General features: G+C 32.9%; 1 protein-coding gene across 3 annotated transcripts; it reads left to right on the top strand.

Moving 5' to 3' along the window:
* Positions 1 to 5,250: 5,250 nt before the first annotated feature.
* Positions 5,251 to 103,977, top strand: ANKRD26 (ankyrin repeat domain containing 26). 3 transcript variants are annotated; one of them, XM_051961437.1, is made up of 35 exons: positions 5,251 to 5,576; positions 12,445 to 12,559; positions 12,722 to 12,895; positions 13,435 to 13,541; positions 17,802 to 17,939; positions 18,851 to 18,981; positions 23,449 to 23,482; positions 24,111 to 24,183; positions 31,132 to 31,270; positions 31,875 to 31,936; positions 34,604 to 34,700; positions 36,884 to 36,912; positions 37,001 to 37,082; positions 37,181 to 37,225; positions 40,628 to 40,918; positions 43,003 to 43,079; positions 46,677 to 47,789; positions 50,347 to 50,573; positions 53,680 to 53,850; positions 56,135 to 56,168; positions 56,729 to 56,867; positions 60,071 to 60,284; positions 66,945 to 67,128; positions 68,971 to 69,114; positions 70,932 to 71,867; positions 74,086 to 74,238; positions 77,647 to 77,717; positions 79,379 to 79,472; positions 81,980 to 82,092; positions 83,951 to 84,080; positions 85,925 to 86,215; positions 89,371 to 89,588; positions 91,087 to 91,315; positions 100,509 to 100,554; positions 101,670 to 103,977. In XM_051961437.1, the coding sequence occupies exons 1-35, from the start codon at positions 5,344 to 5,346 to the stop codon at positions 101,816 to 101,818; spliced, it is 6,483 nt and encodes a 2,160-aa protein (XP_051817397.1). In that variant the 5' UTR covers positions 5,251 to 5,343; the 3' UTR covers positions 101,819 to 103,977. The 3 variants fall into 3 exon arrangements, with proteins under 3 accessions (XP_051817397.1, XP_051817395.1, XP_051817396.1); XM_051961435.1 differs by lacking the exons at positions 5,251 to 5,576; positions 12,445 to 12,559; positions 12,722 to 12,895; ... (3 more) ...; positions 23,449 to 23,482; positions 24,111 to 24,183 and adding an exon at positions 28,658 to 29,167; XM_051961436.1 differs by lacking the exons at positions 5,251 to 5,576; positions 12,445 to 12,559; positions 12,722 to 12,895; ... (3 more) ...; positions 23,449 to 23,482; positions 24,111 to 24,183 and adding an exon at positions 36,148 to 36,225 and having other exon boundaries at positions 29,803 to 31,270.
* The last annotated feature ends 17,377 nt before the right edge of the window (positions 103,978 to 121,354 follow it).

Genomic DNA, 121,354 nt, shown 5'->3' on the forward strand with positions numbered 1-121,354 from the left:
TTGGAAAGATTTCAAAAATTAATATGGCTATGTTACAACTATTTATTACGTATTTTAACATAGCTGCCTCATTCTCATTTTATATTGCTCTGGGTTCTGTTAATGTAAAATGTTGAAACAACAACTTTGTCCACTTAGAAATTATAGGCAAACAAAAACAAATAAAATACAACTTGTTTTGAAGTCCATAACTTGTACCTTTTGTTTGTAAAAGATAAATCACGGGATATAGCTTTACAAAATCAACAACCTTATTCTTTTAAACAATCCTAGAACTATAAACCCTGCTATGTCTGAAGAAAAGGAAATAGGAACAAGAATTCAAGTCCATGAGAAATATTGAGAGTGGTGCTAAATGTAAATCCAGTTTCCCCAAGCTTGATAGTATTTTACCAAAGAAAAAATGAACTTCCTTAGCTTCTCCCAGCTCCACAGAAGCCCAGTTAGTAATACTTTCTCTCCATTTAGGATACTATGTAGCATAGCAGCTAGTGAAGCAGTTTAACTGAGGTTCCAAGTGCCAACAATTTGGACCAAAACCAGGCTTTCATTTGCCATTGTAGTTTGTCAAAGTTTCCACACTAAGCTTGGAAGCTTGACTTCTCAATACAGGAATTAGGCTAACCATTATAATTGTCCCCTCCCCTATGGTTTCCTAAAAAAAAGGAAAAGTGTGTGTGTGTGTGTGTGTGTTTTGTGCTTTTTTTTGTTTTTTGGGTTTTTTTGTAAAGATGGAACAGACAGCTTTATTCCTAAACAGAAAAGAAAATGCTAAGTAATAATCATAGAATGATTAGATGAAAATCCAGTAATTTATTAGTATGAGATACTTTAGTAAGCTAATATTCAGTTTTTGCAGCGCTGCTAATTAATTCAGTACAATTCACTTTTACTAGATATGAAAATTTAATACTCAATAGAATTTTCTTTCTGATTTCAGTCTCTCTCTTTCTCTGCCTGTTTTTCTTTCTCTCCTGCCCTCCCCATGAAAACTATTCCCATGGCACCAGCTTTATGCTGTAATTATAAACACCCTTGGCATAAACTCTTGCTTCTATTATCCCTAGGACCTCACAATATTCTCAAGGTCATTGCTAAAGGAAATAAATATACAAGAAAGTAAAAGGAAATCTAGAAGCTCTGGAAGAAATCTAACGAATTGAGTTTATGCTTAGACTTTCCATATGGGAAGCCCCTCAGTAAACTTTACAAAAATCTTCTATGAAAAGCCTCTCCAATATTTATAATCATCATCATTACTAATATTTATGTAGTGCTTACTAAATTCCAGGGACTGTACTTCACAAACATTATCTCACTTGAAACTCACAACAAACCTAGGAGATGGATACTATTATTAGCCCCATTTTAAAGATGAGGAAACTAAGGCAAACAGAAGTGACTTGTTTAGACTCTCATAGCTAGAATATATTTGAGGCTGAGCTTGAATTAAGGTCTTCATTCCCTGTTCTGCACTCAAGCCACAGAGTCTCCTAATTACCCTACAAATGCAAAGAGTTCCAAAATTATGTCAAAGTCTCATATCAAGTAAAATGACTATTTAGATACCCCTTGGCTGAAGCCACAAAGACTCTCAACCTCCACAAATTTTGGTACTTTACTCACCATCATTTTTCTCAGGTTTCAATTCTAGGAGATGTCTAATTTTCAAATAGCAGAAGAAAGCTATGAAATTGGAAGATATTTGAACATCCATTGGCTGCTCATCCCACCTCAGCTTCACAAGGAAAATGGCTGTTAGGTTGCTTAGGGGAATCTAGGATTTCCCCAAAGAAGAAGAAATAAAAATGCTATCCTATGCATCAGACAATAGAACAGGTTGTTTTCTTTCCATATAGAGAGAACAATGATGAGCATAATAGAATCAGAGTATGCATGAAAAGAATAACTTAAATAGGATTTGGAAACAACTTGTAACCAACTTATAACTTGTAGTTATCTGGCAGGAGGCTAAGAGAAAGCAGTGTGTGTGTGTGTGTGTGTGTGTGTGTGTGTGTGTGTGTGTGTATGTATGTGTATTTCTAAGGCAGAGATTTTCCATTAGTTTATCTTTCTCAAATGCCAACTCTTCCCCCCTTTTTTTTCCCAGCATGCTTCTACCATATCACAAGTTACCACTTGAGTAGATATTACAGCCATAGCTATAGTGGCCTTCCAGGACCTCATGATTTTCTGAAACTTACAAGATCACCTGGGTTCAATCAACTTAATATTTCAACCTAGTCACCTGGTGACTTTGGAAGAGCTTCCATCATCCCTTTATTCTACTCTACCATGAAGCTTTGAAGAGACCTCATAATTTGAAGCCATAAAGGAAAAGGAACACTTTGAGGTGGAGGTGGACCAGAGGTTTGAAACAATCCACTCGTTTTTGAGCCAGAACTGTCCATTTACAGATAAGTCCTGATTAGTACATACAAGGATTTCCTTGAAGTTATCCCAAGTACTTATACTTTTTGAAGATATGATTATGTGAAATATAGCAGTTTGTTCTAGCTCAATTCAAATATGTAGTACAAATTCAAATAAAATGACCAATACACAAGATTCATTATTTTCATTACTTGAAAGCTATCTAAGTTCTGGCTTGAAAACCAATGGAAAGACTTAACATATTGACAGAATCTATATAGTCTCAAAAGCATATGGGGAAAAGGACACACATTACACATGTGTCCCATAAGTAGAAAAACCAATGAAAAATTTCATAACACATAAGTTTATTAGATTTGTTATCCAAAGAACTAGGTTTGAATCTAGTCCCTCCCTATCATTTATTAGCTGTGTCCCTAGCCATGAAATATAGAAAATTGTACTTAAATTGCATGTTTGTTATAAAATTTGAGATAAAGTATCGAAAATACTATATGAAAAACAAGCTACTAAGTACATGGAAGTTATTAGTATCACCAATAATTATAAGAGGAACAATTTGTCCATTTTCATCAAGTTTTATCTAGTCATCGTTTTTCTTTAAAAATTCATAAAAATGTTTTTCAAATTCCACAAATTTCATATTAGATTTCAACCAAAAATCTGTAATTAAGTCATGAAATTTTAATTGATGATTTTTCTATTTGATTTGTTTGATTTTATTTGATTAATATTCTACTTGATTCTATTTGATTAATAAACTTTATTTTCATCTTTACTCTTCACATACATTAGACTTCTCCCCAAAAAGAAGTATATATATTTTCAAATAATTATGTAATTCATTACTATTTTTCTGTCCACAAATTATATGAAATAATATGTATATAATCATGGAGTCTGTTACTTGCTCAATAGAATTTCTAAATAGCCATGTCATAGTCCAAATATATTTAAAAGAATAGATCATGGTGCTAGATGGTAGAAAATGTTATACAACATCATATGCTATTTAGAGGCATTCTACAAGATATCAAGTACGGCATATATAATAGAATCTATCCCTTGAAAAGATATTGACAGGTCAAGGCACAAGTACAACCAACAACATATGGACCTTCTGATTTATACACTGTCACAGGCAATGCACTTTGGAGTCCAAAAAACCTAGAGGAGGAAAAAGGAGGGGGAGAAGCAGAGGGAGGAGAAGGAGAAAAGGGGAGGGAAGAGGAAGAAGGAAAAGAAAAGGGGAAATAAGAAGGGGAAGGGAGAACAGGGAAAGGAAGGAGGAATGGAGAAAATGAAAGGAAGACTGGAAGGGGAAAAAAGCAAGCAGGAAAAGAGGAGGAAAAGAATAAGCAGGAGCAGCAATAGCTGGTGATCAAGATGGGTATGCATCCTTTCTGTATTCTCAAGATCCTGGAGCTGAAAAAGCAAATCAATGTGAGCTAATAGTGAAAAGGATACATTCCACATCATGAATGGAAAGTAGAGGAGAAAAGGGGGTGGGGGAAGAGGGGGAGGGAGGCTGCAAGCCAGTTAGATAATAATCTATGCGGTTCCCCTTTGCAGAAATTTCCTTATGGTTTGGGGGGGTTGAACCAAGGTCAGTAAAACAAACTACTACTAGCTTCTATTCTACATTATGTGTACCTTAAAAACAAAGCCAACTTTGATGATCTGTCCTAATGGAAGCTCGCAATAGTATGATATAAATTAATATTGAGAATAAGTGTCCCTATTGGATATTAAAAATAAACATTTTCCTTAGTCTTATCTATCTTAGTCATTCTTACTTATTCCATATCTCTGTCCTTCCTAGAAAGTAGCATCTATAAATAAACAATACTCTGTATAGGGTCCCATTAGCCCAGAGTTAAATGGGACTTATTATCTCTGTGATTTAAACACTATTTCCACCATCTTGAGGTTTAAATCTTTCAATTAAAGTTGACAAAGCTGACAAATCTTTTGCCATATAGTCCTTCTTCCCATTAATAACAGAATCAATATGGCAATTTACATAATGCACAGAGGTTAGGCTTGAACCCAGATCTTACTGGCTAAAATCAGCTCTTCCCTCGCTATGTCAGGCTCTTCGTCTATACAAATCCACTCCGGAAGGCAGTAAAGGGGAAGGAAGAATCAGAAGAGGAACCCAGACTGCATTTGTCCCAGGGGAGTCCACTAGCACCTTTCCCCCCAACCCTCCCAACCCCGTCCTCGTTTTCAGTCTAGGGCTTCATCGTATTATTAATAACTACAAGAGACTTGGGAGATTCTCAAGTCAAAACTCATTTTACAAGAAAAGAAACCGAAGTTCGTTATCAAGTCAAAACTCATTTTACAAGAAAAGAAACCGAAGTTCGGAAAGGAAGTGATTTGTCCACCGTCACAAAGGAAAGCACCCAGAGCAGGTCCCGAAAATCGAATCTGATTCCTGCCAATCCAGATCCAGCACGCTAGCCATCAGGCTACACCTTAAGTACTTTCCTCCAAAGAGCAATTCCATTTCCAGTCCGCCCCCTACGCGTCGGGTTTCAGAGCGATAATCGAAAGAACCTAGAGTTCTGGAAGTAAGTAATCAGGCCGGAGCTCACGCACCTCGGGATTTGGTTCTATGGCCTACCCCGGCAAAAAGTTAAGCGAGCCGGCACATGCGCACTCACCCTTGCGTGACTTTACCTTTGGGCCCATCCCCGTGACCCGCGTATCTTACTAACGCATGCGCAATTCAGTTCCCTCCCGGCGTTGCCAGGGTTGCAGCCGGCTCTCGGTTTCTATTGGTTATAATTGCTGCGCGCTCACAGTTCTCTGAACCTCTGGACTCTGGTTATTGAAATTTTCCCCTTTAATTCTGGAGCGGAGCCTAGGCCTCGGAGCAGGCTGAGGGGCCAAGAAAGGACTCCCCTGCGAGTTCTTCCGACGGCCCTGAAGTCTGTCTCCAGGATGAAGAAGATTTTCAATTTCGGCAGCAAGAAAGGGCAGTCTCCATCTCGCTCCTTCGCCATCCCGCGGAGGGACAGCGGGGTCCCAGAGTCCGACACCAACGCAGGATACCTCATCCGGGACAAGGACCTCGGGAAGCTCCACAAAGCTGCCTCGGTCGGCGATGTGGCGAAGGTCCAGCAGCTGCTGCTGCTAGGGAAGCACGACGTGAACGATTTGGATAAAGTGAAGCGGTAAGAGCAGGAGTTGGGGGAGGGAAGAGAGAAGGTAAGGCCCCCATGGAGGAGCCTAAGATACCCCTCCATCCCTCCACGTGGGTCCATTTCTCTCTCTCCACCCCTTTCTCTTCTATCCCCATCTCCCCTCTCCCTCTCCTTTCCCCCAGATAACATTGGAAAAGCAATTCCCCTCAGCACCCTGGTCAGTCAGGATTTGCCTCCTAGAGATAGGTAGCAAGTCCTGCTTTCCATTTTTAATGAATGGGGAAACTCCATCATTTTACTTTTCGCCAGGGTCCAACGAACTTATTCATAATCCATAGCGAAGTGGGAGCAAATACTATTCTGCTGAAATGTTGCATTAACCGTGACGACATTTGGGAAATTTTCTTGGAAAAGTTGCTGGAATGGTTTACCATTTTCTTTTCCAGCTCATTTTTACAGATAAGGAAACTGAGGCAAATAGGATGAAGCGACATGCCTAGAGTCAAACAACTGTAAATATCTGAGGTCAGATTTGAACTCAGAAAGATGAGTCTGTTGATGAAATATGGACAGGATATGGGAGGTATGAAAGTATCAAAGCAGAAAATTAATTACTGCTTTTATTAAGTATTTACTATATGTATCAGGCACCTGACTGATAGCAATAGTTACAGAGAAATGGGGAACAAAGATTGTCTCTATATTCTAGGAGGTTAAATAGGGCACCAAATCTGCAAGAGTGACTGAGGAGAAGATCAGATACACAGGAGAATCAGGAGAGAGAAGTGTTACAAAACCTGGAGAGAAGGGAATATCAAGGAGAAAAAGGTGATAGTTTTCAAAGTTTTCAAAGAGTTAAAGAAGGGTGATTATTGAGAAAAGACCATTAGATTTTGAAATTAAGTGATCAATAGTATCTTTGGAGAATTTAGAAGCCAAACTGTAGAGTGTTAAAAGAAAATGACAAAAGAGAAAGTGGAGACACTTTTTGTCCATGGTCCTCTGGTGACATTTAGCTACAAAGGACAGGAGAGATGTGAGGTGATAGTGGGGATGGATTGATCAAGTGAAAGTTCTTTGGAGAATGGGGGAGAAGAAATGGGCATGTTGTTAAGCAAGAAGGGGGAAATAGCTAGGATGCAGAGAGAGTGAAGTTAAGTGAGAATAGTAATAAGAGAGGGGGCAGATGTTGTGGAGATAAGAGGGTAGGTACTATCAGTTGTAAATATAAACATTTTCATTGACGAGGGGAAAGGCCACCTCTTTATGTGAGATAGGTGAAGAAAAAGATAATGGCGGAAGGCATTTAGATGATATTAAATGAGGAGGGGAGAAGAGGGAGATCTCAGGTAATGAATCCTTTTTTTTTCCAGTAAAATATGAGGCAAGATTCTTAGCTCAGTGAAGAGTGAACCATAAGGTTCACACAGTTTGAGGAGGGATGAAAAGGTTTGGAAGAGCTGCTGTGGTAAGTGGCATAGCGAATTATTAAGGAAGATAAAGCCTTGCATCAGTGAGAACCCACTTGAGATTATATAACATAAATTTGTAGTGGACCTAGTAAGCGCAATTGCATGATTTTCTCCACCTTTTTTTAGTATGTGAATGAGCAAAGGCAGCAGATGGCCGGAGTGATTCAAGGCTGAGGCTTAGCAGGACATATGATAACGGATCACTGGACTCAAGGGAAAACATTGTAGAGTTGAACAAAACTATTGAATGGTTCATCAAGGAGTAAAGATAGGAAATGGAGGAGAATGTATCTAGTACAGGAGTAATAGCCTTGGATTTAGAGATCATGGTCTAGATGAAAAACAGTTTAGGTTTGCAAGGGAAAGGAAGAGGTAAAATGACAATTGATTGTGATCAGATAAGAGAAACTTAGTATTTGTAACTATAATTGTGCTATGTTTGTGGGTGATCAAAGATAAATTATCTGGCTGAAATAGAATGAAGACTTAGATCCTATGAAATGAGGAGGTTGAGGAACTGGGAAGTGAAGGTGTTTGAGGGAATATTAATGTGGAAGTATAATGCTCTGGAAAGGAGAGATTGTAAAATAACATGTGAAAGGAATTATGTATAAACAGGGTACATAAGGGTGAGGTGGGTGTACCAGAGGAAAGGCACTAGTTTTAAGGGAAATGGAAAACGGCTTCTTGTAGAAGGCAGTCCCTGAAAGAAGCCCAGAGGGGAAAGTGAGGAGCACTGCAGGCATACAGAGAGCCAATGGAGACACTTAAGCAGGAGATGGAGTGCTGGATGTGAACAGCAGTCAGTCAAGAAAGATTTAAGTGTCTACTATGTAACTGACACTGTGCTAAGAGCTGGGTATACAAAGAATGCTAAAAGACAGTCCCTGCTGTGAAGGCACTCACATTCCAATGGGGAAGGCAACATGAAAACAACTAAGTACAAACATGATACTACAAATAGGTTAAACTAAAATAATCAGCGGAGGAAGACATCAGCATTAAGAGGATTGGGGAAAGCTTCTTGTAGAAAGTAGGATTTCAGCAACTTAGGTAGGGCAACAGATGAAAGGAGAGGGGAGAGAATTCCATGAGTGGGGGAATATTTAGTGAAAATGGCTGGAGTCAGAAGATAGTAATAATGTATTGTACTAGGATCAGCAATTAATATTTACTTCATGCATACTCTGTCATACTAAATTACTGGTAGCAATATGCTATTATACCCAATATAGAGTGGAAGGAGACTCTATTTAATCGTAGAAAATGCAACTCATCCTACAATTTGCTCAGTCTTTTATATCTACAGCCCTACCACATGACATATCTTCAAAGAGATATCTTCTCTTCTATTTATTTTCTTTTAAATAATTCTAATAAGAACTGCCCTGCCCAAAACAAATCCTAAGTTCTTGAAAACAGGTCATTTATCTGTATTTTCCATTTAAAATAAACATTTAAAACATGATTTCCATATAAAGATAGGTTAAAAAAAAAAAACCAGATAATGAAGTTATGACTATAATGTAAGGAGACTGATTTTTCATATGTAGTTTATACAATTAACTTCATTACTGTCTCAGAATACTAATATAGTTGTCCAATTAAATGTGTATAATGAAGTTTCTCATGGACTATAGACTGGATGTGTGGTTTCATTGATAATAAGGAATCCCTTTACCATTGCAGGTCAGTTTCTTCTCCACCAGTTGAATGTCAGAAAATTGCTTAAATCAGTGAGAAGTTAAATGACTTTACCCAATCTTATACATAGCCAGTATGTGTCAGAGCTAGAACTTGAAACAAGTAATTTTCAGACTTTCTATCAACCATACTGTCCTACATCTCTTGAGTTTATTAGATAATATATATAAGAGAACCTTTAAACTTGAGGTACCGAAATTGTACATAGGAAGTTAAATTTCACATTTGGACAGGTATGTTTTATTTTGTTTGTTAAATACTGAAAATCAGTGGAATCCTGGCTGGAAATTTGATGGTACATTATTTACTTATCCAAACTGAATTTTATATCAGTAATTGGTGAAAATATACAAGTGATTATATATGTTGTTAAAAATAATGTTAAAAAACTTATTTTTATGTCATTTCCAATATGTCATTCATTAGCTTTGAAAAATAAGTGACAAACTATTTTGAGTATTTCTTAATATTTTTACTTATCCTAAAAGCCAAGAAATAAAAGCATAGGCATGTTACTTGTATATATATTTTCTATACATCTGTGTATCTGACTTAACACTTGCAGAGTAAAAGTAGGAGTGGATAAGTGAGAACACTAAAGTAAAAAACACTAAAATGGCTGAAATCAAAGGTCTTTATGATTGGCTGATTATCTTTACTGATTTTCTTCTGATGGATATGGTGTGATTTACAGTTAATTAGTTCAGAGCATATATAGATTTAGATATTTTGTTGATAGGGTTATTTCTTATTAAATTTGTTTAATTTTTTTTACCAAGTTAAATATAAAATAATTTTTTATATTTGTTTTAAAATTTTTGAGTTCCAGATTCTTTTCCTTCTTGCCCACCAGTCCCCTGTTGAGAAGGCACATGAGAAGTTATATAAAACTTTTCCATGAAAGTCATACTGGAAAAGAAAGTGTAGTTCTCCCCCAAAAAATTCAAGAAAAATATAGTTTAAAAAGGTATGCGTTGATCTGTATTCACACACAATCACTTCTTTCTCTGGGTATGGAAAACATTTTTAGTTTTAAGTCCCTCAGAATAATCCTGAATCATTGCATTGCTGAGAATAGCAAAGTCATTTAAAGTTCATTATCCTTACAACATTGCTGTTACTTTGTACACAGTATATTTCACTTTGCTTGAGTTCATTGAGGATTTTCCAGGTTTTTCTGAGAGTATTCTGCTCTGTGATTATTAAAAATCCCATTTAAATATAATAATGATAATGGATATGAGTGTAGGTAACCATTGACTTAAAAAGAAATGTTTTCTAAAACTAAAGAAAAACAAAATCCTACAGCCATGACAGTTAAAAACTATTAGTCTCTATTCAAGATTGAGATACTTTTAAATGTGTTCATTAGCTATCAGAGAACTCTTGTTAGTTGAGTATAAACAGTATGTCAACTATTTAGTTATCCACTAGTTTTAATAAATAGATACCCCCAGAATGATGAACAGTGAATGTGCAAGCTACATGTAAATTCATTCAAAGACTCTTCTCTCCCCTTTATATTTATGGTTATATTTTCCCCTAAAATGCACAGTGACTACATTGCCCTCCCACCATGGTGCCACTCAGCCAACATGATGACTGACGCAACATCTTTCTCTTTCAATATCTTTTCCCCTAATGTGAGTATTTTATGCTGCTTTGCTTCCTTCCTTTCTGATTTCTTTCACTATTCACAACTCAATTTCCTACTTAAGTAATTTCACTAATGTACATGAATACATTTTTAATAGCTTTCTCTTTCTCTGGCAATTCTTTCCCAGTAATACTGTTCCTGTTTCCATTTTATTTTCCTCATCTCTTTTCTGACCAAAAAAGCCTAATTTAATCATAGCTGATAAACATAGGGTACTCCTGGGTTAAGAAAGAGAAAATAAATGTAAACTGAATTAATAAATCTGAAATATTTTTAGTTCCTTCCCTTTTCTTATTAAACTTTTTTAAGCATTAGCAGTTATTTTAAGAGATTCAATAATGTTATTGTGTTTTTCTGCTCTGTTTAATTATTTAAATACTGATTTGATTAATTGCTTAAAGAATTAAATTCAACCTCAAACACTTTATTAATGTGTGACCCTGAACAAATTTGTTTCTGAGTTTCCTCAACTATGAAATGAGAATAATAATAACACCTCCTTCTTAGAATTATTACAAAGATCAAATGAGATAATATTTGTAAGAGTGCTGAATAGTGTCTGGGACATAGAGGACACATAATAGTTGCTAGTTTTCTTCCTTTTCAAGCTATATCTGAGCATAACACAGTGGTTCTCAAAGTCAAGTCCAGAGATTCTCTGGTGGTCTCTGAAACCCTCTCAGAAGGTCTGCAAATTCAAATTAGTTTTTTTCTAATATGGTAAATATCTATCAATATAACCCACATAAACAAAAATTCTTCAGACAGATCCTCAATAGTTTTTAAATAGTATAAAGATAGTGAGAACAAAAGTTTGAGAACCATTGGCATAATACCAATAAACCTGCGAGGATGAGGGAAGAAAAAAACTTCTTTCCCTCTTACCTACCTTAGAGACACCAGAAGAAAGCATGAGGAAAAAGGAAAGTCCTGAAAACAAGAAAAGATGAAAAATACACATATGAATATTTATTTATATTGCTTCAGCAATACATGATTTTGTTGTTATGGACATTTTCTCCAACAATACATAACGTAAGCTCCTTACAACTTGGTGGAGGATCAGCTAGAGGCCAATATATGGTTCACTGAATAGAATGCTAGGTTTGGAGTCAGGAAGACTCATCTTCTTGAGTTTAAATCTGGCCTCATATATTAGCTATGTGACTCTGGGAAAATCACTCAATCCTGTTTGTCTAAGTTTAACTCATCTATAAAATGAGCAGCAGAAAGAAAGACAAAGTATTCCCACATCTTTGCTAAGAAAACCCTACATAGGGGCACAAAGAGTCAAGCAGAATTGAAAAGATTGTCTTTGAGAGTCACTTTCAATAAAAAAAAAAAAAATTCTTCCTTCTTTGGCAAGCAGCTAATATCTTTATGACTTTAGTTAGGTTGGTTCTTGGACAATAGACATACTAAGCTCTTACTTCAAACCTTTCCAGCATGGTAGAACTACCAATATGTGCACCCTGCTCAAATACCCTTTAGCAATACAAAGCCACTTCAACTATACAATGTAGTATTTGCAATAAGGCATTAATGGAGAATACACACATATGTGCACATGTGCTTATACAAATATACAATATTCAAATATGTAAATGTTTTTCTAAGGCAGTTGCTTTTTAAACTATTTTGTAATTGTCAATACTCTTAGTGGAAAAAAGTTATTATTAGACTTAACAGCCAAACCTGGTGATGCACATCAATAATCCCATATCGAGTGAGATCTAAGGCTGGCAGTTGTATAAGGAGATGTGAATCATCTGAGGTCGGAAACTGAGCAAAGTTTCCATGCCAATCTGTAATGAAATATAAATCTACCTGCTGTATTTTTTTTTTCCCAGTCCTGGCAGTTTTATCCATTAACCCGTCAATAAGAGTTAATGTATATTTTATTTCTTTAGGTAACAGTAGTGGCCATATATTTATTTTGGCAATGATTTATAGTTTAGCCATAAGAATAATAATGCATATTTTATTAAAAATTATACTAACAATGGTACAATTTTGATTATTATAGTACATTGTCAAACAATTACATTGCTTTCTCATTCCATAGGACTTCTCTCCATCTGGCCTGTGCAAAAGGATATCCAGACGTTGTGTCTCTCTTAGTACAAAGAAAATGCAAACTAAACTTGTGTGATAATGACAACCGAACACCTTTAATTAAGGTACTCATTCGTTAACTATGCTGGTCAATGAAATGCATTTTGATTTCTCTCCTTGACTAAGAAAATATGCTTTACTAACTTTTTTATATGCCACTAATGATACTTTAATATACTAAATTTTATATTTAGAGTATTTATTATCTCTTTGTATTATACTGACAGGCAGTACAGTGTCAGCAGGAGGAGTGTGCAACAATCCTGCTAGAACATGGTGCAGACTCTAATCTTGTGGACTCGAACAACAACACTGCACTTCACTATGCTGCCTCTGGTCAGAACAAAGCCATAGCAGCACAGCTGCTTAAACATAAAGGTGATATTGAAGCAAAAAACAAGGTAGAAGCCCACCTCTTGTATAATAAAAGTATTTTATGAATTAAAATGTATAATCAGATAATGTTCAATTCACATATTTTATAATTTATAATTCATTTATTTATGGAAGCCTTTCTTTAATGAAAATATCTTAAAATCATTCTGTAGCAAAAATTTATTGTCCTTTGGAATTTTCTAATGCAGGTTGGAGAGGTAAAGGGAGAAAAGGGGCAGAACTCAGGAAGATATTTCATTCACCTTGGAACTCCAAATAAGGAAACTCCCTCTACTGATTTAGACCAGCATCTACTGTATAATTTAATCTTAGAGTAGGAATTCTTAACGTGGGTCCATTAACTTTAAAAAGACAACAATAGCTTTATAGTTATTTCAATGTAATTGGCTTTGTTTGTACTCTACATATTTAGGCATTTAAAAACATTATTCTAGAAAGGGGTCATTAGCAAATTCCTAAGATATTCACAAAATGTCTTAAGCTGAATTGAAATATAAATAGAATTCTTCCATATTATAACAATGTCTTTATTATGATTTTACAGGAAGGCTATACACCACTTTTGCTTGCAGTTACAGAAAATAACCATGATATGGTAGATTTTTTCTTAAAAAATGGAGCAAATGTGAATGCCTCAGATAAGTCTAAAAGGTACAGTAATTAAAGCTACGAATAAAAAAAGCAAAAAATTAAAAAAAATTTCCAGAGGAATAATAATTTAAATTGTGAACATTTAGTTAATTACGATAATTGAAATTGATTATCATTGCAAAAGGATGAACTATATCCCCATATATCAACTATGAAAGGAAAAATAATTATTTATGACTGCAACAGCTCATGGCTTTGATATCATTTATTACATCAAAATCATTATTACTTGTATCTATTTCTATTCATTGTGCATATTCCCATGGCCTTTGGTGTTATCTATAATTTTGATTCTTCTGAGCTTGGTATTTATAAAATGAGCTTTTGTGGCAGTGGAATCATTGGAAGTGCTATGTAGTTTCTCAAATGAGATACAGTTATATCTCCTTTTTCCAGTAATTTTGAGATCAATGCTTTGTTCTTCAGTGACCTAGGAGGCAATGTACATGTTTATATATAAACAGATTAAGGACATCTACAAAGGTATAGATAAACTAACTACAAGGGGCTGCCCATTAAACAACACAGAATTACTTTTCATCCACTTTTGCAGGTTGGATTCTTAGACCAATATCTTTTTCCTAAGTTGGGATTTCATCATGGAGCATTTTTCATGTTCCATGACTTAATGCAGATAGCATAATACCCAAAATAGTAGCATTTGTAAATACAATCTCTATTCTATTTGGACTTTGTAAAGGACAACCTACATAGCACTGGCAAGCACCTTAAGTGAACATGTGCTTCACCATTTACATCTAGCTTAATGCTGATAATTACAGAACAAAGTTATCCCTTTGGATGGCATGTGCCATAGAATATTGTATAATTTTAACATTTGCATGGGAGAAACTTGCTTGATATCACAAAAAAATTTTTTTCAACAAGCCAACCCCAGACATAGAACTGACATTATCTAGTAGACAAAAATGACTGGTTATTAGTTAGATGTCTACATTCCATTCAAATTATAGACTAACCAGAGTGAAGGCCAAAATTATATAAATGAGAAGTAAGAAGAAAGATGAAAAGTAGACAGTGGTTATAACAGTCATAACCTGTTGTGATTAAACAATCTCTCAGCTCCCTAAAATGGGAAATGGACATATCAATCATCCAGTTAACAAGCATATAATAAGCACTGCTATATGCTGAGCATTGTGGTAGACAGGGTATATATATATCATTTCTCAGAAGTTTGTTTAATACAAAACAGTTGTCCCAAAGAGGAGGCCAAAATAGTGCAAAAATTGTACCACTTGGGAATAATAGTCACTGCCAAAAAAAGAACTATTTTGCTAAGATTAACTCAAGCTTAGAAGACAACAAAAATAATCAAGAAATAAGAAAATACTAGATGGAAGGAGACTAATATTTCTTCACAAAACAATGAAAAGCAATTGAGGAAAGAATAGGTCTGTAGGTTGTTTGACATGAATCCTAAGCCAGATCTTCTAACACTTCTGAATGACTTCTGGGTTTCAAGATAGCAGTTAGCAGAAAATTGTTGTAACTCTCTTGTATTCACCTCCAAACAACCATAAAATAGCTACAATAAAATTGTTTCCCAAACAAATCCTGACCCAGTAGAATCATCAAAAAGACAGAGTGAAGAAACTTGGAAGATCAGCAGGAAATGTCTTAGGTAAAAGTAGAGCACAGTCCAAGAGAGGGAAGCAAGCCAGTAGCTAGCATTTCCTCATAAAACTAGCTATAGACCTTGAACACCAATATGATGCAGTAGGCAGATGCCAGCACTAGAATTCCCATATAACTCATAGTCAGGGGAACAGGCAGACTCCAGCTTTGAGAATTGCCACATGGCTTCAGCACAGAACCATGCAAACAAGCAGCATCCAGAAGCCAGACCTTCTTTAAGTGCAGCGCCAGACAAATAAGTAGACCCCAGACCTTCAGGATCCTAAGCAAATAAGCCAGTGGCTGGATCACCACATGTTTCAGTATATGCAAGGAAATGCAGGAACACTCTTAATAGCCTCAGCACAGACCAGAAACAAGCATTAGGACACTGATTCCATACCAAGTACACTGCTAGATCCCTACGGCCGTCAGCAGTGTCACCCAGCCAACCCCACCTTCTTAGCACAGTACCAGACATGAGGATCCCCACCCCACCCCAGAACTTGCCCATATCAGTGAGCAAGACCAGGCAAACAGCCAGGGCTACATCCCCAGGGACAAAGAGCCTGAGATAGGGTTCCTTCCATCTTGGGAGCAGAGCTGAAATTTAAAAGAAATTATAAAGGGCAAAGAGCAAATTAAAGATGAGCCCCCCCCAAAAAAAATCTAAAACAAAAGAGAAGAAGAATCTGACCATAGAAAGCTATTATGGTGATAGGGAAGATCAAGACACAGCTCAGAAGAGGATGGCAGTGTCAAAATACCTATCAGCAAAACCACAAGGAAAAGTTCTCATTTCTTTCCCCAATTTTTCTACTACCTCTCATACCATTTTTCAGCTCCTTTTTAAGCTCTTCTATGAGTTTGAGTTCTTCCTGGGCTTGAAACCACTTCCCATTTTTCTGTGAGGATGGGGTGGCTGGTGATGCTGAAGGGCTTAGGGGTCTGGCAGCTTACCAGTGTCCTAGCGCTTATATCTGGCTTGTGCTGAGGCTGCTGGGCTATCTGCATTTTCCCAGGGATACACTGAAGCATGTCTTAGTCTGACCACTGGTGGCTCTATTTTAGCCTAAGTACCTGTAGGTTTGGGGTCTACCTGTTTGCCCACATCTATGCTGAAACACATGGAGGTCTAGCCTCTGGAGGTTACCTGTCTTTCTGGGGCTATGATGAAGTATGTGGCAGTTCTCAGAACTGCAGGTGGCTCATTTCCCTGTCTAGCTGAGATTCATGGGGGATCCTGATGTTGGCATCTGCCTACTGCACTGCTGGTTATCTGAAATGGAGTTTGCTGCTGGCTGTTTGGGATAATTGTTGTTCTGGACTTCACTCAAGTGAGATATTTCAGATCTTCCAAGATTCTTGGGCTCACAGATTGTTCTTTTTGATGGTTCTGCTGTTTTAGAATTTGTTTGGGGGAACTATTTTGTGTTGTTTAGAGGTAAATATTAAAGAGTTACACCAATTTACTGTTTATTCCACCATCTTGCCTCCCTGAACTGAATATTTAAAAAAAAAAACATAACTTTTTAAACATATGATAATATTAAGTAGTAATACCAAATTACTAGTTAATTACTATTTATAACTCCATCAGTTTCAGTTTCTCTCATAATCCCCTATTTGCCACCCAGATATATTTCATGTTCCTTTTGACTCTATATTGTGTTTGGTATAAGAGAGTTAAGACAGACAAAAAAAGATTTAAAGAGAGTAAACATTTCAATCTGATAGAAAGAGGTTATTAATACTTCAGAAGATCATTTAAAATGTCCATGATTTCACGAGTGAGCATTCTCTTTATACTAATCATCTTTAATAGAATCGAGCTATTTGTAAATTATCACTAAATAGTCAAAGAACAACAAATCTTGCCATGACATTATTGATATCGCTTCAGTACTACCTTAGACAAAAAGCCAATGCATCATTTATCATAGAACAAACTCAGTACTTCAGAAGATTTCTGTTTTCATCAATGTGGATATTTCCTCTGCTTTGTATAGCTCAAAACCAATCTGCATCTTAATAAACTGCTTTCTTGAGTTAATGATCCTTGCCCAATCAATTGGTGCTAGTTTTCTGATGATGAACCTTTCTTAACTTAAAGTTTATTGATGTTTTCGTGTTCAGAGACTTATTAAGACATAAAATATCTTGTTCTAGTTTCATTTTTGACAACCTAGGGTCACTTCCACATTATAATGGGGCATTGGATTTTAGTGGAATAAGTTGCTAAGATAGCTCCCACTTTACTTTGAAGGTGAGTAAACAAGTGGAAACTCTTTTTAGGGTCCCTAGCTGAAAGTTCTAAACTTTTTTACACAAATGGCTTTGACATACTCCCTTCTTGTCTATTATAAAGCCTAAAATTTGTCAATACTTGCTAAAAATCTAAGGGAACAAAAAAAGCTCTCTTTTCTATCTTTCTTTCTGGTCTTTATTGCCATTATTAATGTTGCACATGAGCAGTTAAAATACTTCTATCCATTCCTATGTGTTCATACTCCACAATGCTGATTAACACTAACAATATCCTCTTTTTGTAGAATATCAAGAAAAATCTGCTTAAATGTAATTTGTTTACATTTTTTAATATGAATTGTTTCTTTATTCTAGAACAGCTCTCATGATTGCTGTCAGTAGTGAACCAACTGGAATAGTCAGTCTTCTTCTTGGATATGATGTTGATCTCTCTTGTCAAGATATATACGGATGGACAGTTGAGCAGTATGCTAAGCTCAGTGGATATCCTATGTAAGTATTACTATCATTCTAATTATCTTTATATAATTACATCTAAAAGAATTTTCCTCCATACAACTGAGAAAGATGCGGTTTTCTAAAGTAACCATCCAGCAAGCATACAAGTATGTTCAGTAAGATACTTCATACTTCAGTAAGGATATAAGTAAGAAATGGAATACAAGGTAGAATCACGTAATCTGAGATCAGAATGTTCAGAAGTAATTATGATGATAATAACTTCCATTTTTATAGTTTGTATAAATTAGTATAGTTTATAGTTGGTTATTATAGTATAGTTTTATAATCTGTAAGGTTTTCCAGTGTTTTACGTACATTTTATTATTTGACCTTCACAAAAGTTCTATAATTTAACAATAAGATCTGATTTAAATGAGATAATAGTTTTTTGCTTTGTTTTTGTTTGTTTGTTTTTTTTTTTTTTACCTGTGCTGATACCCCTCAATTTTAATAAACCTAAAGTTAGTTTTAGGGAAAATTGTATTATGTTTTGGATGCCTTCGCATGAATGAAAACTCAAAAGAATCATAAATGTTAATAGTCAACATTAGAATTTATAGATAGGCTGTTTAGTACAGATGAAAAAGTACTCATTTTTAAGTCAGAGGACCTAAGGAGGGACCATACTTCTCTCACTATATGTGTGACCTTGGACAACTGTAACCTTTTCTTTGATTCAGACAGAGATTAGAATTAGTGACCTGTATGAACTTTTTAAATTCTAAAGCTACATATGATACTGGGTCTTTGAAGACAACCACATTACATCCAGATATGATTACAATAAAAAATTTTGTTGATAATCTGATTATTTATGATTTGAGATACACAGACTTGGTGCATATAATTTTTATCTTCGTTGATGTAGAATTATTACATTTTATATTTTATTTTATATACAGTTATCGCCAACTAATTAATCAATATGAAATACAGAAGGAACGTAATCAGCACCTTTCACCCCAGATCAGCTGTTCGCAGAGAGTATCTAATACTGGCTTTATTTTGGGTGGACCTGCCCTGGACAAAGAAGGTAGGATTGACAAATCCAAAGAAGTTACTTTAAAAAAATAATGAAATAGCAATCTTAAAATTCATATGAAGTCTATTTTTGTTATTTTATGTAGTCTATATTTGCTATTTTAAAGAGAAAATAACTGGTTTCTTTTTGGTTAGTTACTTAATTATCCTTGTAGGTCTACTATTCTGAAACTGCAAAAAAGTTTCAAGACCTTTTATTATTATCTACTTTATCAAAAAGAAATTTTTTTTAAATAGGCTACAGTAGCAATTTTCTGATTTCTGTATTTTTCCAAATATGCTTAAGTGAATAATAGAAAAATTCTTAACACTTTAAAAATGTATTATGTTTAGAATTATTATTTGTTTCTGATTTTTAAATATGGGGAAAAATAATACATATAATGGCCTATAAGTATAACATGTGCACACATGCCCATACACACACACACACACACATAAATAGATAGACTATCTAATATATGATATATAAAATTTGAACAGTAACACAGCAACAAAGAAGAGTCCTCATTCAATTTTTGGAACTCCATGTAAATCACTTATCCAAGCTCTGGAAATACATTTTAAATGTTTCCAATATTTTTAAATGTTCCTAAAGCTTTCTCTTTACACAGTGAGAATAATAAAGCCATAGGAATTAGTGAGAGTGGGGAACAGTTAAGGTTGAAAGGTAATGCATATGTTCCTAGATTTTCAGTAGATGTTTTCAAATGTGCCTACCTCCAACATGACCCTTGAAAGACTTAAACTTCAAAATAGAGAGCATTTTCTGACTTAGCTCTTAACATTTTATCCTGATAGCTAGGTTGAAATCTTATTGACTCAGGCTTGTAATAATAAATTGATCTCACACTTGTAAGATTTTTTTCAAATAAATCCATTACTTTATGAAAAAGATAGTGCAGTATTCTGGTTACCTCCCATTTGACAGGTGATGAAACTGAAGAACAGAAAGCTTAGATGATTTGTGAGGATTTAACCTATATCTTTTCTGCCCAAATTAAGTAGGCAATTGTGTCTTTTTCAAAGAATATGAAAAGCCTGTACAACTATTTTGGAGTTTTCAATTCAATTCAAAGGAATGTCATTTTGAGGGAATGGAGGAGACAGTCAAATAAAATGTTCTCTATTGCCATTAAAATCCATAACTACAGTGACCTATGTTTATTTGGATTTGGCTAATCTAGTTTTATTTTTTATAAATAATAGAAAATATCAAAAAAAAGACTTGTACCAACCTTAATTTCCTATATATTCATATTAAAATTATAATTTATATCTATAATTACTTTCTAAAAGTGATGATGGATGTTATAAATTCTCTATAAATTAAATTTTGTTCAATATAGTTTTAGATTGAAATGCATTTAAAGGAACAATGCATTCCTCATGGAATATCAAAAAACATGTCAGATAAATAATTTATGTTTTTTATAGCAAGAATAAATTCTCTTTAAAATATTGATATTCATAAGCCAATGGTCTGAGAGGAAAGAGAAGCCATCTTACTTATATTGAAATTGCTAAATTGTAGTAGCACATTATGTTTCTTTGTACAGCAGCATTTATTGAGTAAGCAATATTTTTAATACTGTGCTATTAGATAAGAAATGAGATTAGAAATAAAAGAGAATCATATTGCCATTAGTGGATTAATTGTATAGACAAAGGCATCTCAATTGGCAGACTAGCATGTAAACTTTGGAAATGAGGAAGTTAGTGAGAGAATCAGTTAACTTTGTTTCAATAAGGTTTTAATAATATCTTTTATTTTTCTTTATGTACTTTCACAATTAGTAAATCAAATAGTTCTACATTCCTTTTAGAATAGAGTTGCTTGTCTTCATGGTTTTTTTTTTTTTTTTTTTTTCTGATTTCATTGTTTCATCTATCCCTTTCATGCCTATTCCTAAATGGATTTAGAAATGCAGGAATCTCCATTGCAGACATCAGGAACAAGAATTTCAGGGAAAGGTATTCTGTGAAATAACAAAATAAAAATGTTTATTCAAATAACGATTAAACTATTTCAGGTGCTGTTCTAGTTCAAATTTTATTTTTGGTGGGTTTTTTTTTTGTTTTTTTTTTTTACTATTTTTGTTTAGCCTAAAGATTACATAGAACAAAATAGGGTAGGATCCATTATATTCATATTTTCTTTGAGGCATGCCATTAGAAAGTAATTTACAATTTATAAACTTGATAAGCTTTGAACATTTTAGAATCATTAAGAGATTATTTCTGTGGGAAAAAGTAGTAGTAGAATCTGTTTTGGCATTCCACTATTTTTTTTTTTGAAACATAATCTTAAGAGTTTGAAGTTTTTATAAAGATCTTCATTTGAAATTCCTATTTTCAAAATTATTTTGTAATGTCATTTTTTGATGTTACTCATAATTGAATTGAGTTAATTCTACTCATGTTTCTATTGATACTATATTGACTATATTATATTGATCATATTCTTATTATAAATACATTCTGTTATATATAAAGAGATAAACTAATCAGATAGTTTTGCAAGCTATCTTAATTTTTCTGTGTGTCTAGTTTACGTTAATTGCTTATGAATGCTACAAAAAGGGAAGGGATATCATCTGACTACTACTCTGATTTTGATAAAATTTTCAGATAATTGCTAACTGTACTGAAGTTTTGCTTCAATCATTCTATACTGCAGGTTGAGTACTTTCCTGTTATTTAAAAAAAAAAAAAATATATATATATATATATATATATGATTTTTCTAAACCATGGGTCTTAAGTTACTTGAAATCCTTCACCATAAGAGTATCTGAAGAGGTAGTGATATACAAGCCCACAAATCATGATTTTTCTTCTTTGCTTTATTATGTAAATTTCATTTTGCCACATAACATGACTGTCTCTTCAAATCATGTTTATGACTTTAAGAGTCTTAGAGCTTTTATGCTTTTAAAAACCACTACAGTAAAATCTTTCCCAACCGTATCTAACTAAGGAGGACACCTATATACTTTGTTTTGTGTGAATTTAGCTGACTTTTGATGTTCTATCCTTTGGGAAAGTGGTTAGGAATTTTTTTGGAGTACTTTTACCCTGCACAATAGAGCATAACATTTTTAGCTTAGTTACATTTTAATGGGAAGAAATGATATTTGTCACTCATTAAATAATTACTAAGTACCCCCAGTATTTATTATGTTTTATACTGAAAGGCACTTAAACCTTATTCTAAAATTCATCAAAGGGTAGAAAAAAGTGAACCTTCTTGTACATGCTAGCCAATGGGAAAGACTGGATAGAGAGCTGGTCTTTATATTAAGTCATGGTTTTAAAACCTACTTCTGTTACATACTGGCTGGTTGGTTTTATACAAATTGCTTAACCTTTCAGTGCCTCAAGTCATTAACTCACTAAAACTATAATTTGCAAAGAAATTGCCTGTCTGTATCAGTGGAGGTAATATTTATCACTGTGCATTCCATATAAATGAGATCTCATATCTAGTTGAACATAACGAGTTCATAAGTAAGCTAGCAGCAACTTGTTGGACAATTTGAAGAAAGTAAAGTTTGGAGAATGGTTATGAATTCAATAATAAAATTATATATTCAGTGAAATGGGCAAATGGTCACCTCTTAGTTGCTTCTCTTAGACTAGTGTGATGGATGATAGAAAAAAGTGTTTATTTTACTGCCCATCTAACTATCTTTATATTTTTGGGCAGAAAAGATCACAGGAAATAATAGATGTGCATTGTAGAACATAAGTTTTTTTGATTTTCTTTTTAACTTCTCTCCCCAAGAAGGCTTGAAAAGAAAAAATATATTGATTTGAAGATCATCAACTCCTTTCTTTTAGGGATTGTAGAGGTCTGTACAAGGTACATTGTTTCTGGATCACTTGCTCATGGAGAAGAACTAGAAATATATTATGTCATACTAAACATTCTCTGGATCTGTCCTGATTTATAGAATGGACCAAATAGGTCCTGCCATGTCATATTGAACATGTCCGTACTACATCTCCAAGCAATTCCATCTGTGAGGAATGTGGTGAGAAAGATGAAACAAATTAGTCCTTTCTTAATCTACCTAAATAAAAAGCCCAGATTAATCATGTTATGTCAGCTTGTTCCTTCTATTTACAATATCTGCTTATGTTTCTTCTGTTTATTTTTTTGTTAGTGTGAAGAAGGCTACTAATGAAATGGTTAATGTAAACAAATCACTGACATATCTCATACTTTAAGAAGACCCCTTTGTGTTCATGGAATCTTGATACTTAAGACATTTATCTGTAGCATTTTATAGCATCTATAGATATAGTATATCTATAGCAATTCTATGTGAATCATAGGTCCTTGTCATGTCCCAGCAAAACACATTGTAGCCAATCTTCATAAATTATACTTTTCACATTAATGTCATGAGTTCATATTTATGTTTTAATTGTATTTTATTTCTTTCTACAATAGTGGAAGAAAATTCTGCAGAAGAATCTCTAAGCAGGTAAGCTTCATAGTAGGTTAATATCATTTAATTAATTAATCCTCATAGCTCATTCTCCAATAGGTTTTTCTATCCAACACAAAGCAGATTTTCATGCCTCCCCAAAAAAGACATACCTTCAATTTAACCAATTAACACTATTACATTAATCCATATTTTTACTTCATTATCTTGCATAGAATTAGGTTTACTAAACAGCTAGTATGTATCTATATACATATATATTCACAAAGCAATTACAAATACAAAAGACATTTTATTTTTATAAATAAATAATCATTCAGACCCATATGTGTATATGTTTGTATGTATACAATATACAAAATAAATTTTTAAATAATATACAAGTAAGTAAACATATACATATGTATATACAAAATACATGTGTATACATGCATGAATGTATGTGTTTATTTGTTTAGTTAGCAGATTGACAACTGTTTTTTGTTAGTTACTTGAGAACTCTAAAGGATTAAATCACTTTCACACCAATATTTTCTTCTCTGCCAAATTAAATCTTGGAAAAATGTATCGTTTGGTGGTAAACTATCTTGCAACAATTGAAAAGTCTTCTTAATGGTTGTGTTCTGGAAATAAAACTACTAATTTTTGTTTTCTTTTTGAAAAGACTCTCTGACAAACCAGGAGCTGATGATTCCTGGCCAACCACAGATGATGAAGAATTAGATTTTACTACAAAGGTAAATTTTCTTTTTGGAATTTTTTTCTACTCTTAAATTTCTGTTTGGAGGATACTTTGATCTGTAAAAAGATCTTTTTTTGTAAACATAATTAGTCATCAAAAAAAGCAAACATGCAAAAAAAGTAAAATTTTAAACAATATCTTTAATATTTAACCCCATATGAATTCAAAGCATTTGGAGCCAAAATAAGCAAAAAGCAAATAAGCTTTTGTTGTGTCAAACTTTAGGTTTCTTTTGAGTTTTTCCAGCACTAGATTTTTAGTTTTTTTACTGAAAACTAGGTGAAACATTTTTCTGATTATTGGAAAATTAGAACATTTTTCATAAAGTTGTTCATAAATGATAAATAACAATAAACCATTGTTTCATTTGGAGATATTTTACTAGATTTAAAGATATATATCAGATACAGTCAAACCTCAATTTTTGTGGAGGTAACATTCTTAGAAAATAAGATGGTGGTCAAAAGCTTGAATGTGTATACATAGAACCCATATGGAAAATAGAGGGGAAAGGGTTCCCATGACTAACAATATCTTTAATCTTTCACTAGAGGTGGCTGATGATACCATTTTGAACCCAGTGTAGCCTAACCTATTTCTCTTTAGTCTAATTTTCTGCCAAGCTCCTAGGTGGATCCTTTCCCTTTGGACCCTTTTATAGCTTCCTTTTATGTACTGTTTTCTCATTGGAATTTAAACTCCTTAAGGGAAGGGCTGTCTTTCCTTTTGCTTGTATTTGTTTTCCCAGTACTTAACACTGTTTGACTTATTCTAAGTGTTTAATAAATATCTTTTCTAAGCTATAGAATCTTGTGGTCACAGTATTAATTACAGTTTTATGGTTGTATAATTTGTAAAGTTTGTTTTTTAAAATGTTTGCCTTAAAAAAAACTTCTCATTTCAGTGAGGCAATCTGCTTTCTTATAAATTCTAATGTGATAATGAGATGTATTTATACAATGGTCTTGTTCAGAGGACCTCATGAGACTTGTACATTTGAGGAACATAATTGTAACATAAAACTTTAGTTTTAAAGGCAAACAATAAAATTACACAAAAGAATGCACAGGCAGTTTTTTAATCTACAAAGGTAGTGTGAACATGACTAGTGAAGTGCTCACTAGACACCAGCAGTTCGACAAATTTGCAACATTGTGCCTCTCATTTTTTATTTGTTTTTTGTACCTACAGGTTGTCAATGTAACAGGGAAAATAAAGTTGAAGTTGCAAAAGTTTAAAGCACATTAATGTTGAGGATGGGACTTGTATGTTACTTACTGTCTTTATTCAATAGTTTTTAAAAATACTATTCTGAACTTTTTCTATTCTTTTAGAATAGAAAATTCTTTTAGAAGCATAAATTTTTGTTATACAGATTTCTATATAATCAAATCTATTGGTTTTTTCTCCAATAATTCTTTTGTTTGGTGAAAGTGTCTTCTGTAGCTGATCAATTTTTTTTCATTTATTACAGCTTTTAATTTTAAATATTTAATTAATAATATAGTTTATTGTAGTATATAGTATGAGATATAAATCTAAAACCTTACTTTCAGTAAGATAATTTTAGAAATTACTTTACTTGACTAAAAAAAATCCTAAAAACCATAGAAATTTGATTACTCTTCTCTGACTATGTCTTGTAAATCTGATATTCACAGTTTCTTCCTCCTGAAATGACTTTCTCCTTCATTTGCTTGTTGATCCTGTAATTTATAGATTAATGTATAAATGAAAGCCTGGGTCAAATGCTGCTTATTTCATGAAATCTTCCTATATCCCATTTCTTTCTCCTTTCCTATATAGAAATAAGCTCTCCCTCTTTTGATGTCCATTAATAACTTAAGTTGGATCACATTTCTCATTTATCACACTGTTTTATATTATAGTTATTGGTATAAATATCTTATAGCTCCTTAGAGGTAGAACATCTCTATTTTTATCTCCCATTGAATCTAGTAAAAATAGGATTGAATGAACTTTTTTTCTTAAGTGAATGGATATTATTAATAATGGGCTATATGTATTTAATAATAACTAATATTTATATAGCACTTGCCACATGGCAAATGGTATGCTAAGCACATAACAAATATTATCTCATTTGATTCAAACAACAACCCTGAGAGATAAGTGCTTACCATCATTTTACAAATGAGGAAATTGAAGCAATCAATGAATAAATGACTTGTTTGCAGTCACAAAGCTAATAAGTGTCTGAGGTAGAAATTGGATTTGCATCTTCCTGACTTCAGACTCGGTGTTCTAACCATTATTTTTGTTCAAATATCCATCTCTACTATCTTTCTAGAATAAACTTGAGTTTTATTTGGTAGATAATTTTGGGTTGTGACTCATATTTCTTTATTTTGTAAATACTGGGTTCCAGTTTCATTGTCCCTTGTCTTAAGAAGTCCTTGAAAAGTCTGCTTTGATTCTGTTAATTACTTGGTACATGATGCTTATAGTAAGAAGATAGTATATTGTGGTAGCAATAACCTAAAGAATTATAAAGGACAGAAGAGCAGGGATGGAAACACCTAGTGAGGGTTTTTTCAGGATGTGGGAGAAATGGACATGTTTGTAAGCAATAAGGAATAATCTAGTAGATGGCAGAAATTAAAAATAAATGAGTTTGAATGAGAAGAGGGAGCAAATCTGTTGGAGGAGCTAGGATAGGATGGATCACCTGAACCAGGGAACAACCTTGGAAAGGAGTAAACATGGTTCATCATTTGATATAGAGATGAAGGAGATGGTGACAGAAAACATCTGAGAAGAGGGGGCTCATGTCAAATGGTCTGAAATTTTTCTTGTAAAATATAAAGCAATTTTCTCAGCTTGAAAATATGGGGGAAGAGAAAACCATGGAAGGTTATAAAGGGATGAAAAGGTATAGAAGAGCCACTGTGGGGAATAGGATAGTGAATTGATAAGGGAGGTTTGGAAGGCTTGCTAGAAGCAATAAAGATCCAGTTGAGGTTATATAACATAAATATGTGATGGCCCAAGTCAGAATGATTAAATTATTTTTTACTTTTTAATGGGTTTCCTATTTAAACTTATATATTTTATTTCATGAGCTTAAAAGCATTTCTTTGAATAGTAGTTCATAGGTTTTACTAAACTGCCAAAGAAGCTGAAGGCGTGCACGGTCTCACTCTCTCACTCTCTCACTCTTTCTTTCTCTAGCTCTCTCTCTTTCACAAACACATACACACACACCACACACATATAAAATGTAAGAAAGCTCTATTTTAAATGTATTTTTTAATTGAATGTATATAGTGCTTGACTGTTGACATTGACTTAAATAGTACATAATAAAATATCCATCATTACATTGAACTTTCACAGCTTTTCCTAGACCTAGATAATTTCTACAAGGTAAAACTCAGTCCTCCCAAGTATTTACATAAAACACAAAAAAGTTCTTACAGTACAACACAGTTTGCAGCTGATGTTCAGAAGTGAGACCTAAACTTAAAGATCTCAGCTTTTCTCAGTAGTACAGTGAAAGCATTCAAGATCTTGTATAAACTGAAGTTTTTTATAGATTGTATTTTTCAATTTAGTGATCTCTTGGCTAGCAAGAGCCTTTGATATTTTCCTGCTGTAGGTGTCAAGCATAATGAGTGAACCCAAAAATCAGATCTAGTGACATTAGCATTTCCCTAGTTTCCCCAGGTATCTCCAACTACCTGACTGCTACTCGTGTTCTTCCTTTAGTTTTAACAAAACAAATACTTCAGACTAATTTTTTGCTATTCCAAAACATATAATCTAAAACTAATGACTAAGATACTTTAAATACTAATTTCTAAAGTCTAGTATTTTTCAATGATATGACAAAGTATTAATGTATAAAAACATTTCTTCTTGTATTGATTTTTGATGAACAAAATAGTCTAGATTATTTTATTTTCTATATAATGATCAGATTAAATAATAGCAAACCTCAAAGAAATGTGAACTATTTAATGTTAGTGTTGAAACTCATTATTCTTACCATCTTTTTTTTTTTTTTTGGCAGAAACTACCCAAGTCCAACATAACCAAAATAATAAATGCTTCTCAGCAAATAAGAAAAAGCAGTAAGCTATTTGAAGAATTTCCACTCTTGTATTATTTATTATTTATTGCTTTGAAATGATAGATCTGTTCATGTATTCTTTTATTTGTTTTTAATATAGTAGATGAAAAGAGTAGCACTGTCAATACAGAACATAGAACTTTTCTTGGGCACCATCAGTCAGATAGTGAAAAAGAAGATATGACAGATTCCCTTCCTAAGCCTTCATCCCAGTGCTCCCCTCATCCTGTCCATCCCTCACTTCGCTCCTTTTCAGAGTCTTCCCGTATGATGTCTACTCTTCTGGCTATTAATAAGGTAATTATGTTTATTATAATTCCTATCCTTCTTTCCACATTTTTCACCTTCTGTCCTTTCCTCCCATGCTTATAATCACTTCGTGAAGAAGGGGAAGGATTCTAGAAATGGAAGTTCTCAAAAGTCACATCACAAGAAAATTCATGGCTATTTACATATTAAAGATAAAACATTGATGGGTCTAGAGAATTCATGTGTGAACTCTGAAAAAGAAGAAGAATTAGAAAGCAGTCAAGAGGAAGGACAATTAGAAGACTATGAAGGTGAAGTGGTAGAAGAAGAAGAAAGTGAGGAAGAAGAGGAAGGAGAAGAAAAGGAATTCAGTCAAGATGTTCAGGATGTGATAGATGGAGAGGAAGAATCAGAATATGTAGATACAGAGGATGAAGATGAAGAAGACTTTGAAAATATGAAGGAAAAAGAAAGTGTGAATAATCACCAGAATCTCTGTCTTCCTGCTGTTAAGTATGATAGAATTGAAGCTAAATGCAAAATAAGTAAAGAAAAACAAGTAACGAACATTTCTACAGAATTTCCTGTGTCAGTTATAACTGATATTTATGGAAAATCAGATGCCACTTCTCTTAAGGTAAAAAATGACAAAATATTTTGTTTGGTTAAAAAACCTTTTATTTTTTTTTAGAAGTATAAGATAAAGATCTAGAATGATCTTTAGAGCTTACCTATTTTATTCAGCACCTTAATTTTAAAGTTCTAAAATTTGGCTGTTTTGTTCTTAAAGGTAAGTTAAAATAAGGAGAATTATGTGAAAAAATATTTTAGACCATAATAACTTTCATTTATTCAAAAACTTCAATATATACTACATATTTTAAGTGTATAAAATTAATGAAAATGGAATTTTTTATCATAAGATAAAATATATCCAGTAATAATAGAATTATAAAAACAGAAGGAACTCTGAAAGGTTTAAGTAGAATATATGTATTTGTATTTATTTAAAATGTATGTGGAACATCCCTAACATTCCATTTTTTAAAATTTAGAAAATAATAATTCCAGAGTATTTCCATCAGACCTTTGTATTTTAACCTGAAGAGCAAGAAAACTTAGAAATGAAATTTTTTTTTTTACTTGTGATCAATTTTAAGCTTACCTCTCTTTGTTCTTCAGATGGACACAGATTTTTTAAGGTAATTACTAACATATAACAGAGGAATTTAAATCAGAACGTGAATAATAATTTTATTGTAATTCTTTATCTTCTAATCTTTTTAAAAATAGACCTAGTTTTCAAAACTTTCTGTTACATATAGTAAACATCATTAACAAACATTGTATTGTGACTTCATGTAGAAGTGGGAAAAAGAAGTAGTAAAGTCAAATCCCAAAATTTCATTTCTAATTTCTCCATTATATTTTAAGAGTAGTCATGTTTTAATAATGGAGTTCAACAATTTACCGCACATTTATAAAATATATATTATATTCAGGTATTTTGTTTTATGGCATTCAGAGACAAAGACAACACAGGTCCAGCCATTCTGTAATTTATAATTTAATTGGAGATCTAACACATCCACAAAAAACATGAATTTCTCATAAGCAATGGAAAAAGTCAGTTTAAAAACTGACAATGTTATTAATTACTTGAAGTATGTGGAATTTTAGTACTTTAAATGAAATTAATTACATCTGTCCCTTTTCATGTATCTCTGTTTCAGTCAAATATTTCCTGAATATATCTTCATCTTTTTCTCCCTCACTGCTTTTCCTTACACTGTTTCTGGTGTTTGGAATATCTTCCTTGGCCTCTTTTTTGCCTCTTAAAATTCTAGCTGTGGTTGAAGGCCCGAATGGAACAATACCCCTATATAAAGCTTTCGTTGATCTTTTTAATTGTTATAGCTTATTGTAATTCTCTAATACATTTCACAGATTGTTCTTGCTCTCATATTTATATAATAAACACTGCTTAAGTGCCTGCAAGGACCAGGCAGTGTATAATTTCAGGGATATAAATATTTTTTAAAAAAAAGAAAGAAAGAAAAAGTCTCTGCCCTCAAGGAGCTACAGTCTAATGGAGGAAGATAACATACAATATAAAAGAAAACCAAGAATTTGGAAGTTTGGAGAAACTACCTAGTGCTGAGACATGGTGGAAAAGTCTGAGAAGTCCCAAAAAGTGTAGAAAAGTGAGAAATGACATGTCTGTGCTGAGTCCCCTATTTAAATAGAGGCTTTGAATTTCAAGGCACTTCCTCCAGTGAGAGAGTATCTTCCTTCCTAAATTATTTCTTGAGGATAAGAACTCTGTATTCTATTATTTTTCTCTACTATTTGAATTTATTGAACAATTGAAACACTCATCAGCATATATGCTGCTGTAAATCAATATTTCTGAAAAGTTTTCTATAAATAAAATGTCTAAAAGAGATGATTAGAAAAATTAATTCTTTGCATTACTTGATTGTTAGATCCGTCAGCATCTGGCAGTTGTAGTATGGTCAATGGGCTTGCATTGTTTCTGCTAGCAATAGATTAAAGAAAATCTTTAGAAGACATTGTATATTTCATTCTTATTAATTATAGGAAGAATCAACAGACTCAGAAGAGGAAGAAAAGGAAGATGGTGTATTAGTTGACAATGATACTGGAAAACAAACACTTCATGAAACTTCAAGTATTCCCAACGAACACAGTACATCAGCAAGAAGTGTTGTTAGAAAAGGTAAATTATTGTTTTGACAGTACATGTAATTTCATCACTAGGAAATTTCCAATGAAGAAGTTTCTAGCAATGCATATTGGCTATACAGCTTAGTCTTTCTAAGTATCCTGAGACATTAAGAAATTCAGTGTTTTGCCTGTGGTCCTACTGCCAGTATATCAGAAATGGCACTGGAACCCAATTCCAAACTGGCCCAGTATCCACTATGCTGTGTTATCCCTCAAGTTGTAAAATATGCTTATAAAACTTTCATGTTAGAAATTGCCATTATAAATTTATAAGTTTAATGCATATTCTCTAACATTGGAGTATGTTAAATATAATCTTCCTTTTTCTCTTTTTTACCCATTATAAAGTGTATTATAGAAAAATAATTGTCCCATAATTTCACATAAAATTACTATTTAGCTCCTAATTTCTGCCCATAATCCCTGAATCCAAATGTTGCTCTTTTGATCTATTTTTGTTTCCTTGAATTTTTCTATTGTAATTTTCATTTAATTTTTCTTGAAGCAGTTGTGAAATAGACATATTTGAACAGTTTTCATGTTCTTAGCCACACATATCCTAATTATTAATGTGGTTATTTACCTATATTTTATAGATATGATGTCAGCATTAGGATTGGAAGAGGAAGATGATGCAGAATCACCTTGGGATTCAGAGGTATTTTTATTAAGTTACTTTGAAGCTTCAGTATTAATGGTTATATTTCAGATTTCCTTATTTACTAATTACTGCATTGCCTGGGTAGAATTAGAATCAGAATTTTAGAGCTGGAAAGGGCCTTAAAGATAATCTAGTACAACTAATCATTTAACACATGAGGAAATCAAACCCAGAGAAGTCAGTTAATTTGCCTCTCGTCTTAGAACTAGCCAAGAATAGAATCCAAGGATCCTAACTTTCAGGACTTCACACTTTGCATTCTACGCCTTATTACCTTATCAATTTCAGTATATCATTTATTCATTAGTCAAGTCAATCATTCAGTGAATAAATGCCATAATACCATATACTGTCCTACTTATTAAAATATCTTTTAGTAAAGAAAGAGATTTTAGGCAAAGACTTAATATACAACCCTGCTTCTGTACTACATGAGTAACTTAACTTTAAGTGAGGGGATAGGACATAAACACATATGTAGTTGATTTTATGGCTGCTAGCAGATGCAACTTGTATACACAACTGCTAAGGCCAATACAAAGGGAAATGGCAGAATATGTTGTGATTAATTAGGAAAGACTTCATCAATTAGGGCATAATGATAGGGCCAAATTGTGATTGTCAGAGAGAAAGGAGGAAAATATTCCAGGAGAGAGGATGGGCAGAAGGAAATAAAGCTACTTGCAAGGAATGTAAATCATGAGATGTAGCTATAACAAATGGCCTACTATAGAGAACATATAGTATTTTCTGTAAGTGAGATAGTGTAAGTTGAGACCATGAATGAGAGCCATTATCATTTCTTTATGCCATATTTTGAAATGTATTTTAGTAAAACTTTTTGTGATCAGCATAGAAGATAAACTAGTAAAGAGGTGTATTATAGGCAAAAAATGTTATTTCTTTTTTTAATATAAGATTTTATTTTTCCAAATACATATAGAAATGGTCAGTATTCATTTTTGTAAAACTTTATGTTCCAAATTTTTCTTTTCCCCTCCCTTATACTTATACTCCCCTTCCCAGCAAGCAATCTGATATAAGTTAAATATGTATGATTCAAAAAATAGAGTTTTAGTAGATATAAGGTGATAAACTGGACTGCTTTTGGAAATAGGAAAGGTTAAATAATAATTTGTTTATTTTAGAGAAAGATTCAGCTGTTTCTAATGATTACTTGAATACTGTAGCAAAGGAGATAACTGAGTTTTTAAGCCTAAGGATCTGGAAAAATGTAGCTCTCACTAATAAAAAGCGAAAGTTGGAAAAGGTTAAGGAGCTTACTTGATGAGAGACTAAGATAACTTTTTCATGTGTTAGTTCTCAGAAAACATTTCAATGGAGCTATCTCATTGATTGCTTGAATTTAGAAACTTGAGCGAAAAGTCAGATGGTTTTCCATGTTTTCCAGCAAAAGATCAGAAATCTGGGTCATGCAAGAATCTCTCTTGAAATAGGCTGAATTGAAGGGATTAACTCTGTTTTATGTTGGAAATAACCAGAGGCAGAGGCTTGAAGTGTAAAGACAATAAAAGGACAATGAGTATGCTTATGCTTAGTAGTGTATGTAAAATGTAGTATGAAGACTGTTTTTACCAGATACCATACAACAGATGAAAAATCATGATTCACAAGAGATTTGGAGGCCATCATATATGTTAAGGACATCAAGCGTGAGAACTGGAGATTAAATTAAAAAAAAAAAAAAAACCAACAACAATCTAAGTGTGGGAGATTTTTAGAGAAGGTGGTGATTGTATTGAATATTAGGTTATCAATATTGTTCATTACAGTAGATATGGTTGATGTGATTAAGCTAAACTATTCTGTGTGCTATTTGGAGAAATATCATTGGGGAGTTTACAGAAGGCTAAGCCCTCCTCCCCCCACTTTTTTTTACAGCATTTGCATATTTGTATGTGTGTGTGTTTATATATATGTATATGAGTGTATATATGTATAAATGTGTGTGTAGATATATAATCTGTGATAAACCTAGATCAACTTGCCAAGTATAAAACTTTGTTGTTATTCAGTAATTTGGGTCATTTGTGATCTCATTTGGGGTTTTCTTGGCAAAGGTTCTGACATGGTTTCCCATTTCCTTCTCAGTAATAAAATAAGGAAAACAAGGTTTAGTACCTTGCCCAGGACCATATAGCTAATAAGTGTCAGGCTAGATTTGAACTCAAAAAGATGGGTCTTCCTGACTCTAAGCCCAGGGCTCTGTGAACTGTGCCACCACTTCTGAGGGAATTATGTATTGTACATTCATCCTCAAATAATTTCTAATTCAATGTTATTAGCATGTGGGAAATAGTATCTTACATGTACCATAAACTATTATTATGACTATCATAACAATAATATCCTGATCATAATTCTGCCATTACTGACAAGTCAGCCATTTCTGTATGAAAAAGTAAACTCCAGCCCACAACATTGCATTTTACTAGAGTTATATCATCTAAAGACAGAAGAGTAAACTTACATGTGAGCATCAGGTTGTTCTTTTGAAGAAAATATTTTATATAAACATTTTTATTTTCTGTAGAGTTCACATTTCTCTCTAAGTGCTCTTCAGAACTTATTCGCAGAAACCATTCAGGACTACTTTCACCAGTGATATTACTAATTATTTTGTTGATCTTTTCATTTGATAAGTGTACCTCTGAAAGTCTTCCAAAAGGATCTTCCCGGCATATGCTTGCAGCCACAAATCAAACCATAAAAGACAGTATTTCAATGGAACAACTTGAAGGTAAGATTATATTATATCTTCTTTAAAAACAAGAAAAGAAAAGTGGTATCAAGGATCCAGAGAAAAGGAGGTTTTTGGAGTGAGGGTTAGAAGAAAATCTATCATCAAATATGTAGATTTGAAAGCACATGAAGTCTTAGTGCTAATAACATAACAGTATCATTGAAGGCTTGCCTGAGCAAATCAGAAATGAGGGAGATAAAAAAGGAATGTAATGGGAGAAAAGTAAGGAAGATATAATAGAAGAAAAATGGAAGAGTTAAATGGAAAAAAAAAAAAAGAGAAAAGAAATAGAAATGGATGATGTGGAAAGACAGGTTTGCTCTAGTAATAATATTTTTTCCTTCAGAAACTTTTTCATGTGTATATTCCACAAAGCTTTCTTAGATTTTACTAGACTTCCTGATAATTATTTCCTAATATATTAATTTATTGCTTTCTTTAAAAGGCATAATTGTTGTTAACAATTTCAACTAATGTTATAGAGCACCTATAACTTATCCCACTTTACTAAATTTAGACATAATAGCCATTGTTCTTTCTGAACTTTTCCTAATGGGAAACATAGGACAAATGTAAAATAGTAACAAAAAGAATTCTATGTAAATATTCACTTATCCCAAGGACCCCTGAGTTCATTTCATCTAGATGCTCTAGAAGCTGATGGATTATGGATAAGTTCCCCTCCCTATCTTTTCTGAGTTATAAACAGTCTTCATTAATTTCTGAGGCTCAAAAAAAAAATTACTACATTGTTGTCAGGCTTTCAATGATGCCCACATAGAAAGACACATAAGGACAAGTACTGTTCACCTCTAACAGCATAAAATTGTTCCTCTCTCTTGGAAATTAAACACATGTTCCAGCTGTGCATAGCTATTAGAGTATATTCTGCCCTAATCAGAAAATGCTACCATCATGAGTGAAGAAAAAGAGAGCCAAAGTCACAAAGAAACATACAAGGCAATTTGTCTATCCTTTCTTTGTCGTGAAGTCTCTATTTTATCCTAGTTGAGTGAGTACACATTTTTACACAGAAATTGGTTAAAATGCATATATAACTTATACATATGGAATAAGAAATAAAGTAATGTTATGCTGTTTTAGAAACTTTTCAGTTTCTTAATACTTATGTGTACTAACATGTACTAAATCTAATTTTATCATTTATTATAGTAAACAATTTCTTAAAATTTTTGAACTGATATATAGTAAATGAATTTAATATTGTAAAATAAGTAATTTTCTCACAATTTTAAATTTTATTTTTTAAGATTTATTGTCAATATCTATGTAAATAGCTTTGTTTTCCATTAGTGTTAAATTACATATGTTGAAAGAGTTTTTGTATATTAATAACATAGATTTAGTAATTAAGATGATTAAAACAATTTTGCTTTTTAAAAATTACTTGCAAAATTGAATGCTTTTGTACATCATTTCTTAGATGTACCTTATATACCTTCTTTCCTGAATGAATCAAGAAACTTTAAGATGGATAAACTAACGGATACAAGAAGTATAGGTATGACAGTAGGCAGTTTGGGTATGGAAAGAAATGAAAACACATTTACTATTCTACAAGTGTACATCTAAGTGGATGTATTCAGAATATTCATTTCTCTAACCTCCTAGTTCTGTGATAAGATTGTGGCATATAGATTTTTTTTAAGATTTATTTTCTCTTATTGTTTATAGTATTTTTTTACGCAAATTATATACTTAATTAAGGAATCATCCACACTATGAGCACTTGTAGTATAATTGCATTAATCACTCTCATTGCTTGGAGAATATGTTGCTGCATTGGAACATCAACTTTGTAATTAACCCCTTGTGGAACTTAATCATCCATCTCTTAAAAGGATAACTTTTATGTGTGTCATTGATGAGCATGTTTATATATTGTTATAAATGTACACATATGTTTTTGAGTTCCTTAAAATCTGATCCATTTGAAATGTAAATTGCATGTTGGGCCAACAGTACGTTCTTGTTTTATTTCTAGCACTAATACTTGATTCTAATTACTGTCATGCAAATGCCATAATAAGAATTATACCAAATTGAAACATTCATTCTTTAAATCCCGTGATGGGATCCAACAAACTTGTTCATTTTGCATGAAGTTGTGATTGAATTATACTGTTTAATTATATTGATGATAAAACTTTTTTTTTCAGATCATCCTCAGAGAAATCCTATTTTCAAGGTATTAGTATTGACATTCTAAATTTACTTTCTGATATGTGCTGAAAACTTTTAATATAACTATCTTATTTAATCATCTTATTTCATAGCCCATTCAATCCACTCTTGACATGAAAGATTCTTTCACAAACCAAGAAGTAGAAAAGGGAGTTAAGGAAAAACAAAAGTCAGGTAAGTTTCATAATTCCATAATTTAGGAAGAAAAGTATATTTTAGATACTTTTCAGTATTCATATTTGTTTTTTTCTTCCTCTCCATTTGTATTACAGATTTCATGGAAGAATTTGGTTTAGATGATGCAGATGACATTGATGGTATTTACCCTTTTTTCCCTATGAGAATAAATTATTTTTTTTTTAAATCACACTTAATAGAAGATGAATCCTATAGTCTTCAGGTTTTTACTTTTGTATTTTGAACACCATATTTCAAATTGATGTTTATACTTCTTGGCTGTTTTCTATATTGCGTGAAGGCATGTGCATTTAATATTCTTTTCTAAAATATAATATTCTCTGGTGAGGTTTTCTTGAGGTCTCTGGAGTCAGCCTTAGTTTCAGTTCAATAATCACCCCAAATGCAGCAAGGTATTATTGTCTCTTTCCTAGTCTTGTCTCCTTTCTTGTGGCTGGGCAACTTTCTGGAGAGCCTTTCAGTTTGGCCTTGGTTTCAAGAACTTGAGCCCCCCCAACCTGTCTTTTCTGGCTTCTGAATCTCCCCAACTTCCAAGGGTTTGAGCTTCAGCCTGCAGCCACAACAAAGGTGGAAGATGGAATGAATCTGTGTCAGCTTCCGAGAGCTTCTGGTGCACTTGTGTGTCTGGCCCTGAGAGCTTCTAGTTTATATGCTGTACACTGAGTATACACCAATCATTATATCACTAGGAAACCATTATTTGTTGTAGGTTTAAATCAATGCTAAACTAGATTTAACCATTGTCTCCTCAATTCCACTTAGTACCTTGTTTCAAATTCTGGCCCATAACATCTCCTTGTATAGGATTAAATAAATATTGTCTCTATCATTTCCACTAACTTAGTACCATGTTTCAAGTTCTGGCCCATAACAATGTATGTATTCTCCCAATTCAAGTTAAAATGTATTAATCAGCTATTATGTTTCATCCAATATCAAGTGTCTGCTGTTTGCTCTAGGATAAAAAGATAAAAAGAAATAGTTCTTTGCCTCCAGGAATTTACTTTCTGTGAGGGCATACAATATATAAACTGAAGGTTTGAAGGGTCTGAAGTAAAGGACACAAGAGAGAAAAACAAAAGTGCTCTGAGAAAATTGAGGGGGAAGGGAACAGGAAAAGGTAATTAATAGTTGTTGAAGGAGCGTTTCATGTCTCTGATGCCTCCCGAAATGGGCCAGTATGAAACCACAGTAGGCTTTAGAGCAAGAGTATGGCCTATGTAAGTGCCTTAAGAAGACTACCTGACAGCGTTGTGTAGAATGGACCAGAGAAGGTAGGAATTGGGGATAAAGCCAATTAGTAATTTATTTCAAAACTCCAGATAAAAGTTGATGAAATTATGAAGTGAGAGAGTGGATTTAGGAATCACGAAAAAAGGGAAATGACAGATGTTGTAGAAATAGAATCAGTAGGATTTAGGAATTTTTGGATGTGTGTGTGTGTGTGTGTGTACACATATGTTTAGTTAAGAGGGAAATGTCAAAGACATAGATCCAGATGATAGAGAAGATGGTCTCTTTTTAACAAAGATAAAAATATTAATGGACTAAAGAGATAGAAGAGGGGAGGAAAGGAAATGATAAATTTAAGCTTGTTTATGTTTAATTTGAAGGTCTAGGAAAGCATACAGGCTGAGAGATCCAAGAGCCAGTCCTAATATGTAGTGTCCAAAACTAAGCACAAGATTCAGGTGTTGTTTGACCAAAGCAAAGATCAGCCAGACTAGCATCACCCTTCCTCTGGATGTTATATCTTTCTTAATGAAATATAAAATTGTTCCAGGTTTTATGGCAGCTATATTGACTGATATTGAGCATATAATCAACAAAATCCAACAAATTCTGACCAATACTTATGTATCCATACTTCTATTTTGTGTTTGTGTTCATGTTTTTCATTTTGTCCACCAAGATAATGAGAGAATTTGCCAAATACTTTGCTGAAATTTAAGTAAGCTATAATGGCAATAATTTCCCAATTACTCAATCTAGTAATCCTGTCAGAATGTGAAGATAATCTAGTATGACCTGTTCTGAAATCATGAGAGTAGGATGAGATCACCTACCAAAACTATCAGAAAAGATTTTTCTAGTGAGGCAGTATCTGAAGCTATATAATGTGGTCAAGAAAGCTGAAAAGTGAGAAAAAGTTGATCAGATTTAACATATAAAATGTCATTGATCATCTTGGAGTAAGTCCAAAGCCAAATAAAAGGGTTTGAGGAGTCACTATAAATAACTTTGGTAATTAGATAATGAAAAGGATGGGAGATAGTTGGACAATAACTGAGGTGGTACCATGATTAAATAAAAGAAGGGAGAAACTTTAAAGACATAGAAAAATAAATGTTTATTGTATATTCTGACATGTTTATCCCTTTCATACATAATGGCCCTTTGCACTTTTTTGAAACTAGTTTAATTGTAGTCTTGTCATATTTTAAAGGTGAATACTTAAACTTATAAATTGTCATTTTCATGCTGAATTTGTAATGCATATTAAAAGTTGAAAGACTAATCTTCAAAAAGAATAATGAAAAAGATGGGAGATAATTGGACAATAACTGAGGTGGTGCCATGATTAAATAAAAGAAGGGAGAGAATTTAAAGACACAGAAAATTGAATGTTCATTGTATATTCTGACATGTTTATCCCTTTGTTTGCACTTTTTTGAAACTAGTATAATTGTAGTCTTGTCATATTTTAAAACTGAATACTTAAATTCATAAGTTGTCATTTTCATGCTGAATTTGTAATGCATATTAAAAGATAAAAGACTAATCTTCAAAAAGATTATTCTGAAAAAATTTATAAAGTAGTTCATATTTGAAAAAAATGATGCAGCCATGATTAGAAGAAATGGCAGTTCTTTTTTCAAAAAATAAGGTCACTGAAGGGATCTTAATTGCAAGCATTTTCTCTGGAAACATATTTTAGCATAACAGATAGAGAGCTATTCTCATAGCTAAAAAGACGTAATTTCAAGTGTTATCTGTGATTCATTCTGACTATGTGATCATGCACAAGTCATTTAACCTCTAAATACTCTAGGAAGCTATACGATATATGGTTGTAGAGAAGGTACCTACCTACATTATTGCAGATAGTTTCCTTACTAAGCATTCTTTGTTAATAAATCATAGGTTAAAAATCACAGGTTTCAGATTCAATTTCCTAATCCTAAGTAATTTCAAAAATCAGATGTTATACATGTTATTTTTAAAAGATTTTTAACAAAAGTAAAACTTTTCCCCAAGGATGTTAATAATAAATTCCTTAGCATCACACATGAAAATAGACATTGTTGAGAAAGTTAGAGCTAAGGAAAAAAGGATAGACTGGATAATGAAAGAAAACAGTTATTTGTGCTTTTTTTCTCATGTAACCTAAAAGATAAAATACCATAAATAAACAAAGTTACAAAACTGGTCGTATTTTTAGTGATGTCCTGTGAAAAAATTAAATAATATCTCAGGTGGAAAAACTGATGTATTATTTAACACTAGTATTTACATTTCAGATGCTTCTGATTGGGATTCTACCAGCATTTCTCAGAAAAATGAGAGTTACAGAAATTCCAAGGATTTGAATTTTAATGGGAATTATCCTTGCAAATCACTGCCTCTAACCAAAAATTGGTCAGGATTCACAGAGTTTGGAAAAATACCTTTAAAAGAAGATGAGGCAACAGAAGGTGCGGCTGAAGCTGAAAGTGGGCCTGCAACTGGATTTAGGGTTGCAACTTTAGTAGAAAATGCAGTCCTTCAGAAGCAGTGTGAATCACCTTTAGAGAAAGAGCATGATAAAGAAGGTAAGAAAGAAGTGTGTAAGATTAACATTCTGAATTTTCCATATGTAGATTGGTGCTCAATTTGTTCCATTCCAATTTTTACTAATATAGGTAAGCTTAATAAATGGTAAAATCATGTACTCAAAAAATTCACTGCCTGTTTTTAATCCTCTCAGCAGACTAGAATCTAGCAGGTGTTTTTGTAGCAGGTATTTTGATTTTCTCCCCTAATCAGTGTAACATATTCTACAAACATTGAAGGGGGGAGTAGTTCAAGTTTGTGTTCTAAATTAGTCTTCTCTCTAATTTACTGTTATTTCCTACTTAATTATTTTTTGGTTTTTTGAGTGTTTCAAATCCTAAAACTACTAGATATTTCTATTCATATGTAAAATCCATATATGAATGATTTTTCTTTTTTTTCTGTCATTTTGGATTATTTATAGCTATCTTCTCCAAAGCTAAATATAATCAATTTAACTTTCCCCATGTATTAAATTACCTAGTTAGGTGATGTTTCCTGGTCATTGTTTTGATAACATTAATTTGACTGGAACGCAATTACTATAACATGGAATAAATAATTTTTAAAAACACTATCATCAGAAGATTCATAAATTAAGATGGTTGTGTCATATTCAGATTTAACTTTGTGTTTCAAAATATTTGTTTCAATAGATTTGTTTGACCTGTGGCATTTATAATTCTCTCTCCCTTATGTTTAGTAGTTCAATTAATCTTTTCATCTCTGAATTTCTCTCCATGTTATCATACTCTGTCTAGTTTTGAGACAACTAAAAGTTTTACAGTGAATATCAAGTTAATTGCTGAAATATTATCTGCATATTTTGTTTTCACATTTCCTTGGCTTAATCAGAGAGACTTAAAGAGTTACTGAACGATACAGATCTCATTTACTTTTATTTCCCTATTTCTTTTTGGATAGTTCAGACTAGTGGTTTGGCATATTAAAATTTAGATTTTGTTCCTTCTGTGATTTGAAATAATCAAATTTATGAGGCAGCAAGGTGGCACAGTAGATAGAACACCAGCCCTGAAGTCAGGGGGATCTGAGTTCAAATTTGGTCTCAGACACTTAACATTTCCTAGCTGTGTGACCCTGGGCAAGTCACTTAATCCCAGTTGCTTCAGGAAAGAAAGAAAGAGAAAGAAAGAAAGAAAGAGAAAGAAAGAAAGAAAGAAAGAAAGAAAGAATCAAATTGATTCTGTCTTTTTAAAATTGATTTTGTCCTCTCTCTGCCTAAGTCATGATTTTTTTTGTCTCCGAACTTTGTTCAAAAATTCATCTGTTCTGTCGTGAATTAAATTTAGAAACCCACTTCCCTTATTATACTTTTGTATTCTTATGTCAAAGAAATCTGTTACCCTTGAAGGAAGTATATGGATACTGGAGAATGTGGTCTACTGTCTTTTTACTGCTGAGCTATCCTTCAAGGATACCTGGCTTGTTATCCAAAGACTAGTTTACTATCTTAAACCTTTCAGATGGACTCAAACAATGAACATTCCTTAGTCACAAAAGAGAGAAGGAAGGGATTATTGCTAATCCCTCATTCCCAATTTTCCAGTTCTATTTCCATTATGCTATCTATTCTCTAACCTAGCTCATTATTTTCCCTACCTCCCTAATTCTGTTCTTTGTTCTCTTGTACTTCCCAAAATTATGGGAAGGCTAGTAATCCCTGTCTCATGGTCTTTGGTTATTGAGAAACCCCATTGACCAAATTTATTAATAACTGCTAGCCTAACTTATAAATTGAACATGCACAGACATTCGTCCTTCTTTTTATCTTTAATTTTCAAGTGTAACCATTTTAGCTAGGTTAAATATATTAATCAATCTTTAAAGGTTCCTATGATTTACTCCTAAAATGTAGCAGTAGATTGAAATTTCAAACTAATCAGCTAAATGTATAATTAGCAAAATAAATATTTCTTACATTTTTATATCTTATTTTAAAATCAATTACATTAGATAAAATTATAGCTATCATAATTACTATTACTGTTAATTGGGTGGGATTTAATTCATATAATAAAAATAATTCTAAATAAAATAAAATTTTACTTAAATATTAATTTAGATTTAACACGAGAATTGGAATTTAAAGGATCATCAGAGGGAAACCAAGAAAGTTTTGATAAAAGTGACCAAGAACAGGTATGGAAAAAAATGATATTGAAATTTCTGATATTTTATTCCAGTAAACGTACCTTTTATGATTATTTTATTGGAAGTTTGTCAGAACTTTGTATACTTTTAAATGCATTTTTGTCTTACTTCACTTTATTTTTGGAGGTACAGGAACCAGCAGCAAACCCTCAACACTAATTGTATAATAATTTAGAGTAAAGGACAAGTCACTAGATAGTATTTATGCTGAAATTTTTATAAATTTTTACATGATAAGGAAGCTAATTAACTACTTGATAATATAATTCTGTTGCTCTTTGTAGGCAAAATAATTGTGATAATAGAATTACCATAGAACTGGGATGCATGTCAAAGTGTCTTAGACTTGTATTCTTATAGACAGTCTAAAATTATTAATGAAAGATAATCATTTGAAATGTCAATATCTGGGAATATATATAATTTTATACAAATACTATATTTGTATAAATACAGCATATTCTATCAATGTGTTAAAATGTTAATGTATGGCATTGAAAATACCATGATAATAAAACCTTACATTGATAATCCAATTTAATCTAGTCTATCCTTATCCCAAATAATAAATCCTATCTACAATGTGCCTCAAGTAGATGCAACTCTTCTTTGACTGAAAAGTTACTACACAAATGAAGCAGCCCATTGTATATTTGAAGAGCTTTCATTGTTGAGGTATTTTCCTTATGTTAAGCTATAATTTGCCTTCCCATATTGTACATCCCATATTGTTCTAATTTCAAGTCAAGTTGAACAAATCAAGCCACCCTTCTGCATTCTGTTCCCCTAACTGTTAATGATTATTATCCTGGCATTCCTTAAATCTAGTCCTATAGACTAGATACTCCACTTGCTTAGGAGACCTTCCTATGATATTAATCATGATTAATTTCTATGGATCTCTTTTAGTTATTCTGAACTACACTTTTCTAGTGTCCTATTTAAGCATAATAATATACATCATGTCTGTACATAGTACAGAACTATTCTGTCTCACTAAGGATGCTATACAATGTTATTGCAAAGATCATATTTGACCTTGTGATAACCACATCATATTAAACTATAACTCACTAACAAACTTTGAATATAGTCTTCTATTCTTTAGCGTACTGACAATTAAAAGAAAAAGGAAACTTATAAGTTGTCTAGTATAACTTGCTCTTATTGAACTCATATCAATTCTTTTAGATTCCCCTTTAGAACTAAACCTTTTTCTGGAAGTATGCACATACTATTACTTTGATAACTTAAGTTAGAATTTCCCAGGAATCAATAACATTCACCTTTTTCTACTCCCATGGCAACTCCTTCTTAAACTGTAACTACTCAAAGATTTCAAACAAATCAAAACAAAGATTTCTTCAGTCTAATATGCAAATTAATTTCAGTGTCTTGTGATGCTAATGCTAATCATATACCTTGAAATCACTGGGGATGGTATCAGGATGCCCCATGCACTAGAGCCTTCCAGCTTAACAAATTAAGAAATTCTATGATTCAGATATTCTGTATAAGATATTTGATCTTAAGAGTCTTTTGATCATGTCTCACTTATTTGGCATAACCTGCACAATTAACAGGCCAGAGAAAAATCAGGTCACACAGTCTTACCTTCCCACAGAATCTTTGAAGTATCAGATTCCAGTTCACAACCAGGGCCTTTAATTTTATATTTTATCTAACCACAATTTTATTCATTATATCACTACCCTGTAACTATTCTAATGTGATTTCTTAAAAATCAAAAACTTATTACTGTATAACTTATCCTCATGAATTATAGAACATTAATCTGAATATTGCCCAAATAGCACCATAGTCATCAACAAGTCAATTATTTAAATATTTTCTTAGAATGCATAGATTTTAGTTCAAGGAGTAGCCATAACATGCAATCGAAAGTACTTATGATCTAGAGCTGTAATAACCTTTTGAATCCATACTGTTACATGAAATGATTTTATTGTTTCATTTGCATTCATTAAAGAAAATAATTGTCTCTATAATTAATAGATCAATGAAGAACATAAGTACTTTAGAAAGTAACATGTATCCTAACAGTGGTTATCTCTAGCTGGAAGCTTACTTGTTAGTTGGCTTGTTAGGATATTGTAGATGAGATTTCTATCCAAATGTAATGAACTCATTTTCTTGGTAGATTTGTGTATTTGGAATATAGTGAAAATCAGTCAAATAAAATGTTGCCACCTTACTTAAATTATTATTTAAAATGTCAACTTTGGGGGGAAATGATATTCAAAATAATTTAAAGTAGTTTATTTTGTTATGGACAACTAAGTAGTATGGTGGATAGAGTGCTACCAGGCTGTAGTCAGGAAGATGCATCTTCATGAGTTCAAATTTGCCTTCAAATGATTACTAGTTATATAATCCTGATCAAGTCCCTTAATCCTGTTTATTTCAGTTTTCTTAACTGTGAAATGAACTGGAGAAGGAAATGGCAAACCTTTCCTGTATCTTTGTCAAGAAAATTCCAAAAAGAGTCCTGAAAAGCCAGATATGACTGAACAATAAAAAAAGTTATTGTAGTCATTTGTAAATAATAGAATATAATTCTGTCATGTAAACAGTTTTAATATAATTTATTCAAAAATACTTGTATATAGATTAACATTACAATGCTTTATCGCATGCAAACTAATTGTGGGATTATCATTCCAACACATCTGAATATCTGAAGAACATTGCTTTTAGAGTTAGATCCATGGTTCTTATAATCCATGGTTCTTACCTCTACTGGGGTCAAGGAATCATGTCTTATTTGTCTGTTTTAAAATAGTTACTTCTTATCCTGTAGATCTTATTAATTCTGTTGATGTGTCTAAATTACATATTGTAATAATTTTTTTTTTATTTCTTGTTCCTAATTATATATTAAAAAATCATTTGGCTTCTCTTGCCAATTCTAACCCTCCAATTAGTTAAATAATTATTGAGGTTTTCTGAACTGGCACCAATGTTAGACGGGAACAATCTAAACAGGTATATTTTTTGGCAATACAGTTTTTTAAAATCATATTCTAATTTCCCATAGACTTAAGTCATAATTTAGAGTTGCTATTTTTATACTTCTAATTGTCCCTCAATTTAAAGAACTATTAAAGTGAGCAACAAATACATAAATGTAGTGAAGAATCTTTCTAGTTAAATTGAGTTGTGAGGTGAGTTTTCTATCCCATCCTGAGTTTTATTTTATTTTTTTTATTGAACATATCTGTATTATAATTTTGACTATTTAAAATTATCTTTTTAAACCTATTTTAAAATTATTGTCCTATTAAAGCAGAAAAAATTAAGATATGAAATGGAAAATTGTTCCTGTTTTATTATGAATATAGTATGACATATGTATATTAATACATCTACCCTAAATCGGAATACCCTGAATAAAACTTACTTTGAAATTTTGTGTTGTTATTTAGAGAAAGTTTAAATAATTTTTTGACTTTCCTTTGAAACACAATGACTTATGATTAGGTAAGATCCTAAGCATAAAAGATTAATTTTAACTATTGTTTGTTTATTATTTAATTTTTCTTTGTCCATATTTTATTACCCAAGGATAAAGTTACTTTAGAAACAGCCAACATACCAGAACAAACTGCATTTAACAAACAAGTTAAGCCACTTGATTTACCAGTTTTGTATCTGAAAAGAATGCCTCAAGGACCAGAATGCAATAAGAAAGCTCATGGTGATGATGTACATTTAGAGGCAGATCCAAATTGGGAAGAAAAATATGAAAAAATGTGGGTGGCAGAAGAGAAAATGGAAGTCAAAAAGAATTTTAAAGTCATTACAACTGAGTTAAAGCAGATGTTTGGTGAAATTTATGAAAAAGACAAAATTGCTGATCAGCCAACAGAGAAACTACAAGAAAAGGTACTACCAGTCTTTGAAGAGGAATTAAAACAATTACAGGAAGTATCCCCTACTTTGACAAATAACTCAAGTGATTTTGAGGAAAAAAAGAAATATAGAGGCCCTCTCAATGTAGGAGTTCAGTCATTTCCTAGACAAAGGGAATACAGTATGGAAAGTGCTACTTTACAGAATTTAAAACTCATTTTCGACAAAAATGTTCTTCAGTCATCTTGTAATCTATGCTCAAAAAGTAGCAACTTACATCTTAAGAATGATAATAAGCCAGAAATTGAATGTACCTGTGATGTAAATGAAGAGGGTGTTGCTTATGAAGCAGAAAATATAAAAAGAGCTGACTCAAAAATAACTATAAATGAAATGAAGGAAGATGAAGCATTTGGTATGCAAATAGCAGGAAGTCTGAACAAACATGCCACAAATTTGGAACTAGATTCAGGACGTTTGCTACAGTCAAATGGTCTAGGAAGCCAATTTGCTGTCCACCTTACTTGCTCTGATGAAATGAAATCAGTCATGCAAGAAAAAAAACCTAAACTTATTACTGCAACAAAATTTAATGAGAAAACAAAACTAAATGAAACCTTATTCCAGAATAGTGATCATAATGCCAATAATGCTACAAACAAGCTAAGACATTGGAGACACTCCCTTCCATATAGTGACAAAATATCAAATATGCAACTGGATAAAGAATTAAAGGAAGATGTGCAAAGATTTAAAAATAAGTTAGGAATATTGCAAGTAGAGTTCCTGACTTTGGAGAAAGAAAAAATACAACTACAAAAAGAGGTAGATTCACCTCCTGGCCTCTATATTCTATTTATTTTTCCTACTCATCATCCTGTGGAACTGATTTTTCACATGATGAAAAAGCCCTGTTTAAATGCTTGCTATTTGTAAAAGGTATATTAAAAGTTGAATTAAGAAAAATATCCAGAAAGCCTTTTTTATAGTTCTTATTTTGGTCATGTAATTTACTTCATCTTATTCTAAAATATTTAGCATGTAAACAAGAAACTTTCTCAAGTAGATATGTAAATTGGAATATTAAACTAGGTAGCCAAAAGAACAATAAGTAGGATACAGACTGAAAAGAAATGTAACGAACTCAGATGCCTTTTTATGCACATCCTTCCAATAGTTTACATTTGAAAGAATTTTTCTTTCTATGAACATTTTTATTTTTTTAGCCAAGTACAAGATGTAAGTAGCTTAATTTTTGAAAACATAAGCTAATACTGGGAAATTTTTAATTTATCCATTAGATTTAGACTAATACTTTTATTATGATCTATTAAGTTTATCTTTACTGACTTTACTAAAATGATTTGATATTACTTAATTTTTTACTAAAATTTTTTGCTAAAATTATTTAATTTTTTTGCTAATAACATTTTTTCCTAATAACATGAAACTTAGTTTTCCTAATTTACTTAATAGCAATTTTCAAAAAGGCATTAATACAGTATTTGTTTACCCTACAACTAATAAATGACAGTTGGAATTTAAATCTAGATTTTCTGACTACAATCTCAATATTCTTTTTCAATTTAGTTGTTTTAAAAATATTTTCATTTGCTATAGATACTTGTCATTTTTTAGCACATAGAAATGATGTAAAATGTGAGAAAAGATGGAAAAATAATGTCAAAACACTGACTTGTGATATATTTCAATAACTGACTGGCTTTAGATACTATCAAATTAGCAGTTCATTTAATCATTCAATTTTATTTTTTGGAAGGGGCTTTGGCAGTCTTTGAGTCAAAACCCACTATTTTATGAATGAGGAAAGATCATGAATGAGGGGATTATATTACAAGTCATTTTGTTTTATGTTTTGTCCATAAATTCACTTGTCTTCATTATAATTACCCTTTCGTAATAGTAAGATACAACAGAGGATAGTGGATAGAGAACCAAACTCAATTAGTCCTAACTCAGTTATATTGAAGTTCAGCTTCTGACACATACTTGCTATATTACCATGGACAAGTCCATTTATCTAATTGGGCAACCCTAAGATTAGAAGCAGGAGAGATTTGCATTTATAGAGGGAGTTTCTTCATTTGAAGTAACCTACACTGATAAAATCACAAGTTTTATACAAAAAAAAAAATAGTAATTCACATTTTATATAATTACAAATCTCAACAAATCATTTAATCTTCATTACTATTCCTATAAATTACATGTGACCCATATTTACAGACAAGGAAGTTGAAGCTGAGAAAATTTAAATGACTTTTGGAAATGGTATTTAAGCTTTAAAGCTTCTGACCAAATTCAATGCTACCTCATATATATTTTTTTAAGTACTAAATAATGCAACTTCATTATGAGTATCTTCCAAATCAAATGTGGATAGATTCTGCTATTAGTTCATTAGTATGATTTTGACTAAGTTACTTAATGTTTCTGTGCGGCAGAATCCTCATCTATAAAATGATAGAATTATTCTAAGATTTTTACCCAAACTAAAAAGATTGTGCTTCTGTGAATGTTCACAGTGAACAGCCATTGTTTTTCTAGCAGTCTCAATGCCTAAATCCCACTGTGCTTGATTTCTATGTTGTTAAGAATGTTGATCCAATATTTCAGTGACTACCTTAAGTTTTTTTCTCCTTCCTTAACTTCACAGTAAGGAATAAGAAATGAGAATAGGATGGGAAACCCCCATTGTATGGTGAAAAATAAGGCAAGGTAATTATTTCCATCCTCAGCTTGGTCTATCTGTTCTTTGTGGAATCAAAGTAGAAAAAGCTGAAAAAGAGTCTGAATGTGTATCTCTTTGTCCCAGATATTTATTAAAAAGGGAAAAATAAGAGTAGAACCCGAAGAAAGGATGAGAAAACAAAATGAGATGGTAATTAGCTATCATTTTGAAAGTTGAGTAAATTTTTCTTTCAAACAAAATTTTTTAAAAGTTATAAGAATTTTGACTTCTAAAATTTAAAAAAATTGAATATAATATATTTAGGCTTATAATTCAAAATAAAAATAGGTAAATGAAAAGCAGTATATCATAATGGTTGGTATGCCAAGATGTTGTTCAAGTCCTGCCTTTGATTACATAGATAGATAGATAGATAGATAGATAGATAGATAGATAGATAGATAGATAGAGGCAAGACATTTAAGATCTCAATGTTCCAGACAACTCTACAACTATAAATTGCCAAGAAAGGGTAGACCAGGTATGGGGAATTTTCTCTTAGGATAGTTCCTTATACTATTTAAATCACAGGTCTAGTACTTGTCCCTAAGTAAGTGTGTGTGTGTGTGTGTGTGTGTGTGTGTGTATTTTTTTAAGAAAGTGACATTAAGTACTAAACTTTTCTTTTAGGTTGAAGAGGAAAAGAAAAAGCATCAACACAATGAAATGGGAACATTGGAGGACAAAAATGGTGATAAATTAAGTGAAAATATAATGGCTGACAAAGTTAATGAGCTATTTTCTATGGAGAGCAATCAACTTAATAAAGATGAGGAAAACAAAATCCCTAGGGAAGAAATTCCAATAATGAGCATTTCCAAGGAAATTTCAGCACCTGTCCACCATCTTTTAAAGAAGTAAGTTTGTCAAATAGTTAACTGAAATATTATTATAAAATATTAATGTTAATAGTAAGTTCAGTTTGCTCAACATCTGAATTCAGATTCACTGTGCATATATTTCTGTCTTGTTTTTTTAATCAAGAAAGTCCCATGAATATTTCTTTTTGGCTTTCAGTTTTGGGTTTTTTTTGTTTTTTTCTTTTGGAATTGTTTCATCATTTTCTATTGAAAGAAGGTAAGTAGCCTTTAATGAGATCCAAAAGAATAACATGAAATAGAAGATATCTGTGGCAAGAAGCAAAAGCAAGACAGTTTGCACATGTCCTAATGAGATGAAAATACACTTGTAGTTACCCCACAAAATTAGATGGACTCTCCTAATAGTTAAAAAGTTCCCCATCAGTAGAAATGTTCATGAACAAATCAGTTTAAGTACTTCTCATTTGCCAAGCACTGAGGGTTAAAAAAAAAAAAAAAAAAAAGGACAATTTAGAATCTTAAGAACCTCACACTTTTAAGTACTGATATGCAAAAAATAGAAAAGAACCACCCATCAACTCACCATCATATGAGGGGGTAGTTAGAGGGCAACAGCCAGAGGTCCAAATGGAAAAGTATTCTGGTTCTTTCCCATTAGGATGGAATTGAGGAGAAAAAAGAGGAAGAATAAAGAAGAAAAACGGGAAATTGACACCAAAAAAAAAAAAAAAAATAGAGAAAGTTTCATGTAGCACTTGCTCCATAAGGCCTTCTATTGCTCATATGGGTTATAGACAGGCTGAGGAAGAGCAAAAAAAGATAACTGTTACCTCCTGCCCCACCAAAAAAATCATAAAACTTTAAGATGATAGGTAACAACCTGACAGGATTATGATAAAAAGGATTCACAATTGAGATTTGGATTATACTTACTAATTGTAACCACTTCTAAAGTTCCAACTCGTAAGAGTTGGAATCTGGAAGTGTTCTGGATTGACATTTAGAAAATAGCAAATGTAAAAAAAGCAAGCCCAAGCATACTTTTATTAAACTGATAATTTAACAATAGTATCATATAGGATAATTAATTTCAAGAGCAAAAATGACATAAGTTCAAGAAGACAACATTTATACAAGCATAACATATTTGACAGCCACTGAAAAAGGGCATCTTTCCCTGCCTCAATAACAGACCTCAGTGGCATACAGAGAAAAATTGTTTACTTTTCCTTTGATTAGTAAGAAGTAACATAACAACATTAGACTTATTTGTGAAAGAGTAAAGTCATGAACAGTTGAGAGAAAGTACACTTTTATTTTAATTGTCATCTTTTTTTTTTGTATCAGCCTCATTTTCCACTATATGTCTCCTTATCCTTCTAGAAAAATATCTTTAATCACCACATCAGTATTACATACAACATACCACATAAATAGTCCTCTATCCTGCCTAAATAGGAGAGATATTCTCATCTAGATGAAGCTTGGTCAATATAATTTCTAGGTATTCAGTTTCAGTTGTTTTATTGTCCTTAATATTTACATTATTGTAATTACTATTTATATCATTATCCTTCATTTGCATTAATTCTTAAAAATATTCCAATGCATCTAAATAGTTATTTCTAACCACACATTATGAGTCTTATTACATTAATAGACGTGTTTAGCCTTTCTCCAGTCAATTAACAATTACTCTCTTCCCAGTTATTTGCCACTATAAAAAGTGTTGCTATGACTATTTTGGTTTTATCTAGGACTTTTCTTGCTTGGGTAAAAATACCTCCTTGGGATATATGTTTAGCAGTGGGAGAGAAAAATAATTTTAAAGCACTAGAGAAATTAATTGTTATTTGGAAAAGTTTTGCCTGAAAATCAGGGCAAAACAGGGTGAGTTGCAAGAGAATATTCTGTTCAAATTCTTTCAAATTTATGAATAATATTAGGGGCTGGAATAAATTGATATCAGGAATAATAACAAAATGTGCTAGTTATCTATTCATTTTTTCCCAATAAAGTACTTCTTTGATATTTTATTAGAGTGGGAAGGGGAAGGTCCCTAAAGGCTATGTGAACAGAGCAACAAAGTTTGTGAGATCCATTTCAAACTAGAATCAAAGCACAATCTTTCCACATTGTAGTTGTTAATTGTTTACTGATTTTGTCTACATGCACACTCATATATGCATACAAACACACACATACATGCATACACTTACACAATTATGCTTAATTCCTAGGACAGTCCATTCCTCTTTAAATATATAAGTCTAATTGTTTGGAAGTTGGTTGTTTTTTTGTTTTTGTGTATTGATCTCAAATGTGTTTTTCTGTCCCTAGTCCTACCTTTTGGGAGGGTCAAATAAATATAATAATCTTTTATACAGGTTAAGTGTATTTATCACTCCCTATACTCCCAATTCTTCATCTTCTCTTCTCTAGCTAGGGTAAACATCTGCATATCTTCTGAGTGCTAAATGTATTTCCTAAAATATGGCTCCCAGAAATGAATATATTCTTCATATTCTGTTCAAAATATAGCGTAAGGAAACTGTCCTCTCCTTCCTAGATTCTATGCCTCTTAGAATTCAATCTACAATTAAATTAAATTTTTGGACTTTCTCCTGGTATTATTGTCTCTAATCAGGCCTGCCTTGATAACTCTCAGATATTTTGCACACGAATTATATAGTCAAAACTATCCAGTTTTGTACAGTTGTTGTCTTTTAATCCAAGTATAGGTAGAAAAGAAGGAACATTGTAAGTGAAGAAAAGTTTGATAGAGAAATAAGCAAAACACATTCCTAGACTAGAGAAGATACAAATCTGACTGGAATAGACCTTGCATTCTGAAAAGTAGTGTGAAAATCTTTGATAGATTAAGAAAGTAGGCATGAGTATGAAGAAACTGCCTGGCAGTGCAGATTTGATTCACTACAAAACAGGGGGCCATTAAAGATTTATTATCTGAGGAATGATGTGATCAAAGTCTTAATTAAGAAAGCTTAGTAGGGAAGCAAAATCTAATATGTGTTAAAAGAGAAAGAAAAGTCACTCCCCCGTTGTTTTATTAAAAGTTTTCTCTATTCCAATAGAGAATAGTCTAAATTAAACATCCCTACATGAATTTTTTTTTTTTCAGCAATGATTTTGCCATGCATAGGAAAAAGGTTAAAAAACCTCAGAATAATAAGTGGATTCCCAAGGATCCTGGTATGACTTTATCTTCTGAAAAAGTGAATTCCTCATCTGGTATCTTACTCCATAGTTGTGATGACAGCAGTTTAAGTGAAACAGATAATTATGAATTAAGGTAAGCTGCTACTTTATGGAAAAATATTAGCAGTATGTACTTTTTGTAATGGCAGAAGATTATTGTCCTGATATTCTTTGTTCTAAGGGTTTAGAATTCTTTCTAAATAGGTGGGAGCATGAGACATATGCACAATAGCACTTTTCTCTTCAGGCAACTGAATTCCAAATGCCAAGAAAGTTATGGTAAAACAAGGAGGCCGAGACTCCTCATTTATATATATGCCATACTACTTCTCACTATTTGACAGTTGAAATTCTCATTTTCTCCAACATGACTAACCGGTCATAGTGATAATGCACTCTAATTTTCTCATGATGACAGAATACAGCAGGATCGACGTTAATCCATAGGAATAGGGTTTTCACTATACAAACCTAAGCACTAGTAATACCAACCCTAGAATCAGAAGATGAAGGCTATGTCCTAGCATAGATTGAAAACTGGAAGACACTGTAGGGGTCATCTAGTCCAGCCTCTGTGGTTTACCTACAGTCATACAAGTGAAAAGAGGAAGAGCCACTTTCCACTGTACCACAAGGCCATCATTAGCAGTGGAATATAGGAGACATATTACACATTTGTAAAATAGGGATGATAATCAGCAGAATTGTTGTAAAGAAAGTTCTTTGTAAAGTGCTATAGAAACAAACTGTATTATTCATTCAATAAATATATTATATTTCTCTTGCTTTCAGTAAAATATTCTGCTAATGATTGCTATTGTTATAATAGTCTTCATTGAAACATCATATTTCTAAAACTATGTGGCAGTACATATACTAACAATAAGTTATATAATGTATATATATTAGTTAAAGTCTGTTTAACTTTTAGTTGTTTTTAATAGAATGGTTGCTTAAGCCCCTGGGAACTGATAGAACCCATTTTCTTCAGTTATAATTTGTCAAAATTTACTTCTGCCTGATTTTTCTCCCTCCAGTTTATATGTTATTAGATCACTGAAGCTAAAATATCTCATTATTTTCTAAATACCTAGAAAGAGCCAATCATTCTTTCATAGAATTTCTCTCTCTGAATTTTCTTATTTTATTTAATCACATTTAAATTTGAGAATTTGTATATAGTCATGAGTACTTTCTCCAGAGGAGAATATCATGGTTTCTCGTCTTGTCAGAGATAATGTATTGTAATGGGCTGAGGCTTGAGTTGATGCACTGAGGTCCCAAGCACATGAGGCTAAATAGTAATTGGACCATACTCTATTAATATAATAAGCTTGGAGAAAGAATGGCCCCCGCCCATTCTTTGTGCAAGTCCTGATGTGTTGTATAGGAAATGACAATTTTGGTGGGTGGAGGCAGGGGAGACTGCTTGCATTGCCATTGCGAAGGCTGTTCAGCTCAGATCCCACTCTGTTAGCTGGCTTCCTGTCACAGCTGCCCATATTGCTATCGCAATCTTTTTTGCCCATATTGGTATCACAATCCTTATTCACCTCTTCACTTCAATAAAGATTGAAGATTTTTCCCTTAACCTGAATTCCTGACTCCGGCTGATTTTAAATACGCGGTCATTACAATGTATATTCTTTCATATTTCTTCCACAAGGAGTCCATTCATTGTACTGATAAAATTATTTACAAAGAATTAATCACATACAATATGAAGTTATGCCAGGCCCTGGGAAAGATAGAAAGGTGAATAAGATAGTATGTTATCCCTAGGAGTTTGCAATATGGTAAATAGAACATACATGCCTATAACTTGAATTTTTAAAATTATGATTATGTTGGTTATTATGTATTATATTTTCTAAAACTTATAATACAATGAAGCATAATGGAAATAATTTAATATTTATTGGTGACTCAGTTCATACTAACAATTGTTACAGTATTCTGTCAAAATTCTTGTTATTTTAGAATCTTAATAACAAGGAATTTGGGATACAAACAATTGAAAGGTAAATCATTGTTATCCTATTACAAGTTATTACAAGTTATTACAAGTTATTACAAGTTATTACAAGTTAAAATTTTTTTGGCTCATGTTTATTTTTAAAAAATATTCTTTCTATTAATGGAAGAAATTCAGATGTTATTTAATTTTTTTTGTTTCTTTTAAAAACTTTTTAATGGGCAAATTATGGTTATGAGATTAAATACTGTTGTATACTATAACTCATGTGGTTTACTAGAAACATGAAAAAGCAATTGATTTTCAAATAAGTACATATTAAACCAAATAGCTAAAATGATAAGAAACTTTATGTGTATCTTCTCTATTATATTCACACTAAAAAGAATTATTTGTCTTTTAGCCCTGCAAAGAAAACATTGAATGAAAAGAATAAGGTACTGTAAAAATGCTAGAATTATAAATTAGAAAATAATATAATATTCAATGAACAGATAGGACCTCTTTTCTGCATTATAAAGTATAGGACTATTTAACCTGAAAATGGATACTTTTAGAAATAGTCTCCTACTAAAATGTGAAATATGACTATCAGAAAGCTAATTATGTTGCCTAACTTTCTTCATTTCGCCCCATAAATAAGACCATTTACTATTTATGAGAAATATTGTGATGATTTGTGATCATTTTCATAAAGCTGCTAAATAATTCAGCTTTTAGATAGTAAGTGGCCTAATGAATAGAATTAAGAAGACCCTAAGTGTGAATCCATCCTTGAGCTCTTAAATAGCTTTATGATTTTGGAGATCTCACCTAATTTCTCTAATAACCTGTTTCAATAATTATGAGTGGTGCTTATCTTACAAAATTGTTGTGAAGATGCCATGAGATAATGTATACAAATTGTTGTAAAAACCTTAAAGTACTATGTAAATGTTAGCCAATATTATTATTTTTAAGTTTTTATTATTTTATAGTACTTTTATTTATTTTATAGGACAAAGTACAGGTTGATGCAGATGATCTTGATGATCTCACTCAGTCATCTGACACAGCTACAGAGGATTATGATTTGCCTCCCTCAAACTATAAGAATATTATGTTACTGATTGAACAGCTTAGTGTTGATTGCAAAGGTAAGAATATTTTTAAATTTTGCTAACAGAATATTAGTATTAAATAGAACCTAAAAATGTGTGTATATCGAAGAATATACTACTGAAGACATACTTCATTGATTTGTAGCAGAATAGAAGTGACTTTGATTCTTGAAAGCTCTGACATTGAAGTCTAATCTGTGGCTGAAAAGGATTACGATGTTGGCTTCAAAGTGATGAATTTTTCAGCCACAGACATTCTCAAAGTTGACCTGCTATTTGTTTCAATTCAAAAAGAATTATTAAATATTTAGTGTGCCAAATACACAAATTTCAAATGAGACAATCCTTTTCCTTATTGAGTGTGCAATCTACTAGGGGGGGATAGAACATATTTAGGTAACTGATATTAAAAAATACATACATTTTTTGAAGAGTTTACTCATATCGCTATAGGTAATAAAGTGGGAAAGAACATTAGCTATCAAGAATAAAAAAAACTACCTATTTATAAAAATAGTATTTGAGTTAAGTTTTAAAGGATGGCTTTGAATTCAATAGGTCATAGAATTATAGGGGAAATGAAATGAACATTTCAAACATGGGAATTGTAAGCAAAGAGGGAGGAAAATGACTGAAAATCTAGTTTTACTGGAAAAAATATATATCAATAAGAAGTAAATATGGAAAGATAGAGTATTATAAAATTATAGATCTAGCTTTGTGTGTATAGAAAAATCATTTAAACATGGAGTTTTGTTTTCTATAAAATACTTTATTTCAAAGGATTGTTATGGAGAAGGTATTTTGTAAACCTATATGTGCTATATTAGTACTTCATGTGAGTTGTTCATATGGAGTGCTAGGATAAAGTGTATGAATTTTACTTGGTTGATAATAGAAGAGCATTGTTGAAGCAACATGACTTGTTGCATAAAGTGCTCTCTTCCATGGAAAAATAGCCAAAATATTAAAATCTTAAACTGAGTGGCCAAAAATGTCACCAATTTCACACATTTTCTATCTAATTTTTATAATTTTTCTGTCAGCATGGCCCATAGGATAGTGTACTGAACATGATATCTTAATACCTATTTTCAGATTCTGCCTAATATAGCTACTGACTAATCTCAACAAATTCTTTAACTTCTCTGTGATTCAGTTTCTTCTTTTGCTTTGAAACTTTGATCTTATGATTTCCCTTACTGTCAACTTCACCACCCACTATAATCACTGTGTCTATCTCTAACAGTCCTGTTCTCCCCTATGTCCTTGCTGCTCCAATTCTGCTAAATGCTGAAAAATATGAAGAATTAAATGTTGACAAGGGAAACCAGATAATCAAGTCTGTCTGTAACTTGATTTTTTTTTCTACTTTTAATAGTATTTCATTTTTCCAAAAAACATGCAAAGATAGTTTTCAACATTCACCCGTGCAAATTTTTGTGTTCAAAATTTTTTTCCCTTTCCTGCCATCTCTCCCCCTCTCATATATGCCATGTCTTATATGGCAATCCCATATAGGATAAATATGTGCAATTCTTCTAAACATATTTTCACATTCATTATGCTGTGCAAAAAAAAATCAAAAGGGAATAAAAAGAAAAAAGCAAACAAGCAATAACAACAAAAAAATGAAAATACAATTCTTCGATCTACATTCAGTCTTCATAGTTCTCTCTCTGGTTGTGGATGGTACTTTCCATACAAATCTGTTGAAATTGCATGAATCACCTCATTGTTGAAAAGAGCCAAGTCCATCTTTGTGTACAGTATTCTAGTTCTGCATACTTCACTTAGCACCAGTTCATGTTTGTAAGACACTGCTGGATCAAAGGATATGCAGTTTTATAGTCCTTTGGGCATAGTTCTAAATTGCTCTCCAGAATGGTTGTTTCACAATTCCACCAACAGTGCATTATTATAAAACACACATTTCTAACTCTGGATTAAGTCTAAATTTATCTCTGTAGAATAAAGTACATGGGTTTTATGCCATCTATTTTCTTAAGGCTTGGAACATTGTCTTTTTCTTTTTCTTCTGGTATATTTTGTTTAAAGTTACCAAAACTCTGGCCAATTAATAAATGAAAAAGAATTTTATTGTATGATGTTGCCCCTGATTTATATTATATCTCTAAAAAACAAGCAATGTTTTAATAATAATAGCTTTTTATTTTTCAAAATACATGCAAAGATAGTTTTCAACATTCACCCTTTCCTAACCCTGCATTCCAAATTTTCCTCTCCCCCTCAACTGCTCTGCCCCCTAAACAGCCAATATAGGTTAATCATAGGCAGTTCTTCTAAACATATTTCCACATCTATCATACTGCACAAAAAAAAAAAAAAAAAAAAATCAGATCCAAAGGAGTGGGGAAATGAGGAAGAAAAACACAAGCAAGCAAATAACAACAAAGGTGAAAATACTATGTCGTGAACCACATTCAGTCCCCATAGTCCTCTCTCTGGATGCAAATGGTTTTCTCCATCACAAGTCTATTGGAATTGACCTGAATCACCTCATTGTTGAACAGAGCAAAGTCTATCAGAATTGATCATAACATAATCTTGTTACTGTATACAATGTTTTCTTAGTTCTACTCAACTTACTTAGCATTAGTTCATGTAAGTTTCTTCAGGTCTTTCTGAAATCAGCATTCTGATCATTTCTTATAGAACAATAATATTTCATTACATTAATATACCATAACTTATTCAGCCATTCCCCATTTGATGGGTATCTATTCAGTTTCAAGTTCCTTGCCACTACAAAAAGGGCTGCTACAAAACAAGCAGTGTTACATGTAAGTATTTGGGGTAAAATGTTTATTATACTTATAAAATAATTCAGTATACTTGTAATATACAGATATTAAATATATAAATTATTTTATTGATCTTACTTGTTCCACTTGCAGTACACATCAGAATGTTTATTTTTCACATTTTTTTTTAATTATTGTGAAGAATTCTGAGGTTTCAATCAGTTTTTTTTTTAATAAAATAATGTGTAACTTAGAGATTCTTTTTAATTGTTCATAGTTCTCACAGGAAAGTAGGTTATTTTCAAATTCAATTTAAATGTATAGGCAAAATAATATTTTTGGCATAACCTTATGATTCATATATGAATACTATTTTATCAGTGCCAAAGAAGCTGAATTCTAAGTATACTGCTGCTGTACTGAAGATTTTATAAAATCCTGATATTTTTATTTATTTGTGGTTTTTCTATACAGATTCTATTCACCTTCTGAAAATTCAGGATGCAGTTCTTAAATATGAACGATCAGTAGAACTTAAAAAAGCACGATGTACACAACTCACAAGAAAAGTTAAGAGTTTGGAAAACAAGATTACTGGACTACAGGAAGAATTATCAGAAACAAGAAAAATGAAATCCCAATTAGAGCATCAAAAAGTAGAATGGGATAGAGAACTCTATAGACTCAGGTATGGAACTCCTAACTTTAAATAACTTGAAAGCATTTCTCTTATATTGAAGCAATATGACAGAAGATTTGAGAGTAGGAAAGAAAAAATGACACATCTTTAAAATAATACTTGGGGTAGCTAGAGCACCAGCCCTGAAGTCAGGAGGACTTGAGTTCAAATCTTTAAAATAATATTCTAAGGAATCCTATTTTAATGGAATATTATCTATCTTCCTGTTTGGAATAATTTCCAATGAGTTCAACTATTACTACATGATATTACTTTTTGAAGGGCAGATAGTTGTCTTTAATCAGTAAACATTTATCAAGTCCCTTCCTATGTGCCAAATGCTGTTCTAGGCACTGGAGCTACAAAAACAAAAATGAAATGCCATCAGGGAGTTTACATTCAATACAAGAATACAACATATAAATGCAAAAGTAAATACAATTAAGTCACAGAAATTTGAAACAGGAAACAGGGGTGTTGTTTTCAGGGGATAGTACTAGCAGCTGAAGGAAGGATTGAGGAAGCCTTTATGTAGAAGGAAGTATCTAAGCAGAGTTTTAAAAGAAACAAAAAATTCTAAGACATAGGGAGATTAGAAGAACAGTAGGAGTACATCCAGTCATAGAAGACAACCAGGACTAAGGTGAGTCCTTAGGAAATAGTCTGTATTGTCCTGTGTACAAAAAAAAGATCAGTTTGACTGGACTATAGAATACAAGAAAGAGAGCAATGTATAATAAGATTAGAAATATAATTTCTATTTCTCAAATACAGTAAACATCCACTTATTCAAATTCCTTGACAAATTTACTGTCTCCCAGCTATATATGCAAAATGCTTTATGAAACTCTAGGGGAGACAAGAGATGAATATGACTTGACCTCAGCTGTAATGGAGTTTACAATTTTTTAAGGTGTTTTACCTCTTCTTAAGTTCATCTATTTCTCATGAATTCACATAATATTCCTATGAAGAAATGATTTCCTGTTCTGTTTATTCAGTCCTAGTTTCTCTCTTGAGAACATCCATACATCACTAATTTTTTTTTTTTACATCTCAAACTGGACATTCTATATACATCTTGAACTTAATATTATCTTTCTTTCTAGGCCCTTCTCTCTTATAAATGTCTCTATTATTGTCAATGACACCACCTTTCTCTTATTCACCCAGATGTAGTTCCTTAACTACTCCTTTTTAGTCTTCATACTCAATCTGGTGACAAATTTTCTATCTTTGTAGCATTTCTCATAGATTTCCTTTTCTATCTACTCACAGTCAACACTTTAATTCAGTTCTTCATTACTTCTTGCTTATATTATTGCACTAGACTTCCATTTTCTTTCTGATTCAAAACCTTCCATGATACCATCTATTCTTTGCTCACTTCCAAATAGTGATTTTCCTAAAGCATAGATCTTATCATGTCATTCTTTCTTTTCATTAAGCAATAGTGACTCTGTATTACCTCCAAGATCAAATGCTCCTATTTTGGGCATTCAGAAGGCCTTATTACCTGGTTTCCTCCTGCCTTTCCAGTTTTCTCATACTTTCCTCCTTTCCCCCTGACTCTACAATCCAGTCATACTGACCTACCTTCTAACATTTCCAATTATATATAAAAATTATTTTGAGCATCCATTTTAAAAATATTTGAGTTCCAGATTTTTTTCTCTTCCCTCCTTTCCATCCCTCTTCCCTAAAAAAAATAAGCAATTTGATATAGGTTGTATATATGAAATCATGTAAAAATACTATACTTCAAAATTCAAAAAATACATCAGTCATGTTGTGAAAGAAGAAACAAACCAAAAGAAAAAAAAAACCATGAAAAAATAAAATGAAAATAGCATAATTCAACCTGTTCAGTCTCCATCAGATCTTTCTTTGTTTATGGATAGCATTTTCCATTATGAGATCTTTGGGATTGTCTTAGATCATTGTATTGATGAAAAGAGTTAAGTTATTGATAGATGATTGTGGTGAGCTTTTTCTTCTCAAAACCAAAATGTTGTGATCTGGTTCAGATGGATCTGAATTGGTCCCTGTTTGGGTGCCAAAATGTGGTGAGCTTTTTCTTCTCAAAACACAGCCAGGTGATAAAAGTTCAGATCTTTTATTATCTCCAATATAGCCCGGTTAGCTTAGAGGTCTATCTCTCTGCTTGGTTCCAAGAGCTCTCTCCAAATGTCACCAAATCCAAAGGTCTGATCCTTCAGCCTCTGCCTCTGCTTTCTTCAGCCTTCAGCCAGCTCCATTCTTCATGTCATTCCGGTGAAATCTCAACTTGTAGCTTCTTCACTCTCAAGAACTCCCTTGACTGGCCCATTGAAGCTCTATTTATGCTCAAGAGAGGGATTGTGGGTTTTCTCCCATAGTGCTCTCTGGCCCAAAGAGCTTCAAGGGAGGTGTGAACTCATTGAACTCCAATGAGTAAAGTTGTGAACACAAGCCTTGTATTAATTAGTTCTACTTAGTACCTTGTTTCAGGTTCTGCCCAAAACATCTTCTTGTAAGATTAGATCAACTCTAATTAGTTAGCAGTTAGTAAGAATTCCAACATCTCCCCCTTTCTTTTGTTTTAAAACATAGGGGGTTTCTGAGGGGGTACACATAAATCCATCAATATGGGCCAGAACTTTGTAACAGATATACATGGTATACATAAATCCATCAATATGGGAGGCATTATACATAATTTACATAAGCACATAGCAATATAACACAGGCTAGTAGTAATGTAACAAATAACAAGAATCAACCTGAAAATTTACACATGTCCATAAGTCCTAGAAATAGTCCATAAGCAATCCATTGTCCATTAGTTCATGTGCCAGGAATCTAATAATTCCTGTAAGCTCTGAAGTACTGCAAAAAGTCTCATCAACAATTTTTCATCTCAGGGAAGCCAATGATTCTTGCTAGTTTTTCAGGAACTGAAAGCTGAAGATTTTAAAATTCTTTTGACAGTCTCATTGTTAGCCTTTTCCACCTGTGGAAATATAAGCAGATCCTCTTCCCCAAGCAATTAACCTAATTCCCTTCTATTTACCAAATTTGGGATTTCTCCTCATCATCTGGTAATTACATTGGAGCCATTTGCACTGGATATTGCCTTGTTGTCTTAAAAGGCCTGTATTCTTCCCAACTGTAATCCTGATTGCTTTTCTGTTGGTTGATGACATCAGAGTCCTGAATTTCTAAAGTCTCTCTGGGTGTAACCTCAGCTGCTATCATGCCCCACCTGTCCTTCGATTGGTACTTTGGAGCTGGGCCTTGCCTCTCCTTCCTCTGGGTCAATATACATTTAGAGGCCCAATGAAAGCCTCGGTTACATTTTGGACATGGGGTTTTGGGTTTTCTCTCACCCTGTCTTCTCACTCTATCTCCATTTCTACATTGGGCTCTCAAATGTCCAACTTTTCCGCACTGAAAACATCGACGAGTTTCTCTAGAATTCCTCTGCCAAGAAGGACCTTGTCTTCCCATATTCATCATAGTTTGGGTATAATAAGCATTTGTGCCCACTGTGGCACAGCATCTTATGATCTCCTCCAAAGGAGCATCTTTGTCTAGCCCCCATATAATTCTTTTGCAAACCTCGTTGGCATTTTCCTTAGCCAAATGTCTGGTCATTATTTCTGTTGCTGCATTATCTCCAAAGGTTATTATTACAGCTGTTTGTAAACGTCCCACAAAATCTGCAAAAGGTTCATTGGGACCTTGCTCTATTTTTGTGAAAGCATTATTTCCATCTTTCTGTCCAGGGAGAGAGTTCCAAGCTTTTATTGCAGCCTTAGAAATTTGCTCATATACTGTTATGGGATAATAAATCTGTTCTGAACTCTCTGCATACTGACCTTCTCCAGTTAGTTGGTCAAAAGCAACTTGTACAATAGCTCCTGTTTGCCTATTGCATTGGGCTTGAATCCTACATAGTTCATGAAACTCCGAAAGCCACAATAAATTTTGTCCCGGTTCAAGACATGTTTTAGCGATGGATTTCCAGTCATTCGGGGTTAAGATTTCATAAGACAAATTATCCAGTAACATCTTCACATAAGATGATGTAGCCCCATAAAGAGTGCAACCCTTTTTCAAATCTTTAATTTTTCCCAAATTAAAAGGAGTGTATTTTCTCTCTTTTTGACCTGAGGAGTTGAGCTCTTCAATCACAGGATATGCATTTATAAAATCAGATATATCTTCTCCTTCATTTTTTGCTTTAATTAATGCTTTTTCTAATCTTATCAAATTCTGCTTTATAGGAGAAGCTGACTGTGTTTCTGTCTCTCTCCCTCCCCCTTGTTCCACCCATGAAGGGTTAATTGCGGGGGGAGGGTCATGAGATGTGGAATCACCTAATTCCTCCTGCTGTGAAGTATCACACTCAGAATTGTAATTAATTCCATTCTCATCTGATTCATCCTCCTTTTCACCTAGTAAAGTTGGCACTTCTTCCTCCTGTACTTTCCTTTTCATCATTCTATCACTTAAATAACTTCTTATAGCCAATTGTATTACATTATATGTATTAATTATTGAGTTAGGCCCATTTTTATCATAGAATTGACAAAGATCCTCTCCAACCAATTTCCATTCATTTAGATCTAATTCCTTTTCAAGAGAGAAACAAGGACATATGTCCTTTACAGTTTGTAAAAATTCAGTGATTTGCTGTAAGCTTATAATTAAACCTTGGCTTTCCATAATTTTGACAATGCTCTCTAAACATTTTCCTTGAACAGAAACAGGCTGTTTTCTAAATATCTGTCCCATCTTAGATGAAATTCTACTTTAACTCTTGTAACAAAATTTCTTTGTTGCACTCACCCTAATTTCTGGGTTGAAGAGTCTTTTCCACTGGATCAGGATCAGAGGCTTTTCCACTTGAATCAGGATCGTAGCTTTTCCACTGAAATCCACTGAGGGGGTCTGTCAGCCCCACGTTGGGCGCCAAAATGTTGTGATCTGCTTCAGCTGGATCTGAATCGGTCCCTGTTCGGGCGCCAAAATGTGGTGAGCTTTTTCTTCTCAAAACCAAAATGTTGTGATCTGGTTCAGATGGATCTGAATCGGTCCCTGTTCGGGCGCCAAAATGTGATGAGCTTTTTCTTCTCAAAACACAGCCAGGTGATAAAAGTTCAGATCTTTTATTATCTCCAATATAGCCCGGTTAGCTTAGAGGTCTATCTCTCTGCTTGGTTCCAAGAGCTCTCTCTAAATGTCACCAAATCCAAAGGTCTGATCCTTCAGCCTCTGCTTCTGCTTTCTTCAGCCTTCAGCCAGCTCCATTCTTCATGTCATTCCGGTGAAATCTCAACTTGTAGCTTCTTCACTCTCAAGAACTCCCTTGACTGGCCCATTGAAGCTCTATTTATGCTCAAGAGAGGGATTGTGGGTTTTCTCCCATAGTGCTCTCTGGCCCAAAGAGCTTCAAAGGAGGTGTGAACTCATTGAACTCCAATGAGTAAAGGTGTGAACACAAGCCTTGTATTAATTAGTTCTACTTAGTACCTTGTTTCAGGTTCTGCCCAAAACATCTTCTTGTAAGATTAGATCAACTCTAATTAGTTAGCAGTTAGTAAGGATTCCAACAGATGATCATAACATAATGTTCCTGTTACTGAGTATAATGTTCTTTGGGTTCTACTCCCTTAACTTTCCATCAGTTCATGTAACTTTCTAGGTTTCTCTGAAATTCACCTGCTGCTCAATATTCAGTTCCCTTAACTACTAGTGCTTTTTTTTTCTAATATTACCTCTCAGATATTGTCTGTAACTTGCATGTACCTATTTATTTACTTGTTGCTTTTCCCATTTATAAAGTAAGCATCTTAAGGACAGAATCTACTGTTTCTGTCTTTGTTTATATACCCATCGTTTAGCACAATACTTGGCACAGAGGAAGCACTCAATAAATGCTTGTTTTCTAATAGTGATTGACTTTTTGGGAGATCTAATATATACAAAAATAGGTCATAAACAGCATTCAGAATCTCTCTTGACTTTCTTAATGGAGTATTTGGAAATGATTTCTCTGCCAATATATAATCTATCCTATATATTTGTAATAACAGAACTATTCTGTATGATTCTAATCCAACATCATTTAAAATTAACACTCTTCTTTAATTTTTATTATTTTATTTTCTCAATCATTATTGAATTTTATGATAATAATATGATAATATTGCCTTAATGCCTCATCCTGGAGGATTGTGAAGTACTGAAAATATAAGCCAATAAGAAGAAAATAATGTCGGTAATAAAATTTGGTCTCCTTAGTTTTTCCTAGAAATCACTTCAAATTGTGATTGCCGCTTCAAAGAATTGAATATTAATTCTTAAGTATGAATAGTATACATAGGGTTGCTGACTTTTAAGTGGTTCAGGCACCTCCATTTAGGATGTAGTCTCAAATATTATCTTCAACTCCTAAGCTCAATGACAAAAACAGACAGTAGACAGATTTTTCGACTAGTGTTGGATTTCAAATAGAAAATAGAAAAAAAATAGAAGAGATTTCCTGATGATGAGTTCCCTACACAAATCCAATTCCTCCCAAATTTATAATTTCCTTTAGACTTCCAGATAAACATACTTAAGTGGGATTGTAATCCTTATTTCTACTGACCTGTGATTTTAAAACAAAGAATTTTAATCTAGGTTTACACTAAGACAAGAGAAAGAAAAGCAATTGAGTACAGAAATGCTATTTGAAAAAACTAGGGAACAACTAAGAAGAAAAGAAGAACAATATAGTAAAGAAGTGGAGCTAAAACAACAACTTGAATTCACACTTAGAACTCTGGACTTAGAACTGAGAACAGTAAAAAATAATTTTAAACAGGTAAGTTGGAATTTAAAAGTCACTATTTCCATTTTTTTCTTTGTTAAATATTTATATGTGGGTTTCCTGGGAATGGGGAAGTCAGTATCATAAAATCTTTTCAATCTTAGAAAAGGGTCATGGTATTTATATGTAATATAAGTAATTAAGATATAATCATTCATAAATATATAAAGAAAAATTTAATTTTTTTTTTTTAGCATTTTAATGTAAAATTTCAGCTTAAATACCCATGATAAAGGTAAGTACTTTTTAGAGTGTATCTCACAATAGAGAATCAGAATGGTATAGTGTATAGAAGTGTTACTACTGACCCATCTTAATTGGGTGACCTGAGACAAGTTGTTTCACTTGACCCCAAGCCAGGTGTCCAACTTCCCAAAAGCTGCCCACAAAACTCAATACTGGGGGGAATCAATTTAACACCTCTGCTCTAAGCAGCTCATTTAAGTTCCAGTGGAAACATGAACACCTACATTAATAGAAGGAGTTTCCTTATCTGAGAAATCTCTAGGTCAATAAAATTGCAAGTTCAATCCCTTTCTCTGTTCCATATATTCTACATATATGTACCATATTCTTCAGTCTTTCAGAAAAGTTTTTTGTTCTCTAGCACCTTTAAAATATAATTATATATAATTAAAATTATATATATAATCTATATATATATATTATTAATTACATATAATATATTTGTATAATTAATATACTTTATATATAATTATAAACACACACATATAATTATATAATTTAAAATATCTTATATAATTATATTATATATTTATATATAATTATACATTTTATATAATTATATGTATTTATATATATATATGTATTATATAATTAAAATTATCCAAGCCATTAAAAATGGAAGAATGGCAAAGTCTGAATAGGTCAGAAACTGTATTGAACCTACTAATAAGATGAAATTCAATTAAAATGAATGTAAAGTTTTATACTTAGGTAAAAAAAAATTAGTTTCACAAGTATGAGTTGTAGGAAATATGATTTGTTAGCATTTTGTCTGAAATGATGCAGGAGTTTTAGTGAACTCTGATTTGAGTTAGCATTGTTATTTGGGAACCAAAAAACTAAAATAACTTTTTATTGCATTGAGAAGTATAGTTTCCAAAAGTGAGGAAGTAAAAACACATCTCTACTGATTATATCAGACAACACCTATACTGTTTTGTTCATTTGTGGCCACCACAGAATTATGTCAGGCAGTAAGCAAGATGGCAAATAAGATGAGAAAAGAAATCCATGACATATGAGGATCTTTTAAAGAAATTAGAGACTGGAGGCCCATGGTAACTGTCTTCACACTTCTAAAGGACAGTCATGTGGAAGAAAGACTAAGTTTGTTTTGCTTCAGGCTCAAAGATAGAACTAAGAGCAATGGACAGTAGTGCAAAAATGTACATTTTTAAAGTTATTGTCAGAAAGAATTTGCCAACAAATAGAACCATCCATAAATAGAATAAATTGTCTTGAAATAAGGTATTCTTCCACCTGCAAAGACTTCAAGTTGAGGCTGAGTAAAGTCTACTAAGACTGAGGTACATATAGGGTTTATTTACAACTCTTAATATTCTATCCTTTTTGTTTCCTTTTTTTAAAATTTATTTATTTATTTGTTTTTGCTGAGGCAATTGACTTGCCCAGAGTCTCTGGTCCTCTTGACTTAAGGGCTGCTGCTCTATCCACTACACCAGCTAGCTGCCCCTCCTTTTATTTTCAGTAACCTACTTTTCAGATTCTAAATTCTCTTAAAAATGAATTTTTTTTACTGACTTTTGAAGAAAAAATATAATTAAAACTGTTATGAAATGGTGTTTCCAGGTTGAAGAAGAGCGAAATGATGCTCAAAGACAACTTTCTCGAGAGCAGAGCGCCAGAGTTTTGCAAGACGGAATTCTGAATAATTATCTATGGAAGCAAAAGGAAATTGAAGCAGCTTCTTCCAAAATGATTCAGAGTTCTGAGGTATTCACTTTGGTCATTTTCAAATCTATGTGCATATTTAAAAAGTCAGGATTGTGGTACGTCATTTTTGGATATATTTGCCATCTTCAGTGATATACATCTATCTGTAACAAACAAGCAGTAATACATAAATGGTGACCAAAATCAGCACAGGTTGTTTGGTTTGCTTTGTTGCTTCTTTTCTTTGAATTGCATGTTCCCTCCAGAAAACCAAGAGTACTCCCATTGAAAAGATTCCTACTTTTCAGTAGTGCCCCTACCCTTTCCGGCCATAGGAAGGGGATAGCTCATCAGTTTAACTAACCCCTAAGGGGAAAAAAGAATGCAGCCATGTAGGAAATGACAACTAAAACACAATTTTTTTTCTTTAATTAAGTAATCCCTTCTGTCTGTCCTTTCCTGGGCAAAAACTGAGGGTTACCAAACATGATAATAATTTGGTCTATTTCACATTATTGTCTTATGTTTTATGAAAAAAATACATTAAAGTATTTGCAATGAAAGTAAGTTTCACTTGGATTTCTCAAATAAAGATGTATACATTACAAGGATTCATTCATTCACATTCATCATTGCTCAACATGATAAAAGCACCAGTTCATAAAATGACACATTTAATCTTTTTCATTTATTTTTAACAATGGTATGAAGTAAATTGTCAGACTTCTTTTCTTAGTAATCATTTGGTACCTGAGTACTGGAATGTTTCATTTAACTCAGCTGCTTATTCATACCCTCCTCCTGGTTTCATTGAAAAGATCTCAAAGAATAGGATTTCTAAAGCTTTTGGATATACCATTTTCTACCTATCCTGAAAGAGGCCAAATGTTCCTAGACCACTTTGACCCATGATGGGAGTACAACATCAAAATTTTCTACTTTGGCCTTAATAATTCTTTTATTATTTCTTTAAAATGTGATGGTTATGGTCAGATTATCATCTACTGATCACATTCTAGGCCTCATTTTTCCCATCTGTAACATGAGAAGTTTGGACTAGATAATCTCTAAAGATTTTGAATTAGTGATTCTATGATAATGCTACAGATGTGTGAGAGAACAAGTTATTCTTGAAATGTATACTAAGATATTTGAAGATTGTTAATTTCTTCATTGCTCTGCAATTAAGATAATTGTGCTTGGACAGTAACTCTAAATGTAGGACAACTGTATATCTTCAACTCCTAAGAGGGAATTAGCTACTGTAAAAGAATTCTATATGTTTGGAATATGAAGAGGCCTGAATTCAAATACTCTTTTAACATTTACTAGCTGTGTGACAATAAGCAGGTTGTTTAATAATTTCTCTTACCTGATGTCTCCTTCTGTAAAATGGGTATAATAATATGAATATTTCTTGCAAGACTTAAATGAAATAGTGTTGAAAGTACTTGGCAAACTTTAAAAGTCCTGTATGATATAGTACATATCCTTATTTTTGTCATAACCCTATGAAAAACTAAAACAGATATAGAAAATAAAATAAAATATCCTAAAAATCAGACTGATTTGAGTGCCAAAAAATACAGCATTTGTAAAATGTACTCTGTAATCATAAACTGAAATGCCTATCTGTCTTGAAGACTAAATATATCTTAAATACTTATCTTCTGATTGATGTTGCACCTTTAATGCCTGTTCTTTGGGAAAATTGAATCTGACAGAAATGTGAAGTAGGTAAAAATTCCCTCAATTTACTTTTTCCTTTCAAAAGTATGCTTCCTGGTCTATTGGAGTTTATTTATAATTATTAATAAAAAAAATCAGAATATATAATTTTTTGAGGAGCAATTTTTTTTTCTATTTTTTGTGTTTAGGTTCCTGATAGTCATGAAAAAGAAAAATGTCTGCTACATGAAAATCAATCCCTACAGGATGAAGTTGCGAAACTCAAACTGGAACTAGACTCAGTAAAAATTAAAGATCAGGAAAAAGAAGATCGATATACTGAAGAAAATGAAGTTTTAAAAGAAAAGAATGATGAGCTTCAAAAAGAATTAAAACTGAAAGAAGAAGCATTAAGAGAAACAATATTCCAGTATAGTGGACAAGTAAATGTTCTGACAACTGAGAATACAATGCTGAGCTCTAAACTAGATAATGAAAAACAAAATAGAGACAAACTAGAGACAGAAGTTGAATCATACCGTTCCCGTCTAAATTCTGCTATTCTTGATCATGAACGAAGTCAGACATCAAAACTAGATCTTGAAAATATCTTTCAGCGAGAACGAGATGAGTGGCTTCATTTACAGGACAAACTAAGAGATAACAATGGTGTCCTTTCTCAAGAGCTTTCTAAGGCTGAAAGTAAAGCTAATAGATTAGAAAATGAGCTGTATCAAGTACGTGATTCTCTCAGAGAAAAGACACTAATTTTAGAAAGCACACAGAGAGAATTAAATCAGACCCAAAATAAAGCAAAGGAACTTGAAAATAAAAATCAAATGGATAAAGAAAAGCTGGACAGATATATTGTCAAACAAGAATCCATCCAAGAAAGATTAGCCCAAATCCAAAGTGAAAATATGTTGCTTCGACAACAACTTGAAGATGCTCAAAACAAAGGTGTCATTAAAGAAAAGGTAGTAAATGATGTCCAGGTACAGTTTAGTGATCTCTTCAACAAACTCCGTGCTGATACTGAAAAACAAGTTCTTTTGGTAGAAGAGAGAAATAAAGAGTTAATCAATGAATGTAACCATTTAAGAGAGCAAATGTGTAAATATGAAAATGAGAAAGCAGAAAGAGAGGTAGGTCTTTAATATCATTTGATAAGTATTTAACTTTTTGAAATGAATTTCAAAGTTATGTTGACCAACATAAATTATGAATTTGAATTTTAAGCAGGTAGATTATATATTAGGTATTATTAATTATAAAACTTCTGATATAGGAAAGGAGAATGAAGAAGCAATAACATGATAAAAATTAACCTGATATCCATCTTTTAGATAAGATGACTCACTTATTTCATATATATATGAAATAAGTGAGTCATCTTAAATATATATAGCTATTCCATAAAATTTTAAGAGCAGTGTTGGTTAATAAATACAGCTAGAGTTACATTACTTCTAAATAAATATTGATAAACTTATCATTCTAATAATATGCCTGATATTCCATTTTAATGCTGCAATGAAATAAATATTTGCTGTGGTAAAACTAAAAATAAATCCTGAAAAATTATTCTAGGAGTAATGTAACAATTCCAATTAGACATCAGAATTGAAGTATTGTGGGATATATTATATTTACTCTTTTCATAAGCATTTAAATATGTTTATCAGTCTGGTTTTAATTCAAACTACTTAGAACTATTTTTGATGAAATTGCAAAGATGAGCAACTACTTTCCTATCAAAATTTAGTATAGTAATTCTTTTCAAATACTTTATTTATACATTAAACATTAATTTTTTTGTGTGGTAGGAAGAACCATTTTTAATGTGTTGCTGATTTTTCTAGTACTTTTATTATTTATCTCACTTTTTTTCCGGTTTTATTAACATTTCTTAATGTCCAAAATTGCAATTTTTTGGGATTACTGCCTTTTATTTGTTGAAGATAAGTTTTCCAATTTAAAACAGTTCTCATTGTCTGTGATGTGTATATATATATATATATATATATATATATATATATATATATATATGCGCAATGGCAGGACTACCAAAACTTTTCAGACAAAAAAATTTCAGATTTTATTTTTTTAGTCTTTATGCTCACATGTTTAAATCTATTTCATGCTACAATTTTGACATTGGCTTCTTTTCACTTGTTTCTCTTTAAAAATTACTAGATTTCAGTTGAATGTATTTTTACAGTCACTTAATCTTATCTAATGAGAATAGATAATTTTAAATTTCTTTTGCTTTTTATGTTCATTTGCTATTAGTGATGTATGCAATAATTTTCATTGCTCTGTAGTGAAATGCACAGGATTTTTTATAGCATATCAGTAATAGTATAAATAAACATATATATGTGTGTATTTTTTGTATATTTATATATATAGCCATGTGTGTATTTATATTTTTATGTATATATTTTGGTATTCCTACTAGATTAGACAATGAAATGATATTACTTCCCTTTAGAAGTGACTTTGTGCTATACTTTGTATCCATAGATGGGAAAGCTACCATATTTCCTATCATCTCCCCCTTTGTCTCTCCATTGACTGTGTAGTATAATTCTTCTCCTCACAGAAAAAGGAACTGCTTTGAAAGCTTGGTAAGGACAGTTGAAGATATGAACAGAAGCTAGCAACTTCTCTACCCTTCCTTCCTTTTTTTGCTTTTAGCAAACCAGATCAATCACTTCCACTGCTTTTTTATCAAGACCAACAAGCATATCATTCTTCAGGGGAAAACATATGAGGAGAAAGAAAATACATCTTTTTCTTATAAATGGATGCCTGCATTCTTATAAGAGCAGATACAAAGACATGATAGTTAACTTTTCTGAACCTCCTAATGTACAAGTATATTATCAAGTACAGAAATCTATATATTCTTCCTTTCACCATACCCCACCTTCCATGTGAATTACACGTAAAAACTTTTATGTGGCTTTGGAGGGGTTATAATTCTCAAAAATATAGAATGGGGTAATCAGACTATGTATTGTTTTATCATAAGAATACTGAGTAAGTAAGAAGATACCGTTTGGTCCATCCTGGTTGGAAGGTGAATGGTATAGTCAAAAATAGTGGTATCAGAAACTAAGTTCACATACTTTTCTCTTTTACTACCTTTATGACTTCAAGTAATTGATTTAACCTATTTGGGGCTTAGTTTCACAAAATGAGGTGTTTGGATTAAATAGTCATTCAGACTTTGTCTAGTTTTAAATCTGTGATAACCAAATATTTATATGAATTAATTTTGAAGGTATATTAATTTCACATAAGCTAATATTGATTATGAAATTAGTAGTTGAAATAATATGGACATATTTCTATAAGGGTACAGTAAGAAAGCTTCAACAAGAACTTGCTGATTCCCTGAAAAAACAATCCATGACTGAAGCTTCACTAGAAGTTACATCACGTTATCGAAATGATTTAGAAGATAAGAAAAAGCAACTCCAGAAGGAAGTAGATCAAATCAAAAGTAAAGTATGTATAACAAAAATCAATAATTTGTCATTAAGTGAAAATTTTTTCAGTATAACATTTATTTTTTCCTATATTATGTATTCTCTGAGCACTATACCTTCATTTAGATTAATTGAACAAAATTATAATATCTACCATTTGTACCCTTAAATTGGGATAATTATTCGCTGTTTAAGTGGTTAACAATTTTGTTTATCTATCCTCATAGTGGGAATGAAGTATTCTTCTAAGTCATAAAAATAAATACATCATTTATGTTTTGATTAGAAAGCCTTGTACCATAAATAAGTAAGGTTCACTCATTCTCCCTCTCCTCCTCCTCTTCCCTTCACTATAAAAGCTTTTTCTTGACTCTTTTATGATAAATAATTTACACCATTCCACTCCTTCCTTTTCCTTTCTCCCAGTACATTCCTCTTTCATCCCTATTATTTTAAATATTATCCCTTTATATTCAATTCACACTGGTGCCCTATATCTTTATATACTCTTTTAATTGCCAATATAATGAGAAAGTTCTAATGAATTACAAGTATCATCCTTCCATGGAGGAATGTAAACAGATAAAATCTTATTAAGTCCGTTATAATCTCTTTCCTTATTATCTCCTTATGCTTCTCCTGAGTCTTGTATTTAAAAATCAGATTTTCTGTTCAGCTCTAGTCTTTTCATCATGAATGCTTGAAAATCCTCTATTTCATTGAATTTCCATGTTTTCTCCTAAAGGATTATACTGTTTTTCTGAATAGGCAATTCTTGATTGCTCTCTGAAATAACATATACCAAGTCTCTAATCCTTTAATATAAAAATTGCTAAATCTTGTGTTATCCTCATGATGGCTCCACTATACTTGAATTGTTTCTTTCTCAATGTTTACAATATTTTTCGACCTGGGACCTGGGAATTCTGTAATTTGGCTATAATATTCCTGAGAGGTTTTCATTTTGGGATCTCTTTCAGGAAGTAATCAGTAGATTCTTTCAATTTCTATTTGACCCTCTAGTTCTAGAATATCAGATAATTTCTTTAAAATTGATATCTAGGCTCTTTTTTTGATCATGAATTTTAGGTGGACCAAAATTTTTTAAATTATCTCTTCTGGATCTATTTTCCAGGTCAGTTTTTTTTTTTTTTTTTTTTTTTTTCCCCAATGAGATTTTAAACATTCATTTTTCTATTTTTTGATTCTTGGTTTTGCTTTATTATATCTTTCTTTCTCAAAAAAGTCATTATCTTCCATTTACTCAGTTCTCATTTTCAAGGAATTATTTTTCTCAATGAGCTTTTATACCTCCTTTCTCATTTGGCTTATTTTACTTTTGAAAGCATTCTTTTCCTCATAAGCTTTTTGTATTTCCGTTTGCACCTCTATTCTCTCCCTAATTTTTCCCCTCTCTCTCTCTCTTAATTGAATTTCAAATTTTCTTTTGAATTCTTCCATGGCCAAAAACCAAATCTTATTTTACTTGGAGGCTTTGGATGTAGGGATTTTGACTTTGTTATCATCTTGTGAGTCTGTATTTTGATTTTCCTTGTCACCATAGTAACTTTCTATAGTCAGAAACTTTTTTGTTGTCTGCTCACTTTCAAAGCTTATTATTCTGCTTTAATTCTTTGTTAAAGTAGGGCTCTGTTTCCAAGGTAGGCAGTGCAGTGCCCCAAGCTTCAGGGGTTTTGTGCAGATGTTTTCAAAGATCTTTCTAGGGACCTGACTCTTTTCTGCCCTAGAATTGTTGAGTGTTCCTCCCCCTCTGTAGCTATATGGTCTAGTATGCTAAAACCACAGAGTCTTTCCTTAATGCTAGTAAAGAGACCTCCTGTGAACTAAGTTTTGCAGTATCTGGCAAAAGGCCTCAAGAAGCTACCACTGCCAACACCTGCTGATTTCCACTGCCTTTCATCTTAGTGACGAACTTTTTCTGCCATTTTTCCAAGTCATCTTTTGTGTCTCTGAGCTGAGAGGTCTAAAAAACACCAATTCTGCTATTGATTTAGAGGTCCCTAAGTCCATTCCTGCATTGCTGGTGTGGGGCCAGGATCATGCAGTGTTGGTATGGTCTGCACCAAGACTACATGCTGGACTCCTGCCCTGGTGCCACAGACGCTTCTAAGTTATATCCAGCTCTAAAATTTGTTTGGAATCATTCTTTAAAGTAATTTAGAGTGATTTCAGGGAGAGCGCATCAAGTTCCTTCATTTACTCTATGATCTTGGCTCTACTTTGCCCTCCTATTCTTTTTGATCCACATTGATTAACTTTCAAAAAAACATTAGGCTTCAGGCTACAGTCTAGAAACTAGGTATGGAGTGAACCATAGAAGGAATAGAAAGGAAGCAATAAATTAGTGTGTATCTTTGGCAATATGAATCAGTTCAGTTAATTGTCTTTTAGGACAAACTGGCACCATTTCTTCCCTTCTTTCCCTGATCATACAAGTAACTAAACTTTTGTTGTATAGTAATTAGGTAAAATTATTGTTTCTTCCTTTTTTAACATTTAATCCATCAGCTAATGAATGTCATTTATGTGAATTATAGTATGATAGGTTCTAAGTTACAAAGAGTATGTGTAAGATGTGCCCTCTGTTCTTGAAAATTTTGCAGTCTCTCTGGGAAGCCAATGCAAAATAAGGAAAATTCATTTATAATACAAGTCAGCATTTAGACAAATATAAACATTTGTAAAAGAGAGAAAATAATTTGGTTGGAAATTAGATCAGATGATACTTAATCGAGTTCTCTTCCTAACATGAAAAAAAAAAAAATACTCAGTGCAAATTTCCTGAGTTAGAACTTTTTTGGGAAAAACAACTGTCAGACAGCTAGATTTAGTAACAAATATTCTGGATAAGTGCATAAATATAAATTATTAAAAACCTACGTTTGAAGGTTACTTTTCCAAAAGTTACTTTTTTTAAAAAACATGTGTTCCTTAGAGCAGGAATTTTCATTATGCAGCTTCATAATCACCAAGCATAATCTTGCTCATTTTACATGGGACAATTTTCATATAGAGTATTGGTTTGGAATTAGGAAAGTAAAGTTCAATTCAGCTTCTGAGATTTACTAGCTACAACACCCCAGCAAAGTTTCTTAAGGCTGTTTGCCTCAGGCAACTCTCTTGGATTTATAGTTATAGATGGCTGTGATCTACACTGATGAAATTCCCTATGGTACTGAAATCATATATTTTTCACTTAACGTATGGCACATGTGCTCATAAAAACGAAATTGGCCATTTGGAATATAAAAATCTATATAATGAGCTACTACTTGATATAATAGCAGAAATTTTGGTAAATTTGAATATTTATGTACTGACATTGTTAATTCACAATTCTGTATAAGACTGTGATTTTATTTTTAAAACTGTAAAACCTGAGACATTTTATTTGCAATTTTTATAGCTGCAAGAATCTCAAGAACGGCACATACAATCGCAACGATCTACTAATGAGTTGGAAGATCATATACAAAAGTAAGAGTTAAAGCATTTTTTAAATTTAGCATTATGATTAGTTGTAGAGCTGATAAAAGTGATAAACTACTACAATATTCAGAATATAACATAACTCAATACTATTATCTTTAAACGTTTTATGTTCAGTGAGAGAAAGGAACATCTGCTTAACTATGGCTTATTTAGAGATTAATGAATGAATTGTATTAAACACTAAGAATATCGATGCCAAGAATTTACATCCTAATCATGGACAAAGAGAGACACTTGGGTCCTGAGGATTGTAGAGGTGATGAATGGAACTATACGGAAGTAAATTGGATTACATATTCAAAAAAGTATTGATTTTTAAGTTTTCAGTATATTTGAGTGCTACATTTTGATTGTAATGGAAATCTTCAGCAGAATTTGATGGATAAGTAGTATAAATTGCTCCTTAAAAAATAAACCTATGCCAAATTATCTATTTTTTTCCTCTCAAGAACTAGGTGAGAAGCAGTGTAATCCAATGTAGAGAAAACCTGCCTACAAATTATGAAAATCCCTATGCAAATTGTTAGCTTGTGTCCTGGGAAATTTGTTCCCCATACAATTCCCAAAAAGTATACATTGCAGAGCTGGCACAGATACACACTAGTGGGAGGAGTTTCCTAATCAAGAGTTCCCTCCCTATGCCAATAAAAATTTCATGTCTTGCTTACACGTTCAGCCCCTAAAAATGCCCCCTCAAAAAATCTTGCCTAATTATGCTTTATCAGTGTTTTTTTTCTTTTCAAAAATAATACAATGTTTTTCATATCTAATTGCAAGTGTGGTATGTATGTACAGTTAAGAAAGTGTGTCTTAAGAATTATCAAAAGACAGGTTTTCTTTAAAACAAAAAAATTGATTGGCTTTATAATCTCCAGAAACAGTCATGAGACAACCAAGTTTAATAGAGAGAAGAACCTTGGAGTCAGGAAGAGCTGTATTCAAATCCTGCTTCTGACATACACTAACTGTGTGACCCTGGTCTAGTCACTGAATCTTTAGGTGCTAGCAGGCAACTTTGGAAGACTTGAAGTTGGAGGTTTGAATATATAGTGTCTTTCTACACCTAGGAAATCACAACTCCAAAACATTATGATTTTAGATGCTGATCATGTATGTATGAGAATTTATTAAAAGAATTATATTTATCTAAATGTATCAAATCATGAAAATAGCAGTAGGGGTATATACAAATGTAACATAAATTTCCTTAAAAGGAAGTACTGCTTTTTTTTTTATTTTTGTATCCCAGACTTCAACTACTGTCTATCTTCAGCTTCTATGACTTTGAATGGACTGATTCTCTTTTTTTCCTTACTTCCACTTCATGCAGTCCCTTACAAAAGCCCACTCCAAAAAAGCACTGCCTCTTGCATAAGACTTTTCTGGATTAATTCTTTTAACTCCTTTATTAAATTACTTTACTTCAAATATACTTCACATATTATTTGCCTCTAGATGTTATTTTCATTCTAGTAAGATAAAATCTCAAAACTGAAGCCATTTTTACTTTTGTCCTTCTATCTATCTTCCAGGATTTGCAATTGAGCCCCTAAACTTTAATAAGAACTTATATTTAATAAGAAATTAAATATAAAAAGTCCTTGATATATATATTGAATTGTTGAAAATGTATTTATCTTTTTTAGGCTTGAAATTGAAAATGCCAGGCTAGAAGCTACAGTAAAACAGCAACTGAGCAAAATTGAGAACATTCAGAAAAATATTTTGGATTCTACTTCAGTAAGTCAGCTCTGTGATTTCATTTTTCTCATTTTAAAAACCTTTCCTTTTTTTAAGCAATAAAATGGTAAGAATTTTTAATTGTAAAAAATCCAGTAGTTTATGTAATTTGATAACTAACTATATTCATATTGATTCAAGATGCTGTTGGTGTTAATCATTATTTTGTGGGAGGGATGAACTTTTTCCATATAAAATTAAAAATTTATTGGCATTGCAGTATCAGATTCAAAAGTTATAATTTCAGGCAAGTGTTCACATTTTGCAAAGAATTAAAGAACAATTCAGTGTTGATCATGGTTATGATTTATTCTTCTTGATCAAAAGCTTTTTGATGAATTTTTGATATCAGATTAGTTGTCATAATTGTTCTTCTTATTAAATTATGTCTAAATTATTAATAAATAAGTTTTTTTTTTTTTTACTTGAGGATTTGTTTGAACTAATTAGGACAATGAATCAAATTAAAACATACTAAGTTCTCAGTTTGGGGCAAATCTCAGTCGTCACATGCCCAGATGGCCTGGGCCTAATGTGTAGCATTAATTTGTAGGAGACAGATTTTACTTTTTGGCATTTGTTTCTCTTCTCCTGTCTTTTCTCTTTAAGCCTTCCTAGTAATCCTAGAAAGTGGAATCATTGGCTGATGATTCAAAAGCTACTATTATCAGGTGTGAAATGGAGTTCATTTTCCATATTCATGAAACAAATTCTACTTAGAGATTTTTCATATATTGAACTTCTAAAACAAGAAAGGAACAACCCCAAAAGCCTAAAACTTAATCTTAATCTTAAGATACTATTACTCAATATTAGAGGAATAGTCACACATTGAAGATTGAATCCTGGCCCAGCCCCTTGCTGTCTGTATAACTTGACAAATCATTTTCTGTCTTTAGACTTCAATTTTCTCATTATAAAATGATGTAGTAACTAATCACTAGAGTCCCTTTTTCTTCTAAAAGTCTACAATTCTAAATGAGTGTTTTCAAGTTGCTTATTATTCTCATATCAAGTCAGCTTTCCCAAATGTAGCATTAAAAAATATTTAATATGTGCTTGCTATGTCTCTATGCAACATAACATAGATACTGAAAAAAATAAAAAACTAAAGTGGGTGGTTGTACACAAATTAGAAGCTAACTGAAATAGCATGCTTAATGTATGCCACAGACAAAAATAGCAGAGAATGTAGTGAAGAAAGAACTCATTGTTGCAAGGTAAGAAGAAAAGCTGTATCAAAAAGATTAATGTAGGAGTAAAATTAAAAACATAAAGACCCTTTATGAGATTTTTATTTTTATTAAATCATCAGCAAATTATTTAATATCACTGTGCCAGCTTTCTAATTTGTAAAATGAGAAAGTTGGACTAAGGTGTTCCCCTCTCAGTTTATGATCCTCTTCTTGAGACTGAGTTTGGACTAAAGTGGTACCCATGAGATATATGAGGAAACAAAAACAGTGTGAAGAAAAAATGTATGGGGATGATAAATGACAAATCAGATAAGAGAAACGGGATCCTGTACTGCAACAAAATGAAGGACTAAAAGAAAAGTTTTTGAGTATGAATAGAACTTATGCCTAGTGAGAATGCAGTTTCAGTAGACTAGTAAAAAGTTAATCCAGATTTCAAGGAAATAAACAAAAGTACTATGTTAGAGAGTCAGCTTCAGAGTCAGGAGAACATGTGTTCAAATTTTAACTTTGACATGAAAGGTTTTGTGATCCTGGGCAAGCCTTGTAACCTCTTGATATCGTACTCCATTCCCTAAAACTAGAATTGCAGATTCTAAATTGAAGGTTAGGCTCAGGGTCTATTTCCCAAATGAGGAGGGTTGCTTATTCCTTTTTAGGGTGGAGAAAACTATTAGAGAAGGAAAAGGTTAAAAACCTTGAAAGGAAGATGTAAAGAAGACAGGCCATTTACCTGGATCATAATCTAGAGCAATAGGTATCTCAAGGATAATAACAAAATGAATTTACACAGGTTTCACCTCAGGTAAAAAAAAAGAGAGAGATTTGGGGAAGAGCCTAACATAAGAACACATTTATAAGCCATTTCAACATGGGAATTCTTAGAGCATGGGCCCAATTATGCCAAGACAAGTGAAATGGGGGTGAGGGTCCATTTCCATTGGCTGTTGACAAAGGGGAAAGGCCAGTGCTTCTCCAAAGTGTATTGACAAATTTAACCCACATTCTATTGTTTTCTATGCATTTCAATGATTTTTTCAATTAATATCATTAGTAAAAGTAATACTTATGTGGAAATCCAATGAAAACTTTCACTGACCTAAATTAAAAAAAAAAAAAACTCTAATGAAATTAGAGGAAAGATGACATTTTAAGTAAGAACAATCACTTCCAAATCTCTCTATATTTGTTCTGATTTTATACACTTAAACTGATATTTATAGTAGAATCTGAAGTGAATGAAAAGTACCCTTTTTTTAAAATGTCGATTTAGTTCTAGTAACATTTTTCTTTTTTAAAATGTTATCAAAGCTTGATACTGAAAGGGAAAAATTAAAGAAACTAATTGAATTAAAGCAATCCCTGGAAAATCGTCTAGAACAAGAAATGAAGAGAAATGATGAATTACAGAAAGACGTCAGTGGGTAAGGCTCCTTTTTTTCCAGAATGTTTCAACCAAACATGAAGTAAGCAAGGACTTAACTATTTTGTTAAATCCTAAGCATAAATTCATTTTTATACATTAACACTTGGTTATACATTTTATGTATAAAATTTTATTTTCATTTTATACATAAAATTATTGCTGAAAATCAACACTTCTTAACTACATCTTTGAAGTTATAGTAAAATGTTATGTAGCACCTGTACTTAAACTATGTTTTTCAGAATCATATTTTGCAGCATTTGACAGTCTCTTGTTAAAATACACTATTTCTGCACATAAATAGTTTCTATAAGATGTCTATGTTTTCTATTCCAATTTAATTTCCTTTATTATTCCCCTAATTATTCATTCAAAAAGCATTATTCAGCATCTGCTGTGTGTAAAATATTGTACTAGTCCCCAGAGCTACAGAGATGGATATTATACAGTCACTGGTTTAAAAGTGATTACAATGTAATAAAAGAGTTAGTAAAAGAGTTAATGCGGGGAGACAAATAACTGTTGTGCAAATAAGACTATAGTAAGTGCTTAGGAAATGATTCAAAGAAAATGCTATCAGAGACTGGAGGAGGAAAAGATCTCTTTTTACTTTATGGGATCAGCAAGGTTCTATTAAGAATATGACTTTTGAACAAAAACCTACAAAATTTCTAGATCTCAAATTTAAGGCCCTTTACTATGTGACAGAAACCTGCTTTTCCACACTTTAATTATATTATTTTTTCTTATACAATAAATTTCAATCAAACTGCACTGTTCTCTTCAAAACTTGCCTTGTGTTTTCCCACCTCTGCCCTGTTCCGTAATGTTCACTCATGCCTTCTGCACTCAACCTCACCCAAATGCAGTTCCCCTATGGGCCTCTTCTAATCTTTGTTGTTGATAACATGTAGCCTTAACCATCACACTTCACATCCAACTTTCTGGATACTTCCCTAATGCTCTTACCCTTTGTTGTTTACCATAGCAGTCTACATGTATGTCCTGTAGTCTAGTTGCATGAGAGAATGGACCGTAATCTATCTAAATTTTGTATTCTATCACAACCTTAATAGTAGGCATTTAAGGCTTTTTGATTGAACCTGAATTGAATATGGCAAAAGCCACCACTGTTGAGGTATCAGATCCCCTAACCTCTAACCTATCAGGGTACCATTTAAGTGGCAGAGGAGAGTTTCCAAATCATCATGCATTTTCCAGGACTGTAATTCAGCTATATTATATTAAATAAGTTTTAGTGGGCTTAGATTGAACTGCTTTTTTTTAGAGTACTAGTTCTAAGGGAAGAAATTCATTTCCTGTTCCACTCAGTCCAATTTGCAGTTACTTTTCAAGTTAGGGACTGCCTATATTTCATTCATTTAACAAACCTTTTAAATATAACTTCTTATTCTAATAACTGAAAATGATATCATTTGTATTTTGTGGGCTAGGGCATTTAAATACTTCGTGGGCTAATTTATACAAATCTAGGATTAAAATTACAAAGGCATAAATCATCATCATAAAGTTTTTTAAATAAATTTACTTATTTGAATTTCTGATAATATTAATAGAAGGTATCTCCCTTTTTAAAATTATTACACCTTGACCAGAATCATTTGGGGAATATTCTTCAATGAAGTGATATTTGTGAAGATCTGACAATAAAAATACATCTTTTGAAATGAGTTGAAATTTAACAAAATATTGTCAAATTTAAGTTGAATGACTTCATTTATTTTATTCCCTGTGATTTAAAATAATTTAAGGCAATGGGTCAAATGTAATATTTTGAAATGTATATTATTTAAACCATAAAGAGTTGGACTTAATTATTCTGTTCATTCTCACAGATTTAAAAAATTGTTGAAAACAGCAAAAAAGAAATTGAGAGAATATGAAAAAGGAGAGGTTATTTCCCAAGAAGTACTGAAGCAAACACATTTTGATGAGGATAGACAAATTAATAGGTTGAAAAATAAGGTAATTCTTAATATTGGAAAATGTACAATGTCTTATCTTTTTATTTCTTTTGAAATGGATATAGATGTAGCAGGTTCTTAGATATCATGGGAAAATATAAAGTCTCCAAATTCAAAATGTAAAACTTTCTACCTAAAGCTTAATCACACAGTTTTTACTGCTCTCAGGAACTCAGTAGTTTTCTATATAGATTTGTATATTAAGGATTTTTCTTGTCTTCACATTATAGAAGTCTTGTCAAATAGAATTATTTTGCTTGTGAATGGAAGTTGTAAAGCTACAAATTTAGTTTTAATGTAAAGAAAAATTTCTAATAGAGGGATCCCAAAGGGAAAAGGCTGTTTCAAGAAACCAAATTCTCAAAAGCTTTTTAAGTATTTGCAGGCCCCCTTAAAACCACAGAGTTCCTCTCAACACTCTACTTCTATATGAAAAGAATCTCTTTAAGAAATTTTTAAATGAAAAAATAAATAAACCAACAGTTTGCTGGTAAGGTGATCTCTACTAATATTGAATATATACATATATACATATATATACACATATATATATACATATCACAGAATTAAAAGTTAAGGACTGGTTTAAGAGTGGGAAGTACGCTCAAACTTAGATTTTCTTTTATTGCACCAATAAGTGGGGGAACACTACTCCATTGCACTATGCTCTATATACATTGCTTTTCTATTTTAGGGAAGCAAAGATTTTCCCCCGCTAAAAGAATAATATATTGACTAATATATCTAAAGCTACTATGTTTTGTTTTAAGATTCTACCATTTAATAATATTGAGACATTTCTCCCAATCTTAACACCTTATACAAGTTATAAGAAAGTCCTAAAGAGGTTTTGAAAAACATAAGTATTCAAATAAGATTACATTTGCAAATTCTGTTTGGTCTATATATATATGCTAATTAGTAGTAGTATTACTTTTTAATATAATGACAAAAGACTCTTTAGAAACATTTTATTTTACTATCATTACTTTGTTGTTCTGTAGTTCTCATCAATATTTATCACAAAGAATTGACTTCTTAACACTTAAGGAGTTTGTGCCATTTGGACCTCAGTAATATCACACTTTTTTATTTATCACTTATTTGAGTTGGTCATTTAACTACTGGGACTAAAGGAAAAGAGGTAGAAATCCTGCTAAGCTTGTTGGTTTATTTTGTTGAGGCATTTGGGAAGCAAAAAGAGGACCACAACGCAATAAAATCTTAGGCAAATGTAATATATTCCCTGGGTACTATTGCCAGATCTTTTGGATCAGAAAGAAATTACTTTCTGTGGCTCTGTGTGACACATCTCACCACGTGATATTCAAATTATCATAAATTCATTTGCTTTCCCATTAATGTCTATCACCATAGAATCAGTGTTTTCATTAGAAGACAAAAAGGAATCTCATTTCTTTCCAAATTCCTTTTAAATTTATTTGTGCTTTAGGCCTAGTATTACTTAAGAAGGATTTGTTGATATCCATCTACAATGAATTTTCTTGATATCTGCTCACTATAATAGAAGTTGAAAAGAAAACACACATGAAAAAATGAGAATCCAGAAGACAATTTGGGATCAAGTACTAAATATAGATTATACATATTGTAAAAAACTAGTAAATTAATTTTATGGTTTCTCCTTTCAATCTTAACTTTGTTTTGGATTTGTAAATTTACCTAAATAATTGTTTTAGGAAATATATAACATAAGGATAATGATGCATTTCATTACAATTTAATTAAAAATAATTGAATCCTTATAATTTTAAATTAGTATTTAAGTTGAACGTCTTTTTTTTTAACTGTGTAATTTGCTAAATTGATATTTTATCCAAACAGAATGAAGACCTTACACAACAATTGGAAGCAACATCTTCAAAATATATACAATTGGAATCAATAAATAGAAGTCTTCGAGAAGAATTACTTTCTATGAAAAGCTTGCAAAAGAAATGTGACAGACTGGAAAGGAATAAACGAGAATTGGAAGAAGAAGTAGTTGATCTTAAGCATCATTTAGAAATTACTAAACTAGAACATGGTCAAGTAGAACAATATAAACGAGAGATTGAAGAACGTGCAAACCAAGAGATTGTAGAAAAACTAAAAGAAGTCAACCTATTCTTACAGGTTACTTTATTTATCATTACTGTACTTTTAAAATATTTCCATGTAAATGAAGATTTAGGATTTTTTTTTCCCCTTTCTAAATCCAGGATTTTTTTTCCCCTCTGCCTTCTTTTCTATGGTCTCAATAAAGTTGGTGTCACCATAAAAAAAAGAAAATAATGGCCTTTGAAATTATAAGTGAAAATAACCATATATGCTATCAAGTATTTTGGGTTTTTTAAATTAATTTGGGGGGGGGGGTTCCAAATTTATTTTATTTGAAGAAACAGAATAAGAAAAAAGAAAAACAGAAAAGGAATACAAAACAAAATTAAACAAAACAAAAGGAACATTGTCATATGCCCAGCAGAATGTCAGGGAGAACTTAAAATATATAACAACAAACACCAGTTCAAGAAAAGTAGAAGAAATGTCCATCTTTTCTTTAGTTCCTCATAAATTGCTTTTTTGTTCTTTGTTACGCACCTTTTTTATTTTGTTAATGTTTTTCTCTTTTCATCCTCCACTACTCCCAAGCAGTTTGTAGTTAAGAAATGATATACATACATATATATATATATATATATATATATATATATATAATATATATATATATATATATATATACACACATACATACATACGTATACATATATATACATACATATACATATATATATATATATATATTATATATATATATATATATATATACACACACACACACACATACATACACATACCCCCACACATGAATACACATATTTTCCTATTCCTGCTGACCCTTTGCTTTAATACTACTCCTAATTTACCTTACTCTAACCTCCCCCCACCTATGGGGTTTTCCTTTGCTTCCCTGTTTACCTATATCTTCCTCTCACTTATTTCTTTATAGATTGTGGAGGTACTATACCCTTCATAAATTGTTACCTATTTAATCTATTGCTGATGCAAGTAGGTTTTCAGAAGTAGGAGTTCTCTCTTTCTCCCTCTAATGCCTCTGTATCTATTCTTCTCCTGCATCTCATTCATATAACCTAATTACTATTTTTATTTTAACTCTACCCCAATTTTTCTTTTGAATTGTCCTACCGTTCCAATCATAAACATACGCTATACATTTCCTGTGTAAAAAAAAATAATAATAATAAACAATTTATCCATGTTGAGTTCCTTGAAATTGATCTTTGATATTGGTTTTTATATGTTAAATTTTCTTTTAAATTTGGGTTTGGTTGATAGAAAGTCCCAAAAATCTGCAAGTTCATTGAATGTCCTTTTTTTTTTTCCTCTTTCAGTATTATAATTTTGCTGGATATGATTTTTTTTGGCCACAGGCCTCATTCTTTTGATTGTTGGTAGATATGATTCTAGGATCTGGGCTTTTTTATTGTGGCTGCTGCTAAGTCCTATACAGTTCAAATTGTAATTCAACATATTTGAATTGTTTTTTCTTGTTTCTTGTGAAATTTTCTCTTTGATCTGGGGGTTTTGAAAATTTGGCAATAATGTTCCTATGTGTTTTTCACATGTAGGTGGGGATTGGTGGATTTTTTTGTTTCTACTTTCCCCTCCTGTTCTATCACTTTAGGACATTATTCTGGGATTATTTCAGGCATTATTGTGTCAAGGTCACAATTTTCAGGCAGTCTAGTTATTCTTATATTTTCTCCTATTAATCTATTCTCCATATCTGTCATTTTTATTATGTTTCACATTCTGTTCTATTTTTTAATTCTTTATAATCTGTTTTGGGTTTTTTTGTAATCTCATAGCTTCACTGGCTTCCCCTTGCCCAATTCTAATTTTTAAAGAGTTATTTTCATCTTTGAAACTGATCTCCTTTTCTAATTGGCTAACACTTTTTTTCATAATCATCATTTTTCCTTGTATGGTTTTTGTTTATTTGTTTATTTTATTTTTAGTTTTTCCTCAAGATATTTCATTTGATTTTTAAATTCTTTTTTGAGTTCTTCCATAAATTCTCTTTGGGCAGAGAGCTATATCACATTACTTTTTGGGGTAGAAGCTTTTTTTTATTTCGGGGACCTCTTCTGAAGAACCACAGTCTTCCCTGTTCCCATAGTAGGTTTTTATAGTTGAGGTCTTTCTTCTTTGCTGGTTTATTAAAAAAGAGAGAGAGAGAGAGAGAAAGAGAGAGAGAGAGAGAGATTAGTGTAAATACCTCTAGTCCTGGAGTGGGGGGGATGGTGCCTCAAGCTTCACATTAGTTCTCTCCTCTGACCTAGATTCCCAAACCAAGAAAGAGCTCTACTCTCCAGCAAGTGCCTGCAGTCAGCAGTGTCCCTGCCCATCTACTTCTGCACTTAGCAGGTGTTGATTCCTACTCACCTAGGGCTGTGTCTGCAGCACAGCTGGGCTTGGCATTCCTAATCATCCCTCTGTCTTCCCAGACTCAGACCCTGACTCCACACAGTCCAGGATATGAAATTCTTTGTGGTTCCTGCTGAAGCTCTGGCCACACCTAGCTAGCCTCTGGGTTCCCTACTCAGTGTTTCTGTGGAACTAACCCAGAAGTGTTTGCACTTCACACTGGTTAATCCCAGGCCTGGGTCTTCAGATCTTCTCCTGTTTTGTGTGGTGGATCCCTATTCTGCCCAAGGCTTCTTGGTTTTTCACCAATCTATGTTTACCCTGAGGTACAAATTTGTTCTATCTTTGGGGAAAATTGGGAGAGTTTGAAATTTACCAACCTACTCTGCCATCTTCCAGAATCCTCCCCTTGCTATCAAGTTTTAAAAAGTAATTGGCATAATTTTAAAAATTTAAAAATTAAAGGGTGACATTTTTCCCAATAGATAATTGTAGTTGTAACAAAATATTCTAGAAAATTCTAGAGTTTAAAATTTCTGTAAAATTATACCTATTATTTTTTTATAATTTAATATATTAGCAAAAGAATTAGAATTTGTGAACTAACATCCAATAGAAATAGTTTGGGTTTTTCTTAACTTCAAATTTAACTCAGCTGACCTTGATAATAAGTTCTTTCAAAGTTAGATCTATTTTTAGGAATTCAGAATTGTTCTCTGAATCACTGACTGAAATAGAAATAGAAATTGAAACAGAATGTGGCAACTAACATCTTATAATTTTCAGGATAGAGTCAGGCATTTTTTTGTTAACTTTTTTTCTTTGTTTTCCATTTGGTTTAGACACAAGCAGCAACCCAAGATTACTTAGAACAATCAAGAGAAAATAACAATGCTTCAATAAGAAACCAAATGGAGAATCGAATTCGAGATTTGGAAGCTGAACTCTCCAGAATGAAAAACTCACATCAAGACTCTACTAAGGCAGAACTAGAAATATATAGACAGCTTTATTCTGAAGAATTAAAAATCAGAGAATCATTGTCAAACAAATTAGACAGGTAAATCTGAATCTATAGACACTGGATGAAAAGTACTTAATCTTATCAGATTACTTTTAAAGTTTTCCATTTTGAATATAACTAATACTTAATGAACATATTTTATTGAGAAATGAGAGAATATTCTTTTGTAAATATTAGCAAGCCAAATATTTTTAAATGCTAACTATATACCAAGGAATGCATTGGAAAGATGATACTATGGCTATAAAGTCAGAGGACCTGACTTCAAATCTTGCCTCTGATGCTTACTTCTGTATGATCTTGAACAAGCTCCACCCCTGGGGCTTCAGTTTCTTCATCTTTAAAATCAAGATGTTTCATTAGGCGGCTTCTAAAATCCCTTTCCATCTTTAATTTATGATCTTATGAAATTTATTTATTTTTAAGCATGCCTTATTTATATGCTATATTTCTTTTCGCTATTTGCTACAGATTAATCTTTCTATGATGGTTAGATAACTTGAAAATTAGAATAACATTTTTATTATTTCACTGAATTACAATATTAAAAGGTTTAAAGCATTTTGGGAAATGTATAACAGAATCATAACAATATATGACACATTATAACTATTCTTCGCTTAATGGTAACAGTCAGGACTACAAGACTCAGGGCCATCCTATAGCATTTTGAATCATACAGTTCAACCAGCAGTTGCCTGCTAACCCTCTCTTCCATTTTCTGTACAAGTGAAAACTTAGTGAAGAAGTGAATGGAAGGGAAAAGAAAGATATCATACATATATTGCATAAGAGTTTTCAGGGGTCTTCAAACTTTTTAAATAGGGGGCCAGCTCACTGTCCCTCAGACTGTTGGAGGGCCGGACTATAGTAAAAACATTGTTTTGTGGGCCTTTAAATAAAGAAACTTCATAGTCCTGGGTGAGGGGGATAATCATCCTCAGCTGACATATATGGCCTGTAGGCCAGAGTTTGAGGACCCCTGGTTTAGATTAAAGTGTTGGATAGCCAAAAGATACTATCTGTTAAAGAAAAAGGCATTCATCAATATTCCTTGCTATATGTCTTAGTGACTATGCTGGGTAGGTTTTGTGAGCTGTCAAATTATTTGAGATCTTTAGGACATTTTTTTAGCCTCAACTGAGTCACCTCCTTTTCTCCCTAGAGACTGCAACCCTGAGTCATTTGGCTACTACCTGATACCCTTAAAATAATTCTAAATATTTCCATATGAATTTATAGAATACAAGTGCTTTTAATGGCTTCCATAAAAATCAGATTAATAAGGAACCCCAAATTTGCAAGTATCTTTTGTGGTTTGTTTTGTTTTGAATTGTCCAGGACACTCTGAAAATCCTTTTCTTCTCTTAAGTTTCCTTTTGTTAGGAAAGGATCCTAATGGAAGTAACTGAATTATATAAAAAACTTTAATAACCTACATACTTTAATTGTTTTCAGAGTGAAGAAACTATGGGGGGAAACATTATGATAGCATTGACAAAAATACCATTTATGTGCTTTGAATTGTTCACAGAACTAATGAGAGGCTAGCTGAATTGAGTTCCAGGCTACTAAATGAAAAACAAAAGAGTAGAATTTTAATCAACAGTTTTACTACAAGTCCAGTTCTGGAGCCCCCTCATGTTGGGGATCTTCATACTACTATGGTCCTCAATAGGCGTCTCATTCCAAGAGGAAATTTATTATATTCTACTGGAAACACAGTATCTTCAACAAACAGTATGGAGGCCTACTTGACAAAGGTTAGTTATTTAGAAATTTTATTTTTACTTTCTTTATGTTAAAGATATAATGTAAAATATTCATCACAGTGAAATTTCCTATTTATGTATTTTTGAATGTATCATATTGATTTTTGTGATCTATTAAAATAAAGGTGATAATTTAAAATAACAAATAATCAGTTTTAAAATGTTTTTTAGATCCACAACTATCACATGTTCCATTCTGTTAACTTCTTAAATATAGTCATACCTAGTTTTACACAATTTTTGTAACCTTGAAGTGAAATTCATATAAGAATTCTTTAAATTGAATATTATTTTCCACCAACAAATATTTAAAGAGAGACTTAACTTTACTGATTTATTTTCCCATGGTAATAGTATTGAGTTTGGGAAGGCTGGGAATCACAGACCAAGGTCATGAAGTGTCTCAAAAGAATTTGTAGGCTCAACCTATATCCAAGTCAAGGGGCGAATTTATTGTGATTGTAACACCAATTGAATTGGGCTAAATTCCAAAAGGATTTTACAAAGAACCTGGAGAAAGGGGACACCTTTATCCAGTTCTTCATGTCATTGTTATGCTAAAGTTATGGTCCAAAGGTAGAACTGAGGAGTGTTCTCAAGAAAATGGTTATCACTGACTAACAGAAAGTCAGTAATGTTTATAGGACTATTCTAAGGCCAAAAGACTTGAAATCATTCTCAGACAGATTGTTAGAACAATAGCATTCTAAGGTAAGAGGGCCTCAAAATCACCATATCTTCCCTAAAATCTAAGGGAAGAAATACTTTTATATTCCTAGGTCAGGGGACTTTTACAATCATGACAGCCTGCCAGAACAGTAACATTTCAAGGTTGGGAGAGGGGGACCTTGGGATCATAGATTCTAAAGCCAGAAAACTTTAGAATCACTAATAGCTTGTTAGGACAGAAACTCCCCCCCCCCCAAGATAAGGGGAACCTCCTAGTGCTGTCTCCCCTAGAAGCATTTTAACATTAAAAAAAAATCTATAATTCTTTTGTTTCTTTTGCAGAATTTCTTAAAACAAATGTGTGTATAAATACAAAAATCCCCACACATATAAACACAACCCTTTTTAGAGTATCCTAGAGAAATCTTTTGCAAAGCAATCTCATGTGATATGGATAGTTAAGCGCTATATTATTTCTTAGTTCATATTTGTATGAAGGTTTTCACTAGCTATATAGCCTTAAGAGGCACTGTAGTCTGTAGTGTCTTTTTCCTACTAACGATCTTCCAGCCCTGACACAGTAAATGTAATGTTGTCAACATTAAGTTTAGCAGCTGCTAAGGACACTGCTATGTACCCTTAAAATTTTATTAATAAATTGATCAGTCAATTGATAACATAATCAGTCAAGATGAAAGCATCTTGTAAACATGATATTGATATGATAAATATGAATGTTAGTTAATAAATAAATCTTTCCTCTGAAGCATTTAATTAAAATGTTCATTTTAAAAACAGATTGTTTTACAATTTTAACGAAAATATTCCCATGAAAGTCTCCTTATCGACTCTTGTTGATCACTTCATTTTACCTATATAGACACAGACATTATATTTATTCTTTCAGAATAAATCTCACTTTCACTACTTTTCCCTTTTTTCACTGACTCTCTTTGTGTAAAATATATGTGAGTTCTTAATTATTCAGTTCCTTGATCAGCAATCTGTTTCTCCCTACTCTTCTCTACAGCCAGATTAGTGAAAAGGTATATAGTCAACTTTGCTCAGTGTTCTTATTGTATCTCCATTTATAAGTTGTACCACTATGGTCTAATAACTGATTTTTTGAAAGTATCCTCTATATTAATGCATTTTTTGGTAATCATACTTTATTCCAATGGTACAAAGCTGATAGAAAAAAATTATGTCATTTACACAGTCCAATAAAAGGTAAGGAAGAAGTGATTTGGGAAAACCAAATTTATTCTTTTTTTTTTTTTTACAGTGAATTCAGTGATTTATCATCTTAAAATAAGAATTATTACATTATGTAATGTAATATAATATTACAATATTACATTATTACATAAGAAAGCATATGTAATAATACAAGGCATTCATAAACTGTCCATTTTTTTTCTTGTTGTACTTTTTATTTTATTATTTCTTATCCTTTTCCTCCTCATCTTCCCAAAACAGGCAGCAGTATTACATAAAGAACAATTAATTCCAATACTGTGTAAAAATAACTGGAAAAATAGGTAAAGAAGGAGTCCTGCCAAATTCCTTTTATGAAACAAATATGATACTGAAATCTAAACCAAGAAGAGCCAGAACAGAGAGAGAAAATTACAGACCAATCTCCCTAATGAATATTGACACAAAAATTGTAAATAAAATATTAGCAAAGAGATTATAAGAACTTACCAGTAAGATAATATACTTTAATCAAGTGGGATTTATACCTGTAATGCAGGGCTGATTCAATATGAGAAAACTTTCCATAATCAACCATATCAATAACAAAACCAACAGAAATCACATGATAATCTCAATAGGTGCAGAAAAAGCCTTTGACAAAATACAGTACCAATTTCTATTAAAAACACTAGAGAGCATAGAGATAAAGAGGGCTTTCCTTAAAATAATAAGCAGTGTCTATTTAAGATCAACAGCAAGCATTATTGTAATGGAGAGAAGCTGGATGCATTCCCAGTAAGATTAGGGGTGAAACAAGGATGCCCATTATCAGCACTGTTATTCAACATTGTACCAGAAATGTTGACTTTAGCAATAAGAAAAGAAAAAAATTAAAGGAATTAGAATAGGCAGTAAGGAAATAAAACTGTCACTCTGCAGATGATATGATGTTATATTTACAGAATCCTAGAAACTCACCCAAAAACCTACTGGAAACAATTAACAGCTTTAGCAAAGCTGCTTCTCGTTAAGGCATCTCTTTTTTATCATTTGACCTTGATTTTCACCATTTCCCACAAAACTTTCATAATTTTATCATTTTGCATATCTGATCTTTTGGTATCACCATCTGATTTTTAATGGGTTAGATTGAAGTAATATATAAAAATTCCTTCTAATGTTTTGTCACTTATGACTTGATGTGTATTTTTATCATTTAAAAAAAAACTACTCAATATTCATATTACACTCAGACTGCTAATGTCATTCTCAAATTATATATATATATATATCATCAGCATTTTATATATTGCTGACAAAGCCCAGTAGATAGAGCAATTCCATTTAAAATAACTATAAATAAAATAAGATTTGGGGGTGTTTACTTGCCAAGACACACCCAGAAACTATATGAACATAATTACAAAACACCTTTCACACAAAGTTAGATCTAAACAATTGGTAAAATATCAATTGCTGGTGGGTAGGCCAAGCTAATATAATAAAAATGACAATTCTGCCTAAATTGAATCTACTATTTCAGTGCCATACAAATCAAACTGCCAAAAAATTATTTTTTAGAACTAGAAAAATAACACAATTCATCCAGAAGAACAAATGGTCAAGAATATCAAAGAAATTAAAGAAAAAAATTACGATGGATGGTGGATTAACAATACCAAACCTATATTACAAAACAACATTCTATTTGGTACTGGCTAAGAAACAGAATGGTGATAAATGGAATAGATTAGATATACATGACATAATAACCAAAGTAATCTAGTTTTTGATAAACTCCCAAACTCCAGCTTCTGGAATAAGAACTCACTATTTGATAAAAATTTCTGGGAAAACTGGAAAATAATATCAGAAACTTAGCATAGATCTACGTCTCACATCCCATACTAAAATAAGGTCAAGATGGCTACATGGTTTGGGCATAAAGGATGATTCCATAAATAATAAGAGAGCAAGGGATAATTTACTTGTCAGATCTTTAGAGAAGGGAGGAATTTATGACCAAAGAAAAACTGAAGAACATTATAAAAGGCAAAATGGACAACTTTGATTACATTAAGTGATATGTATTTCATTCTTATAAAGATTTTGTAAAGTTTAAAAAGTATGTAAATGGATCATTTGTCCTTGTCATTGTTCTTGTAGTGAACTTTTTTGGGTGCAAGAATATTTTTTTTGTTATCTCTACTGAAAAATCTTATATATTAAATAACCCTTCAGTGCTTTCTTAATTATATTTCCATGAGTAAAGATTTCTTCATACTCGATCTGATTCAACTACTCTTCCTAATTCATCTTTAATTTTGCATCTACATTCTTGAAAACTAAGATGTTAAAATCCAATTGTCTTGACTTGACTTTTGAAAATAATTCTCCCATTTTACAAATGAGCAAAGTCAAAGAGAAGTTTATTGACTTGCTTAGGAATTGTGAAATATCTCAAATAGGATTTGAATATAGATCTTCCTGACTCCCAACTCCCAGCTCCATATCTTAGCCCTGATATCTCGTCTCTCCAGAAATCTCAATTGTTTATATAACTTTCTATAATTTTGTTCCTTGTTTTCACATTTGTATGTGTCCTTCTCAGTGTTTTACAAATGAATTTATCTTCTAAACCATGTCGCCCTCCTTGTCACTCAACTTTATCAGGAACTTCAGTATAATCTGGCTGAAGTCACTTCGTGGCTCTTTTGACCTCGTTGAGGCGTCTCTTTTTTATCATTTGACCTTGATTTTCACCATTTCCCACAAAACTTTCATATTTTTATCATTTTGCATATCTGATCTTTTGGTATCACCATCTGATTTTTAATGGGTTAGATTGAAGTAATATATAAAAATGCCTTCTAATGTTTTGTCACTTATGACTTGATGTATACTTTTATCATTTAAAAAAAATTCTCAATATTCATATTACACTCAGACTGCTAATGTCATTCTCAAAACAGTAGCCAGTCTTTCCTTATCCTTTAATAATGGATTTCATTTCTTCTGATTTTTTTTTAATTTATCTTCTAACTCTTCAGGAAGAAAATAGTCAGAAAAGACATACAAACAAACATAGATTTCTTAGAATCTTGAAAACTTTTGTCTCCTTCATTTCTCAAGCATGAACTATGTTTTCTAGCATACTTCCAGGAATCCCATCCCATTCTTATTTTTGTTTCAAAGTTACTAAGGATCAAAATTAGTTTTGACTTGATTAAGAAAATCTGTTTTTAATAGATTTTCTCTACTTAATTCTTTTCAACAAATGTTGGCCCAAAAGCTACAATTATCATCATGGTGAACTTTTTGAGACTACTTATAATAAACATTGTGATAGGAAATGTCCAAAAACATGAGAAACTATGGTTCTTGTTGTCTTTGGGTACATAGTAAAACCAACTGTCATCCATCATTCTAAGTCATCCTTCACTTTAACTAAAACTTCATTTTGTCTTCTCACTTATTTCAGTAATATCAATATGGGTGTTAGTTGATTTCTTCCAATAGCATAGCACTTTATTAGTCATCAGACACTTACATTACCAACAGTTAAGTTAATGTTTATAAAAATGACTAAAAACTATGATTGATTCTTAGCAACATTTCTCTATTTGTGGAGGAAGGGTGCCATTCAGGAGGACTAAAAGCTATTTATAATTTTTCTTTGTTTCATTGGTTAGCCTAAGAATTCATTACCACCTGTCAATAGTCAAGAACAACTGTATAAGTCTAAGTAAATACAAATCATATACAAGTACCTATAAAGTAATTTGGTTGTCTTGGGTGGGAGCCTGTCAATTAGGACTATCAAGATAGGACTTTGATACACTTGAGCTGAGCCTTCAAAGGAAACTGGGGATTCTGAAAGACCCAAGTAAGATGGGATTACATTTTGATATAGAAAAAAGTCCTTGGAAAAGCTTGGAGACAGAAGATAGGATATCTTTTATAAAGAAGGTCAGATAGGCTTGGAATTTTTAAGTGTGTCTGAAAGGAAGTAGTAATATACAGTAAGCCAGAAAAAGTATGGTGAAGCCAGATTATGAGAGACCTGAAATACCCAATAGGGGTTTCAGGTTTTTTTCAGAATACTTGAAACTTTTCAAATCTGGTAGAACCAGGCAGATAGTATAGTACATGGGCTTAAGCTTTCAAGATCCCAGTCAGCTTCGTGTCACAAAGAGAACTCAGAGAAGCTCTTTTCTAACAGGTTGGAAAAACTAGCTGCTGTTGTGAACGTAACAGAAAATGCCTCCAGTGATAAGAAAGCCACCAATAAGTAATCTGTCTGTTCTGTCTCAGAAAAGCATTCTAATTTCTCACAGTGTTAGATTGATTTGAATCTTGCTTTTTACCTTTATTGAGGATCCCAACCATTTCTGTGATCATCATGGCACTTACCGGTGACTCAGTATCAGTGTACCATTTTCTGATACCAAAACAAATTCATACCTATGACCACTTTTACAGAAGGGCCAGATTCCCTGCTCTGGAGCTTGTTTTACACCTGAAGATGTTTAACAAATGGATATTCAGGTCTAATTCAATGACTACTTGAGGTGGTTCCAACAGACAGATTTCTATAACAAAACATTTTCTGCAAACTGCTTGTAGGGAACTTTAAAAATAACTTGAGGCCATGTTTCTGCTGAGCATAGTTATGTTTCTCTTTGAACAAGGATTTGATTGCCAAAGTAGGAATTCATAGAATGCTAAACAGAATCAAAAGAGCATGTGACAAACTAGCACCTAGATGCTACATTTGTTTAATTTATCAAGAAGTTCTTCCCCAGGATAACTTGGTCACTCATCAGCTTTGTACATTGAAGATGAAAGATTGTAAACAGGATAAATTTCTTACTGTATTCTTTTGGGATATAGGCATAGTAATGCTTTGAAAAAAATAATCATTTCACATCCATTTTTATAATTACTTTGTAGTCATATTATAGAGATCTCTGTAAGAGCTAAGAATGTTTTACATTTTGAAGTGTTCTTCAGAAGACCCTATATAGTGATGACTATATGAATTGTCAAATATGTCTGTGAGAATCCTAAAAACAATTAGAAAAGAGTTATTGATGGAGTTCATTCTCCCATGTGTGATTTATTTAAAGAAATAAGATTTTATAAAACTCTCTAAAAGGTAGGAGTTTGCAGAAAATTTGTCAGTGATAACCATCTGTTTTAGAAATGTAATTTTTCAAAATATTTAATCATAACCAAAGCACCACATGCTTCAGGGTATATGCTAAGAAAAAGAATATTAACAATAGTTTTCCTAATAACAAGAGCAGCTAGGTGGCGTGCAATACATAGAGCACCAGCTCTGAAGTCAGGAGGATGGAAGTTCAGATTTGGTCTCAGACACTCAACACTTCCTAGTTATGTGACCCTGGGCAAGTCACTTAATCCAAATTGCACTGGGGGGGGAAGGGGGAAGGGAGGAGTTACAGGATTTCAGACAGAGGTTAAGTTCTAACTACCTCTAATAGACAGGATGGGTACTAGGCCAAATTGATTGTCATTGGTGCCTTCCTATCTCCCTTTGTTGTACTTTACTCTTTCTTGCACATTCCCCTTTTCTTGAATTTTCAGGGCCATCATTGTTGTGCTATTAGATGACTTGATCTTTATTCTAATAACAACAACAACGATTGTGCAGTTATTTTTAACTGACAGTCATACAGCAATTTAAAGTTTACAAAATATGCCTAAAGTTTTAGGCATATTACCTTACGTGATTGTCACAACAACCCTATAAAAACAACCTAATAAAACAGATGAAGAGACCAAGAATCAGAGGGGTTAAATAACTTAGCCATAACTACTGTCTGGAAATTAGACTATATAGAGATGTGGATGTGATGTGACTATAGATACACAGACTTGGTGAGCAAGAAATGCCTAAAACACTTGATAAAAAAAAGTGTCAGATACACAATTGAAACAAGGACTTTCCTGAAGTTCATTGTTCTTTCCATCACACCACATTGCTCCTCCTATTAGAATGACCTCTGTGTATCATCTCATACCCAAAAGAGAAATGTTCTCAGCCCTTTCATATTGTAAAGTATTTAATTATCTCATTCATGCTAAAGTGTTCAAAGCCTATGCAGATTTAATCTGTTTCTGTTCCCTAAAGTTATGTATGTTACCATTACCCAAAAGAAAGAATCTGAATTTCAGACATCACTGAAAGTCTCGTGAAGAATCTGTTTGAGAATAGGAAGCTTTTCCAGCAACAGGAAACCTTCTCAAAATGAGACACTTGGCTTATGATTTACCCTACCCTTGTGTAAGGCCAGCCTTATTGAGAAATATCATAATAGGTTGAGTGGTTAGGGTATCAATATGATAACTTCTCAAATCTAAAAGCTGAAATAATAGGAATTGTCTTGGAGGATGTATAGATGTATAAGTAGTGCTTTATACTTAGCAGAACATTTGACATGTATTATCTAGTGTTATCCTTATAATACCCTATAAAGTATCAGTGTAAGTATCATTCCCATTTTGCATATGAGAAAATTGTAGTTCATAGATTGTTTGTCTAAATTTATATAGCTATCAAGTTGGAAAGTAATTTTAATATAAAAGAATGCCTTTTTATTTATAAATTTTTTGAAAACTACCTGTTTCATATAAACTGCTTGCATTTTTGTTTTTCTTCCCGGGTTATTTATACCTTCTGAATTCAATTCTCCCTGTGCAACAAGAAAACTGTTCGGTTCTGCACACATATATTGTATCTAGGATATACTGTAACCTATTCAACATGTAAAGGACTGCTTGCCATCTGGGGGAGAGGGTGGAGGGAGGGAGGGGAAAAATCGGAACAGAAGTGAATGCAAGGGATAATGCTGTAAAAAATTACCCTGGCATGGGTTCTATCAATAAAAAGTTATTTAAAAAAAAAAAAAAGAAAGAAAGAAAGTAGAAAACTACCTGTTTCTTTTTTTAAAAAAGATTTATTTTTTAACATCTATAAATAGCTTATAAATTTTGCTTTATTGGTATCATAGCTTTTGAGTTAAAACGAAGACCTGGAATTGACTCTTTCCAGGTAATTGGCACTAATGTGTGGAAACTGATATGAATAAGAATCTTATTATGCAACATAGCAAACCTGGGGCAACAAAGCATACATACAAATACCTTCTATGGCTATATTGAGTTTATTAGTAATTTCTTTGGATGTCTATGATGCTTTAAAAGATTTTTTGAGTCCTGTGTATTATCTGTGGTTCTTTGTTACTCATTTACTTCATCGTTCTGAACAGCATTTTAATGTTTTTTTCAGATGCGGCAGGAGTTGGACAAAAGTATAAGTAGGGAACTTGATGAAGGTATGTCCAAATAGTTCATAAATAAAGTATCATGATTTGATGCTATACCTGATTTTTATAAACTGCCACTAAAGAGCTATTCCTTCTTCTTTACCATTTTAAAGTAACCATGAATTGCTCTATGTCAGTGAAATGTAAAATCTAGCAGATTCTTTCTAATAAGCTGTAAAGCTAGCACAATCCCCAGAGATAGACTGTATCTGTTTCTAGAAGACAAGCCTGGCTACTTAGAGGATTAGATCCAGATGATTGATCAGTAAATGATGAAGTCTTTGGTCCCAATATCTCATGAAACAGAAATATAATTGGTCCTCAGTTCTGTGTAACTCCTTCTGATCTTCAGATGTGAAGCCAGTCAACTACTTTTGGAGGATGCAGTTGGAAAAGAAGATTGCTGTTCAAAAAAAGTTTGTACTAGAGAGCTATTGAAATCATATCCAAGTCTTGAGATTCTATTATTCTGTTTAATCCTGTGATGTCAAGAGAGTGATGGGAAAGGGGTCAAAAGACACTCAGAATCCCATAATTCAAAAACCATGTACAAATAGCATCTATAAAAATTAATTCTTAACGTACAATCTTTTTCTAGTAATCATCAGTACTGGAAGAACAAAGTAATATTCATATGACAACCTTGTTGCAGATTTCAACAAAACTTAGAAAGAAGTGAATAGCTACATAGAAGTGTACTTCATATTTTCCTCAAATAGGCAAATAAAATAATTGGCATAGTTTCATTGTGATCCCAAACGCAGTAATAAACATAATTAAATAGGAAATAGAGCTCAACAAAAGCAAAAATAAATAGAACACCATAAACATAATTATATTTGCAGCTTATATACTGACTTGTATTACAGAGGTTGAAATAAAAATGTTGTATGACTTTAATGAGTTGCTCGGAATATAAATTATAGTGTTTGACATTTATATAGCACTTTAAAATTTGCAAAACATTTTGCATATAGTGTCTAATTTGAACTTCAAAACATGCCTTAGTATAGTAGGTGATTTCCAGGAAAACTTGAGTTCAAGTCCTCCCTATGATATATATTGTCCATAAGACCATTTAACTTCAAATGTAAATTGTTTTTTTCTTCCTTTTTTCCCCCCAGCTAATGCTGAATTTGATTCAAGATCTTGTTGGGCTTTTCCAGTAGGATCTACCGATGAGTCCACAAGAATTCCAAATCTGAATCAGGATCCAGTTTCCAGGGCAACTCAGGAATACTTAGAAGTTTTAAAAAAAAATTACATGCTTTAAAAAAAGGAAGAAATAATGTACATTTGTGAAATGAGCTATGTTTACATAATATTTAATGGGTTTCCACTAAATATATAAATGAGAAAAAATCTAATGTATTAGAAAATGTATCATAAGTTTTAATATGTACTATTTGAATATATATGTATATATAAATATATTTGTATAGTTATTAAAAATGTATTCATATTTATAACATTATCCCCTAAATTGTTTGTTGTTGACACTCTAGAAACCACTAAATTGTGTAACACTCTAATTATCTTTCTCTAAAAGTTGTATTGTGTTTTCTATTAAATATGTAAGATTAAGCATTTAGGAAATTTAGATATAATTATTTTGATAAATTGCTGCTATTTCTACTATCAGTATTTGAATTTTAATATAACTGTAACAGTGCCATAAACTTTATATGTAGCACTTCAACTTATTGTAAGTTACAGTGAACTTAAACTATTTTGTTTTTAAACTTTAGTTAAATGAATCAAATACATCATTTCTCCTGCAAGTTTTATGATAATACTTTTCTTTATGAAGTCTCTACTCTAGTAAACCTATATTAATTCAAATCCTAATTTTCTGATCTTTTTTTCTTAAAAATATGCAGAGTTGGACATATCATTACTTAAAAATCAAATCTGGTTGCTGTTTATTTTTGTACCAAGAAAAGAATGGGTTTTTTTTACATTTTTAAAATAAAATTTTACTATATTTATTAAAAAGCATTCTTAACTCTATAGTCTAATACAGTGGTCCTCAAACTTTTGTTCTCAATATCTTTATCCTATTAAAAATGATTGAGGATCTGTTCAGAGTTTTTTTGTGGTTTATAATTATAGATATTGATCACATTAATAATAAAAACTAATTATGAATTTGTAGACTCTGAAAGGATTTCAGAGATTCCCAGGATGCTCTGGACCAGACTTTGAAAACCACTGCCCTAACAGAACCAAGCATGATTGGTATTTAGCCAGCTTAATGTAGTTTGCCAACTCTTAAGTTAAATCATCCATGGAGGAAATTTCCACATTGGGAGTTTCCTACAGTGATAATATTATGGGTCAGGGCTTATGAAGATGATGTCCATGTAGATACACACATACCTTCGCAAGTGCACACATATACATATACAGACATATCCCGTATATGCCAGACTTTCACTTCATCTCAGATAATCATTCAGCAAACATTTATTGCTTACCAATTGTGTGAGAGAGACTAGATGAATAAGATATGTTCTTCTTGTCCTCAAAGGTCAAATACTCTTATAGGGGAAAAAAGATCATACACATCTGGTCATAAGAAAGAATATAAAGTATAATTAGAAAGTACAAAGCAGTATGGGCAGAATGAATTCAAAGAATTATACAAAGGGAACAAATTCAGTAGAACTGAAGACCTGGAAAAGAGATCATGTATATATGAAGCTGGAAAGGCCTTTAAAGTTCATCCAATCCAGAAGTTCTTAAAGACCTATTTGAAAATCTGGTAAAACCTGTGGACTAATCAGAATAACATTTTTTAGTGAATTAAATGCAAAGGAAATGAAAAGTTAATATATGAATATAGAAACATAATTCTTTTCCCATCAAAATTCATACAACTCCCCCCAAAAAAATCTATCCAGAGACCACTTGGGGGTCTATGGATCCCAGGTTAGGGACCCTGATCTAATTCAGAACTCTTATTTTACTTATAAGGAACTGAGGCCCAGAATTACACCCAAGGCTTCTTGCCATTGTTCAGTCATTTTAATTATGTCCAATTCTTGGTGACATATGGATTTTCTAGGCAAAAATGCTGGAGTAGTTTGCCATATCCTTTATTCTCAGTTCATTTTTCCAGGAGGAAACTAAGGCAAAAAAGATGAAGTGACTTGCCTAGAGTAATACAGCCAGCAAGTGTCTTGAGGCCAGTTTTGACCTCAGGCATTCCTGACAACAGACCCAGTGAGTTGCCCACTGCATCACAAGTTTACACAGGTAGTAAGTATCAGAACTGGGATTCAAAATTAAGTTCTCTGACTCCAAGTTCCATCCTCTCCTTTTATTTATTATAAATATCAATATTTCCACATATGTATAAAAACAAAATGATGTATAGTCAATTGAATCTTTATTACATAATTTTTTTAATAAATACTTTTTTTCTTTGTATTGTTGATATTTTTTATTTTTACATTGCATTTTCATATCAATAGATCCCTTGTAAGAAAGTAAAACTAAATTAAACAAAACTAAGAATATGGTGACTTCATCAGCACATGGAAAATTGCCACATCTGTTGCTCCCCTCAACCTCTTTATTCTTAAAAAACAAATATATATTTTCTCTCCCTTTCTGAAAGAAAGAAAATTCATTGTAACATATATGCATAGTTGTGATGACCATGTTAGCACCCTGGATACTTTAAAATTAGCCAGAGTCAGGATAAGCAAAAATTCTTGATCTTTATTGTTTGTGGACGTGAGAGGAATAGCGACATGAACCCGGCCAGGAGTCACTCTGCTTTCTTACTCCACCCTTTAATCCCTCCTCCAAATCTCTCTATAGGCCAACAGATCAAGCCAGCACAGAAAGGTGGGGCGAGCCATTTTCCAAGCAAATGCTAATAAAGTATTGTCCAATTGGTAATTAGCCTTAAGTGCTTGCTTGTCCAAACCTCAGTACATCTGCTCAGTTTCAGCCCATTACATCTCCCGCTTTCTTTTGTTTTAGAACACAGGTGGTCACGCCATCCCTGACCTCTCAGGAAGGGAGATGAAAAGCACACAAGGGAAGTGGAGTTGCTAGCAGGTTTCTGGGCTGAAGGGTCTTATGAGAAACAGGTATCCACAAACCTATCAGCATGGGAGGAATTACACAAGCACATAGCAATAATGCACAAGCTATTAGTGATGACTTTCCCCACAGTCAATGCAGGCTCAATGAGATGTAACAAACATGAATTGTACATTCAAATAGTGGTATAACAAGCAGTATAAATCAACATCATGGTGTAAAAGATTTCCAGAAGTCCTAGAAGGAGGGTATGTAAACAACAGTCACACATATGCCTTCTTCAACAGCCAAGAGATAGTCCAAAACCAATCTATTGTTCATTGCTTCACGTGCCAGGGAATCCAATGATCCCCAATAGTTTTTATAGTCCTGCAATAGTCTTTTTATGTGTTGGGGAATCCAATGATTCCTGCAGATTTTGAAGTCCTGCAACAGTCTTATCATTTCTCAGAAAATCCAATGATTCCTGAGGGCTTTCAAGTCCTACAACAGTCTTATCATGTCTCAGAGAATGCAATGATTCCTAAGGGTTTTCAAATAGTACAATAGTCTTATCATGTCTCAGAGAATCCACTGATTCCTGAGGATTTTGAAGTCCTCCAACAATCTTTTCATGTCTCAGAGAATCCAATGATTCCGGAGGGTTTTGAAGTCCAACAATTTTTGATGTCCATGAGTCAAAAGCCATAACTGCCATCCTCTTTCAGTGATGGGCACAGTTAGCAATGGAACCACTTGATGTTTCTTGGGTCTTCTTCATTTCAAGGGTCTGCTCCATCTCTCTCCGATGGACAAGGCAAATATGGCTCGTCTGATTCCTTCTCCACCTATAGAGATACAAGCAAACCCTCTCCCCCAAGCAGTTAGCCTATCTGGTCCCTTCAATTCACCATTTTCTGGGTCTTTCCACATCACCTGGAGATTATCTAAAGATAGTGGAGCCACTCACACTGGACACTGCCCTTCTGGTAGGTTATAAAACCTGTCTGCCAGAGCCATCTTTGTCAAAAATCAAGAAGTTAATAGTATAAAGAGCTAGATTTAGCAGTTCTCTAGAGTTACCTGTGGTTCCCCCTTTCTTTTGTTTTTGGAGGAGCATCTTAATGTCTCTGTTTCTCTCTACTACTGTCTGTCCTTGAGGATTAAAGGGTATGCCAGTGGTAAGTAAAAATCTTATACTGTACACAAAAGTGTGCAAAATGTTTAGAAGTATATGCAGGTCCAGGTCCATTATCTGTTTTTATTGCTTGTGGCACTCCCATAATTTCAAATGCTTGAATAAGGAACTCAGTGACCATTCAGACTGTCTCTTTTGCTGCTGGTATTGCAAAAGTGAATCCTGAAAAGGTGACTACCACAACATGGATGAAAGACAGACAACCAAAAGATTTATAATAGGTCACATCCATTTGCAAATGCTTGGATCAGGAATTCAGTGATCACTCGGGCTGTCTCTTTTGCTACTGGTATTGCAAAAGTGAATCCTGAAAAGGTGTCTATCACAATGTGGATAAAAGACAGGCAACCAAAAGATTTATAATGGGTCACAAAAATTTGCCAAATTTCAATGGGTCTCAAACCATAAGGGTTTTTCCCTGGAGACAGTGTAGGAGCATGGAAAAGAATGCAAGCTGTACAGGCTTTTACTATGCTCCTAGCTTCCTCTCTTGTTATTCCAAATTGTAAACATAAAGCTCAAGCAGCCTGATAATATTTAAAATGAGATTCTTGGGCTTCTTGAAATAAAAGAGTGTTGGCCAACATAGAAGGCTATTTTTCTTTGAATTACCATCAAAAAATAGGATCTGGAAGTCCACTATGAGAGTGAACATGCAAGATATAAATCTTGCTCTTGAAGTTCCTTAAAGGTATATATTAGAGGCTATAAATTTTATTTGGGCTATGGCAATTCTTTGTACCATACCTACTGAATAGGCCAAATCAGATATTATATTTATATCTCCTGGATAATAAGAGCTAGAATGATTGCATACAATTCATTCTGCTGAGTGGAATGAAAAGGAGTCCTGACTACTCTCTTTATAGTTAAGTCACGAGAGAGAGTTAAGTCACAGCGCAAATATTATGTTTGGAAGCATCTGTAAAGATAGTTGGTCCTTTAAGAGGAACTTTAGAAACCTTTTCTTCAAGAATCCATCGCCAATTATGTAATAGTCTTGTTATCTTTAATGGAGATCCATGTATAAAATTTGGAACCATGGCTAATAAAATTTGCCACTCTGGGATGGTCTCACAACACACATTAATTTGTGTATTGGTGTAAAAGGGGTATATCTTGTCAGGTCTTATCCCAGATAATTGAACTGCTTGCTTAATGGCCTTTAACAAAATTCTAGCCACAAGCACTGGGTAAGGAGTAAGGCTTTGTTCTGGCTTTGCTGGGAGGTTCACCCACTCTATCACACTGTCTCCTTGATGGACTGCTGTGGGTGCCAATTATGTAGCAAAAACTGATATTTCCAAGGATTTTTGAATGACTCAACCACATTGGACAAAGCCAGTTCAACTTCTCTCAAAGCCTCTTGAGCTTCTTTTGTAAGCTGGTGTGGTGAGTTTAAAGCACTCTCTCTCCTTAAAATGTCATATAATGGTTGTAATTGGTAGGCAGTCAAGCCTAATACTAGACACATCCATTGGATATCTCCTATCAATTTCTGAAAGCATTTAAGGTGTTTAGCTTCTCTGTTCTTAAGGAAAGTTTTTGTATTGTAAGCACCTTAGAGAATACTTCATATGCTAAATATTGAAAAGGAGCATGTCTTTGAATTTTTTCTGGAGCTATGTGCAATTTGTAGTACCTTAGTGTTTCCATGGTCTTTTGTAGACATGCTTCTAACATTTGTTCCTCAGGTGCACATCCCAATATGTCACCCATGTAATAACATAACTTTTGGAAATGCTTTTCTTACTGGAGTAAGAGCAGCAGCAACATACATTTGACATATAGTGGGGCTGTTTTTCATTCCCTGTGACAAAACTGTCCATATCTTTTATAAGGCTCAGCTAAGTTAACGCTGAGCACTGAAAAGGCAAATGTTTACATATCCTCCTTATCTAGAGGGATAGAATAGAAACAATCCTTTTTTTAATAGCTTTTTATTTAAAGGTTATATGTATAAGTAACTTTACAGCATTGACAATTGCCAAACCTCTTGTTCCAATTTTTCCCCTCCTTTCTCCCATCCCTTCCCCTAAATGGCAGGATGACCAGTAGATATTAAATATATTAAAATATAAATTAGATACACAATAAGTATGCATGACCAAACCGTTATTTTGCTCTACAAAAAGAATCGGACTCTGAAAATATTGTACAATTAGCCTGGAAAGGAACTCAAAAATGCAGGTGTGCAAAAATACAGGGATTGGGAATTCAATGTAATGGTTCTTAGTCATCTCCCAGAGTTCTTTCACTGGGCATAGCTGGTTCAGTTCATTACTGCTCCATTGGAACTGATTTGGTTCATCTCATTGCTGAGGATGGCTGGGTCCATCAGAATTGGTCATCATATAGTATTGTTATTGAAATATATAATGATCTCCTGGCCCTGCTTGTCACTCAGCATCCATTCGTGTAAGTCTCTCCAGGCCTTTCTGAAATCATCCTGTTCATCATTTCTTATCAAACAATAATATTCCATAATATTCATATATCACAATTCAGCCATTCTCCAATTGATGGGCATCCACTCAGTTTCCAGTTTCGGGTCACTACAAAGAAGGCTACCACAAACATTCGTGCACATACAGATCCCTTTCCCGTCTTTATGATCTCTTTGGGAAATAAGCCCAGTAGTAACACTGCTGGATCAAAGGGTATGCAGAGTTTGATAACTTTTTGAGCATAGTTCCAAATTGCTCTCCAGAATGGTTGGATATATTGACAATTCCACCAACAATGTATTAGTGTCCCTGTTTTCCCACATCCCCTCCAACATTCTACATTGTCTTTCCCTGTCATTCTAGCCAGTCTGACAGGTATGTAGTGGTATCTCAAAGTTCTCTTAATTTGCATTTATCTAATCAGAGAATAATGACTTGGAGCATCTTTTCATATGGCTAGAAATAGAGAAACAATCCTTAATGTCTATAACCCAAAGAGGCCGTTCTCTAGGCAATTGAATAGGAGATGGAAGCCCAGGCTGAAAAGTTCCCATAGTTTCCATCTGTTCATTTACCTTTCTTAAATCAGTCAACATCTTCCATTTTCCAGATTTCTTTCTTACAACAAATACTAGGGAATTCCAAGAACTTAGAGAAGGTTATAAGTGCCCTTGTTCAAGCTGCTCTTCTACTATATCTAATAAGGCCTGAATTTTATTGCTACCTAAGGGTCACTGTTCTATCCACACTGGTGTATCAGTTTTCCATTGGATAGGAACAGGTGAAAGTGTTGGCAGGCCTTCAACAACAGCCCTGCCTAAAAAACCGAGGTAGTCATTTTTAACCCTAATTGTTGTAAAATGTCTCTTCCCCACAGATTGATGGGGATTTTTTCAACTATAAAAGGAGTAAAAACTCCTGTTTCACTTTCAAAAGTCCATCTCAAAGGGGTAGCACTAACTTCAGCTGCTATTGATCCTCCTACACCAGAGATGTGTCTGCCTCAATCTTTGGCCAGTGACTGGGCCAGTTGGCACCTCTAATGACTGTATGATCTGCACCAGTATCTACCAATCCTTGTAATGGTAGGCCATTAATATAGATCGTGAGCATAGGTTGGTCAGGTATTACAGCTGCTGTCCAGTATATTCCTGGATTTTGTTGCTTGGAGTCAGAATCTTGGATGACTATCACCAGATTGCTTATTAGGAGTCTGTATCGGTAAACCTGATGCTACTACTTCCCTTGGGTGATAAATCACACATTCTCTACCTATATTAGTGACTGGGCTATTATCTACACATTCCCCAGTTTCCTACATTAGTGTATGGATAGACACTGTTTTGTAAGTACTCTCAGGGGGTGAAATGGTCAAGCCTACTGTTCCTGGAGGCAAGGGATCCATAGGCTGGAGAGGAACAGATTTCACCTCTCCAAGGGGTATCTCGGTTGTCCCAGCTGCATACAGCTCTATTCTCCCCAATTGTAATTCCTTTCCCCCATCAGGTTGCTTCCTGGCTGGTTGATTGTATAATCCCCTTCTCCCATCAGATGGCTTCCTAGCTGATTGGTCATGTCTGGGTATTGGCCTTCTAGGCACTCTCTGGGTGTACCATCAGCTGCCATCATTCCCCAAGTGTTTTTTGCCTTGGGCCCTGGGGCTGGGCCCCTCATCCCATTTCCCTGAATCACTCTACATTCTGAGGCCCAATGGAAGCCCCTGTTGCATTTTGGACATGGGGTGTTGGGTATTATTCTCCCACTCTGTTTTCTCACTCTGTCTCTATGGCAACATTGAGCTTTCAGATGCCCTACTTTACCACACTGAAAGCATTGACAGTATCTCTGGAAGTCCCTTGCCAGAAGGGACCCTGTCTTCCCATGTTGGGATCTTGGGAAGTCTGCATCATAGCCTGGCTATAAAAGGCATTTGTGCCCACTGTGGCACAGCGTCTTTTGAGCTCTTCTTAAGGAGCATCCTTGCATAGTCCTCATATAATTCTTCTACAAACCTCATTAGCATTTTCTTTAGCAAGTTGCTTTATCAAAATGTCTGTTACTGTATTTTCACCATTAGTTCATATGATAGTTGTCTACAAATGTCCCACAAAATCAGCAAAGGGTTCATTTGGTCCTTGTGCAATTTTTGTAAAGGCCTCACCCTTGTTGTTTTCATTATGGAGAGAAGTCCATGCTTTGATAGCAGCAGCAGCAATTCGCCCATATGCTGCTATGGAGTAATTAATCTGTACTGAAATGTCTGCATAAGAACCTACAGCTATTAGTTGGTCACAGATGATTGAATTATTAACTCCACTTGGACTATTTTGTTGGACTTGTATTCTACAGAGCTCACTATATTCAGAAAGCCACAACAAGTTTTGTACAGGTTCTAAGCATACCCTTGCTATAGATTTCCAGTCACTAGAGTTTAAGATTTCATAAGCCAAATTCTATAGTAATATCTTAACATAAGCTGATGTAACCCTATAAAGAGTATAAGCGTTTTTCACATCTTTGACGATTTGTATATCAAAAGGAGTGTATTTTCTACTCTCTTGACTGAAGAGTTAAACTGTTGAATGACAGGATATATTTGTAGTTTTAACTCAGCTATATCCTTCCCTTCCTCTGTGGACTTAAGTACTGCCTTTTACAAACTACTCATAGGAGGGGATGGTTGCTGGGGAGGGAGGTGCTGGTGGCATGACTGCCCCTTCCACTACTCCTCCTCCCTCCATACTGGAAGGTGGAGATGATAGAGGAGGGTCAATTATCTGCTCCTTCATAGGCAGGGTTGAAGCTGCCTGGTGAGAGGGAAAATCAACACACCCTTGAACCTAACTGAACTCCTCATACCTTCTGGCAATATGGTTATTAAACTGTTCTTTGTCTTCCTCTTTTTCCTCACACTTCATCTGGCTGTTCTGAAAACTTTTCTTTTTTCAATAATTTGTAGGATTTTTTAAGGCCAATTGTATTATGTTGTGTATATATAATGTTTCTTTGGAAATTGACTCAGAACCATTATCATTATAATATTCACATAATTGATTTCTTACAAGTTTCCAATTATCTGCCCTTACATCTTCTTCATTGAAGAACCAAGAACCATATGTTCTAATGTGTCCAGGAATCCATCAATCTGCTCCCAAGTCATAATTAAACCCTGTCTCTTTATCAGTCTGAGTATGCTTCCTGCAGATCTTCTTTGGGGTGGGGTTGGGGTTGGGGCTGGAGTTGGGGGAGAATCTTTTCCCAATATCTGCCCCATTTCAGCTAGAAAAGATTACTAGTTTAGCCTTTAACAAAGAAAGTTCCCTATTTGTCTATTAAAATACCCAATTTCCTGGTCACCAGAGACTTCTTCAGTGAAAGTAGGGTCCTTGGTTCCACGTTGGGCACCAAATGTGAAGACCGTGTTAGCACTCTGGATACTTTAGAATCAGCCAGAGTCAGGATAAGCAAAAGTCCTTGATCTTTATTCTTTGTGGACGTGAGAGGAATGGAGACACAAATCTGGCCAGGAGTCACTCTGGTTTGTCTTACTCCACCCTTTAATCCTTCTTCCAAATCTTTCTATAGGCCAACAGATCGAGCCAGCACAGAATGGTAGGGTGGGCCATTTTCCAAGCAAATGCTAATAATGTATTGTCCAATTAGTAATTAGCCTTAAGTGCTTGTTTGTCCAAACCTCAGTGCATCTGTTGAGTTTTAGCCCATTACACAGAGTCAAGCAAAACAAATTTTCTCATTGGTCCTAAAAGTCTTAGTGGCATTTTAAGCTTTAATAATTTCAAGTTGAATGCTACAAAATTAAAAAAAATAATAATTTAAAAGTCTTAATTATTTAAATTTCACATTTAGAGCACACTGCCAGTATGTTGTTCTAGTACAACAGTTTCTGAATGACATTTTCAAACTGGTGGATCAATCTGTGGAGGAGGTCCTTCCTACTTAGCTACTTCTGTCATCTGATATATGTCCATTAGATTTTTTTTTTCATTTCTGATCCCATCAAAACTCTTACATCATTTGACCAAAGCATTTGTATTTCTGAAGTTTTTAAAGTTTAAAAGTTGACTAAGATTTTTGAAATGTCTTGCTATATATAGACTTTGGAATCAGTAGATAGTCATTATATTGATCACAGTTCTTATAGCTTTCACAGTTGGGTTTGGGGAAAGAGGATTATATTATTTGATGCACATTTTTTTAAAGTTTCATTTTTTTTTTCTTTTTGAAATCACTTTCACTACTTCCTCATTTTTCTCCCTATCCCATTTCCAAAATACATCTTTAAATTAAAGTCCTTTGTAATTTTGTAACATATAGTCAAGCAAAACAAAATTATACATTGGTCTTACCTGAAAACATGTCTTACCTTCATTAGCTTTCTGACAGGATGTAGTCAGCATGCTTTATTATCCAGAAATCTTTCTAATACACCATGATGTCTCTTCAACAGTAAAAAGAGCCTCTTTCTGAAGTCAGAAGATTTGAGTTCAAAGCCTCCCTCTGACACTTAACTACTTATATCATTCAGCCAATTCACAACCTCATTGAGCCTCAATTTCCTCATAAAATGAGGGTTTGGAATAAAATTCCTCTGCAGTCCCTTCCAATTCTGTATCTATGATGCAATAAAGAGAAGAAAGAAAGAAGTATAATTAGCTCCTTGAGGGCAGGTGCATTTTTCCTTGTCAGGTGCATTTTTCCTTGTTTATTCATCTTTCTTACCAGGCTCAGCTACTTTTATACAGTGTTGTTCTGCTGTGTCCATCCCTTTGTGACCTTGTAGACTATGCTGTCCATTGGGTTTTCTAAGCAAAGATGCAAGAGTGATTTGCCATTTCCCCCTCTAGTAGAATAAGACAAAGAGATTAAGTGAATGGCTTAGAGTCATACGATAAATTCTGAGACTACAAGCCAGGACTCTATGCTTGATCCATCTACCAGCCTCCTCAGCAACAGAGATCAAGTGTCTTGGCCAAGGTCACACAGCCAGTAAGTGTCTGAGGCTGGATTTGAAGTTTGGTCTTCCAGACTCAGGCCCATGTAACTGCCCCAAGTGTACGTTCTTAATTGATGCTTACCAGAATGAAAGATAGGTTTACTAATTATTAATATCCAACTGCTAAACCAATTGGGATTTTTATTTTAAGATGAGCTTTCAGATATTTTTCTTTAGTTTTGTGTTTGTTGGAGAAAACTCTGCTAACACCTATGAGAACCTGCTACTGATTGCTACTGTCAGAGTATTAACAGAGGCTAGCAGGAGGGATAGGCTGCAGCTAAACTGGGTTAAAGGCATGGTTTCAAGGAACCTGTATATATCTGAAAGGCAGGAGAAACTGGCTCACTTTGGTTTCCAGGACATAACACCCAAAGGAACAGATCTTTGCTACAGGGCATTTGCTCATTAATTACATATATCAATTGTATATACAGGCTATAAAAATACATTCTGATCCCTCCTCTCAGAAAGAAGATAAAGAGGGAGAGAGAGGGAACACCTTTATGTATATTTTGCTTTATTTGGAAAAGTTCCATAGACAGGACAGGACAGAACAGGACAGGAGATAATCCAAATACAAAAAGGGGAAAAAATCCTGAGAAGGTAGAGGAAAATTGATAGATATCTCAGATACTGGTGGTAATTATTAAAAAATATGCCAGGAGAAAGACAGGAGGCAAATCTAATGCTGGAGTTACATAAATGCATCCCATAAATGTAAATAAAGTAGTAACAGCCCATATTCCACAGTATATTGAATCTGGGCAAGGCTAACAGACACAGCTTGGCTGACACCATATAATCTCTAAGATCCCTTCCAGTTCCATGACTCTACAGAAAACATGCTTGTGGAACATATGGCCAAAGTCCTACAACTAATGGCTTCCATACCTATATCATTATGGGGTTGTGGAGTGATTTAGGAAAATACAGTGGCAACTTGTTTAGAAAATACATTTTGGTGTTGACTCATTTAGGAATTATTTTCCTAATTGTAGTCCAATGTCTTCATTACCTTCAATAAGGTTTATAGGGTACATCTGTTTGAAAATTAAACAAAATGTCAACACATTATCTTAAGGCCATGCAACTGTACTCAGCCAAACTCACTGACTATATACTGAAATAATGCTGACTGAAGCTGACAATCCTTTGAGGTAGTGCATCCTCTCTTTGTTCAGCCTTACAGGTTCACAAACTCTTTTCTCAGTTCACTCTTCCTGTTTGATAACAGCAGTGCAGAACTGGGCCTCATCAACCAATTCTTAAGAGATTTACACATAAAACAAACATCTAACTTTTGAATTTACAATCAAAAATGATATGCCTGGGAAGATGCATTGTGGCACATGATTGACAGAAAATTAGTCTTGAAGTCAAGAAGACCTGGGGTTCAGATCCCACCTCTGACACATATATGTGATCCTGGGCAAGTCATTTAACTGCTCTGTGTCCTAATGAGTCTCTGTGACAAGAAGTTACAAAGAAAGAATTGACCTGCATTGGTGGAGGGAGCACTTCAAGAGAAACCCCATGTATCAATGAAATTACAAGTCTGAAGGGGAAAAAGGTCTACTTGGGATCCAGGCCTTAGTCCGCTCTTCGTAGATCAACTCAGAAAATTAATCAGGTGGTTTCCTGATGAAAAGAGAATCAAGTTGGAAAAAATAATTCCTAATGCTGTATTTTTTTATAAACCATATTTCTATTCCAAATGTGATTATATAATAAAGATGGTTTATGATCATGTGGTAATCATAATCATTTATATATAATATCAATATCATTTGAATTACTGAATAGAATTTTTTTAAGTTATATTAGTGAAGTTAGCCTTATATTAGTGAAATTAGACTTATGAAAAGTGGTCATTATATAGCTTTGATTTGAGCTTAGTGCTAGAATGTCATTACTAAAATAACAGTCATAAACACATTAATTTGTTAGACACTTTACAAGACATACACAACATTCCCAACTCTATCAAAATATTTACTAAAATATTTGTCAGAGTTCACAAAAATTTGTTGAGTCCCAAAAGAAAGCTAGCTTACTATTAGTATCTTAGGAAAGATCCTTAATCTACTCTAATTCTGAAACTAATCTTAATATAGGCAAAAACCACTTCTGCTTCTAACCCCACACTGGCCAAGTCTTAACTCTGTTTCTTTTGTAAAGAGTCAGTTTTGAATGTTAAACTGATCCTTTCCCCATTCCCCTCACAAACATACATTCAGAACAACTCGGTTGATTTAATGATAAATGATAAATTGTAAATATGTTAATAAAATGTTAATACCTGTTTTTTCCTTTACAAAGTGTGAATAGTTTTCTCTTAATATAATGGAATGATACTATTGGCTGGAATAAACATTGGTCACCACTCTGGGTTTTAAATAACTAAGCTCTGACATTAATAAATCAGTGGTATCAATTTATTATTTGCTCTAGCAGGAAGCAGTTAAGAAGCATTCTAGCTGGAAGAGATTTCCCCAGAAATAGAATCACTTGATTCTGCTAGTGCAAATGCAAATAGCATCTTTTGGTTATTTCCCAGGTTATTTAGTGGAGATCCTTACCTCATTGCCATATTCTGCCCTTTGGATTTTCTTTGTCTTAAATGCTTGCCTAGCCTTTGACCATCTTCTTTATTCTGGAAGTTTTGATACTTCTATTACCTAACTGGATTTTACTCCAGGAAAGAAGTGGGTTTTGCACATTAAAGTCATCCGCCTCATTTTACTGCAGGTTCTGCTAGTAGAAGGCCAGCAAAAGAGAACTTGACCTATGTGCAAGTGTCTCAATGAACTGGGACTCCTGGTCCTCTGTTACACCTATGTTAGATAAGCCCTTTATCTCTTCCCTATATCTGTCTTTTGGGAAACATATAAAGAACCTTTATAAAAGTTAAATGTAAACCAAAACTTAGCTATTATAAAAAGAAACATATAGAAGAATATCTTTTTCAAAGTGATACTATGAATGTAGAACACTGTTAGAAATACTAGCTTTAGCAGCAGGATAAAAGAAATATCCCAATCATGATGACTTACTAGTAAGACCCCAGAGAATCAGTAAAGAAACTAATCAATAAAGAAATTTCATTGGAGAAGCAGGAAACACAAAATTCTCAACAAAATTCATATTGCTGTACAGCTCTAACAAAAAAAATGAAGGGATAGAAGTTCAAAATGAATTATAAAATATATAGGAATTAATCTACATACCTAGGATATTCATAAATGTAATCACTAAACATTCTTTACAGAAATAAAGGAAGATAAATAATTGAAGGGTTAGTGATTTTTCATCTATACATCTATATATGTGTGGTGTGTGTGTATGTGCTTTTATGTATGTATGAATGAGATCACAGTTTCTAAATTAGTATATATGTACATACATCTATAAGATCACATTTCCTAAATTAGAGTATAAATTCAGTTTCTTACCAGAGTAACATATTGAAAATTAGAAAAATAGAGCAATAAAGTTCATTTGTTTAAATGACTGCCAAAATTAGTTTTCAAATATATCCAAATTGACAAAAAAAAAAAAAAAAGCATTCTATAAGCTAGAAAGCAATTGCATGGAAATTAAGTTTTAGATTACTATTTTATACCTTTTACCACAACGAAACTATAATAGGATATGTGACCTAAATAGAAAAGGTCCAATTTTTTAAATTACATGAAAATGGAAAGCAGTGTTATTAACAAATATAATTAAAGCTATAGGTAGGATTCTTAAAGGATTATAGAGGTTACCATAAAATAAAAAGATTATTTTTCATATAAAATTTAAAGACACTGTAATAAGTAGAGGATTAGTCAAAAATAACTAGTCTTGCCTGTGATGTGAACCAGCTGCATGATCATGGCCAAGTCATTTAATTCTCAGGGCTCCAATCAATTGTAAAACAAAAGGACTTGGATGAATTGCATCCATTAGTGGATGAAATTTCTACACTAAAACTTCCCCTTATAGTGTGGAATAGTGGATGGAAAGTTAGACTCACAGTCAGGAAGAATTGGTTTAAATTCTTACCTCTGATTAATATAATCACATAGTTGATCACTCATCCTCTGGAAGTCATTTTGCATCTGAGTGCCCCAGGCAACTCCCCATGGCTGTAAATTGCAAAGAAGATACCAATCTGCCTTTGTAAAGGAATGTTGGGATACACAGGAGTTGCTGGAATACATAGGAGCCACCTGACAGTGGCTGCTGGACCCAAACTTGCAGAATGGATCTCCTCTTGTGAGAGGATGATACAAGGAGACTGAGAAGCAGTTGCTGTTCTCTGACTGAGAGGCCCTTGCATTGTCTGACCTCTTTCCTCTTCTCTCTGCCTCCAATTTATCTCATTCCCAGTCCATAACACCTGTGTCAGCAAAGGCTACCCTGCAACTCCTTCAGATGTTATGATCCACAGCTGTGGAGGCTCTCGGAGAATTGACCTGTCCTTAACAGAGGAAGTTCCTTTTTGAGCACTCCTTGACTTAACCCAATCATACCAGCATCAGATATATATTTTTTTTTTAATTCTGATACCTGAGATATATAAGGAATGGAAAGATGTCCAGAGCTGCTCACTGGAGGTTTTGGTACTAGCCCAAATCCTGATCATGGATGAGGAGCGAAAGGGCAGAACTCAGGAAGGATGGTCAAAACAGGAGTTCATTTATTCAAATTTCTCTCAGCCTTATATATCCTAATACTCTTACATAACTATAGCACACTATGCATGCGCTAACTATACACAGCACATGCAGGACCACATAAATGACTTGCTATTGTGCAGATGTCTCCTTGCCACTTTGGTGTAACTGCTTTAATTATAACACAGGTTGTCACACCCCTGATTTCTCAGGAAGGCCGAGTCACCCTGGGGGGATGGGGATCCAAATCAGACACATCAGCAGGTTCCCTGGCTGGGCTGTAGGAATTCACCCAGAATTTCTCTACTATCTGTAACCCTTTACTTCTGTAAAGCTCTGAGATGAGTCATACCCAATAAGATATGAAAATACAGTTCTCAAAAGAATTGTAAGCTATGTGATAAAAATGCACCCCATCACCAAGGGATAAAGGATGAAAACAACTCTGTGGTTTTACTTCACACCCTATAAATTGGCTGAATATGATAAAAGAGGGAGATGTAAGTGGTGAAAATGTCAGTATATTTGCACACAAAATTTCTAGTGATGGAGCAGTGAATTTGTCATACCCTTCTAGAAAAAAATTAATTTTATACTATACAAGAAAAATTGTTGCAATACTAACTTGTAATATAATCATTCACCTAGACAATCCCTTCTCTTACTAGAGAGATTAGGTCTTTAGATGCGTAAAAATGCATATGCAGTTAGGTACAAGTGCTATGTAACTTGACTTTGCCCAACTTTTTTTCTTCTGATACTACAAGGGAAAGGTTTATTAGGGGAAAGGAATGGAGAAATCATAAAAGGACTGATATATGTCCCCAGATCAATATCAGGAAAGTTTAATAATTTTTCTTTTAAAGCATTCTTCATACTTTTTCTAGGCCAGAGAGTATCCAAAGATGAGTATATATTTCATTGCTGGAGTTGTAGCCATCATAGTAATCTTTGAATTTGAAGTTTACAAGAGATTGTAAGAGGATCATCAAAGTCAAAACTTCTTAAACTGTGGGGTTGCAGCCCCATATGAAGACATATAACTGAAATTATGAATTATTATCCATAAATGTTTGATTTGTATATCTATTTTATATACCTATATACTCGAGATCATATAAAATTTCCCCAAAATAGGAAAAATAAAAATGTTATCCTATGCATCAGATAATAGGACAAGTTGTTTTCTTTCCACATGGAAAGCAATAAAGAACATAATAAAATCAGAGTATGCATTACAAGAATAATTTAAACAGGATTTGGAAATTCAACTTGTAGCCAACTTGTAACTTGTAGTTATCTGCCAGAAAGCTAAGAACAAGTCTTGACATATAATTCAGTTTGAAAATTCTTCTAATTAGCGATTTCACATTTTTCATGAACAACATTCAAACACCTTGTGTGTCTGTATGTGGATCTCCAAGGGAGATCTTTTCCAGTGGCTCTACTTTTTTAAACACAACTTTTCCTTTTGTTCCAGCCCACTCCTACAGCTGCTATCACTACAATTCACCACTTCAGTAGACACTAAAGCCACAGCTTTAGTGATCTTCCAGGATCTCATGACTTTCTGTAACTTACAAGGTCACCTCAGTTCATCCATCTTAAAACTTCAGCTCAGTCACCTAGTGATTTTGGAAGAGATAAAGCTTCCATCATTGCCTTAAACTACTTTCCCCTGAAGCTTTGAAGAATCTTTATGATTGGAAACCATACAGGGAAAGTTACAATGGGATGAAGGGGAAGGGATTTGAACCTCCCCATTGGTTCTTGAGCCAGAACTGTAGGTTTATAGATAAGATTCTATTAGTACAAATAATGACTTCCCTGAAATTGTCCCAAGTATTCATACTATTTTAAGTTATAATTATGTAAAATATGGCAGTTGGCAATTCAAACATTTACTGCAAATCCAAATAATGAATGTGATCAATTCACAAAATTCATTATCTGCAGTAATCAGAACATCTCTAAAGTTCTGATCTAAGAACCCATGGGAAGACTTTATATAGACAAAATCTATATAGTCTCAAAAACAGATGGGGAAAAGGGCATACATTATAAGTACCCAGTGAGTAGAAAAATCAATGAGAAACTTCATAATACATGGCTTTATTAGATTTGATATACAAAGAACTGGGTTTAAATCTAGCCCCTGTCATTTATTAACTGTGTCCCTGGCCACAAAACAGAGATCACTATACATAAACTGCCTATTTGTTGTTAACTTGTTATAAAAATTGAAATAAAATATGTAAAATACTGTATGAACCACAAAATACTAAGTTCACGGGAGTAATTACCAATAATAATTATAAGAAGAATATTTTGTCCATTTTTAGTTTTCATCTTGTCTATTTTCATCTGTATTCATTACAAATTCATGAAAATGTCTTTCAACTTCCAAAATTTCATACTTTCAATCAAATATCCGTAATTGTCCTAAGGTTTTTATTAATTATTTGTCTTTATATTTGAAGTATTACCAAAATTAATTTATTAATTTATTCATCCTTGTGTATATCAGCTAGTGTTTTGTAACATATATTTTGACCTTCTCACCAATAAAACTACATCTATCTATCTTTTTTACAAATAATTATATAATTCACTACTATTTTTCTATCCACAAATTATACATTGTAATATGTATATGATGATAGAGTTTGTTACTTGTGCAATAGGATTTCTAACTAGTCTATAATTCAAATATATTATTTTGGTATACTAAGTCATGATAGTAGATAGTATAGTGATAGTTATAGAATAGTCATATGCCATTTAGAGACAACATTGAGGTATCATGTATGGCAGATATAACAGAATGTATTCCTTGAAAAAATATTGCCAGGTCATGGCAAAAGTACAACTAACAACATATGGACCACTAGAGTAATATACTGGGTCACAAACAGTCTAATACTGAGACCAAAAACCAATAGGATGAAGTTACAATTTAGTTGTTTGAAAAAGAAAAAGAGGACAAGGAGGAGGAGGACATGGTGGGAATGAGGACCAGGAGAGGGAAGGGGGAAAGAAAAGGGAAAGGGAAATAAAGAGGGAAAGAAGGAGAAGAGAGGAGGAGAAAGAAGAACAAGCAGCAGCAGCCATTCATCAGGGTGGGTATACATCATTTCTGTATTCTCAAGTTCAGTGATCCTGCAACTGAAAGAACAAAGTAATGTGAGGTAGTGATGCAGAGAATATATTTCCACAACATAAATGGAAAATAGGAGAGGAGAAAATTTGGGGTGAGAGGAAGATTATCTAAGACCAGTTAGATAATAGAATGTACTATTCCCCTTTGCAGAAATTTCCTAATAATTTGAGGGTTGAACAAACATCAGTAAAATAAAATACTGTTAACTTCTACTCTACATTATATGTACCTTAAAAACAAAGCCAACTTTGAAAATATGTCCTGATGGAATCTTGCAACAATATGATGTAA

This window comes from Antechinus flavipes, chromosome 5 (genome assembly GCF_016432865.1).
Source record: "Antechinus flavipes isolate AdamAnt ecotype Samford, QLD, Australia chromosome 5, AdamAnt_v2, whole genome shotgun sequence".
Lineage (NCBI taxonomy): Eukaryota > Metazoa > Chordata > Mammalia > Dasyuromorphia > Dasyuridae > Antechinus > Antechinus flavipes.

Excerpts from the sequence above, each read along its gene's own strand:
- ANKRD26 (XM_051961437.1), top strand. The coding sequence starts at position 5,344 with ATGAAGAAGATTTTCAATTTCGGCAGCAAGAAAGGGCAGTCTCCATCT. Across the intron at positions 82,093-83,950 it reads TTACAGAAAGACGTCAGTGG|ATTTAAAAAATTGTTGAAAA; the intron begins GTAAGGCTCCTT and ends TCATTCTCACAG. Across the intron at positions 84,081-85,924 it reads TTAATAGGTTGAAAAATAAG|AATGAAGACCTTACACAACA; the intron begins GTAATTCTTAAT and ends TTATCCAAACAG.